This window comes from Pinus tabuliformis, chromosome 8, assembly GCF_031772625.1.
Source record: "Pinus tabuliformis cultivar Carrire ecotype Pingquan chromosome 8, CPIR1, whole genome shotgun sequence".
Lineage (NCBI taxonomy): Eukaryota > Viridiplantae > Streptophyta > Pinopsida > Pinales > Pinaceae > Pinus > Pinus tabuliformis.
Window position 1 is genome coordinate 1,494,543,963 of NC_142294.1, and position 144,179 is coordinate 1,494,688,141.

Sequence of the window (144,179 nt, forward strand, 5' to 3'; positions counted from 1 at the left end):
ATGACAATGGGGAAGTTCCCTCAACCAAAGACTCTTCTACCTTCTGAATTACGAGCAAAGTCAATAATCACAATGCATTAAGTTCCCTCAATCCATGACCATTTCACAGTTTAAATTTTTACAATGAAGTAATAATGAGAAAAAACTTATTTTGTTTTTTTTTACTTAATAGCAAAAATCAACAGATATTTCCCTTTAATATTTACTATTATTATTTTTTTCATACTAATTGTTTTTTTTTACTTAATAAAAAAAATCAACACATATTTCCCTTTAATATTTACTATTATTTTTTTCTTTTAATCTTCATACTCACACATTCCCAACACTTTAAGTACATTCATTTTCTTTATACAATGCTCTGTGATGTTTCACAACCATAAAACAAAACTTTGATTAATTTTAAAGTGATTAGATTAATAGTGTGATTGGTTTCAGTGTAACTAAAAAAATAATTTATTGACAATGTGTATTGATTTTGTTATAGTAATTCAACTTATTAATATTAGAGAGGAGAGAAAAGGCAAGATGTTTACTACAATAGTTAGAGTTAAAGATTTGAATGGTTTACTATTCAACTGCTTTTTACATAAAATCTATATTTTCATATAATCTATATAAAAATATGGCAAAACTAAGAGGGGTGACAATAAGAATAGTAGAAGAAAATAATTAAGATTGATCAAGGAAAACAACATAGACTAAACTAAAGAACATAATTATATGGTCATTTTAGGCAAAGCAAACATAATGTAAATTTCAAAGCATGAATTTTATCTCAAACATATACATAATAATGATAATCTAAAAATATGACATTGTTTCCCTCATTTGGAACTGTCACGATCTCATTAACTTAAAATGCATAACTATAAAAAAAAAATTTAAGGGTGGGGTCAGTTCGTTAACCCTTACTTCCTAACCAAATAAGTTTAACTATTATTTACAGTCTCCGCCAAACCTTCACTCATCTACCTACATATTTATACTTTGTTAGGCTCGGTCCAGCCATTACGCATGCTAATATACCAATATAAAACCTTAGGTAATATCATACCCATTGTACGTGGCTTACTGCCGTGCTAATGTTTGGTAACAATGACTTAATGTATTGGAATCTTACTGCCATATCCGGCTCATTATACATGCTAAGTGCCACGTGGTGAATGTGTAAGAGCCCAGCTCACCCTTTTCCGTGGCCAGATGGCTCAACTTCACGTGAAGTCATGTGCCTTGCGGAGGGTTGGCCACACGGGGTTTCGCGCTAGGACCTCCCGCCTAAATCAACGATGGAGATCTATTCACCTTCACCGAACGGTTCTGGTTTGTTTAGGGTTTGTCATTCGATATTTATTCACCGGGTTCTTTGGACAGAGCTCATTTGCAGTCCACCACTACAGCCGAGCCCTTCCACACTTCTACAGACCTCTCTGCAACGGCTCCGGTTCCTAGTTCAGGTAACGATTCTTTTGTTATCTATCTGTTACTCCTATTTGTAGTCGGCTCCATAGTTATAATTTCGTTATTCTTGAAACCCTCTGCATACTCTATTTGTGCTCGGTTGTTCACCGTGTAGGTTATGCACAAATCAGTTTGCCAACGTGTAGGAGGATTTGGGACTAGCAAAGCTTACAGGTATGCTCACACTATCTACCAGTTTCTTCTTAGTAAATGGCTTACGGTAATGTTGTGTGATGACTACGGGCTGAGACATGGCTTGTGTTTTCTGCTTAATGTCTCAGGTCGGATTCCATATTTCAAACCCTTGTGCACTCAACAGATGGCCTCTCCATGCCGGTCTGTCCTGTATGAGCCCTTAGGGTTATGGCTTTCCCGCCTTTTACCTATACTTCTGTGCATTTGATTAGTTAGGGTCTCAGGGTTCGAATGTTATTGTCTGTATATTTTGAAGCTCTTCCTAGCTATTGACAGATATCTGAAGCTATGTTACTTTATAATAACAGATATGTGAAGCTACGTTACTTTATAATAGCTGTGTCATTTGTGGTTTACCGCTGTCTCCCACGTCTGGACTTCTCACGGCTACAGTAAGGTTTCGCAGTTTCTTAACGAATACTTGTTTTCTATTCACAGAAACTATCAATAATTACCAATGGTCATGTCGTTCTTACATTGCCGGTTCATATGGGAGTTTTATATTCAACATGTTGCTGTTGGTTCATTTCTCTGTTGCTCAATGGAATCATAGTCTTTATGGGTTTACTGCAATATGCGTTATTATGGTTTAATTCTTGATGATTCCCCATGCATTTAGTTCTTGCAAGTCTGTTCCCTTATATATATGTTAACAATGACATCGAGGTTAGTCCTGCACTCGTTATATGAGTGCAGAGACTGCCTCTCCGCGAACAGCTATTTACAGTGGTTCCTAACTGGCGGGTTAGTACATGGTTAACATTCAGGTTGTATTTTCGTATTGCTGCCCTTAACTCGACATTATGTTTGGCTTCCTGACAATAGGTTAGGTATTTTTTGGTTCTGTTACATGTGAATGTAAAACCCACTGCCGGGTCTAATATTATGGTTTGGCTAGCACCACTATTATTAGCTATGCAACGCTTTTCTTTACAGCACTATTCCATAATAATGTTTTCACTACACAGTGTTAGTTTTATGTGATATTTCATCCTCAAACAGCATTTGTTCATACTTTATCATTGGTGTACACAGCATTTCGATTACACCATCTTGTTTCACTTATACAGTAATAATCTAATAAAAGGTTCTATACAGTTTGATTCGCATGCTATAACATTGACTTATATACTGTTGTTGCTTACATGCAAGCACTGGTTCTGTGCTAGTTGACTGTGTTATTTAACTCGGTGTCTTTCATTCTTAAGGGTTCTGTTTACCCTTATTCTTTGGTTTCCCTCACTGTTATTTGATACGGTCTTCCATACCGTCTCAATAGCTTTAAGATTTGACTCTGTTATGAGCGCATTGTAACTATGCGACCTTTGAACAAAGGTGACCACACATTGTTCATTTACAATATCTTGAAAAATGTATGCATTAACCTGGTTACTATACCACAGTAACTAAAGGAAAATAATACAAGTTCAGTTCTGTGTCCTAACTGTACACTTCAATACCTGTACTTATTCAATAACTAGATTAGAGAATGTGTACCTGATTATTCCCGCTACCGATGTCCTTACTTTCAGAAGTCACCTGCAATGTTTTTGCTCTTATCCTCCCAGCCATGAGATCCAACGCTATGTTGGGTTCTCCCCCCGAGCAGTCCTGCAGGCCTACAGCCCTCAACAGTTCTATTGCACAGATGTGCTAGGGTTATCTGGTCCTAACCAGACTTAACCCTTCTATTCTTTCTCTTTTTCTTTCTTCAGTTCTCTCTCTCTCTCTGTCTTCACAGCACACCCCCCCTGTTAGGGTGCTCGCTGATCCATTTAACCAATGCCAAGAATTAGTTGTAACTGATATGTAATTTAAAATTACTTTTACGCAGGTTTGATTAACTGATTGGTAATTTAAAATTACTTTACGTGGGGTTAATCACAATAGGTATATTACATACTCCCCCCCTTAACAGGAACACCGTCCTCGGTGTTCATCTTTCGTCGGAACTTGATATTTACTCGTGGTATTACCATCTAATCCACACAAAATGTGATCCTTTCTCTTTGAAATCAACGATTTCATTCCGACAAACAACATAGTAATGATATAGTCATAAGAAATATCATTAGTTATAAGCATCAATAGTCATAATCATTCGTAATTGCAACAATATGCAACTTCTAATCGCCACCACCTGGCCCTTATTCATTCATAATAAACAATTCTCTGTGTCAACTTACCATAACTTACCATCTTATGCTTGAAAATCATGAATACTTCCATGTAAGCCTGTTAATAAAGGTTGGACAATTCTTCACCCTTCCATGGTAAGTAGTTCCTGCAATATATGACTAACAAATTCAACCACATTAGTCACTATATTTTGAGTCAAATGAGACACTTTTGACTAGCAATCAATTGTGCAATATTAGATGCTTTCTAAATCACAGTACTTTTACAAGTACTTAAAGAGTACTAACACTAATCATCAAATGATAAATCACTGCTCACGTGTACACTGAATGAATTCTCACTAAAGACATCCGTAAAGTACTTCAAGAAGTACCAAAAGAGCACCTAGCTCTCTAATCATCAAAACAGTCAATCACTGCATCAAGCAAGAATTGTCTTAGCTCCCACTAAGATGTTCACAACATTAATAACACAATAAAGGAATTAAAGTTTCCATTTATTCTTTATTGAGCACTAAGCTCATTTCTTATTAAAGGTGCATAACATATTTTACACATCTATATGTAAAATTCCTTTAGCCATGAGTCCACAATGGACTAAAGAATTCCCAATCCATGGCAATTGGTTCTCACAACCAACTCGAGTCATTTTCACATCCAGATAGTTTCTTTGATAGAGACCTTACCAGGTCTAACATGGAATTCCACTGGCCAACCAGCTCAAGAATTCCAGGGAGAGGGAATCTGGGCAGACAAGTACCATCAACCCCTCCGGGCAAGTAGCTGCCATCAACCCAACTCCGGGCAGACAAGTACCATCAACCCCTCCAGGCAGGTAATTGCCATCAACCCAAGGCATTCCAGCCTTTCACAATCCGGGCAGACAAGTACCATCAACCCCTCCGGGCAGGTAACTGTCATCAACCCAAGGCATTCCAGCCTTTCACAATCCGGGCAGACAAGTACCATCAACCCCTCCGGGCGGGTAACTGTCATCAACCCAAGGCATTCCAGCCTTTCACAATCCGGGCAGACAAGTACCATCAACCCCTCCGGGCGGGTAACTGTCATCAACCCAAGGCATTCCAGCCTTTCACAATCCGGGCAGACAAGTACCATCAACCCTCCAGGCAGGTAACTATCATCACCCGACTATCTGCACTATCTGGCATGTTAAATTTCTCTTTTATTACTCTTTCCCAAAGTAATTACACAATGAACCATATAATCATTATCATTACAAAATAAACATGCATGTACACCATGCATTTACACTTATCCCTCGTCATGGGTCCACAACATCAAGATTGATGGGAAACTTAGCCATCATACATGTTGTATGCATGCAAATTTTCCAAATAACATAATTCATGCATATCATATAACATCATTCTTTCTCATTTATAATTGCATTTCATATTGCAGCAATTTATGTGATGAGTTTTCTTGTTGCCATTAAGCTACCACTACTTAATTCCATCAGCAACGTTAGTTACAAATATGCATCAGTTAACACGTATTCCATTTCCAAGAATGTTCATGCATACCATATTGTCATGTATAAAGCATATGCAAATACTCATTAATGTATAAATGTCAACAACAGTTGAGTTAATACTCTCATCATTCCCAATTTTGCCATAGTCTGTTGTTCCAATTCAAATCATCATTAATGGAGTATTATCTTACGTTTACTATGGCTAGCTTTAGTCATGCATTGTTAGTGTAATTAAACATAATTTCTCTAACATATAAGAACATAAGAACATAACTCTTACGTCACAATGACTATTCTTTGTGCATACTATTGCTTATCTTTGTGCATACTATTGCTTATCCTATAAGCCCTTCTTTAATGTATGCAACACTTATTCCCTTCACTAGAAGACCACCATCATTTCATACGACAAACCACATACCTCTTTCTTAAAGGAAGTCATTTTAATCCTCATTTCTCTATCTTCAGATATGAGGGTTTCTCAAGATTCCCTTTCCAGAAATTATTAAAGGTATCTATCTTTAGGCATAAAAATCAAGATACAAAAACAAGGATTAATTATCCTTTATGTATCAAAATCAAGCAATCAACACAGCTCATCCAACACGACAATCTCCCCAAGAGATTATTAATTTCAAGGAAGCTAGCATGACCTCTTTCTCTAAGTACACACAGACTCATAATTCCAAAGTCAAAATAGCTACCAACACACAGACTCATAATTCCAAAGTCAAAATAGCTACCAATATGCAACATGTGTTCTTCTAACACAATTACCTTACTTCAATGCACATAGTTCTTTTCATGAAACAAGTAAGGATTTTGGTTCTTGTATGAACACTATTCTAATGTGTCTTTAAGGGAAGAACCTCTACTTTTATTTCCAAGAAAAATTCTCATGCATCTTCATACATGAAGTATGCATACTCTTAGGAGGAGGCTATATTTATGTATATATGTAATATATTCTTTCCTCAAGAATTTAGGGATGAATATCTATGTGCCTAGAAGCACATTCTTAGTTATCTTTTATCATGCATGTAATGCATAGTCATATCACTAGAGCTTATAAACCAACTAGAATCATAATGCAATTAGCATATATATATATATATATATATATATATATATATATATATATATATATATATATATATATATATATATATATATATATATAGATATATATATATATATATATATATATATATATATATATATATTTTCCAAGAAGCTTTTATCAAATAAAGATACATATTTTAATTCAAGCAAACTTGGCCACCTTCCATGCTATGTCCTCAGGACATTTATATACCTCATCCTCTTTTCTCAAGAAAATACCTCGGCCATATTTAGCAAGGATTTTATAGACAAGAGACAAGCATTTCACACACAAGACTCACGTGGAGTCTTTCTAATAGGAACTACCTATTTTCTTTACCAAGAAAACATACCCAATAATCAATCTTTAACTGCATGCCTTAACACATTTCCTTTACCAAGAAAATCTATAAAAGAACCATTCTTTTATTGCATGCATTCAAATACTTTCTCTACCAAGAAATCATATAAAACATTCATACGTGTTCTTCAAGTAAGTGAACAAGACACTTATCTTATCCTTGGGTCAACATGCATAACTAACAAGTTAAACCACCCTTACCGGAAGCAATTGCTCTACTTATGCAATTAGAAGCATAATCTCCTAAGTGTCGCACATGCACCAGAGTTACCACTTGATGCTAGATGCAACTACTATCATAACACTACTATGTGACCTTTTCAGAATAATGACTTCAAGGAGACATTACGAAAATCATTAACAGCAACACACTATGGTTATCATTTTTCAACTTCTTAAGCATGGTCAAGGGAATACTCACATGCACCTCAAGCGCTATCTAGTCATCCCAAGACTTAGAATCTTCTGCAAGATTCTAACACTCAAAGCTTGCTTTATCTGGTCATCACCAGACTTAGCGATTTCTTTTTCCTATCTCCGTCTGTCCCTACAGCACGGTCTTCTTCCTTCTCCTTGCTTCCATTTCCTTTGGAAGCATCTATAGTTGGGGAAGGTAGTTAGAGTTTACTGACAACTGTATTAACACAGGTAGTCTATTTATGAGTAATTATCACATGTAGTTATACCATGAATTGGGTCCTAGAAATGTTACCCACTGAACATGCCTCTCCAATTAAGTTCACACTGGAATGCAATATGCATAAGAAATCCATCATTCCCATAGTAGAGATAAATTCAACCATCATTAATCGAGGCTCCAATGGTTTTTATCTCTCAACAAGTAATGATAAACACGTACCATGCTAATGGATTTCACTTAATTAGAGGGTAATCATCACTAAATCTATTAAGACATAAGCATATGCTATTCATCATGCATTCTTATGGTGAATAAAATTAAGAACTCTTCTCATGCACAACTGAACTATAGCACCGAGAGAGTAAAAATTTTCATACACACATTTCATGCATGTGACATCAATCAACCTTCACTTGTTTACGAATTGTAACAATCTTAGTTCAATTTAATTAATGCATATAAGTTCTATGGGTTAGTCATACAGCACTAACCAATCTCAACTACCAATCGTCTTCATGCATCCATGACAAGACCGAATCAAAAGTTAGTTATGACAATCAAGTCTCGCTACTTGACTCATTGCATGTTTTCAATATCTAAAGGGGTTCTTCTAATGTCCTCTTTAAACAATTTTTCATCGTATTCCAGGATGTTCCCCTAATTTATATTCATGCATTGGCTCATTAAGCTTTGTTCATTGTAACTTCAATCTAGTTCAATATATGCATTGTTGTTATTGCCATATGTGCAAATCAAAAGTTGGTAGTTGGTGGTCACTTCCTCAATGAGTGTTCACTATTGTTCTTAAGTGTAATGAGTATTCAATTTTGTTTGTAAGTGCGACAAAAGTTTTCATTGTCTTTTCCTCATCAGGAATCCAATGTTATGAATGTAGTTATGCAACAACTTATTACCTACTTCTCAAAGAAGTTATAAACATGAATCACACCCGTCACGCCAAAAGTAGTGTACGACATAGATGAATATGTGAATGACTAAACTCGTACCTGAGTTTATGCTTACTGATGGCGTACCTCAATATCCTTTCCGCTTACCAATCCCCAAAGGCGCCAGTACTGCAACCTTTAGCTCTGATACCACATTGTCACGATCTCATTAACTTAAAATGCATAACTATAAAAAAAAAATTTAAGGGTGGGGTCAGTTCGTTAACCCTTTCTTCCTAACCAAATAAGTTTAACTATTATTTACAGTCTCCGCCAAACCTTCACTCATCTACCTACATATTTATGCTTTGTTAGGCTCGGTCCAGCCATTACGCATGCTAATATACCAATATAAAACCTTAGGTAATATCATACCCATTGTACGTGGCTTACTGCCGTGCTAATGTTTGGTAACAGTGACTTAATGTATTGGAACCTTGCTGTCATATCCGGCTCATTATACATGCTAAGTGCCACGTGGTGAATGTGTAAGAGCCCAGCTCACCCTTTTCCGTGGCCAGATGGCTCAACTTCACGTGAAGTCATGTGCCTTGCGGAGGGTTGGCCCACACGGGGTTTCGCGCCAGGACCTCCCGCCTAAATCAACGATGGAGATCTATTCACCTTCATCGAACGGTTCTGGTTTGTTTAGGGTTTGTCATTCGATATTTATTCACCGGGTTCTTCGGACAGAGCTCATTTGCAGTCCACCGCTACAGCCGAGCCGTTCAACACTTCTACAGACCTCTCTGCAACGGCTCTGGTTCCTAGTTCAGGTAACGATTCTTCTGTTATCTATCTGTTACTCCTATTTGCAGTCGGCTCCATAGTTATAATTTCGTTATTCTTGAAACCCTCTGCATACTCTATCTGTGCTCGGTTGTTCACCGTGTAGGTTATGCACAAATCAGTTTGCCAGCGTGCAGGAGGATTTGGGACTAGCGAAGCTTACAGGTATGCTCACCCTGTCTACCAGTTTCTTCTTAGTAAATGGCTTACGGTAATGTTGTGTGATGACTGCGGGCTGAGACATGGCTTGTGTTTTCTGCTTAATGTCTCAGGTCGGATTCCATATTTCAAACCCTTGTGCACTCAACAGACGGCCTCTCCATGCCGGTCTGTCCTGTATGAGCCCTTAGGGTTATGGCTTTCACGCCTTTTACCTATACTTCTGTGCATTTGATTAGTTAGGGTCTCAGGGTTCGAATGTTATTGTCTGTATATTTTGAAGCTCGTCCGAGCTATTGACAGATATCTGAAGCTATGTTACTTTATAATAACAGATATGTGAAGCTACGTTACTTTATAATAGCTGTGTCATTTGTGGTTTACCGCTGTCTCCCACGTCTGGACTTCTCACGGCTACAGTAAGGTTTCGCAGTTTCTTAACGAATACTTGTTTTCTATTCACAGAAACTATCAATAATTACTAATGGTCATGTCGTTCTTACATTGCCGGTTCATATGGGAGTTTTATATTCAACATGTTGTTGTTGGTTCATTTCTCTGTTGCTCAATGGAATCATAGTCTTTATGGGTTTACTGCAATATGCGTTATTATGGTTTAATTCTTGATGATTCCACATGCATTTAGTTCTTGCAAGTCTGTTCCCTTATATATATGTTAACAGCGACATCGAGGTTAGTCCTGCACTCGTTATATGAGTGCAGAGACTGCCTCTCCGCGAACAGCTATTTACAGTGGTTCCTAACTGCCGGGTTAGTACATGGTTAACATTCAGGTTGTATTTTCGTATTGCTGCCCTTAACTCGACATTATGTTTTGGCTTCCTGACAATAGGTTAGGTATTTTTTGGTTCTGTTACATGTGAATGTAAAACCCGCTGTCAGGTCTGATATTATGGTTTGGCTAGCACCACTATTATTAGCTATGCAACGCTTTTCTTTACAGCACTATTCCATAATAATGTTTTCACTACACAGTGTTAGTTTTATGTGATATTTCATGCTCAAACAGCATTTGTTCATACTTTATCGTTGGTGTACACAACATTTCGATTACACCATCTTGTTTCGCTTATACAGTAATAATCTAATAAAAGGTTCTATACAGTTTGATTCGCATGCTATAACATTGACTTATATACTGTTGTTGCTTACATGCAAGCACTGGTTCTGTGCTAGTTGACTGTGTTATTTAACTCGGTGTCTTTCATTCTTAAGGGTTCTGTTTACCCTTATTCTCTGGTTTCCCTCACTGTTATTTGATACGGTCTTCCATACCGTCTCAATAGCTTTAAGATTTGACTCTGTTCTGAGCGCATTGTAACTATGCGACCTTTAAACAGAGGTGACCACACATTGTTCATTTACAATATCTTGAAAACTGTATGCATTAACCTGGTTACTATACCACAGTAACTAAAGGAAAATAATACAAGTTCAGTTCTGTGTCCTAACTGTACACTTCAATACCTGTACTTATTCAATAACTAGATTAGAGAATGCGTACCTGGTTATTCCCGCTACCGATGTCCTTACTTTCAGAAGTCACCTGCAATGTTTTTGCTCTTATCCTCCCAGCCATGAGATCCAACGCTATGTTGGGTTCTCCCCCCGAGCAGTCCTGCAGGCCTACAGCCCTCAACAGGTCTATTGCACAGATGTGCTAGGGTTATCTGGTCCTCACCAGACTTAACCCTTCTATTCTTTCTCTTTTTCTTTCTTCAGTTCTCTCTCTCTCTCTGTCTTCACAGCACACCCCCCCTGTTAGGGTGCTCGCTGATCCATTTAACCAATTCCAAGAATTAGTTCTAACTGATATGTAATTTAAAATTACTTTTACGCAGGTTTGATTAACTGATTGGTAATTTAAAATTACTTTACGTGGGGTTAATCACAATAGGTATATTACAGGAACCAGTGTAAATCCATCTAACTTCCTATCTATCATGCCCGAGCGAGATTGAATCCCTCTAGGTGCAAATCTTTCCTCAAATTCTACACTCCAAAAAGAAGGTTTGAACCTCAAGGGTTTTGATCCCTCTCAGGGCATGATACATCTAGAGTTAGATGGATCTAAGTTGGTTAATATATATTCTTTAATTTATTAAGGATTTTAGTTTTAATGGTATAGTGAAGAATTAGTTACCCCAATTGTATGGATTCAAGTCTCTAGAAACATAATGTAATTGGCATATTTGTGTCATTTATGAAATAGTTGTATTTAGTGTAACAGTATAGCTAATTTTTAGAAGTTACCAATTCTCCATAAATTCTCATTCCTATTAAAAATATATATATATTTATTAATATAATAACTTAATTATATATAGATATAAAGGAAGAGATAAATAAAAAAATATTTTATTTATTTGACTCATAAAATGTTGGAAATAATACTGAGAGGGGGGGTGAATCAGTATTATCTAGCAATTTACCAAATCTTCCTTATTTGATCTTTTGAATTATTCTTGCATATCAGTACCATAAAATAATGAGCATGAATAAAGAAAATAGACAGTCACACCAAAGAACACAAGATGTAAGGTGGAAACCCAATGCGGGAGAAAACCACCTGCTGCAATATGTCTCTATCTTCTTTCAAGAAATTCTTTTTACAATGATTTTGTACTGGTGCAGTCCTTTACCAGCACGCAGGCTGCAACCTGCAGAGAGCTACAACTCTCTCTCGTTTTCCAGTCTCTCCTGGAAGGGAGCTACAACCCCCTACTTTTTTTCATGAAGAATCAAATGATCAACAAGTATACAACAGATACAGTCCACTACAGATATCAGATCAGTAATTACAGAAATAACCCAGAACACCTTATGAACAGAAATATACAGTCAACAGATCATCTTAAGACAGGGACGCATATTTTCTTTCTGTGACCTGCGACTGGACGCAGTCTACCTTCCACTGTTCTGCGTGCCGACGCACTGTTCCTCTATGCTTTGCTGCGACCGGCGCATTCAGAAACACTATCGCGCCGCGTCTTTTGCTTCAGAGACGCACCCAATAACACAGTCGCGCCGCGTCCTTTGCCTCAGAGACGCACCTGAGCCTTTACTGTACTGCGTCCCGGCGCACTTTCCCTTTACTGAACCTGCGTCCCTTCAGATATAAAAGATATGAGGACTTCAGAACCAACCCAAACACTCAGATCCACAGATCTGATCATGCGCCATAGAGATCACAGTCCATTAGAAGATTCGCCTTCATAGATCTGGACTAGATCTCACCAAAAGATGTTCAACCAAGATGATGCCTAATCCAAATGAACTCCTTTGCTTTATATAGGCAAGCTTCTCCCCAAAACATGGAACAAAACCACGAGCCGACACCATAGAAACACAAAACCGTCGGCTAGATACCACACAAGAAACCCCCACGTGCTTTTCTCTGCCTTGAAATGTGTGCACTGGGCGGACGCACCTCCTGAACGGCTGGCCTGCGTCCCTGGACGCGGGTTCTGTATGATATACCTGCGGGGACGCACTTTCTGAACATATTTCCTGCGTCCTTCTTGATTTATCACCTGAATGGGTTTGCCATCAAGGACAACACCTGAATCATAATGCCAACAATCTCCCCCTTTGGACTTGATGGCAACCACAAAATCTTCAGCTTCATTCTCCCCCTTTGACATCAAGGGCAAAGGGTATGCTCCCCCTAAGCTCAAGCATCTCCAGATCTGTAACCAGAAATCCATCATGAAGGAGATAGAGACATATTGCAGCTATTTCCAAGATCTCCTTCTCCATAATGCCAACAATGCATTATGTGCTCCCCCTGAGCCTATACCACCAATAGGAAGATGATCAATAGTAAGATGATGCATCAACAACCCCCAGCTTTTGCCTGAGGTATTCAAAAGTGTCCCTGGGCAACGGTTTGGTGAAAATATCAGCAACTTGTTCCTTAGAAGGAACATACTCCAACTTGACCTTCTGTTCAAGTACTTGTTCCCGGAGAAAATGGTACTTGATTGGTATGTGCTTGGTTTTTGAATGCATAACCGGATTCTTTGAGATGCTGATTGCACTTGTGTTGTCACATAAGATAGGGATTGGAGGAGTACAAGTGATTTGATAATCCTGCAAATTCTGCATCATCCAAAGGAGTTGGGTGCAACAAGATGCAGCAGCAACATATTCTGCTTCAGCTGTAGACAAGGCAATTGAACTTTGTTTCTTGCTGAACCAAGAGACCAGTCTGGGACCCATAAAGAACGCACCACCACTTGTGCTTTTCCTGTCATCCACGCTTCCGGCCCAATCTGCATCTGTATAGGCATGAAGAGTAAGATCTGTATCTCTAGGATACCATAAGCCATAATTTTGAGTCCCTTGAAGATATTTGAAAATTCTCTTCACTGCTTGAAGATGAGTCTCCTTCGGATTTGCCTGAAATCTTCCAACTATTCCAACTGCATGCATGATGTCTGGTCGGGTACCTGTCAAATATAGTAAACTTCCAATCATAGATCTGTAGGTTGGTTGATGTACTGCTGCAGATTCATCATTTGCACTGAGACTACATCCTGTGACCATGGGTGTACATACTGGTTTTGCATCTTCCATGCCATATTTCTTCAAAATCTGCTTGAGATACTTGGTTTGAGATAAAAAGATTCCTCCTTCCTTCTGTTGGATTTGCAAACCAAGGAAATATGTCAGTTCTCCTAGCAAGGACATTTCAAATTCTTTCTGCATGACTGAGGCAAAGCTTTGACTCATAGCTTCTTCATTGCTGCCAAAAATAATGTCATCTACATACACAACAAGTATTAGTAATTTGTCATTTTCAACTTTTATATACAGATTACTATCTGCTGAACCTTTTAAGAAACCTTGTTGATGAAGATATTTGTCCAACCGGTAGTACCAAGCCCTTGGAGCTTGTTTGAGACCATAGAGAGCCTTTTTCAATCGGCATACAAGATTTGGATCATTTCCAAGAATGAACCCATCTGGCTGTTCAATGTACACTTCTTCTTCCAAGTCTCCATTCAAAAAGGCTGATTTCACATCCATTTGAAATACTTTGAAGTTCTGAAAACTTGAGAGAGCAAGGAACATTCGGATGGCCTCAAGTCTTGCAACAGGAGCAAAAGTTTCTTCAAAGTCTATTCCTTCTTGCTGCGCATACCCTTTGCAGACGAGTCTGGCTTTGTTTCTAATTACTTCTCCATTTTCATTCAATTTATTTTTGAAGACCCATTTTGTTCCAATAACATTCTTATCTTTTGGTCTAGGAACCAGCTCCCAAGTGTTGTTCTTTTCGATTTGCTCAAGTTCTTCATCCATTGCTTTCACCCAACATTCATCTTTGCATGCCTCTTTCACATTTTGTGGTTCGGTGGAGGAAAGTAATGCCAAATAGCTTGAAGCTTCTGCAACTGTTCTTCTAGTTTGTATACCTGCTTCTTTTTGTCCCATGATCTGAGATTCTGGATGGTTCTTCTGAACATATCTGGATGGAGTCTTTTCTTCTATTCTTGTCCGTTCTTCTGCTTCTTCGTGAGGTTCTTCTTGAGATTCTTCTTGAGGTTCTTCTTCTTCATCATTCTGTCTTTGAGAGTAGCTCTCATCTTCTTCGATGTCTTCACGATGTATTTGCCTAGGAATATATCCCTTTTCATCAACCACTACATCAATGCTGTCAACAATTCTGCCAAGTCTTTTATTGTAGCATTTGTATGCTTTGCTATGTGGAGAATAGCCAAGAAGAATGCCTTCATCTGCTCTAGGATCAAGTTTGCCAAGCTGCTCCTCAGTATTCTTGATATAGCATTTGCTCCCAAATATTTTGAAGTGCTTTACCGAAGGAGTTTTTCCACTCCAGAGCTCATGAGGGGTTTGAGTGCTGTTCACCCGGACATTTGTCTTGTTGAGAATAATAACCGCAGTATGTGCAGCCTCACCCCAGAAGGTTGCGGGGGTTCCTGATTCATCAAGCATAGCACGAGCCATTTGTTGGATTGTTCTGTTCATTCTTTCAACAACTCCATTTTGCTGAGGCGTTCTAGCTGTAGAGAATTCTCTCCTTATCCCATGTTCATCACAGAAATCGAAAAATTCATTTGAAGTAAATTCCCCACCTCTGTCAGATCTGAGGCACTTAATTTTGTGACCTGATTCATTTTCAGCCAAGGCTTTGAAGGTTTTGAATTTTTCGAATGCTTCATCTTTGTGCTTCATAAGACCTAACCAAACAAACCTGGAGAAATCGTCAATAAATAATATCAAGTATTCCTCTCCTCTAGGTGTTCTTTTTCTGAATGGTCCACATACATCTGTATGTACTAGCTCAAGAGGCATGCTGGCTGATCCTTCTTTCTCTGGAAAGTTAGTTCTGGTCTGTTTTCCAAACTGACATGATCTGCATATGGTGTTGTCAGGAATTTTGATATCTGGAAGATCGCGAACTGCCTGATATTTGCAAGCTTTCCTTATTTGTGAGAAGCTTAGATGTCCCAACCTTCGATGCCATAACCAGTGCTCTTCATCCTTGCTTAGATAGCATTGTTGTTGTCCTTCATCAAATATGTATAGATTATTTGGAGTTCTTTTACCTTTGAGAACTGTTTTACCTGTATCAAGATCACGAACAAGACACCCATTTGATCTGAATATAACCTCGGTTCTTTGATCACACATCTGGCTTACACTTAGAAGATTATGCTTTAGTCCATCAACAAACAAAACATTTCCAGCCTTAACATCTTCTTTTAAAGGAGCAATACCTTTTCCTTTTATAGTTGCAGGAGTATCATTTCCAAAAGAGACTTTCTTTCCCTTTTCTAAATTAGAATAAGATTCAAGTTTTTCTTTATCACCTGTCATATGCTTTGAACATCCACTGTCAATGTACCATAGATTTTCTTGTCCTTCTGCATAGAATGCTATCCCACATCTTTCTGTTTGAGGTTCCTTTATTTTCCATGTTTTGGTGCCTGAGGTTTGTTCCCTTTTTTGTTCTTGTACCTTTCTTTCCGGAAACCTGCTTCTGCATTCAAAATCTTCATGTCCAAAATTATTGCAAATAGAGCATTCAACTTCATTTTCAAGAGCTGAAAAATTGTTATAGGTCCTTTTTGTAATCCCTGTCATACTTCTTTGCTTTTGAGCTTCCCTAGTCATGATTGTTTTATACGCAACACATTGAGCTGCTTTGTGACCAAAGTTATGGCAAGAAAAGCATTGTCCATTGAAGAAGTTTCTGCGATTATTGAATCTACCAGCCAACTGATTGTAATTTCTATTTTCATCTATTCTTGAACCAAATTGGGAAGATTTTACCTGTGGCTGGTTGTGGCTTTTGTTCACCCTTAAGCTGGATTGCCCCTGATAGTTTCTGTTTGACGTTTGTCCCTGCTTTACCTGATGATCTTCCTTGTGCTCTTGCTCATTTCTTCTTGCTGCATCAAGATAACTTTTTGAAGTGGATGCTTGAGAAGTTTCTCCATTATAGCCCAGACCTGTCTTATTTAGAGGAGACCGCTGCACACTGATAATCTCATTCAACGTTTCAGATCCTTTGACAAACTTGAGATTAATAGTTTTTGTTTTCTCAATTTCTTTTCTAAGACCAACAATTTCACCTTCTAATTTTTCAAGATGTTTTTCCTTTTCATCAATCTGAAATTGTAGAGTATCAATAATCATGTTCTTTTCTTCTATACATCTCTTGAGTCTAGTAATTTCATCATAAAGGTTATCCACATCTACAGCATCCTCATAATCATCATCTTCAAATGCCATTAACAATCTATATTTGTTACCTTGTTCATCTTCATCACTGTTTGATAAGCCATCACTATCTTCATGGGTGTAGTAGCTTTTCTTATTTGCACTTTGTTTCTTGTTCCATCTAACTGGTTCCTTTCCTTTATCCTTATAAGAGCATTTTGCAGCATAATGACCTACTCTTCCACAAGCAAAACATTTGAAAGGTAGCTTACCTCTGAACCTTCCAGAACCTCTTTGAAGATTTCTGACAAAATTTGATTCTTCTTCCTCTTCTTCTGGAACATGACTTGCTTCATAGTGATCTTCTTTGCCTGATGCTTTAAAAGCAGCTTCCCTTCTGTCTGATGGACCTCCCTTTCTCATTTCATAAGCAGTTAGAATTCCATGCAGCTGAGACATAGTGAGAACACGGAGATTTTCCTTTTCTTCTACTGCAGATACTTTAGATTCAAACTTGGGGGATAAAGATCTTAGAATCTTTTGAACTACTATAGTCTCTTTTATTTCTTCACCCAAATTTTTCATACAATTAACAATCTCATCTACCCGAAGAAAATAATTAGCCACACTTTCATCATTATACATCTTGAGAGTCTCATATTGAATCCTGAGAGTTTGAAGTTTAGCTTCTTTTACCTGTTCATCTCCTTCATAGCTAGTGATCATTTTGTCCCATATCTCTTTTGCTGATTTGAAGTGCATGACCTTCATGAACTCTGTTTGAGATATACTTCCTAATAGAGTACTGACTGCTTTTGCATTTGTTTCATACTGCTTTTTCTCAGCTGGATCTGTAGGAGTAGCTGAAGGAAAGGCATAGCCTGATTCTATAATGTTCCAAACTTCTGTACCAAGAGATTGAAGATATGCAGTAACTCTTACCTTCCAATAATTGAAGTTTGTCCCATCGAAGACGGGTGGCCTGATTGATGCTTCTCTCTCGTAGTTGCTCATGATGAACGATCTACCTTCAAGCGATCAAGCTTTTCTGAAGGACCTGCTCTGATACCAATTGTTGGAAATAATACTGAGAGGGGGGGTGAATCAGTATTATCTAGCAATTTACCAAATCTTCCTTATTTGATCTTTTGAATTATTCTTGCATATCAGTACCATAAAATAATGAGCATGAATAAAGAAAATAGACAGTCACACCAAAGAACACAAGATGTAAGGTGGAAACCCAATGCGGGAGAAAACCACCTGCTGCAATATGTCTCTATCTTCTTTCAAGAAATTCTTTTTACAATGATTTTGTACTGGTGCAGTCCTTTACCAGCACGCAGGCTGCAACCTGCAGAGAGCTACAACTCTCTCTCGTTTTCCAGTCTCTCCTGGAAGGGAGCTACAACCCCCTACTTTTTTTCATGAAGAATCAAATGATCAACAAGTATACAACAGATACAGTCCACTACAGATATCAGATCAGTAATTACAGAAATAACCCAGAACACCTTATGAACAGAAATATACAGTCAACAGATCATCTTAAGACAGGGACGCATATTTTCTTTCTGTGACCTGCGACTGGACGCAGTCTACCTTCCACTGTTCTGCGTGCCGACGCACTGTTCCTCTATGCTTTGCTGCGACCGGCGCATTCAGAAACACTATCGCGCCGCGTCTTTTGCTTCAGAGACGCACCCAATAACACAGTCGCGCCGCGTCCTTTGCCTCAGAGACGCACCTGAGCCTTTACTGTACTGCGTCCCGGCGCACTTTCCCTTTACTGAACCTGCGTCCCTTCAGATATAAAAGATATGAGGACTTCAGAACCAACCCAAACACTCAGATCCACAGATCTGATCATGCGCCATAGAGATCACAGTCCATTAGAAGATTCGCCTTCATAGATCTGGACTAGATCTCACCAAAAGATGTTCAACCAAGATGATGCCTAATCCAAATGAACTCCTTTGCTTTATATAGGCAAGCTTCTCCCCAAAACATGGAACAAAACCACGAGCCGACACCATAGAAACACAAAACCATCGGCTAGATACCACACAAGAAACCCCCACGTGCTTTTCTCTGCCTTGAAATGTGTGCACTGGGCGGACGCACCTCCTGAACGGCTGGCCTGCGTCCCTGGACGCGGGTTCTGTATGATATACCTGCGGGGACGCACTTTCTGAACATATTTCCTGCGTCCTTCTTGATTTATCACCTGAATGGGTTTGCCATCAAGGACAACACCTGAATCATAATGCCAACATAAAATTCTCTCCTATTTCTATTTTCAATTTTGCAAACAATGTAAGGATGTATTTGTAGACCTCATCTTATTCTGTCGTATATGTATCCTTTGTGGAAATGATCAATATAATTGCCCTTACTCACACTATTGGACTTTGTTGCCCTTGGGTTTCTAGGTTATTCTAGTTTTCTTTTTTAGATAAAATATAAGTATTTCAATTTACCAAAAAAAATTGTATAATGTAACTTTTTAAAATTTTAGTTTTTTAATTTAAATATCATATTATTATTTTTCACATAATTGTAATTTTTTGTTATTTAAAATAAAAAATGTAATATATATCTATATATATAGATATATCATACCACTCAAATTTATAATTCTAATAAATTTTTATCAGTTTTATTAACTTAAAAATATAGCAAAACAACTAAAAACATGAAAAATTCACACTACCACTATCTATATAAATGAATTTGTCATAATGAAATAAATCATAAAAATTGTTTATTTATTTTATTTTATTTTATTTTATTTGGTTAATATTAAATAAATTGTATATAATTATTTATTGATTTGATTTGATATGGGGATAGGGGTACTATCTCAACTTACAGTAGAGGTGGAATTTTGGAATTCCATAATTTTTTTAAATCAATAGACAAGGTTGGGTTTTAATGGAATATACTTAATCTAATAAACTGATCTAGGGCTCGGGGCTCCGATTTCAGCAAGCCCTTTACTCTAGGGCGTTACACAGCTATTTAATTTAATAAATTAAATCGAAATTGAAATGCTTCCTCTATTCATTTGCCCGCGTGGCCACCAGAACCATGGCAGAGAGCACTGTGTTGTAAAATGATAATTTTTTGGGTTAGAAAATGGTTACATGATTTTGAATATACTTAATATTTTATTTTATAAATTGTATTTTGATTACATGATTTTGAATATGTTTTATTTTATAAATTGTATTTTGATTACATGATTTTGAATATACCTAATATTTTATTTTATAAATTGTATTGTTCCAGCGGAATGAATTGTTCCATTAAAGCAGTAAAAATTAAATGGTGAAAATGAAAAATTAGGATTTAGTTATTAAGTTTAGGGTTTTTTAAAGGTGAAAAATTAAAATATTAAGATTTATTTAATATATATTTATAAGTGTATATTATATTAGATTTAAGATTTTTGTAATTTATATTGTAGATAAATATTTTTCGGATTAATCACATTATTAAGATTTGGTGGACGTTTTGAACTAAGTAATGTGATTAATCTTCACATCACATTATTAAGATTTGGTGGAAGTTTTGAACTAAGTAATGTGATTAATCTTCACGACAAAGTGAAAAAATCAATCAATCTTCAAGAATAAATAGCATGGATGCATCATTGCCCAGAGTTAACTGTTGAAAACCTAACTGTTAGTGATTAGTTCATAAAGTAAAAAAAGAATTCTTAAAAAAATGGTAGTTAGAATATATTTATTAAAAATACTATATTTTAAGTTAGAAAAATAGTTATTAGAATCATAATTATTAGTTTTTTTAATTAATAAATTAAGAAAGATTCTTAAATTAATTAAAATAATCCTATATAAGTTAAAAATGGATGCAAAATGTTATATATATAAAGTAGTTGTTAGGAGTTTATTAATTTTCAATACAATAATTCCTAATAAAATAAGAATAACTAATTAAAAAGGAAACTCTAAGAACATGAATTGGTATATTTAATATAAAAAAATTGTTACAGGTTTTCATTATATTAAATAAACTCATTATAATAATAAACTCATTATAATAATAAAATTTTAATAAATTTATAAAGAGTAGGAAAAAGAATTAGTACAAGGATACTATATATTTATAAAGTAGTTAAGAGTTTATTTAATATTCTTAATTATAAGAATGAGTATAAGGATATTATATATTTATAAAGTAGTTAAGAGTTTATTCAATAATTTTAATTATATTAAATATATTTATAGTATTGCAAAAAATGAAAAAAAAAGTTAAGAAAAAGTTGTAAAATATTATTTATGTAAAAAGAAATAATAATAAAATTTTAATAGATTTATAAAGAGTAGGGAAAAGAATTAATACAAGCATATTATATATTTATAAAGTAGTCAAGAGTTTATTTAATATTTTTAATTATAAGAATGAATATAAGGATATTATATATTTATAAAGTAGTTGGGTGTTTATTTAGTAATTTTAATTTTATTAAATAAATTTATAGCATTGCAAAAAAATGAAAAAAAAATAAAATGTTAAGAAAAAATTGTAAAATATTATTTATGTAAAAATAAAAAGAAAATGATAGTAGTATATTTACAATAATTATGTTAAATAAAATAAATCATAATATAGCAAAAATTTAAATAATAATAAAAAGATACAGGACCATAAATGGTAAAACGTACTAAGTAATTAATATTATAAATACATAATTATTAGAAATAAATACATCATAATTAGAAATAAGTGTATATTAATCATATTTACTTTATAGTTATTTACTTTATAATTATGTTAATTTATATATAAAATGGATAAAAAAATTAAGATTACTCAAATATTTTAAGCTATAATGAAAATTAATAAAATATAGTTTAATTTAAAATACATATCTTTACCATTTTAAGTTTACCATTTTAAAATACATATCTTTACCATTTTAATGGATATTTTTTTTTTTAATAAAAAGTATAATGCTTTCTTCAAATGTAAGAAAGAGTTTATCGCGTACTTTATATCACGATAAGATGACTAGTCAATTAAAATTGATTTTGGATAAATCAATGAAGATATTTAAAAAAATTGATTTTAAAATAATGATAGTGGAAAGATCTTTATATTAGGTTGAAATCTATTTTCATATTGATTTGTTGAATGACTCATTATATTTGTATGTATAAAGAATAAAAATGGTTAGTATTTTTTTAAATGTATAAGAACTTTTTTTAAGATAAAATAGATAGATTGTCGAAATAATGGAGAAGAAACATGATAGTAATATTGATTTTTTTGGGTCAAATTATTAGAAAGTACATCTATTATTAATAATAGTTACAGCAGTATGTTAATATTAGTTTTTTGGTATTGTTTTTTAGTAAAGAGATTGTTAAAAAATTTGATCAGCGCATCATTAATTTGAATAATAAGAAAATTAAATTGCAAAAAATAATAATAATAATAATAATAATCTGTAAACTATATCTAATAAACGGAGAAAATGAAATATCCTTTAAAAAACAAAAAGCAAAAAAATATCTGCCAGTACTTCCGGAAAGACCGAACACTCCTGTGGGAGAGTCAAAAGAGAAGAAGATTTTAAAGCGAAAGCGAAACAGGGCCCTCTATGTTTTTTTTGTTTTTTTTAAATGGGGTTAGCCGTTTACGAGTGGCGGTTTTCTTCAGCGCGAACTCATTTTCATCGGCCCCATATCTGCTTTTAAAGTTCAATTTTGTGGCCGTTTTATTCAGCGCGAACTCATTTTCATTTGCAGTGGGAGATGTTCGAGGACCAGAAAAAGGTAACCGTCAATCTCGCGCTCTTATACGTCCAAGAAAAGTCGTAGTTCAAAGTTTCTCGGTTTAGGTTTTTGCATATTTTATTTTTCTTTTTGAAATTTGGCATGAAATTTAGTGGGATGTGTTAGATTAACAAAATTCAGTAGGGATGTTGACTGATGAGATTTTTTAAATTTTATTTTGTTTTAATAGAATTAGGAAAAAAAAAATTTATATAGAGAGAATAGAGTCTGAAGTATGTTTTAAAATCGAGAGGTATTTTGCGGGCATGAAATTTTGTTTTTTTAAGAATTAGTGGACCTGAAGTATATTGCAGGAATGAAACTCTGTCTTTTTAAGAATCAGTAGTATGTAATTCCAGGTGGTGTGGTTTTCTTTGAGTAAGAGTGAAACCCAACTTGCATTCGTGGATAGCAGTTAGTGATGGTTGTTGGTTTACCAATTGAGTTATGATAGATTTTTCCACGGTGTAAATGTAAGCGTTAATTATAGATCCATCTTACCATATAAATTAAAATGATGATCATTCATATTTGTAATAATGATATTTCAAAATTTTATGTTGAAATCTATATAAAATATAAATAGTATTTATAAAAAATCAATATGGATTTATTTTAACTTGGAATCTACTATGTGTTGAGAAGGATCAAATATCTCACGGTGCAAACATTTCCCCAATTCTTACATTCAAAAGAAAATTGTACTTCCATGGTGGTGGATACTAGGGCTAGTGGGCTCGCAATAATTTGAGATCCTTCTCGAATAAATTTTCAACCTCTTCAAGGACCCCCCTATAGCTTGACAAGAAAGTTCCATTGTCTCGGGTTTGAGGAGTGCAACTATCCTAAAATAGTCTATCGAATGCACATTCCTCCCTTCAAACAAAAATTTCTAAGGGAACTCCATAGAGTTAAGGAATCACTAGAAGAGCCAAGTTGGATTATCGTTTTGGATTTTAATTTTATTTGGGATCTAAAGGAAACGAGAGGAGGGGTTTGCACATTGGATCTTGTCTCTTGCCTCTTCAATGAAACAATCTAGGAGCTTCAGCTAGTAGATGTGGAGATCCGCAATGAGATCCACACCTGGAATAACCGTAGAGCAGGAAGTCCACAAATAGCCAACAAATTGGATGTTTTCTTTTATCAGAGGACGTGGTTATAGATATACCTTTTTGGAGGCCATGATTCTACCAAGCATGGGGTTGGACCATTGCCCAATCCAATTATAATTTGATTCCAAATCTATGCCAAAGAACCATCAGTTTAGATTCAAAAGCTTCTGGGTGAGAAGCTCAAGTTTTGTTGCCAAATTGGAGCAATGGTGGGGATAAATAGAAGTGGAAGGGAGAATCCATATGCAACGCTTCCAAAAGAAACTAAAATAATTGAAATATAAGATAAAATCATGGAACAAAGAGGATTTCAGGAACATCAGACAAGAAAAAAGGATATTGGAGGCTAGAATGGAGGAACTACAAAGCCATATTATTAGGGAAGGCATATTAGAGGAGATAGATTATGAGGAGGGATGGATCATTTAGGAACTAGAAGAACAACGTAAACATGAAAAGATCCTGTGGAGAAAAAAATCAGGAATTCATTGGCTGAAGGAGGGAGAGAGGAATACTAAGTTCTTTCACTGCTCCATGCTCAATCATCGACACCAAAACCATATACTTTCTTTAACAACTACCTCAAGAGTGCAACTTCTAGATCACAAGGACAGGGAAGAGGAGATGATCTCCCATTTCTCTAATATCCTCACAGAGGAGGACCAAGATCATTCTGAAGCTATCAACCAAATCATGAGTGTCATCCCCAATATTATCTATGAAGAGAAAAAGGAAGCTTTGATGCGACCAGTCACAAAGGAATAAGTAGAGTCCACCATCAAGGATATGCCTAGCAACAAGTCACCTGGTCTAAATGGTTACAAAGTAGAATTATATAAGACATGTTGGTTGTTTCTCAGAAAAGATATTGTGGAGTTAATAGAGGAGGCACGAAGAAGGCAACAGATATGGTCTGGGCTGAATGCGAGGTTAATAACATTGATCCCCAAATCACAGGAAGTAGACAACTCAAATGGATACCATCCCATAGCACTATGTAATGTAATATATATAAAGTGATTTCCTCTCTTGTGGTTCAACGACTAAGAAGGGTGATAGATCTTGGATGGAATAATATTAGCACACAAATTATTCACTCATTAAAATCTCAACGACACCTTGGGATGCTGATGAAACTAGATCTATGCAAAGCTTATGACTGACTGAACTGGAAATTTATGTTCCAAATGTTGACAGCATTTGGCTTCTCTGAACATTGGATCAATTGGATTAGATATATGGTCACTACCCCCTTCTTCTCAATCTTGCTCAATGGATCATCCTCAAGATATTTTCACTCAATTCATGGCTTCAGACAAGGGGATACATTGTCCCCATTCTTTTTCATCATTGTTGTAGAAGGCTTGGGCCAACTGATTAAAGATATCAATCAAAGAGGTCAAATTAAGGGTATCATAATCCTAGGCATAGACATCTCGGTGACTCACCAACAATTTTTGGACGACAATCTGCTCTCTGGGGAACCGATAATTCGTAAATCCCAAACTATAAATTCCACCCTAGAAACCTTTGATCTTGCTACCATTATGTCCCTCAACAAAGATAAATCGAGTGTTTTTTTATTTAACATCCATGTTCAGATCTAGAGACATCTAGCTAGAATCCTAGATTTCACTATTGGCACCCTCCCTTCAAAGTATCTAGGTGTGCCTCTGGTGGCCAATCCTTTAAGGATTTCTTGCTGGAAGGAAACCTACAATAAGGTAGTTAATAAGCTATCATCATAGGCTTTTCATTTGCTCAACCTTATTTGTAGAGTAACATTGCTTAAAATTGTCTTCCAATCCATCCTACTTTGTCAACTTTTGGTCCTGTTAGCGCCTCGCTGCATCTATCAAGAATTGGTAGCTATTTTCATAAAAAAAGCTATGCAAAGGAGCCAAATCCCAGTGCAAATGGGTGATGGTATCTTGTCAAAAGTTATGTCTATCGAAATTAAGTTGTGAACTAGGGCTTAGAGATCCTAAAATATTGAGCAGAGTAATGGGTGCTAAGATATGGTGGTGATGGATCCAAAGGGTAAATGAATTATGGAAATAAATATGGGACCATAAATATGCTAGAGATCGAATTCAAGAAAATATCCTCCGAGCAGATGACATAGTATAAAGATCACAAATGTGTAATTTGGCGATGGGGAATAATGACATTTTCAAAGACCACATGTTCAAGGAAATTCACAGAGGTGACAAGGCTCTCTTTTGGCAAGATTATTGGCAGTAATTTCCCAAACTAATGAACTATCCCAATTTGATCCCCTTCAACAACGTCTTGCAATATCGTAACACTTACATAGTGAAGGAATACTGGAGGAGCACTCAACCCCATGAAGGGTGGAGGCAGTGGGAAATCGATGATAATTGGCAAGAAATAACAACCATAGTAGATTGGAAGCCTTTCCACAATATGCTCAAAGAGAGACGAATCCCACTCTCTCAAATTCTGGATAAAATACATTGGGGGTACAAGCTGACGAGAATGTTCTCAATTAAAGAAGCCTACTCCTTGGCTAAAGATCACCAATATCTTCCCAGGGAAACTATATGAAGCAAGATCTGGATAGCCAAGCTTTGGCCAAAGATTGATCACTTCTTGTTGTTGCTCAGAAAAAAGTGTCTTCTAACTTGGAATAATATGATCAAAAAGGGGTTGTTCAGACCGTCTAGATGTCCCTTGTGCCAATGATAGGGAGAAGACTCAAAACATCTAATGAATACATGTCAAACAACTAACACTATGGCACTAGGTTTTGAGGGATTTTGGTCATTCAGATCATTCTTGAACCTACCTAATTACAACTATGGAGCAATCGAGGTTCTCCCATTTTAAGAATCCCATATTTAATCATGCCTGGACTTTGACCCATGCCTCCTCTTGTGGAAAATATGGAAAAACCACAACATAAAAATCTTCAGAGACCAAAGCACCTCTCTGCATCAGATTTGGAAGATCATTAAGGACAACATAAGAGAGACTGTCTTCTCAGAGCAGTGGTAAGAAGAGGACTAGAAAGCCAATCAAGAGGAAGCTCAAGTCTTGGTGAATCTTGATCTCTTCCCATCTATGCTCTTCCCCCAAAGTGTCCATAACTTGAAGGATCGAGTATCACCCCCTTCGTCAATAATTCCTCCTCCCGAAGTATTTATTCAAATAAACTTTGACGGTGCCTCTAAAGGGAATCTGAGCCCGACTAGGTTCAGTGGAATCCTAAGAAACTGGATGAGAAAAACTCTGAGGTTCTTTTTCGGTCCATGCAGACATACAAAAAACAACGTCATAAAGTTAACTTCCCTTGAAAAAGGTATAAGGATGGTTGAAAATAAAAATATCACTAATGTTAGGGTTCAAGAGAAATAAATATAACAATCAAGAAACACACATTCAAACCATGTACACCATGATTTTCTGGAAAATCCCAATTGGGGGAAAAACCAACCAACAATAGATCTATTATTTTCCTTGGCTAAAACACAGCCAAGCCGACCAACAACCTAAGCTTTCACCACTCAACCATGGCTACCTACAATGGAGAATACACAAGCCTTTTAAGGGCTTCAACTACATGTAATACCATGATCTCAATACCGTGAGTCACCAATACTAAGTGCCCAAAACTACAACAATTAACCATAATTGTTGACATAACCTCAACTCCACCATAAGGTCAAGTTTATCTAAAAATCCCTCCTTAAAACTTGACTTTGGGTTTTCCTTGGCCAAATCTAGCCAAATCTGCTAAGTGAGCCAGCCACCACTCACCTCTAGGCCCTACCCAGTCAATACCACGGTATTTGATAATCTCCCAAGTTGTCCTAGTTCAACATGCTTCATCATACCACCACATGCATCCCCATATCACCTAAGTGGACATTCAGACTTTACCAGTGATTTACTGGGGTACGCATGCCTTACTAGGCCTTACAGTCATATACCCATTTACATGAAAGTCTTCATTTTATTTTTATTTTGTTGCTATCTTGACCCGCACACAACTTGAACCACTACAAGTTTAACCATGCATTTCACCCTGTAAGACTCCTATCCCACTATTTAACCCTTCTCTTGTAACTGAATTTTTATTAAAAAAATATATATATGAAATTTTTAATAACTCCACAATGAAAAAGACATGCCTCTACTGAACCCCTCCTCACCCTTTGGTTATGATGAAATCAAATAGAGGGATAGCGCAGGCGGGCTATTAGTTATACCCTAATGAAATAAGCCAGCGGAAATGGTGCAGACCAGAGTGCCATGTCCATGCTCCTCCCCTCGCCATCTTGGACCCGAGGGTACTTCTTCCATGGGGCGATCTCTAGTAGGATCCCATCTAACAGCTCCCAGATCTCGTCAATCAGGTCCGCCCCAGGTGGAAGAACATGCTCCTCCTTTTTCCTCTTCGCCTTAGCAGCATCCTCCTCAACTTTGGCCACCAACTCTTCGATCGAGAGGGAGTTGCATTTCTTGGGATTAATCCCATATAACTCTTTGTACATTACCAGCCACACGGCCTGAGAATTTTCCACATTTTATTTTAATGTCTCTATGTTATTCCTCCTTTGAATTTTTTTTCTTTCTTCCTCTTCTTCCACATGGTTTCTTTTCACCCCGTGACAGTTTGTTGGTGCTTCTACTTCCTCCTCCGTGGGCACTACCTCTGTGTTTAATTCTTCATTTTATTTTTTCTCCTCATCGAACGATCACTCAACGGACATTGTTGGTTTGTGCAACAAGCTATTGCTTCAACCAACTCCACCACTTCGTTGATGGGAAAATTTCGAATAGCTAGCCAAGGACCTTGCCAACCAATGCTTTGATACCACTTGTTAGGGTTCAAGAGAAATAAATATAGCAATCAAGAAACACACATTCAAACGATGTACACCATGATTGTCTAGAAAACCCCAATTGGGGAAAAAACCAACCAACAATAGATCTACTATTGTCCTTGGCTAAAACACAACCAAGTCGGCCAAAAACCTAAGCTTTCATCGCTCAACCATGGCTACCTACAATGGACAATACACAAGCCTTTTAAGGGCTTCAAATACATGTAATACCATGAGTCACCAATACTAGGTGCTCGAAACTACAACTATTAACCATAACTATTGACATAACCTCAACTCCACCATAGGGTCAAGTTTATCTAACACCTAAGATCCAGATCACTGGACACTCATAAATTGTGATCAAGATGACCCAGAAATTTTTGCATGGGGTCTCGATGGAAAAGGTGCTTATAATATGAATAATTGAGGCTTAGAGCTACCAAATCAAATACCTCCTTTGATCGTTTTAACATGTGATTCATAATCATAAAGGATGGGAAGGAAATAAAGTAGTGGATTGGCTAGCAAACCAAGGTGATGTGACGAATGCTCTTGACCTGATCTCAGATTGCCCTCTTCTCCTGCACAAATCCTTAATGCCACACTTGGTTGATATCCTTTTTAGGGATCAAATATCTCCGCTGGGGGTGATTATTGAGGCTTCAATAAGGACATGGGGCATTAGTCCCACATAGACGCCATAGGATGAACACGGTGGAGAGTAAATAAGCCTCACAAAGGCCACTAGGGAATGTTCTTGATACAAAGGAAATTATTAGTGTCATGGGCATGGAAAATGATGCTAAGGTGGTGAGGAGGACAATGAACTTTGTATTCTAGGACATCAGGGTTTGTGAGGAGGAAAGCATTGCTGGATTCCTCTTCACATTTGTTCTGGGAGGACGATGTTGGTATACAAACCTAGTAGAGTGTGGTACTGAGAGAATCCCTAGACTTCAAAGGGTTCCTATTGCATGGGATCCTGGGAAGTCTTAGACGATGATTAGGCCTACAAGTGAATTCTAGTATACGGCTTACTCTCACCCATGGAAGGTCTAGAGGAAATTAAATGCAACATTGTCTTCATTCTAGAGTTTCACCTCGCTACTGTGGCTACTATAGATGAATGGTTTCATTCCTATGTTTATGGCATGGTTTTGCATTGTTGCATTTTATCTTTTCAATTCAACTGTGAAGTCTAGACCATATTGTTTTTTTATTCGCATAAGCATTGGGAGTTGGGTGCTCTAGTTACCTAACCATCGGGGTTGCTCTCAATTGAAAGAATTTTTAGGCATGACGGTGTAATGGTAGAGTTGGCCTTTCAAAGCTTGAGTAATTTGGTTTCGAAGGGAGAAACATTTTTTCCCCAACCCCATGGACCTCCATTCTCTGGTGTCAAGGTTAGCAGACTGCAGAGCTTGTTAGTGGGAGGTAGAAGGAGTGTTTGCATATTAGAAAGATTGTGTGAATTTTATGACTATCACATGATGCATTGGCAGAGAGGGTGCCCCAGGCGGTGAGGAGGCAATCATGGTCAAGGCATTCATGAGGAGGACGGGGAGCTGGATGTACCTCTTAGGGACTCATCTGGGCGAGTAGTTCTGCCATCTCCCTTTGACACCATAGAAGTGTAAATCCATATCCTTTAGCATTCGGTTAACCAGCTAGCCTAAGCATAGAATGAGGACCATGTAGACTTGGTTGGTTTTCTTGTTGATATTCTCCATAAACAGAGACACATTTTTTATCACCAAGCCCCTTCAGTGCAACCAACAATAGCTCCAGGTTCACATGGATAATTTTGAGACCGGCATGGCTTACATGAAATACCACATCCATGAGGCATTTAACCGTCTAGAAGTTAATGGTAGAGATATCGAGGAAACCACTTCTAATCCTATTCAGTTATGAAGAATCTAATCAAATGTATATATGTTTTGGATAGATTTTGTGCATGGTGGGCAGTAGATAGAATGATATTTTGTTTTCCCTGTTTTCTTTTCTTTCTAAGATGTTTTGTAAGTACATTTTCACAGTCCAAAAGTTAATGGTAGAGATATCGAGGAAACCACCTCTAATCCTATTCAGTTATGAATAATCTAATTAGATTTTGTGCATGGTGAGCAATAGATAAAATGATATTTTGTTTTCCTTGTTTTCTTTCTAAAATGTTTTATATGTACTTACAGGACAACAAATCCAGTAGGATTGAGGTCTTTTTTGATTTGTATAAAAACTTCTTAGAACATATCATTTTTCTAATTTAATAAAAAATTATAGATTTAAATAATAATAATAATAATAATAATAATAATATAATAATTTTGTATTTAATTGTATTAATTATTTTTTTAATAATGCTTTTTATTTTAAAAACTTTCATTATTAACATGAAATCTTGTTTGTTTGTTAGTATGGGATGAATTTTGTATCATTATTATCAATTTGGTTTGATTTGTTTATATACCAAATGGAGGAGTGAGTCAATGACTTTGTTGTAGTTATTAATTTATAAGGTTTAGAGTTCACTTAAATATTCTTAAAGATGGTGGAGTTTAATGACATATAGCCAAAACTTTTAAACTTATTATAATATACACCTTTAATCATTTCAATTGATAAAAAAAAATTAATAAAAAAATAATAACGTTTCTCAAGAAAGTTTACATCATGAAAAATTTACACGTTGATTAAAACTTGATAAAACATGATGTTTATTACTTTAAAATAGTTTCAATATGTATAGTTGTGTATAGCGCAATTCACTTCCAATGTGGCAAACAAGCTCATTTCGAACGTGGGTGAAAATTTTGTAGCATTTTTGTTAGGTAAAGAGTACATTTTATTGGAAAAGTAACTAGGTCTAGTCTTTATATTTATCGTTATACTTGTATTAAGGCGTATTTTATATAAAAGGAGAAAATTATTTTTATTTGTTCAAGCATGGATTTCATGCTCAAAACTAGGTCAATCATGTTCTTCATGCTTCTAGGAATTGTTGAGTCACGAATAATATTTTTCATATATTAAAGCCTCATTTAGACTCTTTGTAAAAAAATGAAAAATATTAATTTTTGAGTCATGTAAAGTCAAATTGTCCTCCAAAACCAAGTCGGCCCTGCCATGATAAGTCGACCCAGTTGGGGCACCTTTTTTCTCTCTTAGATGGCTGTATATAGGGAAAACCTCATCCTCATTTGAAAAGACAACAAACAAGTTCGATCAATGCATAACACAAGAAGGAAGGAAGTGTGAGGGACATAGAAGAAAGATAAATCCAAGGAAGAGGAAAAAAACTTTGGTTTTTGGACTATTTTTCTCACACATACAAGAATTCTAGGGTTTCTATGAGATACAAGGCTAAGGATTGTAGGTACGAATTACAAACCTTAGATAAAGGGTCGAAACTTTGATTTGCATTAGAATTTGTGAGTTTTGATCATCATTCACTTGGAAAATGTTGGCTTGATTGAATAATATTTTTGGAGAGCTAACTTGGTGCTTGGAGGAGGTTTAGTATTTGGGTCTTCGAGGTCTCACTTTGATATATTTTTGTAAGAAGAGGGTTTTTTGGGTTTTCCTCGATTGTGGGGGTTTTCCCTAGCTTGGAGCCTATATATAGTGTTCTTTGTGTTCTTGTGATATTCATGCACTTTATGTTCTGGTAACTTCTTGATGAAGAATAAATAATAAAAGGCCAACAAATCTCACAAGTAATTATCAAGTAAGGAGAATCTATAATTACCTTAATTTTCCAACATGGTATCATAGCTAAGGTGAAGCAAAGATAGTTTGAAGATCAATCTTGTTGGCATGTCTCCAAAGTAGTCTGAGTCTGAAGAAATAATGCAAGCTCCCTAATATGAGCTTATGAGAAGCCTATGATCTGATTTAATGCAAGTTTTACAAGTTATGATGTTGGCCAATACAATTTTTTGAGATTACCTTTTGGTAGAGTTTGATCTTTCCTCCTAAAGCTCTAAAGCAATCTGAATTACTTTCCTTATGATTCTATTATGATCCAAATGAAAAAAATTATGATTTGGTGAAACGCGAAGTCTGTGATTTAATGCAATTATGTTCGACCATAATGCAAATTAAATGACAGAAAAATGATGTGAGATACTCCTCCTTCAGTTGTAATGAAAGATCCTTGGCATTACAACAATGAAGGTTATGTATTCTATATATATGATCCATGAGTATAATCTGAACTTTTTCTTTTATAATGCAAAGGTTTTCAAGTCAACTCCTCCAAGATATGACTGAGATACAAAGTTTTGGAACAATTATCCTATTCAAACCTAAAACAATGATATAAGTTCCCCTCAAAATGATGCATTGTATTTTACTTTGATGCAAGCTTATTCTTGGTACGAAATTGAGTTATATGACTATGATCCAAGACACTTTTATCATCCAAGGTATGACAGTGATACTTATATGAGAACTATCGAAAGTGTTGCACCTTGACTATGCTACACTTGTACAATGATTTGAGTTACCATGTGATCTCAAGCTCTTTTGATGTTAGGTCCCTATACTACTAGTGTAACCCCTTATTTTTATTAGTGCAACCCCCTTATTGTATTGTTGTGCCCATGTAATCCCCGTATTTTTATTATTGTGCCCCATAGAAGCCCACTATTCTTATTGTTGTGCCCCTACACTATTATTGTTATGTCGGCTTTGATTATATTATGACCTCGTAGATTCCTATATATTAAAAGGAGGTCTTGTTATTTGTATGGTTCAAGAATTGTTAATTTGTGTAATGTAAAGGAGACTTCCCCCTCGAAGAGGCTTATTTCTAAGTTGTTGGTCTATCTTTTCTATCTTTTTATGATCTGGTTTCATAAAATTTGGTATCAGAGCTTTGGATTCTAGGGTTTCAATGCTCTAAACAGGTCATCATGGAATTTTCACTATAAATTTGTTTCTGAAATGTTTCAGAAGCTAAAAAAACTCATTTAAGAAGCAATCCCACTAAACCTCGAGTCTGAATTTCGGATCTTGTTTCACTATATTTTCGGAGATATGATCCCAAAAAGTTAGGGTTTTCGTAATATTCCAAATTACATCCCAAACAGGTGATCTTGGGAAAATCATCATGACTCTCTCTCTAGATATGATCCCAAAAAGTTAGGGTTTTCGTAATATTCCAAATTACATCCCAAACAAGTGACCTTGGGAAAATCATCATAACTCTCTCTCTAAGCATCTCATTCAAATTTCGTAAAAAGTGACCAAATGCAGACGAACCGTAGTTTGTTGGGTAGCAATTTCAGAACATAAGGTCGAAATAGTGACATGTGGCACGTCATACACATTCGCTCTACTGAACCAGTCTATAATTAGGTCATTGTGGGATATTGGTCATAACGCTTTCTTCAGAAATACAATTGCAATCAGACTTGTCGGGTTAGAAAGTGGACACATAGGACTATCGCATGTCAAAATTTCAGAACTTAAAGATCTGAAATTATATAGTTACATTCATTTCAAGATCAAGCTCCTAAAATCAAGAAAAAGCGATATGAGGAAGTTTGATGGCAAGGATCCAGTAAATTGGATACTATAGATGGAGTAATATTTTGATCTACATAAGGTAAAACTATTACAAAAGGTATGTATTGCATCTTTATATTTAGAACCGAATCAATTTTTATGGTATAAAGGGCTTTGCTCTCATAAACCACTTGTCACATGGTCAATTTTCATGGAGGAAATGATAGCACATTATAAGGAATACAAAAAGCAACACCCTCTTTAGCCAATTAATAAATTTAAAACAAAAGAGTTCAATGGTAGAGCACATTGAGGAATTCAAAAAATTGAATATAAGGGTAAATGATATTCCAGAGAAACAGAGGATTGACATTTTCATAGGGAATTTGAAATATAACATCCAACATGAGGTTCGCCTTTGGGAACCTGATTCATTGGAGAAGGCATACAAGTTGGCAAGAAAAGTGGAAAGCAAAATTATGGCAACTAGGAAGTCTACCACTCAGAACTATAATGTTGGAAGTGTCATTTCTCCTAGCCTTCCACAACCTACAAGGTTGACACCACAACAATTGGAAGAAGAAAGAGAAAAAGGGCTTTGTTACAATTGTGATAGAAAATACATTAAAGGTCATAAGTGTTCTGAGAAGAAATTATTTTACATAGATTGTGAAGAGGAAGAAGAAAATGATCAAGAAATGTCAAAAGAACATGAAATACACCATGAACCAACCATAGAGAAAGAAGAAATGAATCCAAACATATCTTGTACTGCATTGGTAGGAATTACCACTCCTCAAACTCTCAATATAGAAGGACATATCAAGAAGAAAAAGGTTCAAGCAATGAAATATCAAGAAGGAAAGGATCAAGAAACGTCAAAAGAAAAGGATACTCCCTAGGAACCAACCCCAGAGAAAGAAGAAATGAATCTGACCATATCTTGTAATGCATTGGCAGGAATTACCACTCCTCTATCTCTCATGATAGAAGTACACATCAAGAAGAAAAAGGTTCAAGCAATGAAATATCACGTCGAGCATCAACAACAAGTTCTCCAACTTTTAAAGGATAACTTCACTTTGACACAGAATCGAATGAAACAACAGGCAGATCAATATCACAGCGAAAGAAGTTTTGAGTAGGTGACTGGGTATTTCTACGACTACAACCATACAAAAAAATATCCCTCAAGGAAGCTATGAAGGATAATAAATTATCACCAATGTATTTTGGTATCTACAAGGTGTTACAAAAGATTGGTACTATGGAATACCAATTGGAGCTTCCTGCATCTTCCTGAGTGCACTTAGCTTTCCATGTTTCATTCTTAAAGAAGGTTATAGGTGAGAAGATCCTAGTTCAAACAATATTGCCAGAACTTGACGAGGAAGGTAAAATCATATTGGAATGAGAAGCAGCCACAAAAACAAGAAATTGATAGCTACAGAATAGATAAATTTTAGAGTATCTCATCAAGTGGAAGAACTTACCTGCTAAAGGTTCCACATTAGAGGATGATAATTTTATACAAAAACATTTAGAACTACTCAAGCTTTGAGGACAACACTTTTTGAAGGAGAGGGGAATGTTAAGTCCCTATAATATTAGTGTAACCCCTTATTGTTGTTAGTGCAATACCCTTATTCTATTATTATGCCCATATAGTCCCCATGTATTTATTATTATGCCCCATAGAAGCCCATTATTGTTATTGTTGTGCCCCTACAATACTATTGTTATGTAGGCTCTGATTGTATTGCGACCCCTTAGACTCTTATATATAGAAAGGAGATATTGTCATTTGTATCATCCAAGAATTGTTCATTTGTGTAATTGTTGGGTCCCTATAATACTAGTGATTACCCCATTACTATTGTAGTTATACCCCTTATTTATATTGTTGTGCCCCTATTACCCCCCATATTGTTATTTCTGTGCCCCATAGAATCCCCCTATTGTTATTTGTGTGGCTTTATATTATTATTGTTAGGTCGGCTGGATTATATTGTGACTCCTTAGACTCCTATATATAGAAAGGAGGTTTTGTCATTTGTATCATCCAAGAATTGTTCATTTATGTAATGTAAAAGAGGTTGCCCCCTTGAAGAGGCTGAATTCTAAGGCGTAGATCTTTCTTTTCTATCTTTTCTTTAGTTGGTTTCATAACATTTGGTATCAGAGGTTTGGATTCTAGGGTTTCGCTGCTCCAAACAGGTCATCGTGGCATTTTCGCTATAACTTTTTTTCTGTGACGTTTCAGAAGTCGCAAAAAAAAACCCATTTGAGAAGAATTGGCACTGAACCTTGGGTCCAAATTTCAGAGCTTTTCACGCGATATTTTTGGAGATATGATCTGAGGAAGTTGGCCTTTCTGCAGACTCCTGAATTACATTCAAAACAGGTGACCTGGGGAAAATCGTCATAACTCTCTCTCTAAGGATCGGATTGAAATTTCGTAAAAAGGTACATAAAGAGGACGGACTGTAGTTTCATTTATGTGTGTTTCTGATTCAAAGGTTGAAACAGAGACTCGTGGCACGTCGTACAAGTTCGCTCTACTGAACCAGTCTAAAAGCAAGTCACTGTGGGAGATTTCACATAACTCTTACTTGGAGAATCCAATTTGGCTCAGACTTGTGGCATTGGAAAGAGGACGCAGAAGGCTACTACAAGTAGCAATTTTAGAACTGGATGATCCGAAATTACAGAGATACATCAGATTCAATATCAGGCTTCTATCAAGTGAAAAAAGGTGTGTAGTTTTTTTTTTTAAATTTTTATGTAAGCTTGGTTTAACGGAATTCAAAGGGCATAGTAAAGCATTATTATCGGTAACTGATGCCCCGAGGAAAGAAAATGCAAACACCTAGTAAGGAACCTGAAAGCTCTAGCATGACTCATGAAGAAGAGGAAGAAATGCTACATGATATATCAAAATTACAAGAACAAGTGCAACAAATGTCATGCTCACAAAAGCTAACAGAAGCTAAGATAAGTGGCGTGGAATCTAAAATAAATGGCGTGGAATCTAAGATAAATGGCGTGGAATCTAAGATAAAGGGCATGGAAACTAAGGTGGAGGATTCAATGGTAAATTTGAAGATAGATTTGAAGACAGACATAGAAGAATTGAAGAACTTGCTACAAGAAAGGGTCACTAATGGTGAAAAGGTAGTAAAGGAAACTCATGATGAGAACAAAAGAAATGTTAATCATGATTCCATAGACTCTAATGTTGGATCGAAGACTCACCATGTTCCAAAAATCGATATGAGGAAGTTTGATGGCAAGGATCCCGCCACATGGATATTACAGATGGAGCAATTCTTCGATCTCAATAATGTGCAAAACACACAAAAGGTACGTATGGCAACTTTATATTTGGAACCAAATCAGTTTGTATGGTATCAATGGCTTTGTTCTCGTAAACAATTTATCACTTGGGCAATTTTTACGGAAGAATTGATAGCACATTATGAGGATACAAAAAGCAACACTTTTTTTAGCCAATTGATAAGTCTCAAACAAAAGGGTTCAATAATGGAGCACATTGAGGAGTTCCAAAAATTGAACATAAGGGTAAAAGATATTCCAGAGGAGCATAGGATTGATGTGTTCATAGGGTCTTTAAAGGATAATATCCAACATGATGTGCGCCTTTGGGAACCTGATTCATTAGAGAAGGCATTCAGGTTAGCAAGAAAAATGGAAAGCAAAATTATGGCAACTAGGAAGCATACCATTCACAACTATAAAGATGGAAGTGTTGTTGCCCATAGTCTTCCACAACCTACAAGGTTGACACCACAACAATTGGAAGAAAAAAGAGCAAAAGGGCTTTGTTACAATTGTGATAGCAAATACACAAAAGGTCATAAGTGTGCTGAGAAGAAATTATTCTACATAGATTGTGAAGAGGAAGAAGAAAAGGAGCAAGAAAGGTCAAAAGAAGAGGATATATTCCAGGAACAAAGCCTAGATGAAGAACAAATAAATCCGACCATATCTTGTAATGCATTGGCGGGAATTACCACTCCTCAAACCATCAAGATAGAAGGACAAATCAAGAAGAAAAAGGTAATAGTGTTGATTGATTCAGGAAGCACCCACAATTTTATTCATTGTAGGGTAGCAAAAGAATTGAATTGCTTCCTATATCCAGCACCAGAGTGTCAAGTGATGATTGCAAATGGAGGAACAATAAATTGCTCTGGAAAGTGCCATAATATCAAGCTATCCATGGGAGAATATGTATTGACTAGCCCAATGCTTTCCATTCCAATGGGAGGTGCTGATGTTGTACTAGGAGTCCAATGGCTACAATCCTTGGGTACAATAGCTTTTAATTTTCAAGAACTTTTCATCAAATTTTCTTCGGAAGGAAAGGAAGTTGAATTAAGGGGTATTGCAGGGAAACCAGGAAAGATAATCAGCTCTAATGGTATGACAAAGCTTCTAAAAAAGGAGCAAAGAGGTGTAATTGCACAATTATGTTCGCTAGATGTTTCCACATTGGAATCATCTATTTCTCCAGATCTCCAAAAAGTCTTGGACAATCATTCCAAGGTATTTGAGACTCCCAAGGGTCTCCCACCTATGCGTGATCATGATCATGCTATTCATCTGATTCCAGGAAGTGTTCCTCCAAACATCAGGCCGTACAGATATCCCTATGTCCAAAAAAGTGAAATTGAACGTATGGTTGCAGAAATGCTAGAGGCTGGTATAATTCAACCGAGTCAAAGTTCTTTCTCAGCTCCAGTAGTATTGGTGCACAAGAAGGATGGATCATGGCGCATGTGTCCAGATTATAGGGAGCTCAACAAGCTCACTATTAAAGATAAGTTCCCCATTCCTGTTATTGATGAATTACTGGATGAATTGCATGGATCAATTTACTTCACCAAGTTGGATCTTCGTTCGGGATATCATCAAATCAGAATGAAGATTGAAGACATTCCAAAAACGACATTTAGAACTCATGAGGGTCATTATGAATTTTTGGTCATGCCTTTTGGCCTTACCAATGCACCTTCAACATTTCAAGGTTTGATGAATTCAATTTTCAAACCATTCCTTAGAAAATTTGTGTTAGTATTTTTTGATGATATACTAATCTACAGCAAGTCTTGGAAGGATCATGTTGAACATGTTGACAGGGTGCTACAACTATTGGAGGAGAAACAATTATATGCAAAAAGATCCAAATGTTTCTTTGGAGTCCAGGAGGTGGAATATTTGGGTCATATTGTATCTCATGAAGGAGTTAAGGTAGACCCTAGCAAAATTAAAGCCATTAAGGAATGGAAAATCCCCACATCCATAAAGCATCTGCGAGGATTTCTTGGGTTGACAGGGTATTATCGCAAGTTTGTTAAGAATTATGGGAGAATAGCAGCACCTCTAACAACATTATTGAAGAAAGATTCATTTTCATGGACTTCGGAAGCAACAAAGGCCTTTGAACATCTTAAAGAGGCAATGTGCCAAGCACCGGTCTTAGCTACACCGGACTTCACAAAAACCTTTATTGTGGAATGTGATGCTTCAGGAAATGGAATTGGTGCTGTTCTAATGCAAGATGAAAGACCCATTGCTTTTGAAAGTCGTCCAATCAAGGGAAAGTTTTTAAGCAAAGCTATTTATGAGAAGGAAATGTTGGCAATACTCCATGCACTTAAGAAATGGCGACCCTACCTAATGGGAAGACACTTCAAGGTAAAAACGGATCATGATAGCCTTAAATACTTTTTAGAACAAAGATTATCCTCTGAAGAGCAACAAAAGTGGGTCACAAAGATGTTGGGTTATGACTTTGAAATCATCTACAAAAAAGGGAAGCAAAATGTGGTGGCAGATGCACTCTCAAGAAAGGATGAGGATGTGGAAGCATTGTTGTGTGCCATTTCTATTATCCAACCAGATTGGATAAACGAAGCAAAGGAGGAATGGAAGAATGACGAAGAAGTGTGGGCACTTATTCGAAAGCTACAACAAGATTCCAGTACTTCTGATACATTTAGCTGGAAAAATGATTCGTTATGGTACAAAGATCGCTTATACCTCTGTAAGAATTCCCAGCTAAAACAAAAGATTCTTATGGAATTGCACACTTCTCCCTTAGGAGGGCACTCAGGATTTTTAAAAACTTACCACAGGTTTAAGAAGGAATTTTTTTGGGATGGCCTTAAATCAGATATTCAAAAGTTTGTGGCGGAATGTTTGGTTTGCCAGCAAAATAAAGTTGAAACAATTAAGACACCGGGTCTATTACAACCTTTATCCATTCCAAGCCAACGTTGGGAGGAGGTTTCAATGGATTTTATCACAGGTTTACCCAAGTCTGAGGGAAAGAGTGTCATCATGGTGGTAGTTGACAGACTTACCAAGTATGCACACTTTTGTGCATTATCACATCCATTTAAAGCCAGTACAGTTTCTACTGCATTTATGGAAACAGTTCAAAAGCTACATGGAAACCCAAAGATTATTGTAAGTGACAGAGATCCCATTTTCACTGGAAATTTTTGGACAAAATTATTTTCTTGTCTTGGTACTCAGTTAGCTCATAGCTCATCTTATCATCCTCAATCTGATGGGCAAACTGAGATAGTAAACAAATGTTTGGAAGGATATCTTCGTTGCTTTGTATCTGATAAACAGACACAATGGGTCAAATGGTTGCCTCTGGCTGAATGGTGGTATAACACTTCCTTCCATACAGCAACAAAAATGACCCCATTTATGGCACTTTATGGGTATCAACCACCATCCATCACATCATATTTAAGAGAAAATTCTAAGGTTCAGGCAGTGGAACATCACATCGAACATCAACAACAAGTCCTCCAACTCTTAAAGGATAACCTCGTGTTGGCACAAAATAGAATGAAACAACAGGCAGATCAACATCGCAGTGAAAGAAGTTTTGATGTAGGTGATTGGGTATTCCTACGGCTACAACCATATAAGCAAATGTCCCTAAAGCAAGCTAAGAAGGATAATAAATTATCACCAAAGTATTATGGTCCGTACAAGGTGTTGCAAAAGATTGGTACTATGGCATACAAATTGGAGCTTCCTGCAGCTTCTCGATTGCACCCAGTCTTCCATGTTTCATGTTTAAAGAAGGTTATAGGTGACAAGCTCCCAATTCAAACAATATTGCCAGAACTTGATGAGGAAGGAAAAATTATATTGGAACCGGAAGCAGTCATAGAAACAAGAACTCGACAGCTACGAAATCGATCAATTTCAGAGTATCTTATCAAGTGGAAGAACTTATCCGCTGAAGATTCCACATGGGAGGATGAGAATTTTATGCAGAAGTATCCAGAACTACTCAAGCGTTGAGGACAACACTTTTTTGAAGGAGAGGGGCATGTTGGGTCCCTATAATACTAGTGATTACCATGTTGGGTCCCTATAATACTAGTGATTACCCCATTACTATTGTAGTTATACCCCTTATTTATATTGTTGTGCCCCTATTACCCCCCATATTGTTATTTCTGTGCCCCATAGAATCCCCCTATTGTTATTTGTGTGGCTTTATATTATTATTGTTAGGTCGGCTGGATTATATTGTGACTCCTTAGACTCCTATATATAGAAAGGAGGTTTTGTCATTTGTATCATCCAAGAATTGTTCATTTATGTAATGTAAAGGAGGTTGCCCCCTCGAAGAGGCTGAATTCTAAGGCGTGGATCTTTCTTTTCTATCTTTTCTTGAGTTGGTTTCATAACAGTAATGTAAAGGAGGTTTCCCGCTCAAAGTGACTGATTTCTAATGCGTTGATCTTTCTTTTCTATCTTTTTGTGAGTTGGTTTTATAACATTTGGTATCAGAGGATGATGTTCATCTTTGGGAACCTAATTTGTTGGAGAAGGCATTCAGGTTGACAAGAAAAGTTGAAAGTAGAATTATGGAAGCAAGGAATCCTACCACTCACAACTATAAATATGGAAGTGTTTTTTCTCCTAGCCTTCCACAACCTACAATGTTTACACCACAACAATTGGAAGAAAAAAGAGAAAAAAGGTCTTTGTTACAGTTGTTATAGAAAATACACTAAAGTTCATAAGTGTGCTTAGAAGAAATTAGTTTACATAGATTGTGAAGAGGAGGAAGAAAAGGATCAAGAAACGTCAAAATAAGAGGATATACACTAGGAACCAACCCCAAAGAAATAAGAAATGAATCCGACCATATCTTGTAAACTGTTGGTAATAATTACCACTCCTCAAACTCTCAAGATAGAAGGACATATCAAGAAGTGAAAGATCACATCGAGCATCAAGAAATGTATGCGACCATATCTTGTAATGCATTGGCAGGAATTACCACTCCTCAAACTCTTAAGATAGAAGGGAATTTAAGAAGAAAAAGGTTCAAGCAGTGAAATATCACATCGAACATCAAAAACAAGTTCTCCAACTTTTAAAGGATAACCCCACTTTGGTGCAGAATATAATGAAACAACAGGTAGTCCAACATCGTAATGAAAGAAGTTTTGATATAGGGGACTGGGTATTTTTACGAATACAACCATACAAACAAATGTCCCTCAAGCAAGCTAAGAAGGATAATAAATTATCACCAAAGTACTATGGTCCTTACAAGGTGCTACAAAATATTGTTACTATGGCAAACAAATTGGAGCTTCCTGCATCTTCCTGAGTGCACCTAGTTTTCCATGTTTCATGCTTAAAGAAGGTTATAGGTGAGAAGCTCCCAATTCAAACAATATTTTCAGAACTTGACGAGGAAGGAAAAATCATATTTGAACCTAAAGCAATCATGGAAACAAGAACTCGACAACTACAAAACTGATCAATTTCATAGTATCTCATCAAGTGGAAGAAATTACCCGCTAAAGATTCCACATGGGAGGAGAGGAATTTTATACAGAAGCATCCATAACTACTCAAGCATTGAGGACAACAATTTTTGAAGGAGAGGGGCATGTTAACTCCCTATACTACTAGTGTAACCCCTTTTTGTTATTAGTGAAACCCCCTTACTATATTGTTGTGCCCATGTAGTCCCCAAATTGTTATTATTGTTCCCCATAGAAGCCCACTATTGTTATTGTTGTGCCCCTACATTATTATTGTTATGTCGGCTCTGATTATAGTATGACCCCTTAGACTCCTATATATAGAAAGGAGGTCTTGATATTTGTATCATCCAAGAATTGTTAATTTGTGTAATATAAAGGAGGTTGCCCCCTCGAAGAGGCTTATTTCTAAGTCGTTGATCTATCTTTTCTATCTTTTTGTGAGTTGGTTTCATAAAATTTGATGTGATTTGTGATCAAAGTTTCTCTGAGGTTAAGTGATGTGAATTTATTCTAGAGGTGTGATGCGAATATTAAACATTAATATGTGTTGTCTCTCCCAATGGAATATCATGATAGTAGTACAAGCTAAACTTATATGATATAATACAAGAAACTTGACCTCAGTATATGACAATGAAGATTGATATATGTAACCTTGATATGTAGGGTACCTTTCTTGTCATAATAGTGATATGCATACACCAATGATATGTGTCATATCTTCCAAGGTTTAACAACAATATTATTTCTTGCTTAAACTCTCAAGGAGACTGAGAAAATGTAAGGGAGAAGTCGAGATGTAGTCCATGTGAAGGCTGGAATTGAAGGCCAAGATGGGATTCTAAGGAGGTCGTGACCAGATCCCTTTAATGCAACTTTTCTAGAATACTTTAGCGAAGAACGATTGATTTCTCAAGGAGTAAGATGGGTTTTGTATTATGAAATCCAGTCATGCTAATGGAGAACTTGTTCCTACAATATGGTTGAATTTTGAAAGAAATCCAAGGAATAAAAATGATTTGTGGCAAGGCAAAAAATAAGAGACAGATCCAGGCATGAGAAGAAGGACATCTGGGCAAAATTTAGAGGATTGGTTCTGAGTAGAAGAAGGAGGATTCTCACGGTCAAGAAGGGATGATACTTCTGTATAATTGTAGGTTGAAGGAAGAAACTATTTTGGAGATTGAATTTCCTATTAGGCCTTCCAAAAAAAGGTTGCATTTATTTGTGGAAACTGTGCAGGAAGAGGGTCCATTGGTGAGGGTTTTTTTGTGTGTTTTGCATGTACAAGGAAGTCCTAGATAGGACCGAATGGTCTAGGCTCATATCTAAGGTTGTTCAGAAGGAAGAATTGAAGAATCTCTATGTACAATGAGCAGAAGAGTTGGTCCACTATTGTGTGAGAATATTTGTGAAAAACCTAAGGATAGTGAAGTAGTGGGAATTCAGTATCAATTGGGTTATGCTTGGAAGACCTTATTTTAGTAATATTGTTGCAGATAAGTCCATATTGAAAGGAAGTTTGGTTAGTGCTCTAAGGACTGCCAATTTGAAGCAACAATAGGACAGTTAGAGGGTTGTGTATAGAAACACTAAGGACAATCATCTAAGAGGCAGTGAAAGGATTGACAAGAAGGTTTATTTGAATACCCTAAGAGTTTCCTATCTTTGAAATATGAGAATAACAACTAAAGGTAATAATTATTTGAGTTTATGGAGTTGATTTAACTGATAGAGACTAACTGGAAAGATCAACCAAGTTGTGTTCAAGGTTGACTAAATAATAGATTGGCTAAACTTGTACTGTGATGATCAGCCAGTTGAAGGAACTATGTGATGGACTATCTTCAAGGCAAGAAGTAGTGTTGGACACAATATAGGATTCAATAGGTGAAGACCTCAAGTGCGACATTATAAAGTATTAGGAGGCAGATTTGGCACCCTAGTTCAGGAAGTTGTAAGATGAGCAAACTCAGTGATAAGAGGGGTTGGTTGAGGAAGCTACAACAATAATAAGTAGGTAATGTAAGGGAAGTATGAGTACTTCCAACACAAGTAGAAGCTTGTTGATGCATTCTCCCTATTTGAGAGGGAGTGAGCATGGATTTCTACTCTCAGGTTGAGAGGGAGTAAGGTTAGACACAGGTTCTCCTTGTGTCAGGTACTGTGACAAATTGGGATTGATATCCTAGGTTAAGTACATGGGCATGGATAAGGAGATTGGTGGATTGGATACGCATCTTGGACATACATTATTTATTCATGTATTATGATGGAAATCCTAATTCAAGTACATGGACTTAAATAAAGAAAGGTACAGTGGACAAACATTTCTTTGAGGGAAATGGTCTAGTGCAGGACATACTCTAAGTATCCTAGGTGGAGTATGTACCTTAGAGAGGAGGTATGGTGTCACACGGAATGCCTCCAACCATTGTGCTTTGATCTTGTATAGAGATAGAGTGTACCTATCAAGGTCTTGGTAATGTGAAAATGTTGGCTATGGTGATACTATCATCACTGAACCTTATCAATCTAAATCCCTTCTTATGTGAATATTTCAACCTGAGATAGACCCATTGATTCATTATGAATACCACCCTAGTTAAGACAGAGTGTTGGAAAAGTAACTAGGTTCGGTCTTCTTATTCATGTTTGTACTTGTATCAATTTGTATTTTATATAAAAGAAGAAAAATATTTTTATTTTTTCAAGCATTGGTTTCAATATCAAGTCTAGCTTAAGCATGTTCTTCATGCTTCTAGGGATTGTTGAGTCGAGAATAATATTTTTCATATATTAAGTCCCGTTTGGACTCTTTTTAACAAAACAAAAATATTAATTTTTGAGTCATGTAAAGTCAATTCATCATCCAAGACCAAGTCGGCCCTGCCATGATAAGTCAGCCCTATTGGGGCACCTACTCTCTCTCATGGATGACTATATATACGGCATACTTCTTCCTCATTTGAAGACATAAAAAAAAGCTCGATTTATGCATAGGAAAAGAAGGAAGGAATTGCGAGGGACATAAAAGAAAGAGAAATCCAAGGTAGAAGAAGACAACTCCAATTTTTGGACTATTTTGCTCACATATGTGAGAATTATAAGGTTTTTGTGAGTTACAAGGCCAAGGATTTCAGGTTTGAATTGCATACTTAAGATAGAGGACTGGAACTTTGAGTTGGATCATAATTTGTGATTTTTTACCATCATTGACTTAACAAACGTTGACTTGATTGAAGAAGACTTTCGGATGGCTGACTTGGTTCTTGGAGGAGATTTAGTCATTGGGCCTCGAAAGTCTCCCTTTGATTTGATTCTATAAGAAGATTATTATTCTATTTTTCCCAAATTTTGGGGTTTTTCCATGGCTTGGAGCATATATCTTTTTTTCTTTGCATTCTTTTGATCTTCATGCATTTTATGTTCTAGTAATTGCTTGACGAAGAAAAACAATAAAGTATTAAAATTCCAACAAATATCACAAGTGATTATTAGGTGATATTTTGTGATGACCGGTGAAAGGTGTTAGGGTTTAGAACAGGAAGCAACAGAAGGAACGAGATGGTAGCAATAGAGGGATGGGAGGAGGGATTTCCACTCCCTCCTATAGTAACATCGTGTCAAACAGAAGCAAGGAAACAATTTTGAATGGATTTAGGAAACCCTTGGAGGCAGGGAAAAAGAAGGCAAACACAAAAAAAGGGGAAAGCAGCAATTCTGATGAACAAGAAAAGACTCATGGGGAGGTCAGAAGGGAGGAGAGACCAGGGGACAACATTCAAAGAAATGATTACAAATCTACAATAGGACCCTGTAAACCTAAGTCAACCATCAAACCCCGAGTGGTTCTAAATGATCCTGCACTGTAGGCGCATAGAGATCACATGGCGACTTATGCTATTATATGCAAGTTTATGGGTATTTGGCCCACAAAGAAGAATCTGTACACATGGATAAGAAACAACTGGAAACCAAAGGGAAAAATAAATCTGCATCTAGGGTCCAAGGGTTTCTTCACAGTGGTTTTCACTAGCCTAGAGGACAAAGACAGAGTGTTTGAAGGATGACCCTATTTCTACGCTGCTGCAGGCCTATACATGTAACCTTGGGTGATCAAGTTTGTCCCAGAATGAGAAACGTTCACATCGGTACCAGTATGGATAATACTATACTCCTTACCTCTAGATTATTGGCTACCTAAATCCTTAAAATCAATATGAAATAAATTAGGACATTTTCTAAAACTATCAGAGGCAACTCTGTGAGGTAAATATACCTCCTTCGCACAAATATGTGTGGAAATGGATCTATCGGTAGCACTTCTGGATGAAGTTGTCCTAGAAGTATATGACGAGGAATGGGTACAGGCGGTGGACTATGAACATGTCCCATTTAGATGTCGGAAATGTCATGAACATGGGCACCTCTTAGGGACTTCCCAAAAAACAAAAGGGAGGATAATCCAAGAACCAATATAGGTAAAGATCCTGAAGGATTCACCATGATGGGAGGTAGAGGGAAAGGACGGGGAAGAAAGTACCAAAAGAAACCCAGTGAGAACAAGATACCAAGTCGCAATAGTTTTGAGATTTTAAAATAAGAAGGAGGGAACATTCAAAAAGATGATAAACCAGACAACCATACCACGGAGAAGGACAAGGAGGACAGTATGGAAATAACACAGGAAAACAACGAAAAAATGGAGACTATACCAAGCAATATGGAATCAAGCAGGGACCAGGAGATGACCCCAAGTGAAGTTGGAACAGAGGACCGTGAACTACATGAGATTCTTGAGAGGGATAATATTGATCTAGAAAAATTCTTAAACCAGGGAACCAACAAAGGGATAGACTCCCTACCACAAGAGGAGTTTGATAGAGTACAACAGCTCTTCCACTGCAGATCTTAGACAAAAACCAATGGAGTCAAAATAAGCCAAGATAGCTAGGAACATAGAGGGGTCAAATCAATGGAGGAAGCGTCAGGACACTCGGCGAAGAACCCAGGTAAGAAAAGAGGAAGGAAAAGACAAAATGAGCTGCTGACAGAGTGTGGGAAACTCATGCTCAACTCAGGTAAGATGAAATATCTCACCAGTTACTCATTTAAAAACCCCTCATTATGAAGCTCACAACCTAGAATATTAGGGGTCTAGGAAGTAAAAGAAAGCAAAGGAATCTCAACAATAAAAGAAAAGAAGAAAACCCAGATATGGTGTTTATACAGGGAAAAACATGTTCCATAGTTAAAGTCTGTGAAATTCACAGCAAATGGCTTAGTAAATATGAGCACCTAGAAGTCAAAGCCAACAATACAGCGGGTGGGATTCTCACTCTTTGGAACCCTCAGAAATTTGTAATTCTTGACACTGAAGCTTCTAGGAACTACCTTTCAATGGTTATTCAACCTTTGGGTGACAAGGAAATATATATGGTCACAAATGTCTATGGTCCTCAAAAACCTAAAGACAAACTCAAGCTTCTCACTTCACTTAAGGATCTTAGGGAGAGATGCCCAGTAATGCCTTGGATTTTGGGTGGAGATTTCAACATGATCAAATCTCTCACAGGAAAAAAATGAGGAACCAGAACAATAGGAAGAGACTCTATAGCTTTCCAAAACTTCCTAATCGACATGAGGCTAGTAGAATTGGAAATAGAAAATGGTACCTTCACATGGAACAATAAGAGGGGAGGAGCTTCCCAAGTTTCCTCGAAGTTAGATAGATTCATCATCTCGGAGAACCTCTTTCTCTTTGGCCCTAACTTGAATGCTTTTATCCTTCCTTTTGGAAGATCAGATCACTAGCATATTCAGTTAGAGGCTTCTTTTATTGTCACTTTGAGAAATAGACCTTTTAGGTTCGAAAATGTTTGGCTTATTCACCCTGACTTCATAACTAATATTGGTAAATGGTGGAAAGAAGACTTGCCCATCCAAGGCACGAAAATGTTCCTTCTGCAACAAAGACTCAAACACATAACAGCTAAACTTAAAGAATGAAAAAAAAATGAGTTTGGAAATATTTTTAAAGCCAGAAAAGAAGTGGAACAAAAGTTATAGAAAATTAACCAAATTCTCATCAAGGAAGGTTTCACTGAGGATAGGAAATTGCAAGCTGACTCTCTCCAACAGGAATGGGACAATAGATGTCAGCAGGAAGAAATCTTCTGGAAGTAGAAATCAAGAGTGTAATGGCTTAAATAAGGAGAAAGAAATACAAGGATTTTCCACAAATCTACCATGGAACATAGGGCTCATCCTCAATAACATTATTCAAGCTCGTGAGATAGTACACTTTCTCAAGAACAATAATCAAGCAGGTATGATCATACATCTTGACCTAGCGAAAGCTTATGAAAAATTAAGCTGGTCATACATTAGAGAAGTTCTAATGGCTTTGATCCTAATTGGATAAGCTGGGTAATGGCTCTGGTAACATCTACTAGTTATTCTATCCTTCTCAATGGTCCTCCATCCAAATCCTTTCGGCCCTCGAGGGGTCTCAGGCAAGGAGATACTCTCTCTCCTTTTTTCTTCATCCTTCTGATGGAATGATTAGGCAAAGCAATCAGTTCATCCAAGGGGGAAGGCAAAATCCAGGGTCTCAAGCTTACACAGGATGGAGACTCTTTGACTCAGCTTCAATTTGTAGATGACACCATGCTATAGGGCACACCCATGGTCAAAAAAGCCAAATATTTCAAACAAATTCTGCAAGATTTTTCTATGGAAGCTCGGACAAAGGTGATTCTCACAAAATCAAAAGTATTCTTCTTCAACACTAATTTTGTTATTCAGAGAAATCTCTCCAGAATTCTCAACTTTCAAAGAGATCATCTTCCCTCCAAATATCTGGGAATACCTCTCATGGAAAAACCTCTGAGCAAGGAAGTTTGGGAGCCACTGACTAATAAACTGAAGGACAAAGTCAGCAAATGGACAAGCAGATATCTAAATCTAGTAGGTAGGCTAGTTCTCACAAAGGCAGTCCTACAAACTATTCCAAGCTACATGTTTTCGGCTCTTCCTGTCCCTAGAGGAGTAGTACAACAAATCAAGAACATTCAAAGAGATTTTCTTTGGGGAAAAGGGGAGGAAAAAAAGAAATGGGCTCTGGTAGCTTGGGACAAACTATGCAAACCCAAAACTCATGAGGGTCTAGGGCTCCACAACCCGGATACTCTCAACAAAGTTTTGGGGGCCAAACTTTGGTGGAGATGGCTCAAGGAAATAAGAAACCATGTGCCAAGAATGGGACCATATTAGAATGATCGGACACATTAGGGGCTCCCATATTTGGAACAATGCCTAGGAGAACAGAGCTTTAGTTTAGAAACATAGTTTCTAGGAAATCAGAAATGGGAACCTAGCCTGGTTTTGGGAGGATAACTGGCAGCAGGAACCCAACTAATGTAGAGAAGGACTGGATATTCTCAAAGATGATACTTTCAACAAAGGACTAAAAAAGGTCAGTGACTATTGGGATCAGACAAGGAACAATAATAAATGGAGAACATGGAAGGTACCAGTTTACAGTGAAGAGACTCCTCTTAAGGCCCAGGCTGAAGCTCTTGCAACAATCCTAGAAAAGAGGAAAATTTTGATCTCAACTTCCACAGATCAACTTAGATGGGGAAGAAACAGTGAGGGCAACTTCAACCTCAAAGAAGCCAAAGAAATTGCCACTAGACATAATTTGACAAACCCTGATAAAATATGGAAGGACCTATGGAAGAACCCTCACTGGATGAAAATCAAGCTATTTGTGTGGATGGTGCATCACAAAAAGATTTTGACTTGGGAAAATCTTAGAAAGAAAGGATTTGCTGGACCATCTAGATGCCAATTATGTGGTCTTCAGGAAGAAATGATGGATCACCTTCTTAACCTCTGCACATTCACCTCGACCTTATGGAACTGGGTTGCCTCTATCTTCAGGCAAACTGACCGGGATGAAAACGACATCTCTAAAACTTTAAAGAATTGGAGGAAAAAACTTTCTGAGAATGAGACAGTCAACATAGCTTGGACTTTGATTCCAGGATTTTTGATCTGGAATGTCTGGAAAGAACGCAATAACAGAATTTTCAATGATAAATCTGGATCAACCCAAAATATAATAGCTCAGCTCTTAAGGCAACTCAAAGAAATTGTAAATACCCTTCAGAAGCAACCTCCTGAGTATCCTCCATCTCACCAGGAGGCTCGCATTCTTTTGCTTTTGGGCCTCCAGAAGCTTGTCCCTCAGGGCACAAACGGGATTACAACTCACTCTGCAATGGGGTAGGAGTACTGGCAACCATCCCCCTGGCTTCTTGAAATTTAATACAAACGAAGCCTCGAAAGGGAACCCGAGGGTTGCGGGTTATTGTGGAGCTATTAGAGATGACAAGGGAAATATTATTGTTATCTTCCATAGTCATTTAGGGAATGCTACCAATAATATGGTAGAATTAATGCCCATAGAGCAGTGCTTAGAGATTCTGAGAGATCTCAATATGTTGAACACTATCATAGAGGCTAACTCTAAATTAACAATCAATTCAATAAAAAAATAGCAAATGGCTCAGCACCAGAGAAAGTCTCGAACCACTAGCGAATTTTGTAGGTCTATCATCGTATTCAATCTCATCTAAGAATCTTGAGAACCCTAAGTTTCATTCATGTGCGCAAAAATGCCAACAAATTAGTGAACCGACTGGCAAATGAAGGGGTGCTCTGTAAAAAAGATCACAATATACACAAGTGGGAGCTAACACCTGGAGGGAATTTGCGTGTTTGAACACCACAGTCAGGTGTGTGCAAACAGTGAACATTATGATAGTATGAAGGAGAAGCATCATTTGGGAAATTAAGCAAATGGAGGACAAGGGTTCATCAAGCAGAAGACCACAAAATAGGCGCGAGGGGATCTTTTAGACAGACAGAAGGATGCGGAGAAAGAGCGGCTTTCTCTTTCAAAGAAAACAGAGGTTTAGCATTTTAGTGGTTTATCGAATGTCCCCAAGCTCCCAAGTGGTTTTTCATGGTTTTGCCCCGATGCCACTCATCAATCACCATGTGGCGGCAGGAGGAGAGAGAAAACCTATTATATCAGACGAGTTTTCCTCGTGCTTCTTCTCTGCCCCATATTCTCCTCAGCCATCAGATCTGGCTTCTGAAGATCTATGACCACGGTTCATCGAGCTAGTTGGCATCATTATCCTTCGAGCTTATCATGAACTTGGTGGTGTCTCGGGGGTTTTGAACGTTAAAGTAGCTCGGGATTTATCTCCCTCGGTGGACCCACTTGATCTCTTGAATGGGTTTAATTTCCCTTCAGGTTCGGGGTGTTTGTTAATTTGTGTGCCAATTGATTTTCTAAATTTACCCCTTGACCATGAGATCCTTAGAAATAGATCCTACGGTCGATGGTGGTCACAGAGTTTTGTGGGCCCTAGGCCCAATTTTTGAAGCTTGGAAGAGACTCGATGTTCCTGTTGGCATCAATGTTGGGATTTGTAACATAATTTTGTAACTTTTTAGTTAATGAATGAGAAGAAAACACTCTTGCTTTAGCAAAAGAAAAATTATTAGGTAAGGAAAATGTATAATTACCCACAGGGGCTTCATTGGGGGAGCAATACAATACCACGTGGGTTCATATTGGGGGATATATATTGATGAAAAAATGACATAACATATTGAGCATATAATAGGGGGTAACGGATTTTTATATGTTTTGAATATAAAATGAAGCTCAAAGTTAATGAAAAAATATAAAGGGGTATAAAAAATGTTAATGAAAAATGGGATACCTACAATATCTAGTGAAAGTAAGGGTTTTTTAAATTGGGAAGGTGTATTCGGTTCATATTGATAGGGGGTTTAATAAATTGATTTATAGAGGTATTTTCCAATATGTAGTCAAATTAAGGGTATTGTTTAGTATTCCATGAACGCGTGTTATGTCAGAGGTTCATTGAGTGAATCCCACATGTAATTACCCTAACTTTCCAAGACATATTTCCTTGTGTATGAAATTTCTTAAAGAGCATACAATTTATGTTACATCCCTGTAGCAATGAGGCCTATAACTCAAAAAGTTGATAATATGAAAGTGCTTAAAACATTTATACAATATACGTTGTCGTCATGGAGAAGTTAGGTTTTAATTTTTTTCGTATTTGATTTTAGAACTTTTTTCTTATTATCTCTATATATTTGATCTAATTCATATCTTCAAAGCACATAAGATGAACACAAATAGAACATATATAGTTAGATACAATGATGACTTTTCTAAGAGGTGCATTTATGTTGCATTTATCATTATTTGATTATTACATTACATATATCTATGTTATTTTGCTATATTTTTTATATACTCTAATTAAAAATGACGGTTTTCCAATTCTCAAGAAACATATAACACCTAGAGTTTCGAATCTGGGAGAACAACTACAAATAAAAAGGTTCTTTAAAGATTTCCATAAAACTTTTGTACATTTGTTCATTTTTCAATTTAATATATGTAACAAGGAAATATATATTAGAATTTATCGAAACTAAAATATGTTTAGTATTTTACCTATATGCATATAAATAAGATTTTATCTGGTAACTATGAACCTGATATTAGAATATACATTAGAAATGACTTTGTGATCTTTTATTTTTTCTAAATAGCTCAATTCTTACCTAGTATTGATTCTAATGTCCTTTTAAGCAATGATTTTAGTGTAGTATTTGTGAATAGGAAAAAATATCATATTATAAACTAGTTTCAAATAAAGATATCATCAATGATTTAACGACAGACATGGACAAAGAAGTAGAGATGAGAATGAGAAAAAGTATAGAAGAAAATATCATAGGAGACACATCGAAAGGAGAAGAAAACAGACAAGAAACAAAGATAGAATAGTAGTTTTCTCCAAGTTCTACGAACTATACATCATATTTATTTTTATTTTCATGAATTAATTTCAATTCAATGCTCATGACTTGGAAAAAATACATCCACTCTATGCCATTATTAAACGAATATATCATTAACAACATAACATGACGCATTTTCCATGGCATTCTGTTAGTTATATATCAAACTTTTTTGGACAAAAAAATAATACAAGACCACTATTCTATACAGATTTCACAAATAAGAAGGCATAAATGACAACAACATTGCTTATGCCAACATATTTTATTGAACAACATGAGGAAAAACTTATTGCAAATGTTGGTTTTTCTATTAGAAATTTTGAAATAATTCCACTATGAGAAAACCATCTCACTAAATAGATTTAGAATTGTAGAAAACATGTGTCTTATTTCTAGAGAGCACTGATTTTTCCCAAATATGATGATTTCAAATTTGTCCCGTAGTCAAGATATGTTTCAATTTTGCACAATCAGTGCCATTGCAATTTCAACAACATCTAAAAGGATGCAATATGTACTAGAAATTAAAGACAAGAATGCTAATTAGGACAAGGCAACAATTAGCTTAGATTTATTTGAATGTTTCAATGATAGAAAGTTATTTTCTGCCTCTTATGCAATTTACAATTATTGTTTTACAAATACTACATAAGTTATTTTCCGCCTCTTATGCAATTTACATTTATTGTTTTACAAATACTACATATGTGATGGGTTCAAGTATATGAAAAACTTATTCCAATATAATTTTCAATCAAATGACAATTGCAAGAAAATTTATTTCTACTCATCTTACTAAAAAATATGGTTGAAAAACAAGAAATATTGTTTCAAACTTCACAATTGATGTTCATATGTTCAGTAAAAACAAATAAGAATGTGGAAATTTCAAGAAAATTGATTTCTTCAGCAAGGGGAGTATGCACACTTCCCTTCTGCACAATACTACACATTAACTAAATAAATAGCAGTTTTTTCTTATTAAATTTCGGGCATAAAAAGTTTTGTTTACTTCTATATCAGATGCAAAATAAGGGCATATGATTAACTGTCTTTGCGAACCAATTTTGTAACTTAACTCGATATGGTAGACAACTTTTAAATTTTTAGTATGCAGAATAATGAAGCACATTCCACATCTTTGCATGCATTTCTCTTCAACACATTGACATTTTAACTAGGAACTACATGGGTACTTTAATTTTCTACTGCTTCACATTAGGCTAAAAAATAAAATTTTGAAACTAATCTTAGTGTTTTTAATATAGCTTTTATAATATAGCTTTTAAATTCTTAGTGTTTAGAGTAAAGGATGTGAAGAAGAGGTATATGTAAACGAGAACCCTTTTTCTCTCATTTCTTCACTTGTGCATACATTCGCCCATCGCACATTGTAAAAGCTCAATTTTCATGTTTTATGACATAGATATTCTGACATTATGCAAAAAAAATTTGGTGAAATGTAAAATAAACTCAACCAACTTCTCGCAATTCATATCACCAGATATTTAAAAATCAGTTAAGGCTTAATCCTAGTGTAAACATGGCATTTTTTAAATGCTTATTAACACTTACTCTAAAGCATTGTGTAATTTTCAATGGTTCTAAATAGATAAAGAAGGTTCAAAAGGATCCATAGCTAGTATTCATTCTAGAAAATTGAAATGATGTGTGGCGGGAACCCTTATTCCCCCACATCTGCACCTCTGCACAATATCTCCCTCCATGCACATCTTCTGCACATTGTAAAACATCAACTTTCACAGTATTTGACACATGTTTTCCCGTTTCGCAACAACATTTTTCCAAAATGTCACATAAGATCAATAAACTTCCCATGTTGCAGAGTAACATATATTAAAACGTTAATTAATTCTTAATCCTATGATTAAGTGAATTCATAAATTTGAAACTAAGTTTAAGTTGACATTTTAAAACTAGTTTTGTAACTTGACGTTGTAGGATCATAAGCTTTTAAATATTTAGTGTGTAGAATAAAGGATCTACAGAAGAGACATATGTCAATATAACCTTTATCCCTCTACTTTGGTAACTTCACACACATTACCCATTTGTACACTTCTTATGCACATTATAACAAGATTAAATCTTATGTTTTTTTCACACACATACTTTAAAGTTATGCAGTGATGTTTTGGTGAAATGTCACATAAACTCAACCAACCTGTCATAGTGCAAATCACTGCATATTAAAAAATTAATTAAGGCTTAATCATATTATTAAAAAAATCTCTCCTACCAGTAAATATAATTATTTTCAACATTTGTTTGGTGAATCGACATGTATTGAGGACATTGTTGAAGTGCTTAACAACATTTACTCTTAGTAGATTGAACAATGTGCATAAGAGGATATGAGGGCAAGAAATTATACTCCCCTACATATGCAAATACGTACATATTCCCCCTCCACAAGATTCTTCTACACATTGCAAATAATCAATTTTCAATTTATTTGATACACATGTTTTCTTGTTTTGCAGGCAATGTTTTGATGAAATGTAAAATAAACTCAATCAACTTCCTGCACCATTGATTAGCGCATATTAAAAAATTAATTAAGGCTTAATGTTACAATTAACCAAAGCTCTATTGTTTGTAAATGTAAGTTTTTTTGGCATTTATTCAGCAAACCAAGGCATATTCATGACATCATTCGAGTGCTTAATAGCATTTACTCTAATAACTTGCTTTGTTACTAGCTAATGTTTTACTTTGACTAGATTTGTGTCCAATATTTACATGTTTATTTTGATGTTTCTCTGGCACACATTTCCACTTCTACACATCCGTAGGAATTTATTTCTCCATATATTTGTTACATACATTTCTATTTTGCACACTGCTTCTTTCCCATATGCTCTAATCCAGATGATTTCTTTCTAGTACTTGTCTTTTTGTACTTAACGCTACCAATTGTTTCTAAGTTACCTATTGTTATTACAATGATTTTGTGGCATAACATTGATCGTTGTTTAATGTTTTTTTGTACAATTTAAGGATTGGGTTTGGAACTCCATGCTTTTCATCCATATATTATTTTTATGTTTGCATGTTTTAAATTGGATGGAGTTTATGAAAAAGTTTTTGGGATAGGTTTTCAAATCGTATAATTGGTGAAACAAATTTAGTAATCAATTTATCTCTGTACATAGCCATATGCCTTGATTATTTTTCCACATAAGTAATAATTTCCTCCAATTATATAGTTATGGTGAATTGAGCCTCTATGTTTATGTTGCATGTATTTAACTTGTAATATGCATTAATTTTTCCAGCACAGAGAATGATATGATTTTTTGTGAACCTTAGGTTCTTATTTATGCAAAACTATTACACTGTCGAGAATATCTTGAAAAAATTTCACTGGCTTCACTCTTACCATATATATTATCTAGTAGGTAATTAGAAAAACAAAACATTACAAATTGTGAAAAATTATTCAACTGCCCAAAAATGAAAAGGAACATAGAACCAGAAAAATTTCAATATCAGTAAACAACCATGGGGGCTTCACTCAATGAACCTCTAACAAAGCATGTGCATTAGTGGCATACTAAGCTATACCCTTAATTTGACTACATATTGGAAAATACCTCCAAAAATCACTTTATTTAACCCCCTACCAATACAAACTCAATACACCTTCCCAATTTAAAAAACCCCTACTTTCACTAGATATTGTAGGTATCTGTTTTTTCATTAACATTTTCTTTATATTTTTTCATTAACTTTGAGCTCCATTTTTTATGCACAACCTATAAAAACCCTTTAACCCCTATTATAAGCTCAATATATTGTGTCATGTTTTCCTCAATATATCCACTAATATGAATGCACATGGTATGCTATTTCTCCCCTAGTAAAGCTGATCCAAGTGGACATTAGTGGCTACCTGCCTATTCCACTTGGACCCCCACTGTTATTTCTTTTTAGTTTCCTTAATTGTAACCCAAATTACTATTTTTGGCAGTTTTTCGGGTCCTAAACTTCCAGAGACATTTTGAGGGACTAAAAGATAATTTTATGGAAAACAGAGAGACTAGAAAAGTCCCAAATCAATTTACTGGTTTTATTTCAGCTTCCTTTTCGAGTTATTCAAAACGAGGTATTATGATAGCAAAACAGAGATTGTATGCCAAAGTTACGACCCCGAGAAGATGATGTACCAATTTATCCAAACGAGGCCCATAGTTTTGGCACTTCATCACCTAGGGTTAGGTTTTTTGATGTTTAGGGTTTTCCATTGTTTCTCAATAATAAATAGGCCTCTGAGCCTCATTTTAACACAGTTCAGAGGCATGTAGCCGCCGCATCTCTTCTCAGAGGTAAGCTATCATTGCTCGAGCTAGTTTATTTTTATTTCTGTATGTCAGCATATTTTAGTTTTTTTATATTAATGAAATGAAGTTTTATTTCCATTGCATCTCTATGTATATGGGTATTTTTGTCTTTTGTTGTGTTCCTGCATAAGTCTAGATTAGTGGTATTAGAGCGGTCTACTCTTTCTCTATTTTTACTTTGCATGTCACCAATGAGGTTAGGGTATAACGAATTAGGGCCTGATCTAGTTGAACCTTTGCAAGACCGAACTTGCAAAACCTAGTGGCCTCCCATGGTGGAGAAAAATAAAGATGACAAGGTAGGAAATCCTTTCAAAATAATGATCAAGGAAGCCCGCGAGTGGTAGAGGAACACGATGATGGATAATTTTTCCCAGATCCTTCGATGGCTACCCACATGCAATGCATCTTCATCCAACAACCACTTTGGAGGCGCCACTCGTTCTAAGGTACAAGTTAACTTTGATATTCCCATATTTGAGGGCCAGATAGATGCATACGTCATAGATAAAAGGTTAAATCTATTGGAAGGATATTTTTTAGTTCATGACTTTTCCAATCAAGAAAAGATTTTTTTGCACTTCTCAAAGCCGCCCCACACATCTAGGAATGGTGGGAAACCTACTATGAACAAAAGGATGAGAGGGAATCCTCATTGTTTTCAGTCACACCTACTTGGAATTCTTTCTGAGATTCCATCAAGGAACAATATTACCCTGTTGGGAGCTATGAAGATAAATACATAAAATGGACCACGCTACAATAGGGAAGGGACCAAAATGTGTCGAATTTCACAATTTTTTTCCATATCCTTTGCACGAAGTAGGGTATCAAGGATTCTAAGTGGCATTTACTCAAGTGCCGCATCTGTCTACAAAATCACATCCAGGATGAGATGCAGTTCTTGGACATCTCCTCGCTCGGCACAACATACGAATACGCTGTCAAGATTGAGCAGAAGTTTAAGCAGACAAAGTGAGACTTTGGATATATGAATTTGAAGCAAGGAAAAGGAACCCCTAAACCACAGAGCAAAGGACAAAGCCAAGGTGGGGCAACCCAAGATAGCCCGCGAAAGCCGCAAGCAAAGAACAAAATAACAAAGACGAAGAAGGACATGGGGAAATGGTGTGAGTTCCATAAGAGCTCCACTCACAAAAAAAGTGAGTGTCAAACCAAGAAGTCACTGGTAGCTGAGCTGAAGGCTTCCGAAATGGATGCATGTTCCCACTCTGACTCGGAAACCAACAAGGTGAATGAAAAAGGGAAGCAGATCATTGATGCAGAACCCAGTGCCACCGTGGCCACCACTAAGATCTAGAAGAATGAGCCTAAAGATCTAGAGGAGGGGGAACACATCTTCCACTCAGAGATGTGGGTGAAGGGTTCTTTGCTTCAGTTCATTCTGAATAGAGGGAGTCAAAAGAACCTCATTTCAGTAGAGGTCGTGAAGTGGTTGGGCCTACCAACTACAACAGATCTGCAACCATACACCATCAGGGGGCTTCACCAAGGACAAGATCTTTGTGTCGACCAGCAGTGATGCCTTCCATATAGCATCAAGCCCTTCACAGATGAGGTACTCTCTGATGTTTCTCCTCTTGAAGTTTGCGATGTGTTATTAAGAAAACCATACTTGTGGAAGCAACATGTTGTATATGAGTCTAGACCTCGCTCTGTGATTATTACTTTGAGCAATAAGTTGTACAGGATACCGTAGGTAGCCCCGCCTACCGCCATCTCTCTGATCACCGCAAAGTAATGCAATAAGATCATATCCGAGACTGTGATTTTTTTTTTCCTTATCATTCACCCTTAGGGAGAGAGGAATGTTGTGGCCATAGCTTCTAAACAGGGTTCCTCTGCACAGCATCAACAGATGGACAAGGTCATGGAGAAGTACAGGGATATTTTCGCCTCAGCTATAGGGGTACCTCTGCATTGTCAAGTCAAGCACTCCATCAATCTAACCCTAGGCATGCTTCTACCCAATGGACCAATCTATCAATGCTTTGTCCTGGAGAATGATGAGATCAAGAGGTAAATTCAGGAGATGTTGCAGAAAGGGCACATCAGGCCAACCTCATCACCCTATGGGAGCCCGATTGTATTGGTACAGAAGAAAACTTGGACCTAGAAACTCTATATTGACTAGCGGGTGCTGAACAAGATCATTTTCTGGATTAGGTACCCAATCCCATGGATTGATGACCTTTTGGACTAGCTCAAGGGGGCCAAATATTTCAACAATATTGACTTGAATTTCGGTTGCCTATCAAACCCTACGATGTGTGGAGGACTACCTTCAAATACAAGGAAGGCCTTTTTGAATGGTTTGTCATGCCTTTCAAGTTGATAAATTCTGCCAAAACCCTCATGTGAATAATGGATGAAATTTTGTGACCCTTCACTAGTGCATTCATGGTGGTGTATTTAGATGACATCTTGATCTTCATCAAGAGTTGGCAAGAGCACCTCAACCATATTTGACAAGTTCTTCAAAACTTGCGATAACACAAGTTGTGTGCCAATTTGGAGAAATGAATTTTTGGCATCACCCAAGTTCAATATATGGGGTACATCATTGATGATTAGGGTGTGCATGCGGACCCATCCAAGATACAAGTCATTTAGTATTGGATAGCCCCAACCACACTAATAAAGCTCTGCAGCTTTCTGGCTCTTGTCAATTTCTATCCCAGGTTCGTGTTGGGGTTCTCTCATATCACTTGGCCATGAAGTCAAGTCACTAGGGGTAAAGCAAAAGCAAAGTTATTTTGGTCTGAATCCCAACAGAAGGCATTTTCTGAGTTGAAGAAATGCCTCTTCTCTGCACCAGTGCTCACATTACCATCCTTGCAGCAACCATTTGAGATCGAGACATATGCCTCTGATTATGTTATTCATTCAATTCTTACTCAGCATGGACATCGAGTGGCATATCATAGTGGGACACTTTAAGACGCATCCAAAAATTATCCCACCTATGACAAAGATATGTATTCCATTGTGTAGGGATGCTAACAATGGAAGAATTACTTCCCAGTGGAGGAAACGGTCATCCACACAGACCACTGACCCCTGCAGTTCATATAGACACAAGGGACTTTGTAGAAGGATCACGATCAGAAATGGTCCACATACTTGCAACAGTTCCATTTGAACATTAAATAAAAGAAGGGTAGCACCAAAAATGTTGTAGACTACCTTAGTTGACCACCTGTCTTGGCGTTGACTACTGTGATCGAGTCTTGTGGGCATGAGACTACGGGGTGGCTGCATATTTACAAGAGTGATCTATAATTCAACATCACATACCAAACACTGCCAGAAGGTAATAAAGTTCCAAATTTTCACCTCTAGGATGCACTATTATGCCACCTGGGACACATCTGTGTTCCTTCAAGCAAGCGTGCCAAGATGATTTGGGAGGCTCACTACAGTTGGGTCACTGGACATTTCAGGGTAGAGAAAAAAGTGGCAGTGTTGTAGAAGTATTTTTATTAGCTGAACCTTCGACGAGATTTTGGGAAGTACATTAGATCCTGCACTACCTTCGCTATTGCCAAACCAACCATCAAGAAGCAAGTCCTATATACTCCTCTACCTACTCCTACTTGACCTTGGGAATCCATCCCCATGGCTTACATGTTGGTCCTTCCTTCTACTAAGAATGGAAATGACTATGTTTTCATGGTCGTTGAAAGATTCTTTAAGATGGTAATTATGGCAGCCTACAAGAATAATATCATAATAGAAGACACTAATAAGCTCTTATTTGAATGAGTGTGGGTACATTTTTGGATCCTACGATCCATTATCTCAGATCGAGACAACAGGTTCTTAAGTACATTTCGGTTATGTCTCTGGTCAATGTTGGAAACCAAGCTCACTAATTCAGCAACTTTCCACCTACAAATTGATGGCCAAACAAAAATCATCAACAGGATGATCATACACATTCTATATATGTACAACTTGAAGCATCCATGCATATGGGATGAAAGCCTCCCTTATGTCCAGCACGACTACAATGAAACTCTCCATAGCTCAACTGGCCACAACCCCTTTTAGGTGGGGTTAGGATTCCAGCCACTATGTCCTATTTATGTGGCTATACCATTTGTAGCTACTCAGAAGCATTCGTCTCATGTCCAATAGTAAGCTAACAAGGATAACAATTTCATTGAGGACATTTAACACATATGCGAGCAGGCCCATGAAATATTGGAGAGAGCGAATGCTAAGTACAAGCAGCATTATTATCAGCATTGGGTGCCACACAAGTTCTAGGTGGGAAACAAATTTTGGTTACATTTGCAGGAGAACTTCGTTGGGCCCCACCGCAAGCTATGCCTACTCCGATATGGGGCTTAAGACATCACTAAGGTTATAGGGGATAATGTTTCCAAGATCAAAAATCCACCATTCCTTGGCATGCACGTAATGTTCAAAATGGACCACCTTTGACCATACCTTCCACCATTACTGGACACATCATACATTGCAGAACAACTCACACCAACAGAGTTAAACCTAGACTCCATGGAACATACCACAAATGATCGGATCATGGACACACAAATCAAGAATACTCACCAGTAGAAGATATAATTGTACCGGGTTGTCAAATCTAGCCAACTCCTACACAAAGGCAAGTGGCTTACCAGGGACCAAGTTCAACAGAATTTTTCCCATCTCAAGGAGGCACTCAATGCAATGGGGACCATTTCTTCCTAAGCAGGGAGGACTAATCCAGGTGGATATTACTGGCCACCCTCCAATTCCGCTTGGACCCTCACTATTGTTTCTTTTCATTTTCCTTAATTGTAACCCAACTTACTATTTTTGGCAGTTTTTCAGGTCCTAAACTTCGAGAGCCATTTTGAGGCACTAAAATATGTTTTTAGTGCCAGAAGAGAGACCAAAACAGTCCCAAATTGGTTCACGAGATTGCTTTCAGCCTCCTCTTTGAGATCTTTGAAATGAGGTATTATGATAACCAAATAGAGATCGTATGCCAAAGTTACGACCCTAGGAAGTTGATGTACAATTTACCCAAATGAGGCCCACAGTTTTGGCACTTCATCTCCTAGGGTTAGGTTTTTGGATGTTTAGAGTTTTCCATTGTTTCTCAATAATAAATATGCCTTTGAGACTCATTGTAACATAGTTCAGAGGCATGTAGCTTCCACATATCTTCTCAAAGATAAGCTACCATTGCACGAGCTATTTTATTTTTATTTTTGTATGTCAGCATAATTCAGTTCTTTGATATTAATGAAATGAAATTTTATTTCTATTGCATCTCTGTGTATATGGGAATTTCTATATTTTGGTGTGTTCCTGCATAAGTCTGGATCAGAATCCCCTATCTACACAACTAGGATTCATTAATTATTAAGGGTAGTTATTGAACATGATTCTCTGGTCCTTTTCTAGGTAAATATGGAGGCTGAAACACAATGTACATGCTTATCGATGTGAGCCAATCTGCCTCCAAAATGGTCTAGTTTTTCCTGTAGATGTCACTGACCCCTTTGTAGACTTACTAATATGTCCTGCATCTACCACTGGTTACGTTGGATATCATTCATGAATGATATGATCATATTCTAGTCTTCATGTCTATCTCTTATGAGTTGTTCCAGAAGCATCTTGAGATATTCAAGCTAATTGCCATTTTTTTATATAAAAAACAAGGTCATTAAAATAAGTTGTATTAATAGGGTTTGGATCTACATCACCTTGAGTGATGCTTTCCAGGTGGAACTAAATTAAATCCCCTTGTTAACAAACCACATGTCTTACTCTACCTCACTGACGTGGCATCTTTTATTTCACAGAAAAAAATACAAGGATGTTATGGACTAGCTAAATAAACAAAATATTTTACAATAAATAGAACACCAACCTAGCCAAGAGCAACAGAAACCCACCCAGTGTTGTAGTGCAATGAATCAAGGTCCAGTCCCAAAATAAACTATCTAAATGAATAGTCATAAAATGCAAAAGAAAAGATACAAAACTCCCAAGAAGCTAGTCAAAATGAAGATATACAAGCATAAATCGAGTCTCTTGGAGTTGTCTACTCAAGCTAGACCTTCAAAACCCAAACAAGAACAAAAATACACAAATCGTTATGCCACCTAATAATAACATAGAATAATCAAATGGCATGATAAAAAAAATGAAATACAACAACAATAATCAAATGAAACTGAAGAAGAGAAGTGTTCCACTTTACCTCGTTATCAAACTAGGAATTCAAAAGAGAGTTGTTGTGTAGCTCTCGGCATGCCCTTCAACAAATAAAAAAGTAACATCTTATCAGATATACCAAATAAATAATTTTTAATTCCCATGTGTAACATGTATTTATATCTCTTTTTAATTCATTGGTATACCCTACATTAGTGTAGATCACCACTGATTTAGCAGTTGTTGTACTCTAGGTGAGAAAAAATATTTTCCCCATATTTCTATAAAGCAAAACATATTTCCCTAGTTTAATTTCAGTATTTCTCAGAGAGTGCAAAACATTTTTAACATAGGAAAAAAATGAATTATGTGATTAGTAGATCTAAATACTCTGATAATGGCTATGATGATTGTCATGATTAATATCCTCAATCTAATGATCGAAGCTTGATTTGCAAATATCTGCAATTCTTATACATAACTAGGGGCTACAATTGTGGTTACACTACCTTCTCGGAACTCTGCTCTCAAACGTAAATTATACCACTAGCAGTTGGCATTTCTATTAGGACACACATTATTGCTTTTTGAAGTAAATGGACAAGTCCCGATGTTATAAAATTGAAATGTAATAAGAATCAAGAATGTGTTTCGAAAAAGGAACGAAAAGAAGAGGATTTATATGCAGGAGAATGGATGTACAAAGAGAAGATTTTTTTTTAAATAGAAAACTACATAAATAATTTGAAAATAAATGACTATAACAATTTGACTTATTTTTTCATTTTATACTTTTAAATATTCAATTATGTGGTGTAAAGGAAGTGCAAAAAAGGGGGTATGTGTGGGAGAAATGGTGTGCAAGAAGATAACGTATGAGAATATAATGTGGATATCCAAGCATGCATTCTAGATGTATCTATTATATACTAATCTTGTATAAATAGTAAATGGGCATATGAGATTTTATGGACTTTATAACGCTAGGTAAATGAGATGTAAAGTTAAACTGAATGTGTACAAGTTTTATGTCTGCACATATTGTCCCTCCGCACAACTTTTTCGCACACCTCCTTGAACCATCACAACACTTCTAAACATTAATTTCCACAATATTTTACACAAATATTTCCTAGTTGTGACAGAATGCTTTCTTGTTGTTTGTAGGTGCATACCAGTTGAGGATTTAAGACAGGTTTTTTGAATGACATGAAATTATATGGATAAATTATGTTGTATGATTTATTTTCACATTTTATTTGAAATAAAAATATGTGTATAAAAGGGTTATGAAAAGGAATGCATGTACAGAAACAAGAATACAAATTTTCTTCCACACACATGTGTGGCTGCTACGCTGCATTTCAACTATGGAGAAAAGGTTTTAGGGAATCTAGAGGTAGAACCAATAAAATGTTTCCCTAATCATGTATGCTTCTTATTCCATATTAAGGCCAACTTGGTTTGAGTTAGATATAATAGATCATTTCCCACAATTTTGAAAGTAAAATATTATTGATTGAATTATTTGTCCATTTATCACTACAAACAGTATTCGTAAACAAAAATAAAAATTCTCAATAGTGACATATAATTTGATAGTAATAGTCATTAGGGGAATTTTGAGGTCTAAAATGGGCCTCCTAAGAAAAATTTACAACCAAAATAAACTTTATAGGAACCAATAGGATTCAAGATTATGATGTCAACCATGGGGGATGATTCACCATTTTTAGAGTAAAAAAGTAAAAAGATTAAAACATAATAAAATAATAAAGCTACTTTTTCAACTCGTATTTTCAACTTATCTCCTTAAGGTTTTACTCAAATTTCGAGTGGGAGTACTCATTGGATGAAAATTTTAATTCCTCATCCAAGGAGTACCCATGTTGCATATTTTCACTGGACCCTACTACACGAAAAAAGAGAAATACATGAAAAAATGTGATTGCAATCACGTTTTTCATGTATTTCTCATTTTCCATGAGGAATGGTCCATTGAAAGTATGCAATATGGGTACTCCATGGATGAGGAATCAATTTCTGCATCCAACGAGTGTTTCTGCTCGAAATTTCAGTAAACCCATAGGGAGGTAAGTTGAAGTTATGAGTTGAAAAAATAGTTTTTTCTTTCTTCGTCTAAAATTTGATGATGTAATCTAATATTATTTTATTATTTCCACTATTATTTTATAATTTCCTTAGGAGGCCCATTTTAGACCTCAAAATTCCCTTAATGTGAATCGATATCCTTTTTTTGCAAGAAAACGAGTCATCTCTTAAACGAATATTTGCAACAACAAAATTGAACTTGTTTTTATCATTTTTCTACTTGCAAGACTAAATATGCATGATAAATCAACATGATATGACAATTGCATTTCATTCAATAGCTATCGAAACAATCACAACAAGAAAAGCACAATTAATTCATTATTATTATTATATTTTTAAAATCATTGAAAATTTCAATATTGACATAAATTTTGATGGTCAAAAACAGTAAATAGTAACCATATTGCATGCAATTAGAAAAAATGCCATAAGTCATGAAATTTCAACAAATTCAGTGGTTGATTCAATGTGAAAGTGATTTAAACTCAGTTGCTTGGTATTTTGAGATATGTACATAGGTTCCCTTAAGGAAAGGCGCGTACATACATTGGTATGACTTAGAACAATAGAGTATATATTCTAGCATATGGTTGACCAGGGTTTGTAGTGACAACAGTTGGTTTATCTGATTAGTAAAAAAATTTGGCTTATTGATGAGTAGTTGTGCATTGACATGATCTATCTTAGTTTAGTTTGATCTAGTTTCATTGATTGATTAATATTTGGTGATTTCTTTGATGATTTAGTTGGTTTAGTGAATGAGAGATTTGATACAATGTTTGGTTTCATAACTGTTATTTAGTATTGGGCCTAGATGATGGTAGTGGGTCCAGTATGAAAATATGATGAAAAGTGGCCTACATGTTTTATGTTTTGGTTTAGGTGGATCCAATATGAAATATCATGAAAGGTGGTCCACAGAGGTGCTGAGGGTTAGAGCCTTCAGTGAGGAAGTTGAATATTCCTTCCAGTGGTAGCTACTAAATATGATTAGGGGGTTGGAGCTCCCTTCCAGTGAGTGACAATAAACAAGATCAGCCAATTGGATTTCCCTTCTAGTGGGTGATGGAGAACAAGAGAAGGTCGTAGCCTTCTGCAGGTGACTGCCTATGTACTAGTGTGAGTCTCTGCCAGTAAAAGATTGTAAGATGTTTTCCTTTATAACAAAATATGAATACATAAACGATGGCATCGGTGGTTTTCTCCCACATTAGGTTTCCACCTAAAAATATTGGTGTCGTCATGTGTTGATGTGTTGCTTATGTGTGATGGTTTATTTTGTTCTTACTTCTCAATTAAAGGCTAATGAATAATGGCACATTGGATAAAGTATAACAAATGATGAAATATATAAAAAATTAGCTAACTGGATATACATTTTTTTCCTTCATCATAGTCGCATACATACGTTAGTTTACTTAATGAAAATAGCATACAAAAATATGAATAATAAATTGAAAGCTCTAAATTATTTTTAAAATATTGATTCACCCCCCCTATCTCTCAGTATTTTTCCCAACAATTGGTTTCAAAGAAGGTCACTTCAATTGAAGCTTCACTGCTTAGAGTGGATCAAGGATGATGGGAAAGAATAATATAGCTCAAAGAAAGCAGTAAAAAATATGTGGTAGTGACAATGATATATCAGGTGCAGTGACAGTTACAGATGTCAGAAAATATTCAATATTGGGAGCACCCCTCTTTCTATTGATCAAGAATGAAGAAGATGATAACAATGAATTATAGGGTATGGCTTTTTGTTCTAATTGTGATCCATTTCCTTGTCTATGAAATAATGATGACAATGAAGATGAACATGAATCAACTGAACTTTAACTGATGGGTAAAAGTGAAAATAAGCATTCTAAAGAGAAAACTGATTAAAAAATGATGACCCTAGAAGCAGAAAAACAAGGCCAGACAGAAACAATGGAAAATTAAGGTGTACCTATGCGAAGAAATGATAATTATCAACAATATAAAGGAAAGATGAAGTCTAATCTAATGAACCTTGATGTTTGGTATTTAGTATGCAAAGGCTTCACCGAAATTCCTCCATCAGATGAAGAAGTCCAAAAGAATGGTAAGGAATTAAGTAGCATACATGATTCAACATTAAATAGGGTTATGCATTATGCAACTACAACGGAATTATGGGATAGGCTACAGGAAATCCATGAAGACAAACGAAAGAAAGGATGTTCATAAGGATAACTATCAGGTAATCTTATTTCTAACAATGTGTCAAAATATGAACATGGTGATAAAACAACCTTTGTTATGCCAACTAGAGTTACTGATTCAAAAGAAGACATGTTAGAAGAAATTTTTAATCTTAAAAGAAAAATTGACCTTTCTTTGAAAAATATTATTAATATTAAATATAATTTGTAGACATATGATAACAGGGATCATACTAAATCAGTAAATGATGCAGTAGAATCTAAACAATATTATGAGTGCCTTGAAGCAGAGATTGTCTCTCCAAAAGCATATCTTCAAAATCCAAACAAGCAAAATGAAGAACTACTTCAAGCATTTGAAGAACGAGAGAATGGGTTGAAGGAAGAAATTATCAAATTAAAGGAACAAATGGAAGAAGCAACAAAAGTTGAAAAAGGAATGAGAAAGCAGTATCTTGAAAAGGAAAATAAATTCCAAATAATGGAGGTTGAGGTAAACATTCTTAAGGGTAAATTAGAAGAAAAGGATAAACATTTGAGGTTTCAATATAATAATAAGATTTTGGATAACATTCTTAGTACTCAAAGGTCTCCTTCCATAAAATATGGTCTTGGTTTTCATGAAAATATTAGAGTATCTAGTTCACAAGCTAAGAAATCTAAAGTGTAACAATGCAAAAACCTGGCGTGATCAATAAAGAAGTAAGAAGCCAACCTGATCAACAATCAATGAAAGTGAATATTCAAAGGCAATCATCTGCCCCTAACTATAGAAGTGTTAATTGATTATATCCTCTGATTAATAATGTTGAATGCTTTATATGTCATAATTATGGACATGTTGTAGCCAATTGCAGAAGTAGATTGTTTCAAGCAAGGAGTCATCTCACAAGAAGTACTTTAGCTCCCAGGTACTCAGGTTTCTTCAAGGGATATTGTTTTACTTGCAACATATTTGGTCACAAAGCTATTGATTGCAATAGAAGGAACATGAAACAAAAATATTATAATTCCTCTGCTCCCTTTTTTGGTCATATAAGATGTTATGCTTGTAACAAGCTTGGACATGTAGCAAAAGAATGTAGGAACAAATCAATGAATCACCAAAGACAACATGGAAAGCAATTAGATAATGTCAAAATACCTAAGAAAGATGGATCCACCAACATTTCTCATAATAAGTAGAAAGAAGAAGAACAGATAAGGTGTGGTCTTTCTCTCTACTCATTTGAAGATGAAGATGAGTGGTACATATATATCGAATTATCTCATCACATGACTGGAGACAAGAGTAAGATGCAGTCTCTCAATAAAAACTAAGATGGTAAGTTTATTCTTGGAAATAGTGCTCCAACAATTTTTTTGCGAAAAAGTAGAGCCAAAAATAATAAACATAGAGGAGGAGTTGATACTTTATTACTTCAAGGGCTAAAGCAGAATATTCGAAGTGTGCGTAAAATGGAGGATAGAGGAAATATAATTGTGTTTACATCAACCAAATGTAAGGCTATGGATGAAGAAACTGGAAAATTCATAGCAAGAAGATATAGAAATCCAGATAAATTAACTGAGTTCTCGTAGAAATGAGGAGGATTCATACTTAGAGTAAAAGAAGATGATCTCTACTGCAATACAATTTTCTTAAAAGAATACTTCTCATAGCGACTACATAAGTATTGAGAGGTACATGACCTCATGAAGAGGAGGAGATGATTATCAGGTCCTCAGCATCAGTGATGTATGATCTTAGGGGGATCTATACATATTTCTTGATGATGATTCCCATGTTGATTTGATATTCATGTTTCTTATAATACTAACAATGCATTTGATGTAGTAACAATGAAACAAGAACATACAATACAAGCTCAGGGGGAGCTATGGCTATGAAAGTTCAACATTTTAATTTTTTTACACATATCTCATAAAGGATAGTCACATATATACGCGAGTTTTGGTCTATATAGTTGTGTATGTTTATCTAAGATGAAGAAACTATTAGACAAACTAAGGGAAAAGTTTTTATATGCTTTAGTTAGTTATTATTTGGATTTCTAGTTATGACATTGGTTGGTTACAGCCTATTGATTGTCATATACTACTTATAAGTAGTATTGTCTTATGATGGTTTATGAGTTGCTGCAATAGGACATTATTGCTTTGGTTCTTTTGATGCCTTTACTAATTGATGAACATGGATACGATTAGACCTGATAGTGAATAGTTGGAAAAAGTTTAGGGGGAGCATTTGTTATGCTTCCAATAGTCGATTTTTGGCATTATTATTTCTTGAGAATTCCTTGTTGCATGATGATGTTCATGATAAGTATATATATCATTAATTATGTGCAGTTGTTTTTGCTGAAGACACATATGATGTTGTTATTCTGCCATTACTGATGATAAATTCTTGGATAAATTTTCACTTAGTGGAGTTAATTCTACATGAAGAAGATATGCATTCCATGATCTTTATTGACATTAGTTGATGATGATCAGTTTCACTCACTACTTATATGTTGTTTTCATTATGTCTTCAATGATGCCTATAATGTTGTTCTTAGTTTTCACATATGTTACATGATGATGATACATGTACATGATATGCTACACATGGTATGTTTCTTGAAGCATGTTGATCTTGATAATATGAGATCAATGACATGGGTTACTAACAAAGATTGATTGTATAGTCTTATGATTGGTTGATTTTGATGAATTTTTTCATATTGCTATCTATATCATGAGATATCAATAAATTGCATATATGAATCTTATGGATGATCACTTGAGTTACCTGTGTTGTGATGATTCTTCTTGATACAATTGATTGATGTTGAAAGTTCTCCTTATCTTTGATAGATGCATATGATGACATCATGATCCAAGAGAATGGTATTGTTGCCTATGAGGAAAATGCAGGTTATATGAAGATAAGAAGATGGTTATTGATATACTACTGCTACAACTATTGGGTGATGCTTGGAGACATTGCATATTTAGTCACATATTGATGCTTGAAATATTTAGTGACATGGTGATGTTGATTGATGCTACATTGTCCTATATTACTTTATGATGATATTCTTGGTTCTCACATATGTTGTTGATGCATGAAGAGATATGTTGTTGTGCTTTAAAATATCTATATGTTTTTTATTTACATGGATTGAGGCTCCTTCTACAAACAGAAAGAGCAAGTTGACCTTTCAAGGGGATGAGTTGACAATAAATATCTACAGAACAATCTTATCTTGTTGCTAAAATTTGGTAATGTTACATACTTGGTCACAGGATGATGATATTGAAGCTACATTGCCTTGCATATTGATGATGAGGATGTACATGTTGTTTTTCATATTGTTTCTATCTATGTCGCAAGATCCTATGATGACTATTATGCTCTTGCTACCTCATGGTTGAAGTCCTTATATTTGGTTTTGGTCATAAATGTCATATATGTCTCTTGATGTAAAGGCTCGTGCTATAATAATTGAAATATTAAGTCATGTTTGGACTATTGGGGGACAATTCAATTATGTAATCCCATTTGGGCATTTGATGTAATGTTGAATCAGATATGGAACCTCACTGTGTTGGGTGATTAATGTAAGCATGAGTTCTTGGTGATAGGAAAGGTCATATTTGATTGAGTCATAGAGTCATGTGTTGTTGGGGTCCAACCCTAACCCCTTTATTTATGTAATAAACACAATAGGGTCGAGTCATAGTCATAGTTATTTAAAAAGTCAATAAATCCCATATTAATAATTGTAAGTGGTTGACCCGCATTTAAGAAAGGGACCACAATTAATTGCAAACAGGCCATGGTATTAAATATATGGTATTGAGAGAACCATGATAAAGACCCATGGTATTGTATGTATGAATCCTATATAAAGGCTAGAGACTCCCCATTTAGAAATATCGAGTCTTATTTTGTAATCAAGCTTTGCTCTGCTGGAGGTTGCCCCCTCGAAGAGACAAGTGAGCATTGCTTTCATCTTTGAATAATAAAATACTTGTTGTTTTTCTCATTTTATTCAATGTTCTAGGTTGTATTTCTTCGCATATTTGGTATTCTAGAATTTCTTGCAGGTCAAGAGCATAACAAGTGGTAATAGAGCACTTTCAAGGGCTGGTGGTACCTCCATTTTTGGCAAAAAGAAAAATTAGGCTAGAGACATGTTCCCGCATATTTAAACCATGGGATATGTCATTGAGCACATAAACCTATGGATTTGGGGGGGCATGAACATAGGAAATACAAGAGGTGGTCACATTTTTTGGACTCCTTTGTAACCCCTGCGGGTACCCCTTTGAGTAGTAGCGCATTAGAAAGAACCGTGCATGGACTGCCTTCCACATGCCCTCTGAGTATATCGAAAGCCCCCTAGGCTCACCTAAAACCTTGCCTTAGATAAGTCGTCAATCGTCTTTCTGCTATAGTACAATAAGAATGACACTCAGGGAGATTACTCACGCGTACGATAGGGTAGTCATGTAGTACAACTAATGGTAAAGTTGATCCTCCTTAGTGAGTGTGTTAGGTCCCTATAATACTAGTGATTACCCCATTACTATTGTAGTTGTATCCCTTATTAATATTGGTGTGCCCCTATTGTTATTACTGTGCCCCATAGAATCCTTCTATTGTTATTTTTGTGCTTTTATATTATTATTGTTAGGTCGGCTGGGTTATATTATGACTCCTTAGACTCCTATATATAGAAGGGAGGTTTTGTCATTTGAATCATCAAAGAATCATTCATTGTGTAATGCAAAGGAGGTTTCACTCTTGAAGAGGTTGAATTCTAAGGTGTTGATCTTTATTTTCTATCTTTTTGTGAGTTGGTTTCATAACATTTAGTATCAAAGCTTTGAATTCTAGGGTTTTGCTGCTCCAAACAGGTCATCTTGGCATTTGTGCTATAACATTTTTTCTGTGACGTTTTAGATGCTAAAAAAAAAAAAATCCATTTGGGCCAAAATCGTTCTGAACTGTAGGTCTAAATTTCAGAGCTTTTCGTGCAATATTTGTGGAGATATGAACTAACGAAGTTGGCATTTTTTTAGACTCCCGAATTACATTCTAAACAGGTGACCTGGGGAAAATAGTCATAACTTTTGTTTTGAGAATAAGATTGAAATTTCGTAAGAATTTACAGAAAGATAATGTACTATAGTTTCATGTGTATATTTTTTAGATCCTAAGGTCGAAACAGTGACATGTGGCACTTCTTACAAGTTCTCTCTTCTGAAAAGGACTATAATAAGTTCATCGTGGGAGATTGTGCATAACTCTACCTTGGAGAATCTAAATTTGATCAGACTCATGGCATTGGAAATAGGACACAAAGGGCTACTACAGGTCACAATTTTAGAACTAGATGATCCGAAATTACAAAGATACATCAGAGGCAATATCGAGTTCCTACAAAGTGAAAAAAAGTGTGTAGATTTTTTAAATTTTTGCTTAAGCTTGGTTTGAAAAATTATTTTGAAGGAATTCAAAGGGCATAATAGAGAATTATTATCATTAATTGATGCCCTGAGGAAAGAAAATGCAAACACCTAGTAAGCAACCTGAAAGATCTGGCATGACTTATGAAGAAGAGGAAGAAATGCAACATGATATATCAAAATTACAAGACCAAGTGCAACAAATGTCACTCGTACAAAAAGTAACAGAATCTAAGATGGATGGTTCAAGAAAGATGTAGAAGCACACTTGAATGATGTGGAAGCTAAGATGGATGATTTGAGGATAGATTTGAAGATAGATTTGAAGACAGGCATGACAGATTTGAAGACAGATTTGACAAATTTTCTACAAGAAATACTTACTAATGGTGAAAGGGTAGTAAAGGAAAATCATGATGAGAACAAAAGAAAGGTTAATCATGATTTCATAGACTGTAATGTTGGATCGAAGACCCACCATATTCCAAAAATCGATATGAGGAAGTTTGATGGCAAGGATCCTGCAACATGGATATTACAGATGGAGCAATTTTTCAATCTCAATAATGTGCAAAACACACAAAAGGTACGTATTGCAACTTTATATTTGGAACCAAATCAGTTTGTATGGTATCAATGGCTTTTCTCTCATAAACAAATTATCACTTGGGCAATTTTTACGGAAGAATTGACAGCACATTATGAGGATACAAAAAGCGTTCAATAATAGAGCACATTGAGGAGTTCCAAAAATTGAACATAAGGGTGAAAAATATTCCAAAGGAGCATAGGATTGATGTGTTCATAGGGACTTTAAAGGATAATATCCAACATGATGTTCACCTTTTGGAACCTAATTCATTAGAGAAGGCATTCAGGTTAGCAAGAAAAATGGAAAGCAAAATTATGGCAACTAGGAAGCATACCACTCACAACTATAAAGATGGAAGTGTGGTTGCCCCTAGCCTTACACAACCTATAAGGTTGACACCACAACAATTGGAAGAAAAAAGAGTAAAAGGGCTTTGTTATAGTTGTGATAGAAAATACACTAAAGGTCATAAGTGTGCTGAGAAGAAATTATTCTACATAGATTGTGAAGAGGAAGAAGAAAAGGAGAAAGAAAGGTCAAAAGAAGAGGATATACTCCTGGAACAAAGCCTAGATAAAGAAGAAATGAATCCGACCATATCTTGTAATGCATTGGTTGGAATTACCACTCCTCAAACCATCAAGATAGAAGGACAAATCAAGAAGAAAAAGGTAATAGTGTTGATTGATTCAGGAAGTACCCATAATTTTATTCATTGTAAGATAGCAAAAGAATTGAATTACTTCCTATATCCAGCACCAGAGGGTCAAGTGATGGTTGCAAATGGAGGAACGATAAATTGCTCTGGAAAGTTCCATAATATCAAGCTATCCATGGGAGAATATGTATTGACTAGCCCAATGCTTTCCATTCCAATGGGAGGTGTTGATGTTGTACTAGGACTCCAATGGCTACAATCCTTGGGTACAATAGCTTTTAATTTTCAAGAACTTTTCATGAAATTTTCTGTGGAAGGAAAGGAAGTTGAATTAAGGGGTATTGCAGGGAAAGCGGGAAAGATAAAGATAATCAGCTCTAACAGTATGACAAAGCTTCTAAAAAAGGAACAAAGGTGTAATTGCACAATTATGTTCACTAGATGTTTCCACATCAAAATCATCTATTTCTCCAGATCTCCAAAAAGTCTTGGACAATCATTCCAAGGTATTTGAGACTCCCAAAGGTCTCCCACCTATTCGTGATCATGATCATGCTATTCATCTGATTCTAGGAAGTGTTCCTCCAAACATCAGGCCGTACAGAAATCCCTATGTCCAAAAGAGTGAAATTGAACATATGGTTGCAGAAATGCTAGAGGCGAGTATAATTCAACGTAGTCAAAGTTCTTTCTATACTCTAGTAGTATTGGTGCACAAGAAAGATGGATCATGGCACATGTGTCTGGATTATAGGGAGCTCAACAAGCTCACTATTAAAGATAAGTTTCCCATTCCTGTCATTGATGAATTATTGGATGAATTGCATGGATCAATTTACTTCACCAAGTTGGGTCTTCGTTCAAGATATCATCAAATCAGAAAGAAGAATGAAGACATTCCGAAAACAACATTTAGAACTCATGAGGGTCATTATGAATTTTTGGTCATGCCTTTTGGCCTTACCAATGCACCTTCTACATTTCAAGATTTGATGAATTCCATTTTCAAACCCTTCCTTAGAAAATTTTTGTTAGTATTTTTTGATGATATACTAATCTACAGCAAGTCTTGGAAGGATCATGTTGAACATGTTGACAAGGTGCTACAACTATTGGAGGAGAAACAATTATATGCAAAAAGATCCAAATGTTTCTTTGGAGTACAAGAGGTGGAATATCTGGGTCATATTGTATCTCATGAAGGAGTTAAGGTAGACCCTAGCAAAATTAAAGCCATTAAGGAATGGAAAATCCCCACATCCATAAAGCAGTTGCGAGGATTTCTCGAGTTGACAGTGTATTATCACAAGTTTGTTAAAAATTATGGGAGAATAGCAGCACCTCTAACAACATTATTAAATAAAGATGCATTTTCATGGACTCTAGAAGCAAAAAGGGCCTTTGAACATCTTAAAGAGGCAATGTGCCAAGCACCGGTCTTAGCTACACCGGACTTCACAAAAACCTTTATTGTGGAATGTGATGCTTCAGGAAATGGAATTGGTGCCATTTTAATGCAAGATGAAAGACCCATTGCTTTTGAAAGTCGTCCAATCAAGGGAAAGTTTTTACACAAAGCCATTTGTGAGAAGGAAATGTTGGCAATACTACATGCACTTAAGAAATGGCGACCCTACCTAATGGGAAGACACTTCAAGGTAAAAATAGATCATGATAGCCTTAAATACTTTTTAGAACAAAGATTATCCTCTGAAGAGCAACAAAAGTGGGTCACAAATATATTGGGTTATGACTTTGAAATCATCTACAAAAAAGGGAAGAAAAATGTGGTGGAAGATGCACTCTCAAGAAAGGATGAGGATGTGGAAGCATTGTTGTGTGCCATTTCTATTATCCAACCAGATTGGATAAATGAAGCAAGGGAGGAATGGAAGAATGGTGAAGAAGTGTGGGCACTTATTTGAAAGTTACAACAAGATTCTAGTACATCTGATACATTTAGCTAGCAAAATGATTTGTTATGGTACAAATATTGCTTAAACCTCTGTAAGAATTCCCAACTCAAACAAAAGATTCTTATGGAATTGCACACTTCTCCCTTAGGAGGGCACTCAGGGTTTTTAAAAACTTACCACAGGGTTAAGAAGGAATTTTTTTGGGATGGCCTTAAATCGGATATTCAAAAGTTTGTGGTGGAATGTTTGGTTTGCCAACAAAATAAAGTTGAAACAATTAAGACCCCAGGTCTATTACAACCTTTATCCATTCCAAACCAACATTGGGAGGAGGTTTCAATGGATTTTATCACAGGTTTACCCAAGTCTGAGGGAAAGAGTGTCATCATGGTGGTAGTTGACAGACTTACCAAGTATGCACACTTTTGTGCATTATCACATCTATTTAAAGCCAGTACAGTTTATACTGCATTTATGGAAACAATTCAAAAGCTACATGGAAACCCAAAGATTATTGTAAGTGACAGAGATCCCATTTTCACTAGAAATTTTTGGACAAAATTATTTTCTTGTCTTGGTACTCAGTTAGCTCATAGCTCATCTTATCATCCTTAATTTGATGGGGAAACTGAGATAGTAAACAAATGTTTGGAAGGATATCTTCGTTGCTTTGTATCTGATAAACAGACACAATGGGTCAAATGGTTGCCTCTGGCTGAATGGTGGTATAACACTTCCTTCCATACAACAACAAAAATGACCCCATTTATGGCACTTTATGGATATCAGCCACCATCCATCACATCATATTTAAGAGAAAATTCTAAGGTTCAAGTAGTGGAACATCACATCGAGCATCAACAACAAGTCCTCCAACTCTTAAAGGATAACCTCGTGTTGGCACAAAATAGAATGAAACAACAGGCAAATCAACATCGCAGAGAAAGAATTTTTGATGTAGGTGATTGGGTATTCCTATGGCTACAACCATATAAACAAATGTCACTCAAGCAAGCTAAGAAGGATAATAAATTATCACCAAAGTATTATGGTCCATACAAGGTGTTGCAAAAGATTGGTACTATGGCATACAAATTGGAGCTTCCTGCAGCTTCTCGAGCGCACCCAGTTTTCCATGTTTCATGTTTAAAGAAGGTTATAGGCAACAAGCTCTCAATTCAAACAATATTGCCAGAACTTGACGAGGAAGGAAAAATTATATTGGAACCAGAAGCAGTCATAGAAACAAGAACTAGATAGCTACGAAATCGATCAATTTCGGAGCATCTCATCAAGTGGAAGAACTTATTCGTTGAATATTCCACATGGGAGGATGAGAATTTTATATAGAAGCATCCATAACTACTCAAGCATTGAGGAAAACACTTTTTTGAAGGAGAGGGGCATGTTAGGTCCCTATAATACTAGTGATTACTCCATTACTATTGTAGTTGTATCCCTTATTAATATTGTTGTGCCCCTATTGTAACCATATTGTTATTACTGTGCCCCATATATTCCCTCTATTGTTATTTTTGTTCCTTTATATTATTATTGTTAGGTCGGCTGGGTTATATTGTGACTCCTTAGACTCCTATATAGAGAAAGGAGGTATTGTCATTTGAATCATCAAAGAATCATTCATTTTTGTAATGTAAAGGAGGTTTCCCCCTCAAAGAGGCTGAATTCTAAGGCATTGATCTATCTTTTCTATCTTTTTGTGAGCTGGTTTCATAACATAGTGCCCTTAAAGATTAGGCCGAGTACTATTGTTGGACCCTTATGTATATTTCGATCGGTAGCACCTAACACTCATTTAAAGCCATAGTTCCCTCGACTCTCTGAAGATCGCCCATTATCTTATTTGCCAGATCAGATCCACCAATTGGGGTTCTATCGCCGCAGTACGATTTAGATTTAGTAGTTGGGGTTCTGTCATCACCGCAACAATCAGATCCACCAGTTGAGGTTCTACCACCACAGTACCATTCATATATAGTAGTTGGGGTTCTTTCGCCACCACAGTCCAACTCACATTCAGCCATTGTGGTTTCACAAGAAGATATGACCATCTACGTAGTGAGGCTTATGGCTCTTATAATCTGGGCCCGATTTTTGCAGGATATTGGGCAGGATCAAGTTTTTTGGAATTTGGCAACTACAGTATAGATCAACGGGGAGTAAAACTCCATTCAGAGTAAAAAAAAGGGTCCTTCCCGGGATGCTTACAAGAGACTTATCCCATAATATTCAGGATGATGAGCTGATCACAATGGTACCATTCACTTGTCAGCTTCAATTTTCGAGTGGTCCCAAATTTTTTCGAAGTGACATCCAATGAACGAGATCTGTGTGCATTAGAAACCAGAGCTCAAGTCATTTCCAATGAGAAGATCAAGTGCCTTGAAAGAAAGTTGGATTCTTTCGAGGATGTATGCAGCCAATTAAGTAATTCATTGCACAATTCAATATGAGCACGTTGAGGTTGCATCGAGAGGCACATGGTATTGATGAAAACCTTGAAGGAGAATCTAACCATCATATTCACTCCCATGGAAGTCACCAACATTCCCACCCTCAGCCACCCAAGATGGACATGCACAAATTTGGTGGCTTCAATCCGGCAGTATGGGTAGCACAAATGGAACAATATTTCATTTTGAATGATATCCATGATGATGCAACTAAACCACACATGGGATCCCTTTACTTAGACCAAGAGAGATGGCAATGGCGATAGTGGCATCGAAAATGCTATCCTAGGAACGTAACTTGGAAGGTGTTCTCAAAATCTCTTTGTGATCACTTTGACAAAGAATCTAATTTTTTGGGTTGTCTTACTAAGCTTCGAAAGACAGGCACATTAAAAGACTACATTTCAGCCTTTGAGACATTGTCCATTCACACAGAAGGTATAGGAGATGAATTCTAGTTGGAATGTTTTATAAGTGGTCTCAAAGAAGCCATCCAAGCACATGTCTGAATGAACCACCCACCTACATGGATAAACGCTTACACAAAGGCTATCGAAGTGGAACGTAATTTAGTTTTCCAGTATCCTCATCCAAATTTCATAGCCAAGGGATGACCCACCCAAGCTTAGGACCCTACCCAAACACTTAAGTTTCAAAGGGTGTCTCCAATAGAAATGGCTGAAAGAAGAAAACAAGGATTGTGCTACCACTGTGATGACAAATAATCCCCAGGGAATAAATGCATGGAACCAAAATTCTTTCAAATTAATGTTACTGATCACAAGTCATCTGAGGAAGCCCCACCCCTTGGGGGACTAGAGGGAAAAGTTGAGGAAACCCAGTAGGACAATGAGCTCACAACTACGCCAGAGGAACTAGTTATCTCACTACATACTTTGGCAGGAATTTCTAGGCCCCAAACTCTCAAAATCAAAGGATTTATTAAACATCACCCTATAGTAGTATTGATTGATAGTGACAACACTCATAACTTTATCCATCAGCGAGTCGCTGAAGTTGTTCATTTTTTTGTGAGGGAAGTCTCTAATTTCTAGGTCCCCAGTGCTGATGGGGGGACAATGAAATGTGAAGCCCATTGTGAAAATATTAAACTTCATATGGGAGACTACCACCTAAAGACCCACATGTTTGCGATTAACATGTGTGGTTGTGACATTGTCTTGGGTGCTGAATGGCTCCACACACTAGGCCAAATCACAATGGATTTCTAGGAGTTATATATGAGCTTTAAGCAGAATGACCACATGCATACCCTCCGTGGACTCCAGGAAGGTGCTCCTTCTATCATTAGCTCACATCGAAAGGAAAATCTATTGAAAAAGGGCCATCATGGAGTTATCTCTCAGTTTAATTCCATTCAGGCCATAGAAACCATTACTCTTCATATTCATCCTGAGATGCAACAGGTCTTAAACTGCCACCAACCTGTATTTGACAAACCTAAAGAGATTCCATCCTCTAGAGGGGAACATGATCATAGAATCACTTTGGTCCTAGGGTCCCAAACACCTAATGTGCACCCAAATCGATATCCTTTCGCCCAAATGAATGAAATTGAAAAATCATCAAGGAACTCCTTGAAGCAGGTGTTATTCGTCCTAGCATCAGTCCTAGCATAACATGTAATTACTTCTAGATATTCTATAAGATTCAACATATGCTCAGGGGTAGCATGGTCAATGTTCATATTCAACAGATCAAACATACAATATTCTTCTCTACAAAGGGAGAAGTAAGTCTTCATTAAGCATTGATCAACCTTTTCCCTTGATGTCAAAGGGGGAGAATAGCTTGGTGTTTGGATAAGAATGCTTGGAGAGAAGCTTTGCATGTCTATAGATGTGTTTACAATTATCTACAGGTAGTGGTGACCAAACACCAAAGTGGTTTCCATCAAGTCCAAAGGGGGGGATTTTTGGCATTATGACTAATGTGTTGTCCTTGATGGTAACCTACTTGATAAAGATGTCAACATGATGGTTATGTAGTGTAACAGAGAGAATGGAAAAAAGAATATCAGTTAAGAGACAGAAATATGATAAAGGTAAAGTTAGGAAAGTATACGTGGGTCCTGTTAAGATAAGTCGTGTACATACGTAGGTATGAAGAAGGGAATTTGTGTACATTTTCTACACTATGATATTATGAATACCAGGGGTCTTTACCATAGCATTGGACCATAGTAATGAACATAACAATGAATATTTGATCCTATCAAAGAATACCATCAGCATTACTAAGGGATTAACCTAAGGTATTGGTTAAGGCCTAAGTTATATAAGGATATGGAGATCAAAATTTTAGGGTGTGTATGTGATCGATTATTTATGAATAACTTGATTTGAAATAGGTGTGCACCGGGGAGCATGGAGATGGATCACATCTAATAGATCTGAAATGATCATATATTAGATAATATGTTTAGGGTTTGATATATCTATGATGTGTGTCTATAAGAGTTTGTATGCCAATATTTGGGTTTGATAGATGTTGAGTTGTGCAGTGATGGTATGATTCAATTTTTACAGATTTGTACACTAGTTTTCCATTGAGAAGTCATGTACATACATAGATCTTCTCCTAGCTAGTTGCATATATATTCTTCATTGTGGAAAAATATGTACGCAGGTGTGGTGATGATAAGCATGTACATACGCAGAAGTGATTTATAAAATTCGTGTATATCTGCTAGGGTTTTGTAGTATGAGTTGTTAATGATGTTTGATTAGTTTTGTTATGTTTGTTGTTGTCTGTCAATGATGTCTCTCATGATAATAAGTGTTTGAAATTTATGGTTGGGTTGAATTTTTTATGGAATGATATATTGACTAGAGATGATGCTACTATGTGATGATTTATACCTGGTTCAGTGATATGTCATGGGTTCACTATGTCACTCAATGATTGATTCAGTTTTAGAGTGATTTAGAACCGACTATTTAGTATTTTGAGATCAATACATAGGTCCTCTTAAGGAAAAGTGTGTACATACGCGGGTATGACTCATAACAGTAGCGTATATATTCTAACATATGGTTGATTAGTGTTTGCAACAACATCAGTTGGTTTATGTGATGAGTAACAGGTTTTGGCTTATTGATGAGTATCTGTGCATTGATATGATATACCATGGTTTAGTTTGATCTAGTTGTATCGATTGATTGAGATTCAGTGATTGCATTGATGATTCAGTTGGTTCAGTGATTGATCGATTTGATACATCATTTGGTTTTGAAATTGTTATTTGGTATTGGGCTTAAATGATGGTAGTGGGTCTAGTCTAAAAATATGATGAAAAGTGGCATACAGGTTTGATGTTTTGGGTTAGGTGGATCTAGTATGAAATATTATCAAACTTGGTCCACAAAGGTGATGAGGGTTGGAGCCTTCAGTGACGAAGAGAAATCCAAATCTTCCTTCTAGTGGTAGCTGGTAAATTTGATGAGGGGGTTGGAGCTCCCTTCTGGTGTGTGTAGGTAAATGAGATCAGGGGGTTCGATCTCCCTTTCAATGGGTGCTGGAGAATGAGGTAAGTTTGTATCCTTCTTCTAATGAGTACAGGCGAACTGGTATGAGTTTGCGCCAGTACATGATTGTAATACTTTTTCCTTTCTAATAAAATATGAACATTGAGACAATGTTAGTGGTGGTTTTCTCCCACATTGGGTTTCCACCTAAAAATCCCGGTGTCCTCATGTGTTGATGTGTTTCTTATGTGTGATAGTTATATATCTTATGTGTTGATGTGTTTCTTAATGGTTTATGTGTTTCTTATGTGATATATATCTATATATATATATATATATATATATATATATATATATATATATATATATATATATATATATATATATATATATATATATATATATATATAAAACTCGATATAAGTTGTTTTCCTTCATCATAGTTGCGTACATACGCTAGTTTACTTAATTCCAGTAGCATACAGAAATCTGAATAAGAAATTGAAAGGTTTAAGTGAGTTTTAAAATAATGATTCACCCCCCCTCTCAGTATTTTTCCCAACATCATCTTCCATTTCACTTATGGATTTTGAACAAGGGCCCATATTTCATTGGCATTTGTTACCTCATTTATTCTGACCTAGGAAACCTTTAGATGAGAGAAACCTATTACAATTTCTTCATACGATAAACAACGTAATAATGCAACAACTTTGAAGCATGAACAAATAAGAACCAAGAACCACTAGAAAAATTCAATAAGATTTAATTCACTTAAGATTTAAATAGATGATGATTTCACCATTACTCTAGTATGAATGCTTATGATTTCGATAGTACATTCCATTAAGATATGAAAAAGTATATCTTAATCATAGGATTAGGCCTTAATTGAGTGTTTAATATCCACTAATCTCTACTTTAGGAATTGAATATGTGCAAAGGGGTAACATAAGTGGAGGTGTATAAATGAGGGAATAAAATTTCTCCCACACATATCCCTCTTTCACAGATCCTACCAATATTCTAGAGAAAATACTAACAATGGAACCACTTACGCCTTCTTAATTTGTTTACGACCAATAAATACTACCAAACAATTGAACAATGTCTTCATTACACATCGATTTGTTGAATAAATGTTGAAAATACTATTTTATAATATCGATGGATATGACCTTCTTGATTTTTTTACAGGCAGTAACCGTCACATAATGTGTTAGAGTAAATTCTATTAAGAATTGGAACAATTTCCTAATTGTGTGTCGATTCATCGAATAAACGATTATGTTTACCAGGACAAAATATTTTGTTTGTACGATTAAACCTTAATTATTGATCCAAGTGGATCCCTAATGGTCCAAAAATCAAATTCTTCTGATTGTTTGAAACTAGTGTCAGAAAAAAGAGCTCTTCGCAAGCTTTCCAATGGCACAAATGATGCCTCAATTTTACTTTATATGAGGGAGTTATCTCCAGTGAAATTTTTTAGTCAAAGAGGCAAAGAGTCAAAGTCAAATTGGGTGGATGAGTCAATAGTCTGTATTACTGATGTTAGCAGGGTGATGTGGCAACCCAAGGGTGTGCCATTTGTCACCACCAATGCACACCACATGGCAGGAACAAATGATTGACACTTGGCAACATAACAGGTCTGACAGGTTGATGTGGCACTAGCATGGCAGACAATTGGAAGTTGACTAAGGCGACGTCATGGCCTAATAACATGGGGCCACATGGCCCAATAAAAGGGCACCATGTGGCACCCAGCTAATGTTCAAATGGGCTCAATCTGCCCACAAATTGATAGTGGATATTTATTAATCTAGTGGTTTCAAAATAGGCGGTGTTGAATGGATTGAACCGACAGTTACAGAATGTTTCAAAGATAGTTTAAATTTTTTGTTTTATGGTTCAGAAGAACTAACCCATCACATGGTTCCATCGGCCAAATAGGTGGTTAGGGTTGACAGGAGTCAAATCCACCGACGGTTACAACCACCCAACCCCAAACCAATTTGTTAAATTATTAATGGCAAACATGCTACATTTGGTTCATGAACAGTTATATAATATTAAATGGGTTGTGGTTATTCAAATGGTTATTCTACAAAAATTTAAACGATTGCAGACCACCAAGGTGGGTGGCCCCGCTAACCCATCACCAAACAAACAACTAACAACCAGAGTTTATGACTAACATATTGTTCGCAAACAATTTCAAATGTTATATATATCATATAAAATTATCCATGACAAGAAAAAGTCACAATTTAGCTATTGATTCAGTTGTTTAAAATTTTATCCAATGGTTATATAAATATAATCGGCCACCGATTGAAAATGTTAATCAGTGAATTTGTTCAATGAATCCACAACGGTGTTAAAAGTTAGCGTTGGCTAATGGTCAAACCAACCATTATATATAGTCGATGGTTAATGCCAAATGCGGTGATCATGTTAACAATGTTGGAATTGGTTTATTTGTTACTATATAAAAAGGGGAGCCATGGGGATTTTAACCCAAAACACACTACCATGTAGCATCCTAAACAGAGTGTGCCAGCCAACCCACCAAGTAGCGGGGTCATTAGAATATTTGTTGGCGAAGTGATATTTAATTAATGTCTTTTGCACAAAACAAAACCAATTTTATTGTATTTTACTATTATTTTAAAAGATATTGAAAATTTACTTTAAAAAAAACTTTATTTTGACATCAACAGTTTTTTATTTCAGGGTGTTTTTTCATGTTTATGTTTCCATTGAAAGGTGGACAAGAGTGGAGCTATGAGGCTAAGAGCCGAGGATGGAACAAAATAGTTCATAACCCAAACATCAGAATGGGGAACCATGACAGAAAATGGAACCCTAACATGCCTAGAACCAAGAGGGTGTAACCTTTCCTAGACATTTTTTTCAAGGCAGAAAATATTCTATTCAAAATATGTGAGAAATCTAAAAGATTCCCTGATGGGTTAGAATTGATAGTGGATGAATGTGGCCACGTTTATACTCATTTTAACCGTAATTTTGCAAGGATCGCAATGGTGCAATTAGTTTTTGCATTTGGGTAGTGGAATTCAAGGGTCATGGCCTAAACCCACCTTCATCATTAATTTTTAGCATGAAGTGGCCTTTCAGAAGTAGGTAATGTTTATAGTCAAAAGACTCAAGATGAAGAGATAGACCTATTGGTGTTGTGATTCTTGTCATTTGAGTAGTATAACTTTAATTCATTTCCATGAATGGAGGTATAATGGTGTATACACCATGTACTTGCCTTTCTTTTGTTGAGATGAATGAAGCAACCTCCTCACTATTGAAGTAGGGCTCAGAGAAATAGTCCACGCTAGACGAACTCCATTATCAAACATTTGTGTGCATTATCTTTATGGTCTCGTTTATTTTTCTTCTTATTTAAGTATTTTCACATATGGTTTTACATGCTGTTTCATGCAATTCGATTAACATCAACCGAAGAAAAGATCTTGGATAATGTTGGTATTACAAGAATGGTATCAGAGAAGTCTTCTTACTGATGTGAATTGACAATGTGAATGATAATCAAGATTGGACGTGCAACATGAAGAAGGAAATAGAGAAAGACAAAGTTTTCCATCAAGCCATCTACAAGATGATAGACATGGTAGACATATTGTTTGTAGATCATGAGAATAGATCTTCAAAACAAGTAAAGAAGAAAAAATCCAAAACAGAGGACAATGCTTTGGTAAACGAAGGAGAACCTCCATCTCCATCTTTAAGTGAATATTCTTCTTCTTCATCTTCTTCTCATCATTCAGATGAGGAGATCAACTAAAGAATTCAAGAAAAGAATGTTGAGTTGATAATACTTTTACAAGAAGTAGAAAAAGAGAAGCATCGATTGCAATGTCACTTACAAGCCAGAGAAGAGGCCTTGGGAAAGTTGACATGTAGAAAAGGATTATTGAAGTCATCATCACCCGGTTCAAAATTGGAAAATGAGGTAAACAGTGCTAGCTATTCTTTAGTTTCATGTTCTCATTATGATGATGATTTTGGTGCTTTTGAAAACCACACTATAAGCATTGGTTTCAAGTTAATGAAGAAGATAGAATATGACGGCAAGGACCTAGGAGTTAATGGCCAAGGTATTGTGAATCCCATATAAGTGGTGGAATTACCTCAATATGCAAGATTGGGCTATGTCAGAAAGGAAGAGACAGGAGAGTCCTAAAGCAAAAAGTTAGAGACAATGGAATATGTTGAGAGCATATCCACCTTCCAGTGAGAATTAAAAAGGAAGAGCTAGGGTGATCTCTCCTCATTAGACTTGTACTAGAGATAGTCATTCAATGAAGGTTATGTCGACAAGGAGTCATGACATAAAGATGCCTCTCCACATCAAGGGAGAAAGAAGGTCAAGAAAGTTTGGAGGAAGAATTACCATTGCATCCATTGCAACAAGAAAGGACACTAGAGAGCTACCGGTTAGAATCTCCATCGAGAGTTGTGTCCCAAGAAGCTCTATATAGAGTTGGGAGCATTTTTAAGCAATTTGGCATGACCACCATTGTAAATCACATGTTTTGAAATTGTTTGTAAAAGTGATGAGGTGTATAACATCACTTGTGAACGCAACATGGTGATATTTTAGCCTTTTAGTTGGATAGCAAGGGTATTGTTTCTAATGTAAACTTGACCATGGGTGTGTTATAAACTATTGGAAAGTATGGTTTTATTTGGGTCTTGTAAGTTGAACATGTATTTTCAACTATGGATTTGCATACGAATACAGGTGTCAGTTTCATCACTTCAGGCTTTGAAGTAAAAATGTGAAAGAGAAGAAAGTGTGGCCCTTTAGAGACAATTGTTATGTAAATCAAGATTGCAGTATTGTTTATACTTTTGGAGGACCAAAAGTCCTTTAGTGGGGAGAAATGATATAGGTGGATCCCTAATGGCCCAAAAATAAAAGTATACAGATGATTGTGAAACTAGCTTCAGATCGAAGAGCATGTCACAAGGTTTCTAATCGTGTAAACAATGCCTCAATCTAACTTCATATGATGGAGTTATGGCTAGTCAAAATTTTTGGTTAAATAGAAAAAAAATTAAACTCAAATAGGGTGGATGACTGAGCAATCCGTACTGCTAAAATCATCATGACATTAGTACTGATATCAACATGACATCAATAGGGTGACACAGAAGCCTGAGAGCATTCCATGTGTCACCTATTTTTGGAAATTTAGGGCGTCTAAATGGACCAATAAAATTTTTCCACGTGGCACTACTAGGGCATGCCACGTGGTAGGATCGTACAACTAACACTTTCCATCGTAACAAGCTTGACGGGTTGATGTGGACCTAGAATGGTGGACAAATGGTAGTTGACTAAGGTGGGTTTATGGCCCAATAGTATGGTGCCATGTGGCCAAATCAAAGGTCACCACATGGCACCCAACATACGATCGAATGGGCTCGGTCCACCCACGAATTAGTAGTGGATATTCTTTTATCCAACGGTTTCAAATCAGGTGGCGTTGAATAGTTAGAATTGGTAGTTACATAACATTGCAATGACAATTTAAATTTGTTATTCAATGGTTTTATGGAACGAACCCATCACACCGTTCCATCAAACAAACAAGAAGTTTAGGTAGGTGGAATTCGAAACCGATGATGGTTATAATTACCCAACCCCAAACTCAATTTGTTAAACTGTTAATGATGGGCATGCTACATTCATTTGGTTTACAAGTGGTTATATAATATTAAACGAGTCGTGGTTATTCAAATGGTTATTGGGCAGAAATTTGAATGATTGTGGACCACCAAGGTGGGTGGACCCGAAAACCCATCACTAACCAAAAAACTGATAACTGAAGTTTACGACCAGTAGACTATTCATGAACGGTTTCAAATGTTATATATAGCATATAACCATCATGGCAAACTTATCCACGACAACAAACAGTCATGGTTTATCTATCGAGCTGGTTGTTTAATTTTTTATCCAATGCTTATATATATATATATATATATATATATATAATCCAACCACTAATTACAAATGTTAATTGACAGAATTGTTCAACGAATCCATGATGGTGTTAAACGTTAATAACAGCTAATGGTCAAACAACCATTATATATAGCGGACGATTAGTGCCAAGTGCAGTGGGCATGTTAACAAATTTTGCGTAAATATATTTGTTACTATATAAAAATGGGAGCCATAGGGATTTTAACATTGAATGCATCACTAAGCAGCATTCTAAATGAAGCACGCAAGGAAACTAGCCATCTAGTGGAGTAATAATAATATCTGTCATCGGGGGTGATATTTAATCAATGTTCTTTTCATTGAATGAAGATTGCGACAGAGCTCTGAAGCCGAGGGCCAAGGATGGAACCAAGCAGTTCAGAACCCAGAGTTTAGAATGCAGAACCATGAAAGATGGTGTAACCTTGATGTGAGTAAAACCAGGAGGGTGGAACCTTGCCCAAGCACATTTTTCAAGAGAGAGAATATTCCATGCAAAATATGTGAGAAATCTAAAAATTCTCTAAGGGTATGAGATTGGAAGAATGTGGTCGAGTTTATACTCATTTTAACTAGCATTTCACAATCATTACAATGGGTAATCAATTTTTGCATCTCAGTAGAAGAATTCAAGGGTCATGGTAGAAACTTGCCTTCATCATTAATTACCATGAGACAACAATGCGCCTCTCAGAGGTAATTCATGTTTATAGTTAAAAGTCTTAAGAAGATGAGACACATATGTTGGTGCTATGATTATTGTCATTTAAACAGTCAAACTTCAATTCACTCTGAGGAATGGAGGTATAATGATGTATTCACTATGTATTTTCCCTTCTTTGGATGAGATGAATGAAGTGGCCTCCCCACTATTGAAGCAGGGCCCAAAGATGTAGTCCACACTAGATGAAATGCCCTATCAAACTTTATGTGCATTTTCTTTATGGTCTCATTTATGTTGCTTCATCTTTATGTATTTTCACATATGGTTTTACATGCTCTTTCATCCAATTCTGCTAACATCAATTGAAGAAAGGATCTTGGATAATGTTTTTATTAGAGGAATACTGAATCAATTATTATTTTAATATGTTATTAAGAACTTGAATGATGTCTTTATTATGTGTCGATTCACTGAATAAATGCCAAACCGAGTTACATTTACTGGTAACAAAGCTTCTATTAATTGTAAAATTAAGTCTTAATTTTTTTTATATCTGCTAATTCGTGTCGTAGGAAGATGATTGAATCTATGTAACAATTTTTCAAAATATTGCCACCAAATGGGGCAATGTGTGGAAGAAGTGTGTAGAGGGGGTCTACACATTGTTTCAAATTACTATCAAATGTTATTAAGCACTCAAACAATGTGTTGATTACACGTCGATTCATCATATAAACACCAAAAGGGTTATTTTATAATGTCGATGGATACGATCTTCTTGATATGTTTACAATCAGTAATCATTACACATTGTGTTAGAATATATGTTATTAAGCACTCGAACGACATCATGATTGTATATTGATTCATTGATTAGACATTAATAGTACGACTAAGCCTCAATTACTTTTTTAATAATGAGTGTAGAGTCATCTACACCATAGTTAATATCCATCACTCTAGGTTCCTACACCTCCATAAAAATTTATGTCTTAACACATTTTTTCCATATATTGCCACCCTGCACACTTGTCGTTTCTTGCACATTTGGTACTAAATGCTTTCAACAGTTTGTACACCAACTATTGTCATTCAAAATATTTCGTGCTATAATATTTAGTTAAAGTATGTGGATTAATGCTTTGATTGCAAGGATTAGCACTAATGTTTTTTATGGAAAACAAAACATTTATTTTTCTCGGTAATTCTTGATTTTAGTGGTATAAGGTGAGTTGTTTTAGCTATTGACATGTATGTGAAAAGATGTGGATAACATGTTTGTGTTTACCCTTTGTAACAATGGCGTCTTAATCGGATAAACACCTGCACTAATTCTTTAGTTAAATGACATAAAGTTTGCCATCTAATGGATTCTGTTAGGTTGTTCTCCTCACTAGTTCTAAACGATGCACTATGAATTTATGTGGAAAACAAATAACTAAGTCTCACATGGCTAGGGTATTGTGTTTCCATTTGTTACTTATTTTGTAAACATAAGCATGTTGTCGTGTTTTCTTGTTTTGGGTGATATTTCATTAGTTTGCACACGACAAGATGCCAATTTTCACATCATTTAACATACATTTTTTGAGTCTTTTCAACATTTATTGATTGAATCAACTCGTAATTAGTTGATCATTCCAATGTTCAATTATATTTACTTTAAATAATTGTGTAGTGATTATTAGTTGTAAACAAATTAAAAACCCACCCTTATACATTAATTGTCCACCCTTATTTTGCACCCGATATACATGTAACCCAAACTTTAATAAGCTAAAACCATCAATATTAATATGTAGTGTGCGGGAATGTATGCAGAGGTACAAAACATTGTCAAACAAAGTTTATGTTCCTTACTCAACATACACATTCTGCTACACAACATTTCTTCCTCACACACATTAATAGACATAGATGTGTCATTAGAAATGTTGATTTTGATTGTTTGGTACACTACCGATTCTTTAGTAAGCTACTTCTTTGCATAAGAATATGTGAATATTGTTATCATCGTATATGAGTAGTTAGAATAACATAGAAACTAGTTGATCTCCAATCACCTTCTGCACATGTGGGTTTGAAGATGATTGTAATATGTCCGAGTGTGTGGAGCCAAACAACATTGAAAGGATATGTGGAAGAGGAGTGCACCTGACAGAAACATTATTCCCCCGCTTCCACACCTCCATACACACAATGCTTAAATTTGCTAAATCGAATATTCACTAAAGAGTCCTATGCATCTTCTTGATTTATCTACAAGTAGTAAATGTTATTAAGAATTCAAATAATGTGTTAATTACAGTTCAATTCGCCAAATAAATGTTGAACTTGATATGTTTACAACCAATAATCACTATACAAAGCATCAAAATAAATGTTATTAAGCATTGAATAGATGTTAATAATATGACTAAGCCATAATTAATTTTCTAATACTGGGTGTGGAGCCCTCTACACCACAGTCAATATTCCACATTGCAGGTTCACGCACTACTCAATAAAAAAATCAATAAAAACACATAATGTACCACAACTTTTGTTATTTTGATTATTGAAACATTGTAGTTATATGTTTTATGTTTTTTAAGTTTGATAGATGTTATATGTTTAAGTTTTTTTTATTTTTAATTGTGTTAATTTCATCATGTGGAGTGTGGAGGTGCGCATGAAGATTTCATTGTGCTTCCTCCGCACTCCGCACAATGAAATCTTCCTCCACACCTCAGAGTGAAATAGATATATTAATTTTTCACGACTTAAATCTTTGCTTATGCACTTGCTTCATATATAATATTGTTGAGTGTCTTCCTTGACTGCATTTAATCCAATTTTTTATTTCTCTCTATCTTCAATCGTTCCAGGCAACTACTATAACAATTACAAAATCGGCATATCTCAAGGTTTAACTTTTATTGCACAGAGTGCAGAAATGCAGAGAAAGCTTTCATTATGAGCATTGTTGAAATGTAACTTGCAAAACAATTGTGAAAATGAAGTGTTCTCAAATACAACAAAATGTAGAACCTGCACGAAAAAAATAAATACTATACTGCTATACATATATCACCTTTATTTATATATAAAATGGAAGAGAGATTTAAATTTACTTAAATATTCTTAAAATAATGGACCCATATCTTTACCATTTCAACAAATAAAAATTTATTAATAAAATTTTAATAAAATAAAACTAATGTTTAGGTATCACGGACTTTATATCATTATAAGTTGATTGGTGGATTAAAATTCTATAAATCAATGATAATATTAAAAAATGCGAAAAATTGATTTTAAAATAATGGGGATGATGGAAAGATGTCTATATCAGGTTGAAATCCTTTTATATTTTGATGTGATGAATGGCTCATTATATTTTAACCTCGAAGAATGAAAATTGATAACATTTTGTAGCCAGTAAGGATATATATATATATAGATTGAGAAACATATTAATAATATATAATTGGGAAAATCCACACTAATAATATTTGTTTTTTTGGTTCAAAAGTAGATCATCGTCAAGATAAGCCAAGAAAACACACTAATCATATATGTTCTCTTTGTTGTCAAATCACTTGAAAGTAGATCCATCATTAAGATAGGCCGAGAAAATGAAATATCCTCGAAAAAGCTGGAAAACGGTATCCCCAGTACATTGGGGAAGACGGAACACTCATGTGGACAGTCAAAAGAAGAAAGCATTTCAACGAGTCTACAACTGCTTTTTTCCTGTGCTTGCTTTGCTTATAAGAATTTAAAACGAAAGCCGACACGAGGAAACAGGGCCCTCAAATTTTTTTTTGTCAAGGATGTGTAAATTTTAAAAAATGATAAATTTATTTTGTGATCCATCAGATTTTTTAACATGAGTGATTTGGTTAAGAGATTGATTTTTTTGGACTTAAGGAAATAGGTTAATTATAAGACACAGAGGTATCTTTGCAGGAGTGAAAGTCTGCGCTCTTATGAATCAATCTAGCGAGTGATGGTTGTCCTATATTTGGTTTGACAACTTAGTTATGATAGATTTTCCCACTTTGTCAATGTAAGTGTCAATTATGGATCCATCTTACCATATAAATTAAAATAACGATGATTCATATTTTAAAATTTAATGTTGAAATTTATACAAAATATAAATATTATTGAGCTGAAAAGTTGCAGCGTAGTGTGAGGCAATGTGTGAGTATGTTGTCTAAATAGAAAAACAATATTGATTATAATAAAAAAGAAAAAATATACTATGCATATTTAATTAATTGTCTGTATAACTTAATATAATTTCATATAATAAGTAAAAAAAATATGTGAGTAAGATTTTTAAATCTTTAATTCATTTTATATATATATATATATATATATATATATATATATATATATAGATATATATATAAAAGTTAGTAGAAAATATTTTAATGTTATATACAATAAAATATCCAATGAGTTATGAATAAAATAATTTAATATAAATTAATATTGATGTATACTTAAATATATATTACTAGTAAAAATCCAGGCAATACACATATTATGTAATCTCTATAACATTCAAAAATACAATTAAACAATAAAAAATTACATATTACTTCTTTGCATTTTAAAATAAATTTACACTTACAAAAATTTCATGCTTCTAGAATTATGTTAGATTTGTGCTTCATATAAATTTAAGTTGATTTATAAAAAATCAATATAAATTTATTTTAACTTTAAATCTACTAAATATTAAAAAAATCAAACATTTCTATATATAAATAATTCATAATTTTCACCTAAAAGAAACCCAAAATTCTCTTTACTTTGAGAAAAAACCAGAATTAAAATGACTCTATCATAATCTATAATATCATATAAGAAATTCAACATCACTTAAATTGATCTCTTTATTAAATTTAAAAATATTAACTGTTAATTTTATTATTTTTAAATATTTTTTTTACTTACAATTTTTTCATTCTTAAAATTAAATATTGTTTTGTTGGTACGGGATGAATTTTGTATGATTCGGCTTTATTGGCTCATGTACCGAATATCATATAAGAAATTCAACATCACTTAAATTGATCTCTTTATTAAATTTAAAAATATTAACGGTTAATTTTATTATTTTTTAAATATTTTTTTGCTTAAAATTTTTTCATTCTTAAAATTAAATCTTGTTTGTTGGTACAGGATGAATTTTGTTTGATTTGGTTTTATTGGCCCATGTACCAAATGGAGGACAGTCGATGACTTTGTTGTACTTATTAATTTATAAGTTACACTTATATACTATAAATTGTAAGAAGTTACACCTTAAATGTAGATATGGTAAATTGTAAAAGATGGTGGACGTTAATGACATTTAGCTCAAATTTTTAAAGTTATTGAAATTTATATTTTTATCATTTCAAGTCATAAAAATAATTTATTAATAAGTTTTTAAGAAAATATAATAATTTTTTTTAAAAAGTTTATAATAAAGTTATATAATTATCGTTCGGTTCGCTTAGTTTAATTATTGAATTTCGAAAAGTATGAATAAAATTTTAGATTTAAACAAAAATTTAGTTTAATTATTATTAGATTAAAGTGAAAGGCAATAAAAATATAATGAAAATTGACCTATTTTTCCAGAAAATTTCATATGCAATACATTGTACCATAAATGTGGACAAAATAGTATTCATGGTATGGATTTTCTTAAAACACTCCAATTTAAAGTGATTTGTATTTATATTTTTTTTGGGTAAAATTTGTAATTTATATCCTAATATATTTGTATATATAATGTAAGATTTTCCAAATTATTAAAATTTATTTTAAATTTGTGTTGCTTCTTTTTATAATTTTCTTAAAGAGAGAAGATAGTAATGTGATTAGTCATTTTATTTTTTAAATAAAAAATGTAATTTTCTTTATCATATTCAATCAAATTTTAAATTATTTAAATATATGATAAACATTTAAATTATAAAAATTTAATATAATTGTAATTAAATTATTTAAATATATGATAAACATTTAAATTATAAAAATTTAATATAATTGTAATAAATATGAAATATATGTATTAATTTTAATTTTAATAAATAAATAAATAAATTTACTTTTCATACTATGTAATTTTCTAAAAGTAATAAAATTTATTATCATAATCAACAATAATCATGCTATTTGAATTTTTTGGTTCATAAGTATATTATTATATTTATATAAAAAACTGATTTACAAAATCAACTACAATGTAACTACTATTTATATCAAAAGTTGTTAACAAAATCAACTACAATGTAACCGCTAAACAGTAAATACAATATTAAGATCTGTGGGGCAACAATGAATACCATACTAAGATCTATGGGGCACATAGTGATAAGGTGTACAGTAGGAATTTAGTTGTAAGTGGAAAACATAATGTTTGAGACGGTTGATAGTTTATCTATTTTTCACAAGGTTTTTAATATCAAAAAGTTTTTCCATGATTTAAAAGACTTTGTGGTGATTAAATTAAGTTCATGGATAGATGGATTTATTTTTTCAATACAGCAAAAATTAATGTTTTAAGTACTTTGACTTTAGAGGTGAGTAAAAATCATAACTTTACTTATTCTTCACTTGGTTTTGAATATCAAAAAGCTTTTCCATGATTTAAAAAAAAAGTCTTAATTAAAGTTTTAGATTTATTTATTTCCCAAAACATTCAATGAAATTAATGTTTTAAGTACTTTGACTAAAAAAGTTGTTACGTTTATATGGATTTTTCTTAAACTTTTAATGTTTCCATTAGTATGTTTCCACTATGCCAAAATTCAATTGTTTGAAGAAAATCCAGTAAGTGATTGACATATAGGCAACATTCACATGAAAGATACATATGCAATTAGAACTTTGATAACTGAAGTCACATTTGTCATTTTTATATTTTACAAAATGAGAATTTAAGAAATTTATTATATATAATAAACTTGACATAAAAAGCTAACATAAAAAGCTAAATTAAACTTGAAATATATTATCTCTTTATATATATATCTATATATATATATATATATATATATATATATATAGCTTATAACTATCATATAAAATTTATTTTTCCACTGAGAAATAGTAAAAATCTCTTAGAATGTTGATTGAATAAATTAACTATGCTTAAAAGTCATTGGATGCATGTGAATCTCTCACACATACGAGTCTCTCTCTTCCTACCTTCTTAAAATAAAACTTTTTCCGAAATGATTCTTGGCAAAATGCGGTGGTAAAAGGGTGGAATGCAAGAAAATCCACTAGATCAAATTTAAATTGTTATTCCCCATCACTTCATTTAAAATTATCAAACCTAAATATTCTATTGTCAATACATTTACTGCTTAGAACAAAAAGAGTCGAGTCATACCTATGTTGTCCAAATAATTGATGCTCTATACGGTACTTGATGCCATAATATCCAAATTTTAATGGAAAAGGAAGCTGCAATACCACAATTGCTCCTAAAAAAATTAATCATGTGACACAAGATAATAATGGTAACAATTGCTTTAAAAATGAGATCACAAACCATGAATACATGCAGGCGCGCAATCATCACAGTTAATTCAATAGCTTTAAAAACTAGATTACAAAAGATGAAGGAGTAGTCTACCTAGGTGGTAGAATGGCCCGTTTTCCATCACCGGCCAGAAAATCGTCCGGCGCCGGCCACCAGCAATCCCTCTGCCCTCCGCCACCCTCCCCTAGCTCCGCCACCCTCCTTCTCCACCACCCTCCCCTGGCAATCCTGACATTCCCTACCATTCCCTGACAAAAAATCTGATCGTAGCTGGAGGGCCTGACATCCCCTAATAGATCGGGGACGAGCTAGCATTGCAGCCGCAGAGTATTATTGCCGGTTCCAAATCAAATTGAGGAAATGGTCACCCGCGCGTTGCTCACTCACCTTCCTCTTCGACTCGACGCTTCCTGCTCTACATGTCCGCTCTGCAGCTCGCCACCCATGTACTCTTCGGTGAACCTGTTAGAATCCTCTGCTAAAACAATGGCATGCTTAGCATGAGGCCTATCAATGAGGCTTACTATATTCTTCAAGCATGCTATTAGATTTTTCAAGCTGTATCCTGCTTTCCCATGCCTCTGGCTCTCAGTCAAGTATCCCTCGGCTTGCAGGGTTTTGCTAGGGTTTAATTTCCATCATTGCATGAAATTTTCATGCCAAGCTATGAAAGGGGAGTGACAGAATCTTTGCATATACATAATGAATCTTTGCACCCAGAAATGAAATGAATAATGAACGAACTGTGGTGACTTTGTTGGGTTGGCGTATGCCTAGATCATAGGAATGGTGGCCATTGTTTTGGTTTCTTTGTTTGAACTTCTATTGTACTTGATATGGCTCTTAACCAGTTGGTTTGTAGCCAAAGCAGACATGAGAGACAGCTCTCCAGCCAAAACTGCTCCTCCCACAATTCTCGCCAACCTCTGAGCATTCGCCCCAGGAGATTCCACGTTAGCTCCTTTCACTCCAAGCATATTCAGGCAAGCAGCTTGTGAAGCCAACTGTGTTCCACCTCCTACTGTTCCCACCTGCAACAAAACCAAGCAAAGCAATTGCCAATTCACGTCACATTCTGCTTTATAACTACTCAAATCAAAACCCGAATGGAAATAGACCTCCGTTGATGCTTTTCTTCACTTACATTACCTGACCCAAAGAATGTATTAAAAACACATTAATGAGTGTAACTTTTCATACCTCAATACAAGGCATTGTGACCGAAACATGCAGATCCTTGCCACCGTTAGATGCCTCCATCATTGTAATGCAATGAGAGCTCTCAATGTTCTGGGTAGGATCTTGGCATATTGCAATAAACATAGCAGAGATGATATTGGATGCATGGGCATTGAAGCCCCCCATGGCACCAGCCAGTGCAGATCCAGTTAAGTTCTTGAGCATGTTCAATTCTAACAAAGCTGGAATGGTGGTTTTCAAGACCTTGCTAACAACTGCCTTAGTGATGACAACCTCACACACCACTGATTTCCCACGCCCTTCAATCCAGTTTACATTTGTCGGCTTTTTGTCCGCACAGAAATTACTTGATGATGGGCCAAAAACATTATATTAAACAAAACTTTCAACGACACAATGAAAAAAAAGGCGACCAAAGAATGCACAGTGATGCAAGAGTCCACAGAACTAGTGAAATTAGGATGATCCAAAACCCAAATTCCAATCAGAATTGTTAAGATTTGCATGGCCTAGAGAGACTCACCAGAAACACTGATAACATCCATATCAGGAAACTCTTTCTGAAGGAAATCTAAAACATTCTGCACACCCTTGGACACCATATTCATCCCCATGGCATCTCTAGTGGAACAACAAAACCTCATGTACAGATTCCTTCCTGCAATTGCGCACTTGATTCCTTGCAGCCTGGAAAATCTGTTGGTGTTGTTATTACATACACAAGAACATCACATCACTACTCACAAGATTGGTATACAACAATCTGATTCTCTTAAATGATTGATAGATTGATAATAGCATATCACAACATAGCATTAAGGGATTTTGGAGTGATAAAATTATTAGAGTGTGTATGCATGTGATCGAAAAGAACAAAAAATAATTTGTATCACCATACCTATTGAAGATGAGAGACAAGCTTTTGTAGTTATTGGGATGTTCCAAGTAAAACTTGAGTTGTGCAGCTCTCCTAGTAGTGGGGAATCGAACAACAGGAGCCCTGGTCATGCCATCTCTAAGAAGAACGCTTGTAGCACCCCCAGACATATGAATGGCCTTACAACCTCTGTTGGTGCTCGCCACCAGGCAACCCTCGGTGGTGGCCATGGGAACCATGATTTCAAAGCCATCAAGCAAAAGAGGCCCTGCAACACCCACAGGAATCTGCACATATCCAACAGGCAATTCACATCATTGCCCGAGGATGGATCCATAATCAAATCCATCCAAGGGCAACCCATCCAGACATCTGCCAGTTGTCATCTCCAAAGCCCTTCTTCTCATGGAAGCAACTCCCCTGCAGTCTCCCTAGAGGAAACTTTCATAGATAATTTCCTGTAGGTTGGAGCATATTAGAATTAACTTTAATACAGGTTAGATAATAACAGATTATTGATCTAGCACTTGCAGGAGATCAATATGTTTATAGCCTTAGAGACTTATCCGTTGGGTATTATTCCACCTTCTCACATGTTTTCAACTGTTTTGGTGTTCTTCCATTCCCTTATATGTTCCAGCCTGGTTTATCTAGGCTTCATCACGCTTGAAGCCACGCCTATGTAAGAGACTAGAACTGTGATGTAAGTAGTGTATAACATAGGATACAATTGCAACTTTTGCAAAAAGGGAAATTTGGAAGGTGCTTTTATGAGCAACATTGTAACAGCTGATCATAATCATCAAAAAATTGTGAGCAATATAAAGAATGCTCCTATAAAGAGAATTGTAACAACTAGACAATGATATCCAAAATTTCTAATTAATCAGTGCCTACCTCTCTCGCCACAATAAATACATTGCAAAATAAGCATGAAATTACATTTAAGTGCCCAGTTTTGCTGAGTCGGAATTAGATTTTCCGAAAAAAAAAAACATCTTTTGTAACTTGCAGGCATGTTAGTGCACTTTCAATCGTTAGGTGAAAATATGATCTTTGTCTTCAGTGTAGCTTGCACGACAGTTAATGGGCAATGGAATAACAAGATGTACCTTTGTTGTTCAATATGCCAATCCAGTCTTTGAGTTTTAGTTTTTGTGTTCGATGCAATTCTGAGTGCAACTTCTCTACGATCACCTCTATACAGGCCACTCAACCTAACTAATCTAGTCTAACAATCCTTCTCCATGAAATTCATAGAAGCACACAGAAATTGAAACTCTCTGCTATCAAATACTGGGAACAAAGAAACTGAATCAGTAAAGCTTCCAACCATTGAAACAGGGTAATGGGCAAAACAATTTTATAAGAAGCCTCAAGGGTTCAAAAATAAGAATGTTGGGAAATGATGATGTTGTACAGGATGGTATTTATGACACACCATAATACACTATAATTCTCCCCCCTTTAGTGTAATGGTACCTTTGTGAGGGGACTAATATACAGAAATGTTTGAGAATAATGAAGCAATATGTTCACTGTGATCTGAATTAATCTATTCACACATCCCAAAATAAGGGAATCTGTACTTACCATCAACAGACACACCAAAGAATGATGTGAATTAGTCGATGATTAGAATTCTTCCTATTCACACATCCAAAAATAAGGGAACTGCATACAATATTCACTTCCTTGAGTGAGGACAAACCAACACCGCAAACACAAGTGAAGTTCACTCCAAAATTGCACTGAAATGACTTGTGATTACATAATTATATACATGAAATGATCTCCTTGGATGAAGTTTTGACTAAGCTAACCTGTGATATAAAGGACTTATTTTCATGTTCTCTCTGTAGCTAGAGAGGTAGCGGATGTTCATTAACTACTCCTTTGGATTTGCAACATTACTAATTTGAGTCTGTGGCTGTAAAGTTAATGCATTTCTCTATTTTCTGCCTATGGCCTATTTATGAGATACAATTCTATGTGTATTCAAGTAATAATATCTAACCTCTGACCTCTGACCTCTGTTATATGTCTTGTACAAAGATCTTTGTCTTCAGTGTAGCTTGCACAACAATTAGTGGGCAATGGAATAACAAGATGTACCTTTGTTGCCAATCAGGTCTTTGAGTTTTAGCTTTTGTGTTCAATGCAATTCTAAGTGCAACTTCTCTACGATCACCTCTATACTCACCATTCTTCTAAAGGCATGTGAAGTTGGTGTTGTTTGTAGAAACTAGAAATGGCAATATCAAAGCCTCCATTCTAGATTGGTCCACTACTTGGCTGCTTGATTGCAATGCTAATTGAGTAGACAGAGCTGTATTTAACAGAGGCACTCCATATTTGTTATGAGGTTGAGTTTATCTTCTGCCTTGAGGATCATAGCCTTTGAGATTTGTGGGTTTATGTTGAGTGAATTCTAGAAGTTGTTTCCAATTATTCTTGGAGATATTATGTGGGAAATGTTCCTGTACAAGTCACAAAACTAATGAAGCAATTGAAATTTTCCAGCCAATACCAAGCTCCAGGCTTCTATAGTTGTGTTTAGAGCAAGGTTATTTTTTCCAGTTGAACCTTCTATCAACCACATGCAGAAGGTTCAATTGGAACACACTGTGTAAATGATACGAAGCATAGACCAAGATTCAACCTAGACCATGCCCTTAATGCCATTCTTGAATAGAAAGCTAATGCTCCACTACTATGTTGGGAATCTTCTTCCAATTACCAAGTGGATGCTTATTGAACACTGGCTGGTATTTGTGATTTGGCAAACTATTTTCCTGTTGCTTCAACACAATGCATCACCTTGGAATGAGAAACATATGCTAGCTCAGTTTGTGATCCAATGCTTGCTTAAATTGGAAAAACTTGTGATTTCCTTTCTGAAAAGAAGATGGTAGCCCAAGCTTTTGACAAATTGCATGACAAGATGTGATTGTTGTGCAAATCAGAGTACATCATGTGTTAAAGGAAGTCCTACTTTCCTATGTTTTAAATTTTGACCTAGAAACAATCATCTTTTAATCAAAACCCTTGCAAACGAGTCAGGGGACTTGTAAACCTTGGTGGATAGCAGTTTTAGGCTTGTAAAGGATGAAAATTTCTTCAGCTCCTTGAATACCTTATGTACACACTCTGGTTGTCGCTTAAATATAAGAATGTTGGGAAATGATGATGCTGTATAGGATGGTATTTATGACACACCATAATACACTATAATTCTCCCGCCTTTAGTGTAATGGTACCTTTGTGAGGGGACCAATATACAGAAATGTTTGAGAATAATGAAGCAGTATGTTCACTGTGATCTGAATTAGTATATTCACACATCCCAAAATAAGGGAATCTGTACTTACTATCAACAGACACATCAAAGAATGATGTGAATTAGTCTATGATCAGAATTATTCCTATTCACACATCCAAAAATAAGGGAACTGCATACAACATTCACTTCCTTGAGTATCATTTATTTTAAAACTCATAGATGTCTTTGGGTCCTATAATGAGCATTTCATCTATATAAAGTGGTGATTGCTAAATGTGTTTTTTATAGAATAGTTGCGAGTATTAAAAGTGTTGCAGTGTAAATGAACACAAATTATCTACTTTTTTAATTATATATGATTGAAAAACATGTTGAGTATTAGGAAATAGATAATTGTCTACTTGTTTAACGTGAATTTATTGTTATTTATTTTTCAGGTTTTTGAAGTGTAAAAAATGGTGCAAAAGTGGTGTTTATGCATTGAAGTGTATTGCTTTCCAAATCCAGGTCGAGCAGTTATTAAATTCGTCCTTTACAATATGGCAACAAATAATTTATTTCATGGAAAGAGAGAAGTGCCAGGAATGACGACAAACAATGAGGCATATTACATTTCCCTTGTTGAAGGGTTAAAAGAGGCAAAACAACATGATGTCAATGATATTGAAGTGTTCGCCAACTCGGAGTCGATATGTAATCAGATGAAAGGCATCTATCGGGTTCGGAAGGACAATTTAAAACCTCTTCATAAGGAAGCAATAAATTGGAGTTGTCAATTTCAACATTTTACCATCAATCACTATGCAAATATTGAAAATATGTCCACTGATATAATGTCCAGAGCATTTTTAAGAACATATGTAGATGCCAAATATGACATAGGATCACCATCCACTGCAACGGAATTCATTGATCACCATCAATATAAATCCCCATTGTGCGAATGGGTTGTTGTTATCATTTTTCTGGGGTCTATCATAGCATGGTTCTTTCACTAAAGAAGAACCTATTAATGTTTTATTTTTCCCCAACATGCAATGATTACGGTTTTTTGAATGGGAGACTAATTTATGGACAAATGTAATATATTCCATGTACATGGACAAATGTATTTTGAGAAAAGTAATTGGTTCATGATTTTGTGATTATCATCAATACATTATGATGATGTTTGATCCTTCCAAACACCTTCTCAAATCTTTGTTTCTGGAGAGATATTGATATGCTATGTGATTTTTTTGTTGGTTGTTGACTAGTGATGAAAGGTTTCTTTACATATGTGTCCTCGTCATCCAATAGATAATAGATAATTGTCTACTTGGGGTGGGAAATCTAGAATGGTATGTCAATGAGGTTTATCCATGCTCCCTCTTCAATTTGTCTCATCTCTTATAGTGAAAATATAGACATCCTTGTTTTAGGCACTGTTTCTATCCTTTAATTGTTGTTATCAATTTATAGGAAAAGTGCATGGTAGATGAGGTTTCCAGTTTTAGACTAGTGTGCATTAGTCTAGGAGTGAGGCTCTCTATTCTAGGAAACTTCTGAAAGCACCTTGGGCGCACTTTCCTAGAAGTGAATTAGGGTTGAATTAAGTTAATTAGGATGGTGCAATAGTAGTAGTGTCCCTCTAATTTTGTTATTCATTCAGTTTACGAAAGAGCGGATCCACTTTGTTTGGTTTTCTTTCCGGAGTTAATAAAGAAAACAAAGATGTTTTTCTAAGTTCTGTTGTTTTCTTTTGTTGTTCAAAACTTTTTGGTTAGCTTAAATGTTTTCAGATCTTGCATAAAGAAGCAATTCTGAAAGTTTCTTATAGCTTTTCAGTTTTCTAGGTGTTCTTAGTTGCAGGTTTTGTTATTGTTTACCATGTAATGAAATTTAACTATCTTCAATCAATAGAAGCACTATCAATATTACTTGCATGCATGATAAAAGGCATAATATCATAATTTCATGAAAAATGTTAGTCTTCTCAACCTCCCTCTAACTCTGATAAGATATGATGCTTACAATTGCATGATTTCATACTAAAAATCATTGCTTCTTTTCAGATAGATATTTTGAGGATCAACTCTGCCTAAAATGGGATTCAGTCTTAAGAGGAATGGCACAATCCTAAAGTCCAATGCTATTCTTGAAATTTCTATTGTATTCTTCAATTCAGATTCAGCGTGTTCTACAAAGAAGAAGAGTAGCATACATTCCCTAATTATCATGTAGATGTAGAGCTAATGTTATATAGTTGAGCACTGCTCTATTACCGATCGTTTTGGAAGATAAGTGCTATTCTTAGAACTTCTATGCTTGGACAATTTGGTATCACATTCAGCTATAAGATAAAAGAAGAATGGTAGTTTAATAATCAATGCCCAATGTCCTTCACTATTCTTCAGAAAAATCACAACTTTCTCCTCATCTTATTTCTGAGTTAATGGCTACGGTTAAGCTACTCTTGTAGGTCACTAAAAGGAATTAATTCGTGACATTTATCTCATGTCCCCTTAGGTTCTTTTGAGCAATAGTTAGATCTAATATTTGTTCAGACCGTGTTTGTAACAGCTCTGATTAATTGAAGACGTGTTGTTGGGTTTATTCAAGTGGTTTAATTGCTAAAAATTCCCTTGTAGGATATTCTCTGTAACTAAAACTTTCAGATTTAATATTCATAAATCAGCAAGATTCGATTCACAACTCCCTTATTGATTTTCTTCTTTCCTACCCTCTTTTCTCACTCACAAGGACAAGGCCCCAATAAATCACATAAATAGATACCCTTGACTGCTGATTTCTAAGATTCATTTGCAGATTTCAAGAATCTGTTCACTGATCTGCAAGTTTTATTTGCAAATCTATGTATTTTACTTGCTGGTTTGAAGTGTTCAAATAGCATATTTATAAAGTTTGGATCAACAGGATATATTAGGGAAATTCCCCTCAGATTTGCATGCACTAATCCAAAAGTGAGAGGCCCATTGCCAGTGTTGAAGTGGCAAAGATATTGATACGCTATGTGATTTGTTCGTTGGTTGTTAATCAGTGATGAAAGGTTTCTTTACCTATGTGTCCTCCTCATCCAATAGATAATAGATAATTGTCTACTTGGGGTGGGAGATCTAGAATGGTATGTCAATGAGGTTTATGCATGATCCCTCTTCAGCTTGTCTCATCTCTTATAGTGAAAATATAGACATCCTTGTTTTAGGCACTGTTTCTATCCTTTAATTGTTGTTATCAATTCACACAGCATATCAATTTATTTTCTGATCCTTCCAAACACCTTTTGAGATTTTTGTTTCTGGAGAGATATTGATATGCTATGTGATTTTCTCGTTGGATGTTGATCAATGATGAAAGGTTTCTTAAATATGAACACCATAAATAAAATTAGATTTGTTTTGATCATATAACAGATCTAACGTTTGAGAAAATATTTTAAGAACAATTTAGATTGATGTCCAAAACACTAATTCATTCCCAAATTGTGGTGTGTATACAGCATTGTTACAATTTAGTCTACAGTATTAGATCAATTACGTGAGAAAATACAAAAACATTGCAGTAAAAAGAACCAACAATTCAATTTTTTGAACAATTATAGAGCCATGTGAATTAACTCGACATTCCATGTCAAAGTTCAAAATTTCATGAAACTTCAGGAGAGTAGTGGCATATAATTGATCTTTTACTTTTGCATTGATGAGGGCTCAAACATTCCTCGGTGCTCATCAGGCACCCATATTTTTAATATTGCACTGATGAAGGCTCAAACTTTCCTCAAATTTTGCAGGCACCCATGTTCTCAATGTACCTAGAGCCTTCTAAAACAACCCAACATTCCATGTCAAAGCACAAAGTTTCATGAACTCTAAGAGAACAGATTATGTCCATGAACAGACTATGAAAAAGGTATTTTTATAACAACATAACAATGGGAAAACATAAATATACTTATCATATGATAAAGGGCCACCTGACGATGCCATGATAACCTAGCTTATCTATTCTTTGTGCTTGTTTATTATACATTGATGTCGTGGTGATCATATATCTCATTGATTTCTTATCCCTTGCATCTACAATTACTTGTTTACAATGAACAACCATTCTTTGGATTTAAATATTTTGAACAAATGTTCCTTTTTTTTATAATAACTATAGTTTGCTAGGCCTCGTTGAAAATTTGAACTAGGGGCTCCATTTGTAAATGAGATAGCAACACTCATAGTTAATGCTGAGTGAAACACCATCCCTGACAAAATTGTTTCTTTGAGTTCATGTCCAGTGAACAAGTGTTTGTCGCATTTGTTCTCAAATTGTTTTTTGTCATTTGTTTTTAGCATAAGTTATAAAGCCACTAATACCCTAAACTCTGCATATAGAGTGCTTGTATCCTGCAAGTCTACACCCCAAAATTAGTAATCAAGTGTGTAGGATTTAAACCAATAAATTGACCAACATTTGTGTTCCTTGTTGTTTAACTTGGTTAATTCATGTCTTACAATATTACAAATTTTGTGATATCTCTACAAGAAAGTAAACTAGAAAGTCAATTTAATCAATGCCAATTCATTGCTCACTAAGGGAATTTTTTTTTCACATCAAATGCCTAACTATGGAAAGAAAATTGCCCATGAGTAGCACTTCAGAATGTTCAACATTTATGCAAAAGATGAGTGTTATCTTCCATTTAAGGTCTAGTCTTAATGCAATCCCTAAATAATCATGATTATAAAGTTTTTCTGATATAAATCTACATAGATGTGGGTCAAAATATTAGACACATTGATAATTAATAACATGGAATGCTATCGTCAATTTCAATGATGAAGAGGGGTTTGTTGAATCTTATAAATTTTTGCATTAAGATGAATCACATCAGTTCCTCATTTCCGAAGAAGTTAGATAAAAATGTCATAGTGCACAATGAAGCAGTGTCAAGTTAGTGGTTCAAGTCATTAATTGACAAGAGGATGGATCATCTACAGCACAAATGACAGGAGGAAGGCATCAAAAGCATGGACAACACCATGATTTCTTATGTAAAGGAGACAAATGTGTTGGTTGGTATGGACATATTTTTTATTTGTGTACTTTATAAAACTACAAACTTGTATTTATGTAAGCATTGAAGGTTATAGAGTATGGACAAGATGCATAATGTATTGGTTGGTATGGATGTAAGGGTTTATTTGTTTACAAGGAGAAAAAAGAAACTATAGCCTCTAGAAGTGATTCATTATGTCCATCTCAACAAAGATATGATATGCAGATCCATGATGGAAAGATAATAAATTCACACAAGCATCCAATGTATCAAACATTGACACTTGAATATGAAATACCAAGCTTTCAAGTGGTATCAGACCTGGGCATGGGCAAGTTTGTAATCTTCTTCAAAAATACCAAATTATGCTTCAAAATTCAAAATAAGGGGTTTGATTTGTGTCTTGTTTGCTTCATGTTTTTAGAACTCATGGAAAAGTTGGTTGTGCAGTTGGTAACAGAGTTCATAATTGAAGCATTAGAATAACTAAGAATGCATGTTTCAGGTTGACTTGATTCAAAAGCAACAGGTTCATAAAATTGCACGTCAAGATGTTATGAACCCAAGAGCTTCTTTCTTAAATATATAAAATTAGATTTGTTTTGATCATATAACAGATCTAACATTTGAGAATATATTTGAAGAAAAATTTAGATTGATGTCCAAAACACTAATTCATTCCCAAATTGTGGTGTGTATACAGCATTGTTACAGCTCAATCTGCAGTATTAGACCAATTACTTGAGAAAATATAGAAACATTGCAATAAAAAGAACCAACAATTCAATTTGTTGAACAATTATAGAGCCATGTGAATTAACTCGACATTCCATGTCAAAGTTCAAAATTTCATGAAACTTTAGGAGAGTAGTGGCATATAATTGAACTTTTACTTTTGCATTGATGAGGGCTCAAACATTCCTCGGTGCTCATCAGGCACCCATATTTTTAATATTGCACTGATGAAGGCTCAAACTTTCCTCAAATTTTACAGGCACCCATGTTCTCAATGTACCTAGAGCCTTCTGAAACAACCCAACGTTCCATGTCAAAACACAAAGTTTCATGAACTTTAAGAGAACAGATTATGTCCATGGACAGATTATGAAAAAGGTATTTTTATAATAACAATGGGAAAACATAAATATACTTATCATATGATAAAGGGCCACTTGACTATGCCATAATAACCTAGCTTATCTATTCTTTGTGCATACCTCATTGATTCCCACTAGAGTTGAAGTCCTTCTATAGATGATCAGTCATGGTAGAAGATGATGCTTCTCCACTTATTCTATAGTTACCTAGAAAAATGTCAGACGTTATAGCAAAGAAATTTTCTAGAGCATCAAGGTATATGTTCACACACAATGAAAGAGTGTCAAATGTACTTGGCATGGCAAGTAAGGTTGGATGGCCTTGCATCTCCCTTTAGTCTTGGGTTATCGCCATGGTTGGGGATTGTTGCGTTGCTATAAAAATAAACATACCAGATGTTAAAGAATAGTGATTATTAAATACTTAAATCTAAAATCATGACTCTATTCAACAAATAAAACTAACGTGGAACCATAGAGATGGCATTATTTGATCGATAACGTCCTCGCTTATTGAGGTATCGAAACTCAAATGGTTCATATTCTGATGGATCAACATTTAAATGAATTTCCAAACCATTGTTTTTTCTGCTACTTCTTCTTTTCTTTGTGGGGCTAAGGAAACTCTTCTTCCTCTTCAAAGATGGATCAAGAGATTCCAATCCAGGTGTGAAGTCAAAATCAGTAACGTGCAAATTATTGGCTTCATCCAAAAAAATTTTAAGCATATCAGTCAACTGGATTGCCTTCGCCAAAGTAGTAGGAGGGTTATCTTAAATGAGATGTGTATAGCTAAACAACTCCTCCCTTGCCAAATGAAGTGCCTCGGCATCTGCATCAACAACATTTGTGGCCATAAGAGTAGCATCGACATCTTCATCATGGTTTTGAGGCTCTATATTGATCTCAGGTGGGTCATTGCATATGTTATCCTCTGCATGCTGATGAAGCAATGGATTTGAATTATCCGATTGGAAATACAACCAATTAACCTTTATGGCATGCTTGCAAATGTTTCCACGGATAGACCATGGACATTCACACGTTATAAAATCCTTACGATACTAGGTGACAAGGTATTTTTTACCTCGATCTGTCTGAATTCTCACCCAATAAGCATGGGTTATGTTCTCATGAGGACAACAATCAGTATCCATAACTTTTCTTGCTCGTTCCACTAATGATTCTAGCTGCTTTTCTCTCTTGTAGTTGTTTAGGAATCCTTCTTCTTTTAAGATTTCCTTGAACCAATAACAAGGTTCAACTATTTTTAGTAGCATATGCAATAACCAATCCATCCTCCGGGCACATTTTTCCTTCTATCAGATAGAAATGTTGTTTTTAGGTAACAATGGTATGACTCAACAACATTATTGGTCTCCTGATTTGCATGAGGAAACTCCCGACAACCTTTCACCGACATACCTAATTGCAAATAGAATGATGTCAGTCTCACAATATCACCTTTATAAAAGAAAAAAATTCATATAATATGAAAAAATGTTTACTTACGAATCTTATCTCCAGTGACCCAATTCTTGTTGAAATAGTCTAAGAACTTCTCTTCATCTGAAAACTTGATAAAAAGTTGATTGATTGCATCTTCCACTTCATAATTGAGAGTGTGTTTCATGATGAAACATAACTCACTGAACATCTCTTTGGATTTTATGCAACTAGTGGCCAACCGATTGACATTTTTCAACCAAACCCTCCATACATGACAAACGCATAAGATCACATCACAACCTGTGATCCTCCTACCATATTCAATGCATTTTAGTGTGGTATTTTTAGAAAAAATGCTGGTTTGGTTATATCATGACAATGTTAAAGTTACCTCAAGGCACTGATTTCAGCCAGTGCATCATCAACCATGAAAGCATTGAATTTCCAATCAGGACGGGTTTGGAAACACTTACGCATGAGCTGCTCTAGCCATATTGCAATATCATCTGATGTGTTTCATGATGCCACGACCCATGCAACAGGCACCCCACTTTGTTGTTCATCAAATGCCACGAGTGTATACAGCTGATACTGTCATTTTCAACATTACATAAATTCAAATACAAGTTATTAATTATTTTGAATGGATACAACTTAAATAAATATATTCAATAAATCATTGGCATCAGACTTACCCCATATTTGTTTGTGTTAAATGTTGAATCCATGGCTATTAAGATATTGTGTGATAGCTTGACCATTGTCTCCAACATCCACTTTGTTTGAATCCCTATTATAAATGGAACCTCCACACCATTGGGCTTTTGGTAAAAGAAAAAATCTTCCCGATGCTTTTGATACCAAAGGTTTACACTCGTTTCATCCTTTTTGTGAAGTTGATAATTTCCCTTCGCCAACCTATTATAAATTTTTACAATATCTTTCCTCCATAAGAAGAAATCTCTATCTCGAGCTGCCACATCGATGTCAACATGTCTCTTAATGTGGGTTCTATACACTACATCAATAGGCACTCCCAAAATGAAAAAACTCTCTACATATGCAACAATGTCTCTCAAAAGCTTTGGCCTAAGCAAGGCCCTGGTCTCACCTGAAGTGTCACATTGACCGTGATAAGCCCAACCTTCCCCATCTTCATGTTCATACATATTGAAAGTTAATATTTCTCTATCAGGAATTTCATGCATAACTTTCACAATAAAGTGGCATTGGCAACTCCTCTTCTGCACCAATGAGGTCCTTCGTTTAGCTGAAAGATTTCCTCTTTTGTCCTTTGGGCCAAATGAACAATGATAACTAAACCAAAAATTTAAATTGTTAGTACATACGAAGAAAGATAATCATGGTTTCAAAAGATCTAAACAATATATATTTTAAATACTCACATATCATATTGCAATGCAGCAGTAGATCTTTCTTTTGGTTTACCCTTTGTTTTTCGTACGAATTTACATGGAGCAATAGGATTTTCTTCCTCTCCTTTGATAAAGTCAGCAACTCGTCGTAACGGGATTACAGCAACACGATCAATACCATTGTTTTTTCTATTTATTTATGTCCAAACCAAGTCTTTACTAGAGAAAGTCATTTTTCCTTTGAGGTCTTGCACCTCAAGATCAATGATATATTGCCATTTCTTTCGCTTGCCCATTTTGAACTAATATGGTCAAACAATATGCAAGGACATCAAAACCAAAATTTCAATCTTAGCAAGTTATTCAACATATATATAAATATAAAACCTCTTTTATGCTTTTTTTGAGGTCTAAAATATCAATCACTCAATAATGACAAAAATAAATAGCACAAAAGGATGCAAAAAATTTGGGATGCAAGCATTTCCTTTAAGATGTTGCTTCTTGCCTCATTCACTTTCAACAAGTCATTCCTTAAAGGAAAGATTCCTTTGACAACATGAACAGATGCAATCAAATGAATGTTGGCCATGTTTTTTTAGGGTCACCATTCGCTAAGTAGGACTAGACTTGAATGAAAGGGCTTTCTACAATGTACATTTACATCACAACTCTACTAGTAGCCTGTCCTCAAAGATTCTCGGTGCTGCCATAATATATGTGAAATTTGTAGCAGGCAATCATTACACTCACATTCCACTACTCGTGGCAAAATAGATGTGTTAGAACAAAGAAAAGGCAATGAAATCTTCAATACCATCACAAACACCAACAGCACTAGTGAAAGTAGCAGTCCAAGCCCTTGAGGCTTCTTATAAAATTGTTTTGCCCATTACCCTGTTTCAATGGTTGGAAGCTTTACTGATTCAGTTTCTTTGTTCCCAGTATTTGATAGCAGAGAGTTTCAATTTCTGTGTGTTTCTATGAATTTCATGGAGAAGGATTCTTAGAACAGATTAGTTAGGTTGAGTGGCCTGTATAGAGGTGATCGTAGAGAAGTTGCACTTAGAATTGCAATGAACACAAAAACTAAAACTCAAAGACCTGATTGGCATACTGAATAACAAAGGTACACCTTGTTATTCCATTGCCCACTAACTGTTGTGCAAGCTACACTGAAGACAAAGATCATATTTTCACCTAACGATTGAAAGTGCACTAACATGCCTGCAAGTTACAAAAGATGTTTTTTTTCGAAAAATCTAATTCCGACTTGGCAAAACTGGGCGCTTAAATGTAATTTCATGCTTATTTGGCAATGTATTTATTGTGGTGAGAGAGGTAGGCACAGATTAATTAGCAATTTTGGATATCATTGTCCAGTTGTTACAATTCTCTTTATAGGAGCATTCTTTATATTGCTCACAATTTTTTGATGATTATGATCAGCTGTTACAATGTTGCTCATAAAAGCACTTTCCAAATTGCCCTTTTGCAAAAGTTGCAATTGTATCCTATGTTATACTCTACTTACATCACAATTCTAGTCTCTTACATAGGCGTGGCTTCAAGTGTGATGAAGCCTAGATAAACCAGGCTGGAACATATAAGGGAATGGAAGAACACCAAAACAACTGAAAACATGCGAGAAGGTGGAAGAATACCCAACCGATAAGTCTCTAAGGCTATAAGCCTATTGATCTCCTGCAAGTGCTAGATCAATAATCTGTTATTATCTAACCTGTATTAAAGTTAATTCTAATATGCTCCAACCTACAGGAAATTATCTATGAAAGTTTCCTCTAGGGAGACTGCAGGGGAGCTGCTTCCGTGAGAAGAAGGGCTTTGGAGATGAAAACTAGCAGATGTCTGGATGGGTTGCCCTTGGATGGATTTGATTATGGATCCATCCTCGGGCAATGCTGTGAATTGCCTGTTGGATATGTGCAGATTCCTGTGGGTGTTGCAGGGCCTCTTCTGCTCGATGGCTTTGAAATCATGGTTCCCATGGCCACCACCGAGGGCTGCCTGGTGGCCAGCACCAACAGAGGTTGTAAGGCCATTCATATGTCTGGGGGTGCTACAAGCGTTCTTCTTAGAGATGGCATGACCAGGGCTCCTGTTGTTCGATTCCCCACTGCTAGGAGAGCTGCACAACTCAAGTTTTACTTGGAACATCCCAATAACTACAAAAGCTTGTCTCTCATCTTCAACAGGTATGGTGATACATATTATTTTTTGTTCTTTTCGATCACATGCGTACACACTCTAATAGTTTTATCGCTCCAAAATCCCTTAATGCTATGTTGTGATATGCTATTATCAATCTATCAATCATTTAAGAGAATCAGATTGTTGTATACGAGCAAGTAACCATTTTGTGAGTAGTGATGTGATGTTCTTGTGTATGTAATAACAGCACCAGCAGATTTGCCAGGCTGCAAGGAATAAAGTGCGCAATTGCAGGAAGGAATCTGTACATGAGGTTTTGTTGTTCCACTGGAGATGCCATGGGGATGAATATGGTGTCCAAGGGTGTGCAGAATGTTTTAGATTTCCTTCAGAAAGAGTTTCCTGATATGGATGTTATCAGTGTTTCTGGTGAGTCTCTCTAGGCCATGCAAATCTTAACAATTCTGATTGGAATTTGGGTTTTGGATCATCCTAATTTCACTAGTTCTGTGGACTCTTGCATCACTATGCATTCTTTGGTCGCCTTTTTTTTCATTGTGTCGTTGAAAGTTTTGTTTAATATAATGTTTTTGGCCCGTCATCAGGTAATTTCTGTGCGGACAAAAAGCCCACAGCTGTAAACTGGATTGAAGGGCGTGGGAAATCAGTGGTGTGTGAGGCTGTCATCACTGAGGCAGTTGTTAGCAAGGTCTTGAAAACCACCGTTCCAGCTTTGTTAGAATTGAACATGCTCAAGAACTTAACTGGATCTGCACTGGCTGGTGCCATGGGCGGCTTCAATGCCCATGCATCCAATATCGTCTCTGCTGTGTTTATTGCAACAGGCCAAGATCCTGCCCAGAACATTGAGAGCTCTCATTGCATTACAATGATGGAGGCATCTAACGGTGGCAAGGATCTGCATGTTTCAGTCACAATGCCTTGTATTGAGGTATGAAAAGTTACACTCATTAATGTGTTTTTAATACATTCTTTGGGTCAGGAAATGTAAGTGAAGAAAAGCATCAACGGAGGTCTATTTCCATTCGGGTTTTGATTTGAGTAGTTATAAAGCAGAATGTGAGGTGAATTGGCAATTGCTTTGCTTGGTTTTGTTGCAGGTGGGAACAGTAGGAGGTGGAACACAGTTGGCTTCACAAGCTGCTTGCCTCAATATGCTTGGAGTGAAAGGAGCTAACGTGGAATCTCCTGGGGCGAATGCTCAGAGGTTGGCGAGAATTGTGGGAGGAGCAGTTTTGGCTGGAGAGCTGTCTCTCATGTCTGCTTTGGCTGCAGGCCAGCTGGTTAAGAGCCATATGAAGTACAATAGAAGTTCAAACAAAGAAACCAAAACAATGGTTGCCATGCCTATGATCTAGGCATATGCCAACCCAACAAAGTCACCACAGTTCGTTCATTATTCATTTCATTTCCGGGTGCAAAGATTCATTATGTATATGCAAAGATTCCGTCGCTCCCCTTTCATAGCTTGGCGTGAAAATTTCATGCAACGATGGAAATTAAACCCTGGCAAAACCCTGCAAGCCGAGGGATACTTGACTGAGAGCCAGAGGCATGGGAAAGCAGGATACAGCTTGACAAATCTAATAGCATGCTTGAAGAATATAGTAAGCCTCATTGATAGGCCTCATGCTCAGCACGCCATTGTTTTAGTAGAGGATGCTAACAGGTTCACCGAAGAGTACCTGGGTGGCGAGCTGCAGAGCGGAATTGCAGAGCGGGAAGCACCGAGTCGAAGAGGAAGGTGAGTGAGCAGCGCGCGGGTGACCATTTCCTCAATTCAAATTGGAACCGGCAATAATACTCCATGGCTGCAATTCCTGCTCGTCCCGGATCTGTCAGGGGATGTCAGGCCCTCCAGCTGTGATCGGATTTTTTGTCAAGGAATGGCAGGGAATGTCAGGATTGCCAGGGGAGTGTGGCGGAGAAGGAGGGTGGCGGAGCTAGGTGAGGTTGGTGGAGGGTGGAGGGATTGCGGTGGCCGGAGCCAGACGATTTTCCGGCCGGTGATGGAAAACGGGCCATTCTACCGCCTAGGTAGACTACTCCAAAGATGAATACATGCAGGCGCGGTCATCACAACAAATTTATTACAAGCATTTAAAAAGAGATTTGCAAGCTTCTAAGGTTCCATTTGCATTTTATTTTTTTTAGTCAAATGTTTCATTCAAAATATATATATATATATATATATATATATATATATATATATATATATATATATATTTGCCTTTTTTTTTATTAATGATTTAAAATCAATTTTTCAAATTCATTGAAGCCTATTCATGTATTGTATTGAATGTAGTGTACCTCAAATTTTATAAAAGTGGTCGAAATCATCGGTATTAGCAGAACTCAATTTGACAGGCAACCGTGTGGCTGAAACATATTTCGTGATCGTGTTTTCTATGTTTGGACCAGAGCTCGCGATGCGTAGAACCACTTTTACCAAATCTAGCATCTGTCCTTTTCAACGACCTATATGACACTCATGGATCTTTAGAAGAAATGAAACTGGTCACAGAAGCAGTGAAAAGTTAAATATTTAATCATCTTATATATATATATCTATATATATATATATATATATATATATATATATATATATATATATATGTATATATATATATATGTATGTATATATATGTATATATATGTACATATATGTACATATATGTATATACTGACAGGATGAAATATAGAATTTTATATAAATATTGTAGGTAGCTTTTCATGGCCAATCCTCATCTTTATTAGTCCCTGTTGTCCGGGCATGGGACTATAGTAATCAGAAACGAGGAGTTTAGTATTATTTGAGTTGTTTGTTAGCCCGGGCTCATCAACTATAAACAAAGTTTTTAGAGACATATTGATTTATCATGTTATTTGGCCTCTTCCCAAGGCCCAATGATAATCTAAAGTTAAAAGAATATGTTATAATTTTTGGAGCGTTTGATATTTTAAAACTTGTAAATACTACCTAAACTAATGTTGGCATTAGTCGAGGGCATTAAATTTTAGTTGAGCTCAGGAACATGCTTGTATATACCAACACATAAGCAGTAGAACATAGCAGGTCGCTGGCTACACTAGATGGCGATTGCACAACACATCTATAGTCGTATTTCTGACATCTGTGAGTGCATGTTTGTGCCGTTGCATGGGGTGGCGTGGCGAGGTCAAGCATGCTTCGGTGGGCTAGACATGCTTCCATTACTACGACAGGTTCATAGGATTTGTGTCACCTGGAAATTACGCTCATCTAAAACTGAAACTACAGTCATTTCAAAGAACCTCCATGATCTTAGGATGATGAGCCTCCAATTCCTGCAAAACCATCTCAATATTATGAGCCAACTGCTCACCCTGAGTTCTGCTGAAGTCCTCCCTTATAACAACGTGTAAAAGCATGATACGCTGAGCGTCAGGAGCCATTGTCTAAGAGGGAACAATCCATTCGAACATTCTCTTATAACATTGTATTAGCAGGAACAATCCATATGAAAATTTTCACGTTATCATAGATTTCACATTCATCGTGTTCAAAGCACTTGTCCTTCAGCGAGAATGCAACAACAGGCATGCGCACATCTTTGGAAAATATGTTGAAATGTCCAGTCTCATCAAGGATTTCTATTAGGTATTTTTCATTCGTTCTGAAATTCTCCATAATCAATTTGTATCCCTATAGCATCCACAACAATTTTAGGCCAATAAAGGCCAGGAATATGATGCTACAACAATTTTAGGTCAATTGTTTTGAGTAAAGCCCAGGAATATAATGATAATTTAGGGACGAAGTGAGGGTCAACCTCGAAACCAAATGGAATGAGCTGGTAATACTGCCCCTCACATGTTCCATCTGGTCTTTCAGTCTGTCGAGTAATCAATATGACAAATATATGAAAGACAAAAAATCAATTCACAACTTGGCTTCCATCTTTTCCATAAGGACCCATTAATGCTTCTAATTCTACTGTTCAATGGCTAATTTGTCTACTTTCATAGTGAACTTCTAAGTTAATTTGTTCAATGACTGTAGTGAAGAGAGAGTAACTTGAATGCTCACTGATACAAGTTCTCTGAAGATATTTTAAAGTAGTAGAAATTATTAAAAGACATTAAATATGACATATCACATTCATCCATAAAAACACATCTCATAAGGAAGGGCTTGGAAACATATTTTCTTTCTCAATTCAATCAATTATGACCAGACCTCACATTAACCAATGTGAAATCTCATAACATAATGCTCATAACATGGGTTGGATTTGTAGAAGTTATAGAATCCACAACAATTCAATTGAGTGGAGAAATTTAATTCTGTAACTGGGTTTGATATCTAGACACAACAATACACAATTACTCTAAGAGACAAAGATACCCAAAATATAGCCACAAGATGATGGATGGAACATTATCAACTGAACAATGACTAAAATTGAAAGCAATGCAGACACCGAACTATGAACAATTGGCAGGGAATTGTTTTTGACAAATGAGTTTGAAGAAACTAAAAATTTCTCACATTTTGGTTACATCTGCATATTCCTGTATTTTTTTTGTAGCAAAATGCCATGGCATCCATTGTCCCTCAGATCAATTGTGCAATGGGAATATCAATTGTTGAACTTGTGTATGCCATGAGAAGTTCTGTGCATTTTCGATTTCTCCATTAAACATACAAATCCCAAATTTTGAAAATTGCAACAGAATGAATCATGATTCAAATGCCCTTGCAGGATTCACACTAAAATAGGAACCACTACGGGTGTTGTTGGGTAACTGGAAAAAAACACTACCTCCCACATTCATATCTACTTAGACATACCAAAAACAAATATTCTATACCACTGGTCCTCTAGCTGCAACTCCTGTTGACCACTTGTTATCCAATGTATGAACCTACTATCCAATCCTGCTTACTCTCAAGTGATAGCGAAAACTTCCACTTCAACTATCGGTTATTCAGCAATACCAATAGTGTAATATTGTTCAAGCAATTTGGAACGAATGGTAATCGTTCTAACTAGTAAGCACCACAAAAGACTACAAGAGCATGAGCTTCTTGAGCCAGCGCGGGAGTGGGAATGCTGCAACATCGACTTCATGAGCAAACTGGATCTCAAAAACTGCTATAACATGCTACAACATCTCATTTTGAAGCAAGTAGATTCATCATGACATATTCAAGTATGAGCACGTGTAATGCATGTAGGTGGTTCCATTATCGCTGGGTGTCCGAATGCCCAATACGGGTGTTCTATTCGACGGCTGTCCAAATGGCCGAGTGTTCTATTCCACGGATGTTTGAATGCCGCCACGGGTGTTTCCTTTTTCCTCAGGTGGGGACTAGCAGCATTCCTTAGGGAGGGACTAGCAGCGACGTTGCTATCCATATTTTTTTAGATGGAAGCTATTCCTTATATCGAATGTCAGAACACATCAAAATATGCTTCCTGGGTCCTTACAATTTGGTTAATGAAATCTCAAAAGAAGGGCACAAGAGACAGGGGCACGACATGTTAGGTTACATTCCAAATTTAAAATGTATTAAGCTTACAAGTTTGATGTTACCTGAGCTTTTCATTTTCTAGAAAGGTACAATTAAATATTGATTATGGATTTATGGGTTATATGATATTTGGAAGTGGGAGATCCACCACGAAGCTCTCACAAGAGAAGAAAAATGGTCAGAATTTGGTCGTATCCATTGCTCTCACTGTTGGACATGATTTGTACTAACAATATTCACGACCGTCAGTATAGGTATGACAGTGAGTGAAATCATTACTAAATAAGACGAAGACCAATAGAATTCAAGAAAATACAAAATATTAAATTTTTAAAAATAAATATTTTTTTTTTTCAAATGTTCACTTCAAAATCTAAAATTTGATTTTTGGTCAATTGCTAAGTAATTCAGTGGTCAACTACCGAATGATATACCTGTGGTAGGATAATAATAAAACATAACAACATTTCTCAAGAACATTTATATAATGACAAATTGTCACATTGATTAAAACTTGATAAAACAATAATGTTAACTGTTTAAGTTTGAAATTTATTTTTATAGGCCTTGTTTTAATATTATATGTGTAATATTCCAAATATCAAAAATTTTAATAGATCTAGTACACTCTAGGTTTTTTAATAAAATTCTTGTAGTGAAAACACCAAACAAAAAATAGATCTTAGAATGCAGCCTCTTATTTATGTAAATAACTAAAAACAAAGTTACATGCCCACACAAGACATACGAAAGCCTGAGCTTGTGGCATGTATGCATGTACGGTTATCTATCAACGGAGAAATTAAAGGTATTGAAGCAAAATCGTGGACCCTGAATGGATCCAGCAGACGATTATGCCCACGGGGTTTTCGTCCCTAGGATCAAACTAGAATTGGCCTCGCCAAGTTCTTAACAAAACAGAACAGGATGACAAACTCAAGATGATCCCAATGTTTGGCCCCTATCACCTTTTATAGGCTTGATGGACTCTCTAGAAACCTTATCTAATTGTTTTCCTTCAAAAAATGAAGGTGAATACCATGGACTGATACCATGGGTGAATATCACTATAAATACCATGGGAAGATTCTGTCCACTTTGACCATATCAAGAAAATGGAATATTACAAATCCTCTTGCCCAAAGATTGCTTACCCTCAAACAATCCACTTCTATCCATAACAAAAGAAACTATATATTGATACCAGGATCCCATAAAAATCCTTTAATCCCTAGATCCCAAACAATCCTTTTGTTAATCCTGCCCTCAATCAATTCACCTCGATCCCAATTCCACCTAAGTCTTGGGACCTATGGGTTATGATACCATCTCAACCTCCATCACTGCCTGTGCTTAAGGGTATAAGCTATAATTTTCCCTTGGCTATGGGTATCCTCCTAAGAGTCAACCCATCAATAGAGTTCCAACTCATAATCTCTCGCCAATCCATCATGTGGGAAGGATCTAATGCATGACTATCTGTGCATGGAATAAGTCTACTATGTTGTTGTTTCTTGCTGCTCAACTGGTGTTGCTCCACTTGGTCACCCCACATGATCCATTTTGAGAGCTCTACCCTACTCTCCTTGCAAGCTTTATCTATGTACTCGTATAGAGGGTTGCTCTGGAACTCCCAACTATATTCCTCCTACTGCCTTGTGAGGGACTTGCGATGTTCCTCTATACTATACAGCTTGGTTGTTGACTCGGCACATACCCCTATGAGCTCCTCATTTTTCTGTTCTCTTGTAAGATAGTGTCTCGCACTTACCAAAATCTCTTCTTCAACATCATAAAATGTGTTTTGAAATGCGTGATATTTCCTTGAAAGTTCTCTACTAGCAATTCTCATGCCCTTCTGAATGTCTCTGTACCTTTCTGCACCAAATGCCCAATAGCCACATCTTCAACTTGAGCCTCTAACTGGACCTCTGGGAATGGTTCATTTTGCACATTACGTCTATCATGCTACTCTTCATAATCATGTTGGTTCACTACTGTTGGCTCCTCACTCAAACTTCCCTGGCCTCCTTCATCTGTGAAGACAATACGTTGTTCATCCTCTCCAATTGTCGAGCATAGATGCACTGGTGGACTTCTATCTATACTTGAATGTTCATATTCTTTATGGACATACCCCTGGAGATCTATGCACTTAGTTGTCTAGGAGTCTACTTCATAAATACCATTAGACAGAATTTCCTCACGGACGTCTAAATTCTTGTCATTTTGTAAGTCTCCCTGAATAATATCACGTTGTTGCGCACCATCCTGAAAATAAATAGACCCAACTACAAGACTCCCCATGATCTGAATGAATCTCCTCTTGCTTTGTCTTTGTTTCCTCCTTCCTATCACCTAGACATGAATAGTTAAGGGCCCAACATCCCTTGTAGATAAAGCATTGTCCTCTCCTCCTTAGTTCATTCTTGTTGTAGGTTTTATTATTGCTTCCTCCATAAATCCTTCTCAACTCCTTCCTATTCAGCACCCTTCTGAGCAATTTTATGCTTTTCTTGACCAACTTATCGACTACATTATAGGAAACTGGTGATACGTTTGGTTTCTTCCTCCAAATGGTCAGAAATTTGGATCTTAGTATCTTGTAGATGTCAGCATCTCCTTCTAAGAATAGAGACACAATATTTTGCATGCTTGTTTTGACACAATCTGGATGAGCTGATGTAATGTTGGTGTAAAATCTTTGTAGTAACTGAAATATTAAGTCGTCACATTCCAAATTCAGCATAAAGGTGCCAAAGTTGAACTCTGCCATGAGTTTTAAAATTCTGCACCGCTTCTGAAAGGTAGGAAGCATGATGTTATTCAACCCTTGAAGGGCTTCTACTATCAGCTACAGTATATCTCTCATGATATCATTATTGTAGGGTAGTAGTGGTGATGTTAAAGCTATGATCCTGTTGAGACAAGAAGCAACTATGAGCTTGACCTCTTCACAAGGATGTTCCCAAAGTTTGGGGTGTAATACCACAAACATGGATGGCTTGAGATTCCAACTAAGTTTCCTCCATTCTGGTTGCCCCACCTCTAAGAGACATGTGTCTAATTCCTCCAATTTCTGAAGGTCTATGGTTGACTTTGTTCATTGCAATTAAGATCCAAGTGTGAAGAACTTAGCTCCTCTTCCTTGTCCTTCCTTCACTTCCCGTGGGTACTTTTTCTATAGATGGCATAGACTCTTTTCGAGAAAGGCATATTGTTTTGGTTTAAAGTGGTATTGTTGTGAAAAGGTACCCATGTTTCTCAGAGTTCACCCTAGAATTTTGTCCAAAATTTTATGGGCATTTTCTAAGGAAATTCTCATCAAAAAAAAATTTATGATATCCCTTCAATAAAAGATTTGAAAGGATCACAAAAACTCCCCATCACAACATTTCTTTTCTTTTCTTTTCAATTAAATATAACAAACTTGGCAACAACCCTATGATAAATCACTACCATCTTTACAAATGAAACTACTAGATGTACCCTCCTTTCAAACTACAAAGCAATGTAGGCACCACTAGTTTTCTGAATCACATGTTAATCTTTTGGCCCTTGACCCTCAAGTGATTTGGGGTTCCAGCTATATTATTAATATAAATTATTATATCCTTACACTTCTCAATACAAAAGTTGAAACTCACCTTCTTCCCTCTCTTTTCAAATAATATGTACTGAATAATATTTGCATCGTTAATCTATTATAATGGTGGAAGGCCATAAATGGATGCATAGTTGTTTATAGATTATAATTGTTGGTGGTTCCAACCCCCGTGACCCACGCTTGCCTAACCCTCGAGCTTTAAGCTCCTATGGTTTTACCAATAGGAATAAATGATTCCCTCAGCCCTAGCCCTTTGATCTTTAGACTTCGATTTAAGGCTATTGGCTCACCATTCCCACAACGATAAACTTGCTTAGACTATGGCTTATTTGCATGCTAAACAAATTGAAGTTGTTGATAATCCATTTTTCCACACCTTTGTCCCCCAGCGGCGATTCAGAAACCAATCTACAAATTGTGTTCACCCCCTTAAGCTCCTCGTCGATGAGAAATAAACAACTGTTGTTTTTTTTCCTGCGGGTCCCTTAACGACCCGTGACCAACACCTGCTCTCCAACACTCATGCAATGCCTGTCATCCTTCCTCGCCTATATGGCTTCCTTGCTGATGATGATGATGATGATGATGATGATGATGATGATGGTTAACGTCCACTGAGACCAAATTGGTCTATCGGACCTACAATTTTCTTAATTTTTACTTGTCTGGCTCCTCGTCTTTCTTGGCGAGATTGGTGTTGTAGCTTTCTTTCTTTTCTCTATGGTCTTCCAACTTCCTTTGTCTTGCATCTCCTTCATCTCTTCTGGTTCTTGGGACATTGGTGTCTTAGCTTCGCGATCTATAGTCGGAGAAGTTTGGTTTAGGAGATCTGATTTGCTGTTAAATGAAGATTTATTTTTTGCGGTATTCAAATCTTCATAACTGTTGATTTGTTGGGTCGGGCTTTCTCCTTGCTTGCTTTGAGAGTTGTTTCCTTCTTCCTTGATTTCTTGTGACTCAGAGTTTTCTCTAGAATAGTCTTCTTTGATGACAGTGTAGTGTTCTTTTTGTGCTCCTTCCCACCATGTAGATCTGTGGTGGTTTTTTCTAGCAAAATTTTTCTCAGAGGCTTTGGGCAATTTTTGGCTAGATGCCCCGTCTCAAAGCACGATCGACATCTGAAGAGGACACTTTCATAATAAAGCTTCTGGTTCCACACATAGTCTTTACTTGTTAGGTTTATTTCAGCTGGGAATCCAGCGCTGAAATCCATTTCCACACATATGCGTGCATAGGTGGTTCTGGCATATTCCTCTGTTTCTGGGCACCTACAGTAAAATTTCCCAATTGCATTTCCGATGTCTTTTAGCGATGAGAGATTCCAGAGATGCAAGGGTAGGCTTGGCAATCTCACCCAAACTGGTGCTGAGGTTATCACTGCTGTAGAGGGATCGAATGATGGGTTCCATGGCTTCATGAATAGGCCTGATTTTTCCCAAAACCAAGGGCCGGAATCTAGAATACATTGTCTGCTTTCAGGATTTTCAAAATCTACTATAAAGAAACCTCTAGCACAGGGGTAGATATTAATTTCATCAGAAATGATAGGCTTCCATACCTCCGAGATCCAATTGTGGAGTGCTATCAGCCGAGGCCAAAAACCATTGAACCGGCAAATTAGGGCACTTTCGGAGAACTTCAAAGCTTCATCGAGTGAGTCCTGGACCACTTGGATAGTGGGAGCTGGGGCTTCACTCACGATATGGGCAGGAGATTGCCCTCCAGAGGCAGATGAGCCACCAGTTATTTTTGCGAAGCTCGGAGCCATATTTTACGCAGATCTGCATATCGCTGGATTGGCCCACTATATAATCCAATGTCGCTGAAAATGCCCTGCAATGCGACAAATTGGAGTATGGCCCAAATGGCCTCGACGTCTCAACCTTATGCTACCTGTTTGATTGCCTGATGAATGATGACTTCTCCTAATCCACAGTGTTGTCACAACATTTTCAATCCACAGTATAATCTCAATATGGTTCCTTGACCCTCCATAACCCACACGAGAGTTTCTCGGTTGTGGCTATTATTCAACGATTCCCCAACCCTCACGATCTTCACATTTTCCCAACGCAAAGAGAAACGTGATTGACTTCTTTGATCCTGGAGGAACACGATGGGTCAACACTTTTCCTATAACCAAAATCGTCAATTCAATCCTGCACACTGTGCCTGTAACCAAAACCGTAGACTCAGTCTTGCAGTGTGGTGCATATGGCCTTACGACTTTAAACAAGGACTTATCTCTTCTATTTATTTTCCGATGGTAGCCCCTCGCCTGTCAATATGTTCATATCAGAGTGGTCCTAACGTCTACAGGCTCGTGACCCTTATATAAAACCCTTCGATCCTCTACCTTCCACGTGATTGATACACCTTCATTCCTCGGCAGATGTGTGGCTGATCCTCTAAGAATAAATGTGTTGGTGACCTTAAGACCAATCTGCAGGTTATGTGCACCCCTACTGCTAATGTGCTATGAAATATAAACTCATTTCTCGAGCGTCTCCACTCTTGATTTGCAATGTGGGCATGTTCAGATAGGTCTTTTCACGCCCTTATGCTAGCGGTACTCTTCCAACTGCAGGAAGGGGTGCAGCACCACCACCCGTTTTCTTTTTAACAATACTCACAAATGTGGATTACGCCTAACATTCCATACTTAGTTTATTTTTCAAATTCCAAGTATTATCTCTGTAAGCACAACAGAAAACATTTATAACACATTCATCATCATTATAATTTCAACATAAGGGCACAATGGATAAATAACAGGAGGGGAAACTCCCTATAATATGAGTTTTCCCACAATAATCATGACAATCTTACTTTACATAAATTTTGGAGTTGGAGAGGAACCCCAAGTTCCAACTCTCAAAAATCTACTAGCTTTTACAAACCAGACTACACCACTGTGCAGCCTTGCCTTTCACCGGGCAGAGGTGCCCACGGGCCACCTCCACCATTCACCGTCGCTCAACCTTCGTTTGTCGCACCTGTCGTTCAACCAACTCATGTAGCATTGCCCGGTCGTGTCGCCCTCCCGACACATACCTCGTGGCCTGCCTACACTGTGCCACCCAACTCTGTGCTCACACTTCGTTTCACCCGACTCGTCGGTCGCCCACCCATTTCACCCTGCGCGCTCTCGCTTGCTCACCGACTCAATCGTGTCAAACAACCCGTGGGTCGCCCATTTTATACCTTAGGCGCTCATGCCTGCTCGCCAAACTACCATGTCAATTGACTCACGGTGCCCTCTATTCACCGCTCATCCAAACTACCCGTCTGCACGAGTTGTGGGCACACCGCCTGCCCGGCAAGTCGCCCTGCCCTAGCTCGTCACACACCCTCGTTCAACTTGTCGCACTTCGTGTGCATCTGCCCGCTACATTTAGCTCGCCGCACTTTCGACCTGCAGTTACACCACCGCCTGACTTGTGTTCAACCTACCAACTCGCCCTGCAGTAATGCTGCCCATTTGCTTTGCGGCTTCCACACAAGTACGTTCTTGCCTTGGCTCCGTGCTTCGGCCTGACCACCACCTACACTTCGCCCTTTGCTCAATTCTACCAAGTCTGTAGCTCGGACTCTTGCTTGTTCATTCACTTGAAGAGATTTGTTGATGTCTTTCTCCACCAATCCGCCGCTAATATATATGGCGGCCACCCATGGTGGGGGCTTCGACCACCATCAAGCCAACCCTCCATTTTGTTAATTCGCCATACTTTTGCGTCGGCCTATGGTGAGGGGTGCCCATGTATGGGACCACCCACCCATATAAACTCGCCACCTGCCAACACATAGTCATTTTCACACATGACTTCGTGCGACGCTCCTTGGCTCGTTCGATTGGCCCAACTCGTTGTTCGGACATGCCCCTCCACTCGCTGGTTATGTGCAACCGACTCGTCTTGCCCGTTGTGCGCCCGCCAGCTCATGCCAACTCGCCAGTTAAACGCATTTGCCCAACGTGCTCGACTCTCCAACTTCGCAATGATGACTTAGGGGCTTTATAGGTCTGGTCTTATTTTGTTTCCACTGGTTGTAGATATTAGATCAAATCTATCAGGGCCTCTCTCTGCTTCTATGATTAGTTGTATGGTCTCTTGATTTGTTGATGCAATTTATATATGGCTGCTTGGCCTCAACGTTGTTGATGCAATGGCCCTTTACACACACTCTCAGCTCTGACCCAAATGATGGCACTATGGCTTCCAAGAGTTAAACCATGGCTTCTTAGCGGATTAAAACCCTACCAAAACAATGGACTCAACCACTCTTTGATGTTCACTATCCATTTAGATTCATGTTAATTTTGGATCTACTAATTATTGAGATGGATCAAATCTTTTTTCATTTTAAAGAGGTTTGCATTTCAAGAGATTTGATCTTTGATCTGTCTCGACCCTTAGTAGATTCAAAGCTAATATGGATCTAGGTTCATTTTTATGCAATTTCATTGAGTCAAAATGTTTAAATAACGTTACATAATTGGACATTACATAATATCTTCCATACTAGACCAGAGAGTGTTTCTATGGGGTAAAAAAGCAATGCAAATAAATTTAAAATATGAGAAATGGTTTTCCGCATGTGGTATTCATGAGCCAAGATATTGACCCATGGTATTGTAAGAAAGCCTATTTACAAATTGAAATATCCATGGTATATCCATGGTTAAAAATCTTATTACATTATAAGTATTCCGTTTTCAAGTGCTCATTAACCAAATTTAAATATGTTTACAAAATTATTATTTTAATTGATATGTAAAATGGTTCTTAATTTATAGCCATAATTTATACCTTATATATTTTGATGTGATAAGAGGGTTTAACTATATCTCAAAAGTAATTATAATCTTTTTGTTTCTAGATTTAATTTAAAAAATGTCATACAAATAAATTCAAATAAAGTATTTATGATTATGAAATAAGAGAAGGATTTTGGGCATATGGTATTGATGAGCGATGGTATTGACCCATGGTATTGTAACAAAACATATTTACAAGTTAATAATATCTATGGTAACGTGAGCTTGAATATCCATGGCTAAAAATATTGTTATATTGTAAGTTATATAGATATACAAATCCTTCCATACTCAATCTTTAGCCAATACTTGCTCTTTTAAAACAAAAATACAATATTATTTAAACAAAAAAAACAATGTAACTATAATAAAATTAATAATGAACATACATACTTATTAATTTTTAATTAAAAATATTATAAAACATATTCTCCCCGATCTAGATAATGAAGTACAATTAAAAGGCATTAATTGTCTCCATGAATAACACACCATCCCCAAAATGTATTATGGCCACTAACATGCTCTCCCCAATGCTTAGCGTCTAAGACAGGTAGTCGGTGGCAAGTGTACCCTCCCTAAGAATTTATGGCCACACTCGTCATGAAGCGTGGCAAGTTGGGCATTACGATAAGAGGCACAACAATGGACAATATCACAACTCCAAAACTTAACTTAAGAAACTTGCAGACAAGATGGGAATTGGGTTGGGAGGAATTGTTGTCGATATGATGAGGCCACAGGTGCCCTCATAGACGTGGTAAAGGATGGAGCAAGCTACCCGTCACACCCTTGCATGAATAAGGAAATGGGAATTTTGACAACAATATCCCTTGTCGACATCATCGTATGGTTGTCGATGTTGAAGCCGAGGAGCTTTGAACCACTAAAGACAACCTTTGGGCTTTATGCAATGTTCTTGGTCACCACTTTAGGTACCAAGAGGATAAGACTACTTTGCTTGAAGGAAGCATTCTCAATCTCTACTTCCATTTGATTCCCACGAGAGCCACACTTCGTAGGATTGATGGTACCCTGCGCATGAAACTCTAGTACTCCTCCTCCCCTTCAACTGCTACCGTTAACGAAACCACCTCGCAATTCCTTGTTCAATTGGGCACACATCACACCAGGCTTCACAGTTGGTTGCCACGCAAAGGCACCAAGAGCACTCCTGCCGGCTCTAGTCACTTTGGTAGTAGAGGCATCCATGATAGCTTCCATGTCAAAGCGCAAACCATTCAACAGATTGAGCCTCCAGCGACGTCCAGTTATGCCCCGTCTGCAAGGCTCTCCTCCCCAATGATGATGACTATTACAAGCCTTTCCTAGAGGTTTGGAAAGACCCTCCAAAGCATTGGTTGGATGAAGCACACATCTCCGGGTATGTTTTTTTCATAGCCACTACACAGCGTTTCACTGTTTTTTGAGTTTCTTTGCCCTTGCCATTTCCATTTTATGTAATGATATAAAAATTATTTTTTGATTTCAAGATTTTGTGATTCATTTTTTTTTGAGATTGTTTTTCCAGATTAATCACATTATCAATTTTGGTCGAGGTTTCGAACTAATTTTTGTGGTTCATCCTCATGACCACCAAAAACAGATAATGTGATTAATTTTGAAAAAAAATAAGGAATGCAAAGAACAATTTTGGAGGACATATGGTTTTTCTTTTTTGGATAGATGTTTCTTCTTGCATTATTACTCTCTCTTTTGACTTACAACCTCTTGGCCACTGCTATTTGTTGGACCAAAGAGCACTCTAGCATGTAATTTTGTACAGTTCAACTAATACAAAGGCTTCTAACCTACAAACAAAAAAATCTCACTCTCACTATGCTTGCAAGGTTAGTTTTTTCCCACACTAGTACCTAGGAGCTATGTAATTCTTTTTGTGCTCAAACTCTTTTAAAATATATCTACATATATATATATGTTGGATCAGGTGCACAACAAAATTAATTAAACACACAGCAGAAAAATAAATAAGCACATAAGACGCAACGTTTAACGTGGTTCACCCAACCAATCTGGGCTACGTCCACCAAACATAGGCATCATGAATATATTAATCAAATTAGGAGATTACATCATGAAATCCTCACACTCTCTTAGCAAATCATCCGTATGATTGCCTGTTATATAGCATAGAGAATCTAACAGCCTCACAACTCCCTCACATCAAATATAGGAGGCATTAACTCCCTCCCAACAACCTGGAGCTAATCTAGGAACTGAATCCCTATTGTTGTCATCCTTCAGATATTTTTGCCTATTTGACTAAAACAGAAAATCTCAACAATCTCCACCTTGACAACAATTCGCCTGATGCCCTGTTATTATTATTTTATCTTTTCTGCAAGCCAAGAGAAGCCAAACACTAGCATAGCTTCTCCAACAAAACTGGTTTCGTGAACATGTCTGCACAGTTCTCCTTTGTATGCACCTTTTCAAGAGAAACTCCCCTTTCAGTGATCACCTGTCTTACAAAATGATATTGGATTGGAATATGCTTTGATTTTCTATGATAGGTCGGATTCTTAGCCAAATGTATTGCACTTTGACTATCACAAAGTAACCTGATGTTGTCCTGTAACCTACCAAACTCACCAAGCAAACCTTTCAACCAAACCGCCTCTTTGCAAGCATGAGAAGCAGTAATGTATTCTGCTTCAGTAGTGGACAAAGCAACAATATTTTGTAGCTTTGACATCCAGCTGATAGCTCCACCTACAAAAGTAAAGACGTACCCTGAAGTTGACCTTCTCTTATCCAAATCACCTGCAAAATCAGAATCAACATATCCGCAAACAAATTCACTACTCTTATTGTAAGAAATACAATAACTACTTGTGCCTCTCAAATACCGAAGCACCCATTTCACTGCTGACCAGTGTTCTTTACCCGGATTTGCCATGTACCTGCTGACAACCCCAACTGCATGAGAAATATCTGGTCGCGTACACACCATCGCATACATCAAACATCCTACTACATTGGCATAAGGAATTCGAGACATATAATCCTTTTCTTCATCGGTATTAGGACATAAATAGGAAGAAAGCTTGAAATGGGAAGCTAAAGGGATCGACACAAGCTTCACATTGTTCATACCAAACCTCAAAAGTATTTTCTCAACATACTTCTGTTGTGATAGCCACAGCTTACCATTGCCCCTGTCTCTGAAAAATCTCCATGCCCAAAATCTGTCTTGCGGCTCCTAGATCTTTCATATCAAACGTCCTTGCCATCTGAGTATTCAACCTGTTGATTTCTTCAATGCTTTTGCTTGCTAAAAGCATATCATCAACATATAACACTAAGATAATGAACATGCGATTATTTAACTGCTTAAAATAAACACAATGATCATATTCACTTCTTACATATTTCTGACTCAACATGAAAGAATCAAACTTCTTATACCACTGCCGAGGCAACTGCTTCAGGCCATATAATGACTTCTTGAGCCTGCAGACAAATTTCGCATTGCGATGTTGAACAAACCCTTCCGGTTGTTCCATATATATTTCCTCATCTAAATCACCATGTAGAAATGCAGTCTTAACATCTAACTGCTGCACCTCCAAATCAAACAAAGCCACTAATGCTAACACAACTCTAATTGAAACAATTTTAACCACTGGTGAAAATATCTCATGAAAGTCTATGCCAGCTTTCTGAGAAAACCCTTTTGCAACCAGTCGAGCTTTGTACCTGTCTTCCGTATCATTCACACCCCGTTTCAGCTTGAAGACCCATTTGCATCCCACAGTTTTCCTGCCTTTCGGAAGCTCAACCAGATCCCACGTGCCATTCTTACCTAAGGCCATCATTTCTTCCTTCATGGCTGCTTTCCATTTGTCACTATTTGAACCTTCTACAGCTTCCTGATAACACAAAGGTTCATCATCATTACCGGTCAAAGCAACTGAAGTAACATGATCATCATACCTTCTCGGACGGCGTTTGATCCTTGTAGACCTCCTTAAGAATGTTTCTGGTGCTTCCACAATTGGCTGTCTATCAACTGAAGGAATTTCTTCATGATCGCCATCTGAGGCCTGTTCATGTCCTCCATCTGAACCCTGTTCATAATCTGATTCTGAAACCTGTTCATGACTAGAATCTGAACTATGGTCGTTATGACTACCATTAGAAATGCTGTCAAACTGAATATGCTGAAAATCAGATACATCATCCTGTTTCAATCTTCTATCTACATCTAACTGTACAAGATAGGATTCATTAAGCTTTACATCTCTGTTGATGATGATTTTGCGGGTAGTAGGATCCCACAATCTATATCCCTTTGTTCCATCACCATACCCAACAAAGACATACCTTTTCGATTTCGGATCTAATTTAGTTCGCTGATGTTTAGGCACTAGAGCATATGCATCACAACCAAACACTCTGAGTTTAGAATAATCACAAGGGTGTCCTATCCATACCTCTTGCAGAACCTTGCAGTCTATTGTTGTTGATGGAGATCGGTTTATCACATAACAAGCAGTTGCCACTGCTTCCGTCCACAACTCCTTCGGCAACCCGGCGTTACTCAGCATACACCTTGCTCTCTCTAGAAGAGTCCTGTTCATACGTTCAGCAACTCCATTCTGCTGAGGAGTATAAACCGTGGTCTTATGTCTTTCGATCCCTGCATCCTTGCAATAGTTGTCAAACTCCTTGGAGGAAAACTCACCACCATTGTCAGTTCTTAAACATTTTATAGTTTTACCAGTGCTGTTTTCTACCAATGCTCTAAACTGCTTGAAAACTGTAAAAACATCAGACTTCTTTTTCAACATGTAGACCCAAACTTTCCGAGAATAGTCATCAATGAATGATACAAAATAAGATGAGCCACCATATGATGTTGTAGGGGCTGGACCCCAAACATCTGAATGGATATAATCAAGTATGCCTTTACTAGTATGTTTGCCTGTTTTAAACTTTTGTTTACTTTGTTTACCAAACAGACAATGTTTACAGAAATCCAATTTTCCAGATCTTAGATTAGGAAGTAACTTTCGATCAGCCAAAATTTTCAATCCTCTTTCACTCATATGCCCCAATCTTTGATGCCATAAGTGAATGGAACTACTGTCATGTTCATACACAGACACATGATCTGACCCAGTTCTACCTTCTAACTCAAATAGATTTCCTACTTTCTTAGCCTTCATCACTAGTAAGATACCTTTATAGATTTTCATAACTCCACCTTGAATTATAGTTTTATATCCATTTGAATCAAGTGCTCCTAATGAAATCAATTTTTTTCTTAAATCTGGTACATGCCTCACATCAGTTAATATTTTGGTTGTGCCATCAAACATTTGTAGTTGTATGCTTCCAATCCCAACAATATTACATGTTACATCATTACCCATGTACACAACACCATCATCAATTGATCTATATGTTTTAAACCAATCTTTATGTATACACATGTGGTTAGATGCCCCGGAATCTAACAACCAATGTTTATCATGTTTTGAAACATTAACTGACAATACTTCATCACTCATACCTGAACCTGATACTGAACCTGTATTCGTGGTGTTGGCTTCCTTCTTTTCTGTCGAAGAGCCTTCTTTAGCAGCCTGCTTTCGCTTCCAGCAATCCTTTTTTAGATGTCCATCCTTGCCACAATGCCAACACTTCACCTTGGGCATCTTTCCTTTGGATTTCGAACGAGAGTCGCTATGCTTTCCCCCGGAGTGTCTCTCTCGTGAGCGACCTCTGGCCATCATTACTTCTGATGTAGAGGTGTCTACATTCAACCTCTTCCTCGTCTCCTCAGCCAACAAGGCTCCAACAACATCGTCAAACTCAAGAATTTCTGATGTACTAAAACTTATGGAAGTAACAAAGTGATCCCAAGATTCAGGCAAAGAACATAATAGAGTTATTGTCTTATCCTCTGAATCAAATTTCACATCTAGACTGTTTAATTGCACCAACAAGGTATTAAAAACATTCAGGTGATCAGCAATTGAGGTACCTTCTTTCATTTGCAAACTGTAAAGCTGCCGTTTCAGGAGAATTCGATTTGTCAAAGATTTCGTCATATAGAGCTTCTCAAGCTTCGACCACAAGCCTGCGACGGTTTTCTCTGACACAATGTTGAACAGAACATCGTCAGCCAGACATAACCGAATTGCACTCAGAGCTCTATCGTCCATCTCATCCCATTCATCCTCCATCATGGAAGCAGGCCTTTTGTTTTTCCCCAACAGTGCTTTTGCCACACCTTGTTGAACCAGCAGATCGTGCATCTTTACCTTCCAGATCTCGAAATTATTCTTCCCATTGAATTTCTCAATTTCAAACCGGGCACTTTGAGTTTTCGCCATTTGTATCAACAAAAAACACAATAATCTCCAATATCCAACCAGCAATAAAAAAAAAATTGCCTTTGCCTTTGATTTTACACAAAAAAATCTGCCTATGCCTTTGATTTTTGTCTTTAAATAAAACAAAAAACAAATAATATTAAAACCCCATTACATTTTTAAAGCCATTTAATTTTGAAAAACCATGTTACATTTCCCTTATAACTCCTATGAAAATAAGGACGTACTCTTTGTTTAATGGCTTTAAAAGTAAATACGTACTCCTCCTTTTAATGGCTTTAAAAATAAATACGTATTCCTCTGTGCTTCTATTAAACTGCGCTTTTTTTAAAAAAATGGAATGTTGTCACTTTAAACTGCATTTTTTTTTTTTTAAATCAATGACTGCGGGTTGTATCCAAATCACACTGCGTTTTTAAAACAAAAAAACTGACTGACTGTCATGTAAAATTCGTAGACTGCCCCTGCGTTTTTAACAAATCACACTGCACCGCAATTTCCAGAACTAAATCGGTTCAATCCCATCTCACGGAGATTGGTTTTTAATAGATCACACTGCACTTTCACACATTAAGTAGGTTTATCCACGCAACATTCAATAATATTACGCAGCAGCAGTTTATAAAACCGGCGCAGCAATCATGAACGCACCATTTAAGAGTATTACGCAGCAGCCATATAATAAACACACACCAGCAACAGCAATTTAAAAACAGCAATTAAAATACCAGGTATAGCAGCGCTCCACTGCTCCGATCCGCGCCAGGGCTGCCCAGCAAACACACCAGCATTCACCTCAGCGACGTTCACGCTCCACACACAAGTATACAACACCTCCAGGCAGTACGCAGGCTGTCTACGCCTTTCAGCCAGCACGCAGGCGGACAGGCGTTTTCCAGGCTGTTTGAACCGTAAGCTTCCACACGCAACGCTCTCTCCAGCATTCAGACACACACCAGCACCTCCAACATGCTCTGATACCAATTGTTGGATCAGTTGCACAGCAAAATTACTTAAACACACAGCAGAAAAATAAATAAGCACATAAGACACAGCTTTTAACGTGGTTCACCCAACCAATCTAGGCTACGTCAACCAAACATAGGCATTAGGAATATATTAATCAAATTAGGAGATTACATCATGAAATCCTCACACTCTCTTAGCAAATCATCTGAATGATTGCCTGTTATATAGCATAGAGAATCTAACAGCCTCACAACTCCCTCACATCAAATATAGGAGGCATTAACTCCCTCCCAACAACCTGGAGCTAATCTAGGAACTGAATCCCTATTGTTGTCATCCTTCAGAGATTTTTGCCTATTTGACTAAAACAGAAAATCTCAACAATATATATATATATATATATATATATATATATATATATATTTAAAATGAAAGCACTATCTATTATAATAAAAAAAAATGGTTATACATATTTGGTTAGTTTTAATTAAAAATATCATAAACTATAAATAATTCTACTCTTAGTGTCTTAATTTGATTGGTTTTGATTTTACAACCCATGTGAAAGAGACATGGTAAAAAATATTAACTCTCATGTTTATTCATAAATAAAATATTTCCATATCCATATAAAATAACATAATTTTATATAAGATTTATAGAGCTAAATAAAGTAAATAAAGGTCATATTTTCACTGATTGTGAGTAACTTGTATAGTTACTATACTTTTTAAAAACATTTCAATACAAAATTTATATGCATTATTTGAATGTGCATGTTAACTTATTTATTTCAACACCCACTAAATTAATTTATTTCAACATCAAATTTATATGAGTGTGAGGAAGTTGTATAGTTCTTATACTTTTTAATAATATTTTAATAAGAAAATTAAATAAACTATTTTCATATATATAGACACTTCCAATCACAATGAGGAAATAATTAAAAGTAAAGAAATTCAAATACCTTTTAATAAGAGAAATATGTGTAACTCATTCATTTTTTAATATGAAATTAATACGTAGCATTTTAAAAGTATTAATAATAATGAAAAGATTCAATGTGGGGCATAAATAAAATATTTAGGTTAATAATAATGAAATAAGGTTCATGTTAACATTGAAACATTTTAATGTTAATGTGGGCAATGCGGTTCATAATTAAAATAATTCAACTTTACATTTTAATTATAATATTTCAATATCCCATATGATTCTAAAAAGGCCCACGCAGGGGCATCCATCAAAAGACAAATGACCCAGAAAGTCTATATAAGCCGCGTACATGACCCAGAACAGAAAGACTTCAGTAGCCGTGAACATGACCCATAACAAAAAAGAAACAAGCTAAGACATAAGACATAAGACAAGAGGTGTGAACCAGATACTGACCGAGACCCCATACTAGTCCTGAAAATGCGAGGGAGTGCCGCTGGGGGTTACTCCTCTGGTTTTTCTTCCAGGATTCTGCACCAGCCTTGTCCCTCTGGAATTCCATCCCACATTGCCATGGGATCTTGCGCGGGGGCTGGCAGCTCCGGTTCTTGAGTTCGGGTGGGAGCTTGCTAAGTCCCCTTCGCTGAATTTCCCTCTGCATTCGATGGCTCCCCCATTGGGCGCTTCCCTCTGTCAACCTCTTGACTTTCCTCAGCAGGGAATCGTTGCAATCCTTCCTCATTCTCCTAAGGAATTTTGGTAAATAGTACTGAGATGTGGGCATTAATGCCAGCGTTGTCCCTGGAGCTGCCCAGGGTGAAGATAACTGAGCCGAACGCTGGGAGCCTAGGCGCACCTTCACTGGAGCCACCGGCCTCCATAAACTGACTGGCTTGAACAGGGGAAGCTCCCACTCTTCGATGACAATAGCGGCAGCAGCAGTGATGATGAACATCCGCTGCAGGGGAACGAGAGGAATCACCACACCCTAAGCCCCTTCCTCTTCTGCAAGGCATCCTCTCTCGCACCATGATGTCCGCGGCGTCCTTGACTTGCTCCAGAGCAGATGAGGGCCTGTTGTCTCCGCGTTCCTTCCCAAATAATTGTCGCCCCAAAATTGGATCAAGACAGAGCTCAATTGAACATAGGCAAGAACCAGGAAAAACCAGCAAGGACCAAGCCCCGCCCAAGCTCTCAACAACAATATCGCAGCTTTGCTCAGGGAAATGCGCAGTTTCCTCGTCGCACTGAGCTTCGCATGCCAACATCCCCACATACTTAAACCCATCAACATTCCTTTGAAACTCGCCCGCATTGAATGCGTTCTGTAGGCTCTCCATCGCTCCCAACACCTTCATTAAGGCTACTATTATGCGTCTTCCAGCTTGGAGTATTGGCGGCGAGAGGCATTAAAGACCTCCAATCTTCACGTGGCAGCCCGTGCTGGGCATGTGGCTCTCCCTGAGCTGGCGAGATGACACCCGCATCCGGGGCGACAGCCTCTTCTTGGATCAAGCTTTCACATTCCTGGAGCTGTTGCCTGTTGGGAATGATGTTTGTGCTTCCAAAAACAAGGGGTAGATCAGTCTCTACTCCAATGTTGGCCAGGAGGTCCGCAATTTTGTTGCCTTCCCTTTTAGTGTGTATGAATGAGATGGCTCTAGTATTACTGAGCTTTTGTGCTATGTCATTTAACCTTGCTTCTAGCCTCCAACTGGGTGCTACTTTCCTTGCTTGCGAGCCATTCTGAATACGGGTAGCCATGTTGATAAGTATCTGGGAGTCACCTTCTACGATCAGGGGTTGAAGGTTGAGATTCCAGGCCTGCTGAAGGCCCTGCCAAAGCCCTTCCAACTCTGCTGAGTTATTGGTATCCCACCCTATGTTCCCAAAGTAGATTTGCATAGGAGTGCCTTCATGATTCCTGAATATGCCTCCGAATCCAGCAGCTCCTGGATTGCCTTTGGAAGCCCCATCGAAATTCAGCTTGTATGAGTTTTTGGGGGGGGCTTTCCAATGGCAGATGTTCTTGCTGTTGCTGTTAGGAGTGCTGATCTTCAGAGAATCTTGAGGTATCTGCAACTGCCAATTTCCTAGAATGTTATACTCACTGTCTGTAGATGGGAGATCTTCTTTAGTCCATACCTGAAGCGCCATCGTCTCTTGAATGTTCCTCTGAATCCTGCTCCAGATTACATCTATAGGAGATCTTTTGTTTTTGAAGATGCGCTGATTTCTTTCCTTCCAAATATTCCAAAGGACGATCCCCGGAATGATACTCCACAATTGGTTGAGGATCTTGCTTTTGTAGGGATGCTTTGGCCATTGTCTTATGGAGTTGATGATGTCGCCCTCCTCTTTACATCTTCTTTGACATCTGAAACTGACCTTGTCCCAGAGTTGATTGGCTAGGAGACAGGTGTCCAAGAGATGTTGGAGAGTTTCCTCACTTTGAAAGCAGTTATGACAGATCGAGGGGCCATGGAAGTTCCGCTTCCTAAGCTTATCCCAAGTGAGAATCTTTTTATGTCCTATCAGCCAGAGAAAGTAGGAGATTTTTGGCCAGGGTCCGAGCTCCCATATTTTACTCCATATAGGGTCTGGAGGAGCGGGTAAGTTGCATAGTAGCTTGTAGGCTTCTGAGGTAGTGTAGGATCCCTTGGGCAGGTATCCCCATCTGAGAATATCCTCTCCGTTATCCTGTCTAATACTTCTTTTCCGTAGCTCGGTCCTCAGCTCTTCTTCCTTCCTGACATCTGTACTGTTGAGAATTTGGTTGCTTTGTTTCCATTTTCTGAAGCCATATTCTATTGCCGGCAACCAGAAATGGTGAACTTTTTCCTGCTGCTGCTCCTGCCTATCTGGAATCAGAGAAGGGTGAAGAATATTTTTGAGTTTAGGCATTTGATTCCAGGCATCCGTCCAAAATCTTGCAGTGCATCCATTCCTAATTTCCCAGAAGCTGTGTTGTTGTATTATCTGATGGTGCTGCTTGGCTGCATTCCATATTATAGATCCTTTTTCAGTGGGAGTGAATCTTATGAGATCTTCTTGAGGTCTATTTCCTGCATATTTGGCTGTCCATATTTTTCCCCAGGGCTTATCTGGATTGGTAATCCACTGCCACCAGATCTTGGCATTCATGATGGAGTTGCTGTACTCAGGGTCCCTTAACCCAATGCCACCCTTGTCTTTGGGCATGCAAACGTTGGTCCATTTCACCAAGGCCCATTTGCGATTGGTGGCAGAGCTGCTCCACAAAAAATTGCGCTGAAGGTTTCTAATACTTTTTAAAACCCATTTTGGCGCAGCTAAAATAGAGAACAAGTACAGAGGCATTGCCTGCAAAACCGATTTGATGAGGACAATTCGACTGGCTAGATTTAGAGATCTATATGTCCAGAGGTTGAGACGGTTTTCAAGTTTCTCCAGAAGGATGCGCCAAGCAGGATGCTTAATAGCTGAAGCCGTGAGAGGGGCGCCCAGGTACTTGGAAGGAAGGGACGCCGAGGGGAAGCCCAGGATACGAGAGACAACAGATTTGACAGAGGGCGGAGTATGGAAAAAGAAAATCTGTGATTTAGAGCAGTTGATATGCGTGCCAGAGGCATTCGAAAAATCCTGGAGGAGGGATTTCAGACGACGGGCTTCTTGAGCAGAGGGATAGCCAAAAAGCATAGTGTCATCAACAAATTGCTGATGGGAGATGGCAGGGGAGTTATGCACCGAGATGCCTTTGATCTGATGAGAATGGAGGGCTTGTTTAATGTGCCTCCCCAGCCCTTCAGCCATAAGGACGAAAAGAAAGGGGGAGAGGGGATCCCCTTGCCGGATACCCCTGGAGGGATTAAAGGGACGGGAGGGAATGCCATTAACAAGGATTGAGAAATGGGTGGAAGTAATCAGGCTCATGATCCAACGAATCCATGAAGAACAGAAACCAAAAGCTTTTAACATATGATGAATGTAATTCCAGCTTAGTTTGTCAAATGCCTTAGAGAGATCTAATTTGAGAAGCATACCTGCTTGCTTTGAGTTCTTGAGAGAATGAATGATTTCGTGAGAGAGTAGGATGCCATCCATTATGTGCCGACCTTCCACGTACCCTGACTGCTCCTTTGAGATGAGTGCAGGAAGGAGAGGTTTGAGACGATTTGCTATGACTTTTGAAATCACTTTATAGATGACATTGCATAATGCAATAGGCCTGAACTTATCAGGGGTGATGGAATCCTCCTCTTTGGGGATGAGAGTGATGAAGGTGGAGTTGAGAGAGGGAAGAAGCCAACGCGTTGCTCTGGATTCTTCAACAATCTGCCAGACTTCCTCCTTTAACATGTCCCAGAAAGCGTGAAAGAAAGTGGTTGTAAATCCGTCTGGTCCCGGGGCTTTGCCTTCTTTGAGCTGTGTCATAGCTTCATCCACTTCCTGGGGACTAATAGGGCGCATTAGGAGTTCATTTTGTTCCTCTGTAATGATCTTTGGAATGTTGCTGGTGATTTTGCTAATGGCTTGTCGCCTGTCTTCTCTCTGCTCTTGATGGACCTGTTGAAAGTGATTGAGGAGTTCTTCTTCAATTTCCTCATGAGTTTCTACCTTTGCCCCTGATTGGTTTTGGATGAAGGGTATATTGTTATGCATTCTTCGTTGAACTGTAGTTCTATGGAAGAATTTGGTGTTACGCTCACCCTCTTTCAGCCATCTGACCCTTGACTTTTGCTTCCAATAGATTTCTTCCTGCTGCCTTCTATCCTCCAGTTGATTATGGATGAGACGCTCCTGCTCCAGAGTGGCTTCCGTGTGCCCCTCCGTGATGATCTTCTGGTGAAGAGTCTCCAGGTCCTGAGTAAGCTTTTGCTTCTCCTCGAAGATATTTCCAAAGGTTTCCCTGTTCCATCTTTTCAGATGGCTCTTAAGAAATCTTAATTTTTGCTGGAATTGATACATTTTCGCTCCTTCTGGGGGAATGAACGAGGCCCAGGTTGTCTTGACAAACTCCTTGAAAGTGGGATGCGTGAGCCAAAATCCTTCAAATCGGAAGGGTCTTTTGGTTAAGTTGCCTGGTCTTTGCCATTGAAGAGCTATTGGCCAGTGGTCCGATCCAGTATGAGCAAGAATGGCTGCTGAGATGTCTCCTCCTAAGTGGACCGCATTGTCTGAGAGGAGGAAGCGATCCAGTTTGGAGGCGATTTGGTACTTGCCTGCCCTGCGATTGTTCCATGTAAAGGTGCCATTGCAGAACGGCATGTCTATAAGAGATGTCGATTGGATGAAATCCTTGAAGCGATTGACTTCAGGCTCCATTCTCCTCCTTCCTCCTAGCTTCTCTTCAGTTTTGGTTATCATGTTGAAATCTCCTGCAACGATCCAGAGTGGGAACCTTCTGCTGTTGCTTAGAGCTTCAATCGTGTCAAGGAGCGCCACCTTACTTCCTGTGTCTTGTGGGAAGTAAACATTTGATAGGTTGCCACGAATATTGGTCCCTAGAATGTGGAAGGTCGCCTGTATCAGATGGTGCGCTGCATGAAAGTCTGATAGGAAGACCGCTTGGGTATTCCATGCTATAGCCAGCCCTCCCGAGGCTCCAGAGGCGTCTACCGCTACTGAACGACATCCGGGCCAGGCTTTTGAAAGAATGCTGCCTAGCGTAGTACTGTTACACTTAGTCTCCTGGAGAAAGCACATTTGTGGCTTTTCCTTTTTTATCATGTTTTTTAACATCCTGAGTTTTCCGGGGCTGTTTAGCCCTCTTATATTCCAAGATACCAGCTTCATGTTTAACCGTTGACAGAGGGCTTGTAGTACTTTGTCAACTTAGCATATCTGCCTGAGTCTACCAGGATTTTCCCAATCTCTATCGTTCTTTGCAGATCTGTCTTTCTTCCTCTTTTTTTTGTATCCTTTGGGCGCAAATTTCCATCCCATTGGCTGCCTGGTTGTATCCCAAGTTGGTTCTGATGGTAGGCTCGGGAAATGACCACTTCGAGTTTATTGAGTTGGAGCTCTGGGATTGTATCGTAAGCTTTCTTTTTGCAAGCCACCTCCAATTCTAAGAGATCTAAGCCATGCAGATCTATACTCTCTGGCTCTTCATCCATTATTTGCACTTGATCGTTGTCTTCGATGCTGTTCTCTGGATTCTGGGGAAGGTCAGCTTTACCATCTACTTCCATTTCTTTGAGATTCTCAGCAATTTCTTTCTGATCCCTTTGAAGGATAGTAGGGCTGATGATAGGGGCGGCAGATTTGGGAGGGGGATTAGATGAAGGGGGCGGAGAGGAGGAAGAGGGGTGATCAGGGATGGCATCGTTAATGGAAGGGGAATCCTCCGAGGATTGGCCAAGAATATCGAAGCTGTTCTTGGTTACTGGACCATGAGATTTGTTGGGCTGGGATTTGAACCCATTATGGGGTTTTTTGTGAGAGCGCTTCCTGCTTGGGACTTTAGTGAAGCCGTCCTGGGCAGGGGAATCAGAAGAGTCAGGTAAACTGTTTTGGATATTTTGAGGGCAATCCCTAAAGAGATGACCTAGGGTATGACATTTTCTACAACGAAAAGGAACATGTTCATAGTCGAGAGGCTGGATCCATTCTTCATCACGGTGGGCAAGAGTTACTGACTCTGGAAGAGCTTCATTGAGGCGAATGAATACACATATTCGAGCATAGGAGATGTACTTACGAGATAAGGTTTCTTCTGCCGCTCTGATGTATTCTCCCACCCCATTGCCGATCCTTTTGAGTAAGTCCTCCTCCCAGTATTCATCCGGGAGAGAATACAACCTGATCCATACTGGTGCCCATGTTAAATCCTCCTTGTCCGGGTTAAACTTGGGGATCCAATCTCGCAGGTATAATCCAGCCGAATTAAAAAAGTAGGGCCCTCCTACTAGTATTCTGTATTTGTCCTCCAAACAGTAGAAGATTGCTGTGAAGAAGCCTTTCGGCCCTAGCTGCAGCGTGACATCCCCTTTTGGTTTCCATTTTGCCGCTATCCATCCATATAGAGCTCTCTCAGTTGGCCAGAACCCTATGAACTTCCCAATGAGGGCGTGATCTCGCATGAACTCTATTCTTTTATCAATCTTATCTCCAGGCAGCTCGATTCTTGGCCTTTCCTTAGCTACTGGTCTGCATGTGGTTGAGGTAATCTTCGGACCTTCTCCAGGCTTTTCTGTCTCTTCTTGTGGATCGCTGTCTCCTTCTTTACGTTTTCCATCTTCTTTGGTGTTGTTTTGGGGTTTTTTTCCCCTGTTCAGGATCTCTCTGTCCACTGAACCAAAAATGACTTGTTGCGCAGGATCTTGCTGCGACGGGGAGGGCTCTGACGCCCCCCCCAGAGACTGGGCCATTGCGTAGCCCTAATGCGCTGCAGATCTGGAGCGCTGCAGCTACCTGCTCGCTCTCTGAGAAGAATTTGCTTGGTGAGCTGTCGGCGTCGTTGAAGGATCGCTCAGAACCCTAGCAGAGCCGCGCCTCGTCTCCCCCGAGTTTGTTCCATTGTTGGTAGTATAATATTTCAATATCAATATGTATGTATTAAATATACTTAAAAATATTGTGCATATATTATATAAAGCAACTAGAAAAAATAAATTCTTATTATGTTGAGAAGCACATTCTATAGCCTAGAGGAGGAGATGTGTAATTCATTCCATGTTCAATCTCAACTTGCATATTTGCCTTTCAAA

General features: G+C 36.7%; 2 protein-coding genes and 1 pseudogene across 2 annotated transcripts; 1 reads left to right on the plus strand and 2 right to left on the minus strand.

The window, feature by feature from the left end:
- Positions 1 to 28,144: 28,144 nt before the first annotated feature.
- Positions 28,145 to 111,858, minus strand: LOC149241483 (3-hydroxy-3-methylglutaryl coenzyme A reductase 1-like; annotated as a pseudogene).
- A 2,096-nt stretch (positions 111,859 to 113,954) lies between these two features.
- LOC149241484 (3-hydroxy-3-methylglutaryl-coenzyme A reductase 1-like) lies at positions 113,955 to 115,632 on the plus strand. Its single transcript, XM_089370561.1, has 4 exons — positions 113,955 to 114,297; positions 114,501 to 114,682; positions 114,859 to 115,205; positions 115,375 to 115,632. Exons 1-4 carry the CDS (start codon positions 114,080 to 114,082, stop codon positions 115,630 to 115,632), a joined length of 1,005 nt encoding a protein of 334 aa, XP_089226687.1. The 5' UTR covers positions 113,955 to 114,079.
- A 23,264-nt stretch (positions 115,633 to 138,896) lies between these two features.
- On the minus strand, positions 138,897 to 143,840 carry LOC149241485 (uncharacterized). The gene is made up of 3 exons (XM_089370562.1): positions 142,326 to 143,840; positions 139,077 to 142,158; positions 138,897 to 138,985 (listed from the first exon to the last, which is right to left on the minus strand). Exons 1-3 carry the CDS (start codon positions 143,838 to 143,840, stop codon positions 138,897 to 138,899), a joined length of 4,686 nt encoding a protein of 1,561 aa, XP_089226688.1.
- Between the last annotated feature and the right edge of the window lie 339 nt (positions 143,841 to 144,179).

Coding starts and splice junctions, on each gene's coding strand:
- LOC149241484 (XM_089370561.1), top strand. CDS start 114,080: ATGGTTCCCATGGCCACCACCGAGGGCTGCCTGGTGGCCAGCACCAAC. Junction 114,298..114,500: donor TTGTCTCTCATCTTCAACAG/GTATGGTGATAC, acceptor ATGTAATAACAG/CACCAGCAGATTTGCCAGGC. Junction 115,206..115,374: donor TCACAATGCCTTGTATTGAG/GTATGAAAAGTT, acceptor GTTTTGTTGCAG/GTGGGAACAGTAGGAGGTGG.
- LOC149241485 (XM_089370562.1), bottom strand. CDS start 143,840: ATGGCCCAGTCTCTGGGGGGGGCGTCAGAGCCCTCCCCGTCGCAGCAA. Junction 142,159..142,325: donor TAGAGATTGGGAAAATCCTG/GTAGACTCAGGC, acceptor TGCTTTCTCCAG/GAGACTAAGTGTAACAGTAC. Junction 138,986..139,076: donor TCCTCCAGACCCTATATGGA/GTAAAATATGGG, acceptor GGATAAGCTTAG/GAAGCGGAACTTCCATGGCC.